At 44.1% G+C, this 144179-nt stretch overlaps 2 protein-coding genes across 7 annotated transcripts; one reads left to right on the plus strand and one right to left on the minus strand.

Annotated features, from left to right (window-relative positions):
• The first annotated feature begins 4131 nt into the window (after window positions 1–4131).
• On the plus strand, window positions 4132–17858 carry ACP6 (acid phosphatase 6, lysophosphatidic). The gene is made up of 10 exons (XM_081199673.1): window positions 4132–4557; window positions 8523–8651; window positions 8733–8863; window positions 9177–9256; window positions 11874–11961; window positions 13665–13800; window positions 16153–16253; window positions 16515–16610; window positions 17062–17221; window positions 17653–17858. Exons 1-10 carry the CDS (start codon window positions 4354–4356, stop codon window positions 17764–17766), a joined length of 1239 nt encoding a protein of 412 aa, XP_081055799.1. The 5' UTR covers window positions 4132–4353; the 3' UTR covers window positions 17767–17858.
• Window positions 17859–19580: 1722 nt separating this feature from the next.
• Window positions 19581–116911, minus strand: BCL9 (BCL9 transcription coactivator). Of its 6 annotated transcripts, XM_081199610.1 has the most exons (11): window positions 55400–55568; window positions 46133–46219; window positions 40079–40161; window positions 38078–38154; window positions 35612–35908; window positions 33314–33630; window positions 30187–30376; window positions 29359–29455; window positions 26942–29174; window positions 23325–23585; window positions 19581–21723 (listed from the first exon to the last, which is right to left on the minus strand). In XM_081199610.1, exons 5-11 carry the CDS (start codon window positions 35662–35664, stop codon window positions 20639–20641), a joined length of 4236 nt encoding a protein of 1411 aa, XP_081055736.1. In that variant the 5' UTR covers window positions 35665–35908; window positions 38078–38154; window positions 40079–40161; window positions 46133–46219; window positions 55400–55568; the 3' UTR covers window positions 19581–20638. The 6 variants fall into 6 exon arrangements, with proteins under 6 accessions (XP_081055736.1, XP_081055733.1, XP_081055734.1 ...); XM_081199607.1 differs by lacking the exons at window positions 40079–40161; window positions 55400–55568 and adding an exon at window positions 116782–116911; XM_081199608.1 differs by lacking the exons at window positions 40079–40161; window positions 55400–55568 and adding an exon at window positions 56002–56175.
• Window positions 116912–144179: the final 27268 nt, after the last annotated feature.

The following is a 144179-nucleotide window of genomic DNA, read 5'->3' on the forward strand; positions in this document are numbered from 1 at the left end:
TTCCTTCACTTACAAATTTCCCAGGTCTGAAGGTACATGAGGCCAACACTCTTGCTGAAGCTAAGCAGGCCTGGCTCTGGTCAGTGCCTGGATGGGTAACCATTGAAGAAGTACCAAGGACCTCTTCTGGGCACCCTTGTTATTGGGCATTCATGATTATTTGTGATCCCACTTTCAATACTGTCTGAATCTGCCAAAGTTTTGGGGTGGTCACATTGCTACATTTCTGATCAGTCCATATTCATTAACTTCCAGCTGAAATTTGTAAGTTTTTATATCACAACTACCCCATTTCATTTTTGTCTCACTTTTGTTGCACTATATCCCCTCCAGGTAGAAATAATGTAGCAGCACTGGGGAAGCATTGCAGAACAACCTAAAGAAGACTAAATCCACCACTAATACAGTATTATTGTGTCAAGAACATGTTGCAGAAACATCCGCGATGAAAGAACGGTCTGGAGGGCTCCCCAGTTACTTTCCTTTTGGCATAATACCTTTGGCAGGCACCTGAAGGCAACTGCCTATAGAACAGCTTCTTAATGGAGCCGAGCAGGTGGAAATGCTCAGCCTTTACTGAAGTCACAATAAAACGGTTCACAATTAAAGTGCCATAGGGCTTATAAATGTTTTTTACCAATTATACTGACCCATTCAAGGCAATATTTGTGAAACTGTGCACCTCTTCCGATTAAATGCTGGATCTTCTCCACATACACACACTATCTGAGAAACTTGCCTAGTTCAGAATGTGTGCACACACTCTCTGCACTGCTTTCCCATCATCAACTAGATCTCTCTCTCTCTCTCTCTCTCTCTCTCTCTCTCTCTCTCTCTCACACACACACACACACACACACACACACACACACACTTTTCATATTTGGTCCCCATATGCACCTCTGACTGCTTATAGGTCTATTGCCACTACAATGTGCCAAATTATTAGCACCCTCCCACTGCCTGGTAGCTATCTCCCATCACTCATTTTCCCTCATTCTCATGTACAGGTTTTGAAGGGAACCCAGGAGTGGAACTGCTTTGCATTGATAAAATATTATTTACAAGGAACTGTCAGCTGTTAAATATTTTTTATGATTGCCTGTTGACAAGAAGGAAGATTACTTTCCTTATCTAGTTCTTTCCCCATGACACCCTCTCCCCCCACCCCTCTCTCTGGGGCATTCGGTTTTGTTACAGTGCAGAGTTTGCCTACTGCTTAAATGAAGAGACCATGAAATACCCAGCTTGGCTGGATGGGAAATCTTGCTTTGTTTTCTACCACTTAAAAGGAGAAGGAACTGCTTTCCACGCTTGGTTTCTACCCAACAGAAGGGTTTTTATTGAGCAGTACAATCCATTTCCAAATCCCACTATTGCTCTCTAGTGGACAAAAAGATTTTGAACACTTTATGCAAACCCACATTATAATTTCATTATTAGATACTACTGCTTCTCTTACCTCCTCCTTTCCTCGACACCAGCAGCAGGGCTTTGGGGGAAAGGCGAGAGAATGGATAAAGGCACAGAACGCATAAAGTGAAAATACATCCCAAAAGCCTCTGGTTTGTGGGGAATGTCCTCTGCACAGTGACAGGACCAGCTAAGTTAAAAGCTTTCTGCAGTGTGGTTTAGTGGTTAGAGTGTTGGATTTGGATCTGGAATATCAGAGTTCAAATCCCTGCTTGGCCATGGAGTTCACTGGGTGACCTTGGGCCAACCACTCTCTCAACCAAACCCACTGCACAAGAATTTTGTGAGGGTAAAATGGGGAAGAGAACTATGAACATGACCTTGAGCTCCTTGGAGGAAAACTGAGATATATAAATGCAATAAATAAATAAAGCCAGGCAGTAGCTTTCTACTTGGGTTAGTGTGCTGGGCCCGGGGGTAACCCGAGCAACGCGGTCCAGGTTCGGTCCCGTATCCAAGGGTTCTGCAAGGAGTCAGTCCGACAGGGCCAAGGCAGGACACAAGGCAGGAAACCAGGCAAGGTCAGGCAAAGGGTCTAAGGCAGGTTCTGGCAAACAGCTATGTTGCTCCTGCAACCTGGGGCAGGGTCCAACAGCCTTTTATCTTTTTCCGGGTAACGGCCGGTCCTGATCCCCCAATGACTCACCTCCCTGTCTCGCCTGAAGGCGAGCCCTCCTCCTGCAAGTACTCAGGTCTCTCCTTCTCTCAGACCTTAGTCTCTGCAGCTCGGGAGATGTTGGTGGGTTACTAGACCCAGAGGCCGCCTCAGCCTCTCTTGACCCAACTGGTAGTGGAGCAGCTGTAAGTGATTGCCCGGCTGAAGGCAATGAGGTAATCCCCGCATCTGGAGCCAGGGCAGGCTCAGGCCCCTGACTCGGCCCAGCTGGTGCTTGTTGCAGGGTAACCTGTGCAGACTGGGGCTCTTCAGAATCAGGCCCCAGACTTGGTTCAGATGCTGCCTGAGGCAAAGGATCCAGTGTGGACTGAGACTCCTCTGGTTCCAAGTCCGAGCCCAAGTCCCAGGCCATCACAGTTAGTTCCTATCCTCTGTCCCTTCCAAAAAGGACTGAGAGGAGAGCAGTAGTCTGGTTTGGTAAGTCCCCACTCAGAGCCTTGCCCGCCCCATGAGGCAGCTGCCTCAGGCAGCATCCCTCAAAGCATGGCACCCCAGTTCCATGACCCAGATTTACCACTGGTCTCCCTGGCCTCTAAGAACAGAGAGGGACTGACAGCAAAGCTCTGCGGAACACTTCCGCTCCTGCCAAGATTACTTTCTTCTTGACAATCCTTACTGAGTTTGCTGACTCCAGCGCAGGGGAGTGGAGCATTTTTGCCCTAGGTGGCAAAATGCCTTGGGCCACCCTGCCCACACCCATGCCATGCCACTCACCCAGTGATTTGTGAAAAGCCCCTGGCAAGTCAGAGTGTCATGGAGCAATATATATGGTGTGTGAGTATGAATGGTTGTACCGACACATTCCTCTGACTTGACAAGAGCTTAGATCATGCTGAATGCATGCAGAAGAACAGAAGAAGAGGCCTTCTGGATCAGGCCAACCAGATGCCTATGGGAAGCCCACAAGCAGGATCTGAGCACAGCAGCACTCTCATCTCCTGTGGTTTCCAGCAACTGGTATTCAGAAGTATACTGTATCTGCCAGGTGTGTGTGCCTATGCCAGTATAATCAAATGAGAAGCCAGCACTATTCCTTTCTGGATGAAATGCTCATATTATGATAGGCAGGCATGTATATTGCAGAAACTCTTGCCTCTGGTGATCCCAGCATCTGGAATAGGTCCTACGACTCACCACCCTCTCAGTGGCATCCCATACAGGTTGACCCATACATCTCAGTTGGAGCCACTGAGAACAAGTCAGTTTCGATCTGCACAATAACCTTAAGAATGGAAAGCAGGGACTTTGGAAGTTGCTCATCAACAGTTAGCACCTGCACAGCTGGTTGATCATAGTCTTCCACACTGCGGTGAAATGTCCTGTTTTCCTATTTAAAGAAATTCTTTATAAATCTAGATTTATGAAAAGCACGTACAAATGTTTTGCGAATCCAGTATGCATTTCCTCCCCCTCCCCATCATTGGGGAAAGGTTTATGCAAGTAAATTCCACTGAACAAATTTGGACTTACACACGTGGGATTCGGCTGAAAGTGTTCAGAACTTCCCAGAGACAAGGAATGGCAGCTAACTGGACAAAGCAGAATAAAGTGCCCTACGCATTCACTAATAATTTGAAAACTGGACACACTGCAAAACCCAGCAAGATGGGAGAGCATAAATAAGACAAGTACAGCAAGATCGCCCATATGGGTTCAGTGAATGGTCTTGGGGAGAGAAGCGAGACATCTCTCACATCCCACTGCCTCTCATGTTTGCTGGAGAGACCAACCAGAGGGCGGATTAAGCCCGCAGGCAAAGCTGTCCTCCCACTTCGCCGGCTGAAACATGCTCACAAGCCCGGCCGTGGGAACTCCCACGCCATACACGTGACCGGCTGGGAAAGAGCGCCGCGACGCCCGCTGGGAGATGTAGTCTTCTGGTGGCTCCTGGTCGGGGCAGGCGCCCGGCTGAAGAAACCGCATTTCCCAGGGTCCTCCTGGGGGTGGCGCCGAATCTCCTGCCGGCGAGCTGCTGCACCCGGGCGGCGTTGCTGAAAAGGGGGAGGAGGGAGGAGGTCTCTGTTCCGCGAGCCTCGGCGTTTCCTCGCGCCAGCGCTGCAAGAGGAAGGCGGGTTTCCCGTGAGGCAACAGCAGCAGCAGCAACTTTTGCTTTCGCAACTCCGCCGGCAGCTGCGCAAGCGGCGAGCTGCTCCGCTCTCGGACTCGCTGCGAGGGTCCCGCGCCACCTGCCTCGCTCCGTCAGCATGAGTTTGTGGGCTCGCGTGGGCATCTTGGGCACCCTGGCGTACTGCGTAGCGAGCAAGAGGAGAGCCCTGGCCGAGCCCAGGAGGAGCAAAGCGCCGCGCGGAAGCGGCGGCGACGACGACCCGCTGGAGCTCAAGCTGGTGCAGGTTCTTTTCCGGCACGGCGCCCGCACTCCGCTGAGACCCATCCCCGATGTGGAGCAGGTGAGGGGTGGAAGGAGAGGGGCTGCGGGGAGAGGGACGGAGCTGGCGGAGCAGGGCTCGCCGTCCCACTCGGCCACCAGCGGGTCACCGGGCCAGGCAGTCCCTCAGTCCAGCCGAACCTGCCTCCCAGTGTCGTCGTCGGGATGAAATGGGGAGAGGGGAAACCATCTATGCCGCCTTGAACCCCAGGCAGAAATGATGCAGTCAATGCATACATGCCTCTTCCCTTTCCCTCTGGCCCTTCCCAAAAACAAGGGCCATGGGGGAAGCATCAGCTGGGGGGGGCGACATTCAGCAATATACCCCTCCCTGGGTTGGTTCGACCCCTCTTGGCTTCTTGCCCCCCACCATAGGTGCCAACTCCTAGGTAAGTAAAATATTATTTGACCCCCCCCAATAAAATATTTGAGGTGGCTGCCCCCCAAGTTGATGGGCATTGTGATTCAAATAGTATGTGTGCCTGCAGTGCCTTGTGATCAATTATATGGGGTTGGGGGTCACCTCCCCCCCCCATATTTTATTCAAGACAGCACCCCAGCACACACACACACCCGCTGTCTGTTCACTTGCATGCGTGCGCGCACACACACACACCCATCCACACAACCACCCAAGTGGGAAGCACAAGGTGAGGGTCCCATTTGCTCTCCTCGCTGTTTGCTGGCTAGGAAGATCTACAGAGTCAGACCGCTCATCCGTTGTCCACACTGGCTATTCTTCAGGCAGGAGCTTTCCCCAGTCCTACCTGGAAACGCCCAGGGTTGAACTTGGGACTTCCTGCATGAACAGCTGATGCTTTGCAACTTTCCTGTTCCTAAGAGGGCAAGTGGGCAATGACAAAAGGAGGTCCAGCAGGGCCAGGAGGCTCAGCAAGTGGGGGCTTTGAGTGGAGCCCCCTGGTACCGCCCCCCCCCTCTGGGCAACACAGGCAAGCCTCAGCCAAGATCAAACCGGGGGGGGGGGGACAGCTAGTTGGGGGTGCCTGGTTGTGATAGTAGTAAAAAGGGGGGGGTTAAAAGAACATGTTAATATTGTGTCCTTAAGTGTTAAAAGTATCTCTGCTACATTGTCTCACTAATCTTTGTAACAACCCTGCCAGGTATTATGCACCTGTGATTTTAAAAAATGTTTTTATAACCCAGTGCTGTAAATTGGCATGAAAAGCAGCAGCTTGCCAAATAATTATCAGGCATGTTCATGCAGAAATACTAGTGGAGCCGATGATGCCCTGGGCCTTGGAAATTCCTGGTGCTAACAGCAATCAATTCCTAAAGAAGGTGCTGCATTTTTTCCCCAGCTGACCTAAAAAGCCATTTGGCACATCAGGAGCAGGTGGAGGAAGCGGAAGTGGTCCGAGGAGCAGCAGAGGTTGCTGAGCTTACTAGCTCAGGGCTGTCAGTGTGGGCATTTTCACGAGGCAGCAGGTGAAGGAAGCATAGGTGGAAAATTTGGCTTTGCTCAGTGCCAGTAGCCACCAAGCGGAACGCAGGCCAAAGTACAGAAGGTACAGCAATAAGACACCTTTATACCGCCAACCCACAATCTGATAAAGTGGATATTTGCCCCAGAGTGCCTTGGCATAGAGAACATGGAAACAAACGTGGGAATTATGTTAAAATGTGGGCTGCCGCAGAGCTAAGGGAGTGAGCTCCATGTGAGGTCAACTCTATTGTGGTCACTTGCTTAATGCCTGCCATTCATACTGGTGGGGTGTGCTAGCTTGGGCTGCTCTGCTGCCTGTCAACAATGAGATGCTTCCTTCATTACCAGCTGGGTGCTGCAGCCCCAAATTGTGAGCGCTGGAAGGTGTAAATGCAACTGTATGCCAGAGATGGGGAGTGTGCAGACATGGCTGGACAACAATTCCCATCATCATCCCTGACCACTGGCCATGTATGTTATGTGCCTACTGATGAGTAAGAATAGTGACTCATTTATAGTGCTAATTCTCTAGCCTTGTTTTGTGCATCTCCTCCTATCTTGAATGTTACCAACCCATAGGCTAACTAACAAAGTACTATAAATAATTTGATTGGGGTGCTTGCCTCTTGCCCTTTTAACTTCAGGAGATGCATGCATAAACATGCATTTGCATTAGTGCAGGATAGCAGTGAACATCAATCAGCCTGTAATAATAGTAAAAGTAATAATAATAATTTATATCCCGCCCGCCCTCCCCAGCCAAAGCCAGGCTCAGAGCGGCTGTATAGTCAAGATTTGGAAATTTTTCACTCTGCTTCAACCAGATCAAAGTTTATGTCACTGTCTTTCATAAACAGGTGATGAGAGAAGGCATTGCAACTTCTACTTACCCAGTTTATGAACTACTTACCCAACACCTGCATTTCCTCTTGATTTTGTAGCTGGAATAGAATTAATGGTTGTGTTTATTTTTCCTTATGCACCATGTTCCTCTCTTGGCTCTACCTAGCAACTTGTGATAACTTCTGGTGATGAACAGATTTGGCAGATTTACCACCTAAATCAGTAGGAAGTGCAGTTGTGAAGAAATGGAGATTGCTCTTTTTAAAGTTCCTAAACTCATACACTTTAAAGTGGAAGTTGTGGGGAAGTGGCCAAGAACTACTGATGGCAGATATGCTTCTTAGGATGAATACAGAGAAACCCTGATATTTTAAACAGTCCAGAGCAAGCCTCATTTGTATTTTCTGTGTTGCAGTGTTTCCAAAGGCAAGTGCTTGGAATAGGTCAAGGATTGGGCGCCTACCAGCTTTTCCTCTGAGGACCAGCTGTTTAATAACTTAAGAGCCCTGCTGGATGAAGCATATCTAGTCTGGCACTATGTTCTCACAGTGGCCATCAGATGCCCGTAGGAGTACCATAAGCAGAACCTGAGTGCAACAGTGCTCTCACCACACATAACTGGTCTTCAGAGGTATTTTGTTTCGGACAGTGGAGGTAGAATATAGCCTCCATAGCTGGTGGCCATTGATAGCCTTGTCCTCCACAAATCAGCTGAGCAGGGTAGGAACACCTGCCATAGGTGATGCTATAATTGCGGCATTGAACAAGGACCATGACTTGGTTCTCTGTATTTGTAACCCTGACTAAAAGAATTGCAAGCAATCCTCTCTTGACTTTTTAACCAGCAAAATAGTTGGATATAGTATTTTAGCCCTGGCAGTTCTGCAGAGATCCATTTTTACAAGACTTCCTGATGTTGGTGTCCATAAGGCATGTGCAGCACATTTTATTAGGGGTGTGCTTACCTAGTAAATTAAATTGAAACACAGTTCTTATGAAGCCGAACAAAGGGAGAGCGAAGTGGGAGGGGGTAAAAAGAAGGGATGGAGACACAGGTGAGCACACAGAGACTCCAGTCCACAAGCCCATCTGTGCCCCTTCCCGTCCCATAGTCACTACTTTGCATTATGGCTTCTGAGTCATCCCCAAAGCAAACCCAAAACTCCTCCCAGGCTGACCCCACTCCTGCTCCTCCACGAAGTCTAAGAATGACACACAGGAACAAGCTATTCGCTGCTGCTGCTGCTGCTTCTCCTCCTCTTGTTACACACACAAAGCAGAGCCAGCCAAGGAGGCCTTGCCATGCTCTGACTGCTTCTCCAAACACGGGAGTAGGAGTGCTGCCACCTGCCATTGTAAAACATTGCTGAGGCTGCAGCCACTTTTTCTTTCTCAAGACATTAGAGTATGCATGGGCACACCCAGAAAGTATGCCTACATTGATGTTTTTGTATATTTCAAAATCCTGGAGTAAGAAGATTGTAAAATGTGTCACTGCCTGCTCCTCTTGCAGCAGCACAGCCTGAGCGTTGAATGAGATGTTTTAGCACCAAGCTTGCAGAGTTTGCCATGCCTCTAAGCCCACTGAAATAAATTTGATTTTCCACAGTAGTGGGTTGTCAACCTCTTCTAGCTACTTGAAGGTCCCAGTTGCCTACTCAAATGCTTTTTCTTTTCCTTCATCCTTGTTTTTGGAACAGGTGGTATGGGACCCTGCTCTGTTGGAGACGCCTGCCGAAACAAAGTTTGACTACACAGTAACGAACCTGGCTGGTGGGCCAAGACCTTATTCTCCTTTCGAAGAAAGCTACAAAAAAACAGTGCTGAAGGTGACCCAACATGTATTCCTTTGGAAATGTTGCATCTCCCTTTATTTTTTCAGCCATTCAACAGAGCTTTTCTCTTCCCAGGGTGGAGTGAATGCAGGCCAGCTGACCAAAGTAGGAATGCAGCAGACGTTTGCACTGGGGAAACGGCTAAGGAGACGTTACATTGAGGAGACCCATTTCCTCTCGCCAGCATTCAAACCTTCTGAGGTCTTGTGAGTCTCTGAACACTCCAGTTTCCTTCCTAACAGCTTTCTTGCTCTTCCTGCTGACTGTTCCGCTCCCTCCCAGCCCACACGGCATCATAAGCCTTAGCAAAGTTTCATCCAAAGTCCTCGCTTGCTTTCTCCCTCACACCACGGTGTTCAGTTTGATGTTAAGAATCTCCAGCTAGAACAGATAGCAGTGCTTGGTACTGCCATATTGGTGGCTCAGAGTGCTGAAACCCCTCAAGTCCCACCCCGTGTCAGTTTGTACAGGGAGCAGCCCACTGTGCTCCCATTTCATTGGCTGCCTTCTGTCTTTCAGTGTCCGTTCCACTAACATTGTTCGGAATCTGGAGTCCACGCGGTGTTTGCTAGCTGGGCTGTTCCAACAGCAGAAAGAAGGTCAGCAATGAAGGGGAGCTCCTTGCTCCTCTGTTCGCAGTCCTGCCTTGGAGTTTCTCTCCTAACAGAGATCATTGCCCTTTACACCACTGTTCTCTTTCTGGCTCTTCTGTTTATCACTGTCTATTATGCCATACCCTAGTGCAGTGTTTCTCAGACTTGGGTCCACAGCTGTTGTTGGACTACAACTCCCATCATCCCTATCTAGCAGGACCAATGGCCAGGAATGATGGGAGTTGTAGTCTAACAACAGCTGGGGACCTGAGCCTGAGAAACACTGCCCTAGTGGATTCTGATACTGACACTTGCACTCTAAATGAGGAATTTCACGTTTAGAAGGAACTGGTGACTACTCAGAAAAGGAGTGCTATGTTGGCTCCCTTGCTGCAACTCCTAGGGTAGAGGATGTAGTTTGCAAGGTTTGTGGTGTTGGTGGGCTTTTATTTATACAGTCATGCAATTGGGTGCAGCTCATGCACTGTATCATTTTGGGAACGTTTTCAGTAGGTGAGCTCACCGTGGCAACTGCATCAGGCCCAGGAGCTAGTAGCATGTTGCAGAGCTGGCCTCAGAAGGGCCCAGACCCCTGCTGCTCCCACAAGTATATTTCTTGCTGCATGCCTGCTTCACAGACCTTTGTTAATGCATGCAGGTATTCTCTACATGCCTCCCTTTACCCAGGCAGGGCAAACATCGATCACAAGTTTCTGATACAGCAGAGAGCTTGACCCCCGTAGTCAGCACAACTTGCATCATGCCCATTGCCCATTGCACCCTACTACCCTTGAAAACTGAAGGAGATGGAAAATTCAGCAGCCAGGTTGATCACTGGAGCAAGACGGTCTGAGCGTATTACACCGAGCGTATTACCAATTAGTTTCTGGCTCCAATACAAAGTCCTGGTTTTGACCTATAAAGCCTTAAAACAGTTCAGGACCACAATACCTCAAGGACCGCCTCTTTCCATATGAACCTACCTAGTCTCTCAGATCATCTTCTGAGACTCTCCTTCATGTGCCTCCTCCCTGAGAGGTCCGGAGGGTGGCAACACGAGAATGGGCCTTCTCTGCAGTGGCTCCCTGTCTGTGGAATGCTCTCCCCAGGGAAGTTCATCTGGCGCCTTCATTATACACCAGGCAAAAACGTTCCTTTTTAACCAGGCCTTTGATTGGCATTCTATGCCCTTTTAAAATGTGTTCTTTTGGGGGGGGGTATTGGGTTGTTGTTCTTTATTTTGATTATGTATTTTGTGGTTTTATATTTTGACTTTATTCTGTAAACCACCCTGAGACCTCTGGGCATGGGGTGGTATATTATTAATATTATTGAAATAAATAAATGCAAAATTTACAGAAGAAAAAAAGAGACAAAGCAGGGAGAAAAAATGAGAAGGAAAAGGGGGGCAGAAAAGGAAATTGGCTAGTTCCATCTTCCTCCCAACTCCCATGATCAGAGTTGTGGTTCAAAACATGGGGAAGGCTGACCCAGCTATTAGTCCCATTTGCTTGGAATCGCAGGTGGTCAGAGCACTGTTGCACTCAGGTCCTGCCTGAGGGTTTCCCATAGGCAACTGGTCAGCCATTGTGGAGTAGGTGGGCCCTTAGCTAATCCAGCAGGCTCTTCTTATGTTCCTAAGGAGAAGGTTCGAAATGATACTACAAACTGGCAGCCAGAACAAAACTTAAATGGGAAGGCAATGGCCATACTGCTTGTGCCATGCACCTTGAGGGTTGGGAATGAGCCTCTATTCAAAACCTTTAGTTGCCCAGCTTTAGAGAAAGATGGGTAACTTGGGTCCTCTTGATGTTGCTGGACTAAAACTCCCACCATCCCCGGCCATTGCCCATGCTGGCTGGAGCGGATGGGAGCTAGAGTTCCCAACCACATCCAGAGAGCCACAGATAACCGACCCGGCTCTCAAACGCTGCTCTGAGCAGGCACCAAACTTATATGTGGAGCTGCACAGAGACCAGGAAGAAGAATGGAACAAACAAGTTAAATCTCAAAAGTTTTGATACTAGGATTAAGTAAATTGCAATGTTCTGCTACCAAAACATTTGTGCATAAACCACTATTTCTTGCAGAAACTCTTATTGTGTTAAACCTGATTATTGGGAAATGATTAGGAAGGGAAGAGCGCTGCGCTTACTTCTGGTTTTGTAAACCCCAATGTTTACAATGGTGGCTGTTACAAACTGCTTTGATTAAGATAATGGCATGCTGTGGTGTAAATTAAGTTACAAGTAAGAGAATCATGTGGTGTAAGTCGTTCTGTGTAAGAGCAGAATATATCACCAACAAGTATCTGAAGGCATGTGTTAATAAGTGTGCTTTGCTGAGCATTTAGCACAGTGGGCTCTTGCCTTATTAGTGCAGGCATGATTTAATGTTTGCTTGAAGCACAAATGTAATTGGGAGCATAGACTTGTATGCTCCCAAGTGCAGGGGAAGTTCCCTAATGAGCTTTGCACAAATGAGGGTCGAGATGGGTAAGAGATTGTCCTAGGATTATAAACTATTTTAAATCAGTACAAGATGTGTTTGAATTAATTCTTAACAGCCCGAAACTTTAAACCATGAATTGCAAGTGCATTCAATGTTTTTTTGTCTTGTACAGGACCCATTACCATAGTTACAGATGGAGCAGACTCTGAAATCCTTTATCCCAACCCAGTGAACTGCCATGGACTGAAAGTCATGAACAGGTATCTTGCCACAAACATTCTGTCTGGTGCCACTGTGCAGACAGAAGGTGCAGTAGTTATTGCAGCAAGGCCTTTCAGAAGACCTTGACCTAAATTATATGCATGACATCAGTTGATTGCCAAAAGCAATGTGCTCCCCTAAACCCTGTGAACGGTTCTGGACCTGTTCAAGCATTTAAAAGAACAGGTGGGAAGTGTTCAAACTGGGCAGAGGAGCATAGCTTAGCCACCCCTGCTCCTCCTTTTGCAAGGAGGATTGAGCTGCATTCAGAATCATCTTTATCAGGAACTTGTGCAGTCAACATGCAAAGGTTTGCTGGGCTGGGGAGCTGCACATTTTCACATGCTTCAGTTTGAGCCTTCATACACGCTTGAACCTGAAAGACACCTTCTGACTTCCTGGGGGCGGTTGGCTTGTTGCATCCCTCACAGAACCGTTCCAGTGTTCCTCTGTGAAGCAAGCCCAGGCTTGCCATTCTTACCTTGCCTCTTTCCCTGCACCTTTTATGCCATTGCAAAAGTTTCCTTAGGGAATGACTGTGTGAGATCTAGCCATAGCCTAAAAGCTGCTGACGTGTAAGACTGCGAGACGAGAACAAAATAGCCAAAGCAAATCATGCTCTTATTGTATGTTAGAGCAGTTGTCCAACTATGTTGTGAATAAACTATTTTCAAACAATTTAAAAAAAAGCAAGCAGTTGGAATGAAAACTTCTGAAGTAGCCTACCATACTTCTGTGTCTCACAGCTTGACTATTTAAACGGCTCAGATGATAGCATTTGTTTCCCCAAACTTATACTGTAGCGACCGGTTGCATTTTGTGGAGCGGCTAATGTGCTTGCTGTGGGCTCCTCTGGGATTGTGATGGGAAAGGGCTCTCTAATATGCTGCTTGACAATTCTAGTGATTCGGTGAACTGCGTAACTGGTGCCCAGTCAGCTCAAATAAAAGCAAGTATGATCACGCTTGTGTCAAAAGCCTATGGGACAGAGAGTGAACGGCAATTCCCTAACTCCTGGCAGAGCCAATACGATGCTATTATAATCACTATATTCTAAGACAACCCCATATGCAATTCTGCTTCTCTTTTAAGAACTGCATCGGTAACAGTTTCCTTTTCAGGGAAGCTGTGGCAAAATTAGGAATTTTCAAAGGTGGCTGTAGGCAAGCATGCCACCTTGTCCCTGCAATTCAAGGGGCCTGGGACCGTGCAACATCAGTGTGGCATGCACACATAATGCAAGCATGCCCCATGGGCGGCACCCCCCACACACACCTTGGTGCCCCTGTCCATAGGCTACTCTTGTACAATGGTGCAGCTAACCTGTGGTCCCTTCCAGATATTGCTGGGCTCTCAAATTCCATCACTCCTGGCCATGCTGGCTGATGGGAGGTGGGATCCAGCAACATCTGGGGCGCCATTGGTCATTAACATCTTCCCTAGTGAGGCAAGACCTATTTAGTTATTTGCCCTGAAAAAGATCCGAGTCAACTAAGGAAAAATTATTTTCACGTGCTTAAGACCTCTTGCTTTTTTGTAACTAATTCTGATGCATTTAGTTGTCTATTGCTCAAGCAATCATTTCAAGCCAAACAGCCCTGCACTCCTTTCTCCCTTCTAACAAGCAGGGGGATCCAAGCACAGTAGCTTGTGCAGATTGCCATTTATGCATTATTCTGAAGCTTTCGTTTTTCCTCGACAGAGAGAGGCTGGCCAATGTGCTTCTTCTGCAGCCAGGAATTGCGGAGGATCTGAAGACCATTAAAGAGAAGATGGGCCTTGACAGCAAGAACGGGGCGGACTTCTTTCTCCTTTTTGACAACATTTTTGCAGAACAGGTACGCTGTGCCTTTGTAGGAACAAGCCTGTTTTCTTTAGCCATCCAAGTTGATTCATGCAGGTCTGTGGGAGAAGCTGTGCTGAAGTAGAGCAGTGTGGCCGCCCAGGTGCTGATGGGCTCCAGCTCCCATTAGCCCAAGCCAGAATACCCCATGCCCAGGGATGATGGGAGTTGTAGTCAAGCAATGTATGGAAGGCCACGTGTTCACCATTTCTGTGCTAGCAACTATTCAGCAGAGTAGCTCTTGTTGCAAATGGCAAGAGAGGAAACTATGTGTCTTCCTTCAACTCTCTCCTCAAATGTCACATTTTTTGTCTTTTGGCTTAATTGTTTAACATTTCCTTTTTATCTTTCTCTCCATCCAAAAAAAATTGTTGCCTTTTACACTGGCAAAATAGATAAGCTCTTTCTTGCTGTTGTTGCTTATGAAAATCTCCAAAGTAGATTGTGTAATTATTTAATCGACTGAATTTCTGTTAATAGATCTTACCTAGGACCTGATGACCCAGAAGTAGGTTACATGAAGCAGTTAGCATGATATCAGGGGTGGGCCCAATTCTGTAATTCCCTCCTTAGGGTATATCTGTGCTCCCTATATTAGATTGATCCCCAGTGCATCATATGAACAGATAACACATCCCGAGTTGGACCTAGCCAGACTCTTAAGTGGTCCAAGGTGGGATATTGGCAAAGGCCTGCTACTCCACTTTATCTCAGGTTTGGCACTAAAGATTAAACTGGATGTGGGAAAAGCTTGCGTGCCGAGACATTTTAAGGGGTTACATCAGTTACAGCAGAGGGAATACTGAATACTGTATGCTGAACATGACTATTACGGATGCTTAGGCTTTTAAGTGGCCAAGGATTGTTTTGTTGTTATATCTTATCCTGAGATCAATAGATATAGAGTAGGCTAGAAATGTTGTAATAGGAAAAATAATGCTCTAGCTGGGTAAACCAGTATAATTACCAATCAGTAAAAGCAAAGCATTTAACAGCAATAAAAATGTGTGGTTTCAACGTTCAGGGCTCCCTTTCTTTATGGATTTGTCTGAAAAAGCTGTGCACCGTTGTTATGGAGCTTCTTTCTCCGAGATGCTTCTAACCACCCCAGGGCTTCCTGCAGCCGAGTTTGAAAGCCATTTTTGTACAACTGAACTGAACTGAACTGAATACTTAAAACTTGTAGGAAATGAAATGTAATGAAACCCAGGTTCCTCATTGTAAACTTTCCCCTATCCTGCTGTTGTCCTTCTGATCCTGTCTCATAGAATTGTATGGTTGGAAAGGGGTCCTGGGATTCATCAAGTCCAGCCCCTGCAATGCAGGAATCCTGCCCACCGCTGTCCCAGGGTGGGCTCAAACCACCAACCTTCTGGTTAACAGCCAGATGCACTGACCCATTATGCAATTGTTTTAAAATTACTGGTTTTATATTTTAATTTTTTAATGTACCGTATATACTTGAGTATAAGCTGACCCGAATATAAGCCAAGGCACCTAATTTTACCACAAAAAAAACTGGGAAAATTTATTAGCTCGAGTATAAGCCAGTTCACCACACCACAAACCTCCTGATGGGCCGGAGTGTGTGTAGATGGCGACTAACAGGCAAACAAGCAGAAAACTGACAGTGGCAAAGGCGGAGGAGTAAGGAGCAGCCAGAAAGGGCTGCTTTCAGGCTGCTCATTCCTCCGCCGCCGCCGTCTCTGACAGTGGCAAAGGGGACCCTCACTCGAGTATAAGCCAAGGAGAGCTTTTTCAGCATAAAAAATGTGCTGGAAAGGTCGGCTTATACACGAGTATATATGGTAACTTGCTGTTTGGTTTTTATATTGCTTTTGTAAACTGCTTGGGTCTGTCTTTTTGAAGTAAGCAGTATATAAATTTGTTAAATAAATTAATATTGTGCCACTTCAGGTAATTATGTTGCCTGACTGTGGCAGCCAGCATTGTAGCAGGTAACATAAGACATGGGAGGAAATGGTAATCAAGACATATGAATGGGACCATTCATATGGCTTGAACTGAAATCTGTCCACTACATGAAGATGTTTTCAGGTTGTCCAAGTTAAAACTAAAGGCTTGTTGTTGTTTTTAAAGGGAATCACTCACTTGCTTATTGTAACAGTAATATAACTATTCATATATCTATCTGTTCACATTGTTCTTCGTCTTTAGACTTAGAGGAATGGCCTAGTTCCTTGTCTAACACAACTTGTTCAAGTGCATGTCCATGTTATGATATCTAACGATAAGCACATGTGTGTCCATGCCTGATCTAAAGTAGTGGTGCTATTTGTCACTGCAGCCTTAGAGTTATTTTAATTCACACTATGCTGTCTTTTAGGCACACAATCTGCCTAGTTGCCCTATTCTGAAGAGTTTCATGGAACTGATCGAGCAGAGGGCTATAGACTCACTCCTTTATATCACAAAATCGAATTTAAGGTGAGCAGTCCCAGGGATGGTATGGGTGGTAAGCCTGGGGATATCTGCAAGACAAAACACAGGATCACTCTTCTGTTTTAAAACATGGACTTCTTGTACAGACAAGTCATGTGTGTCCCTGCTAGCCAGGAACCTTTACTTTTAAACCTGCTCCTGTTCCAATTAAGTTCTGCCAGTTATCTAGAACTGTTAAAAGATGTTGCAACTCTTGTTAGAAACATTTTTTTAAAAATTGATCTGTTTTGTTATATTTCTGACTAGAGAGACTCTCAAGATGTCAGTTGGTCCTCTACTCAATATAATAGAGAAGAACATTAAGGCGGCAATGAACCCTTCCTCTCCTGAAATCAAGGCCAGGTATGTAGATTATTGGTATTTACGGTCTTGGCAGAACATCCCATTGAGCAGCATCTACAAGCTAAAAACATTAAAAGGGGAAATGGGACAAATCAAGGGCAGCCGGAGTTGATGGAACAGTGACAATTGCATCATTTAAGATTTGTGTATATATTTTTAACTGGGTAAAGGTGACTTGTAAATATCCTAACTTTAAACGGGAGTTATGTAGAACTTGGCTCACAAAAGCAGTTTCATATAAACAAATACCAACTAGGTGCTCGCATGTGGAAGACAGAACAAAAAGCAGAGGAAGGAATGCTATTACCCTGATAATTCTCAATTTAGCTTATTACATCTACCAACTGACTTGAGATTCAGTGTAAATGGAAAATGCAGCTGCAATGGCTGCTATACACAATGTATGTCATCAGCAAGACTGAATTATTGGTCACTTCTTCTTTTATTTTAGAAAGCTTGCTCTGTATGCTATTCATGATGTTACCCTCTTCCCACTGCTACTGGCTCTGGGGGTCTTTGATTCCAAGTGGCCTCCATACGCAGCAGACATGACAATAGAACTTTACCAGCGTTCCAAGGACTGGTTTATACGGCTGCTCTACAATGGAGAGGTAGGAGACTCCATGGTGATGATGTTACACATATAAATGGGACCTCAAGTGAGATTTGGGCAGGAGACAAATTCCATACTCTAGCTTGCACAACATCTAAATACAAAGGCTGTTAACAGATAAATCACTGAATCTGGAATGCGGGGATCGTATACCTGTTTCAAGCTAACTTTTGGTAACTTTTAAAGCAACTCTCTTCTCTTTGCAAGGCTGGCAGTAGTGATGCTGTATGTCAGGATATCAGGACTCTGGCCCTCTAGTTGTTACTTGACTACAAATCCCATCATCTCTGATCACTGACTGGTATTATTAGGAGTCTAATAGAATCTGGAGGACCACAAAGTGTACAAGATATTTTTGTTTGCCCAAGGGCCTCTTGTAATGGCAGCTTTTTTGTGACGTAAATGTTGATTTGTCTTGTCTTTCTGCAGGAGCTGGTTCCAAGAGGATGCAGAGCTGGTCTCTGTCCACTGGAGGATTTTCTAAATGCCCTTTCAACTTACAGTGCTAATCCAGAGGAATATAAAATGCTTTGCTCTCAGTGAGAAGAGGCGTAGAACAGATAAATGATTAGTAATACTAAAACATGATTCACAACATTTGTCTTTTCAAACGCCATAAAGAAAAGTGTCATTCACTTGTGGTTTAACTCTGCTAACAGGACAGTTCAAGTAATGTAAAGTATAACAGGGATGAATGCTGCAGCTACATTTTGGAAATTGGGTCCCTGGCTGCGGTGAGAGTTGGTGGTGGCTTAATATCCAAAAAGTTGTTACTGTATCCCAGTTTTTCAAATTAATGGAATCTTGCAGATGGCAGCCAAGTGATGGCCCTCTGCTGACAGAAGGCATACACCAGTTAAAAGGGGAGGCAAGGCAATTTTAAATTATCCCTGCCCCTAACCAAAGCTGCTCCAAAAGATCCCAACCTGGAAACGGGGGGTTCCTGAAAATTGCCTGTCAGTAAGAGAACATTAATTGGACACCAACCACTCTGCACCTACTGCTACATTTGCTTTTGAGCTCCACTAAGACATTCAATGTGCTGAAGCTAGTGCTACTCTTTGTTTTAAGTTCCCTGTGGTCCTTTAGCAGCTAACCTGAACCACTAAACTAGTCTTTCAAAATTCTCAATTAAGGCGTTTTACTGGAGCTTAACTTTCATTCCAGGACACCTATATATAGCCTTGCTGCTGTCAGAAGCTACAGCCATTAGCAGGGCAAAGTCTCTTTCCTTGGAACCTTCAACCAACCACTTTATTATAATTATTGCCATATTCACTTTATAACTGAAGTGTTGCTTGATACGGCTAGGTAGGCCAGAGGTGAACTGTTGTGGAAATGCTACAGTTAGCTAAAATGCAAAAACATGGAAGTGGGCCGATAGAAGCCTGGAAAGATGTAGTTGGATACAAGCACTTTGTCAGACTGAATGCTAAAAGCAGGCAGCAATGTTAATATAACCAACCCAAAGACAAGACAGGTGGATAGTCACTGGGTATTCAAAATGACTGTTACTTGTTGTAACAGAAGCATGTTGAATCAGATTGGTGTTGTGCCCTGTGGGTTATAGGGAATACAAATTGACGACCCGAATCAGTGCGAATGCTACAGCAACCTCTGTACCTGAAACATAGGGTTAGTAATAGTTTGCTCCCTGTAGTAAAAGGGAAATGAAACCTGGAAGAACCTGTTTTGTGTAGCTGGAGAAAACATGACACATCACAAATATGGATCTTCCAAAGGAATACTGGGGTAGGTGAGGTTAGTTGTTGAAACAGACTTGAAAATAAAGAGGTAAGAAGTCTCAAGGTTTTTATATACAAAGGTGCTAGCTCACTGGCCCTTTCCTAATGAATGTAAACAGATACCAAACTCATGGCTGTTCAAATATTCAGTTGATACTATGATTGTATTACAACTGATTCCGAGGAAATGGGAGTTACTACCTACAGCTTGATCAGTACTCAGGCTTTGGAGTTGGAGATCTTCATCTGAAACTTATTTTGGATTACTGAAGGTAAACATTTTACAACTTAATTCATTTTCTGGTTGCCTGACTAGAGTGGATATCTCTGTTCCTGAGCAGCTGCTCACTGCTTAGGGGATCTTCACCTGTGTGCCCATGTTAAGGCTAACTTGCCCCCATGACAAAGGTGAGACCGGTAGCACAGCCATGCCCTTCTACACCAAGATAGAGGGTGAAAGGGGTTTAAGAAGCGGCCTACCTGGTGTGCAACATAAAAACCTTATCAGAAGGATGTGATCTGAAACGCACATATGCGGCAAGCACTTTAAACCCGATACAAACAGGCATATTTAGAAGCAAGCTAGACTGTAGCAAAGGAGGAAAGAATAGCTTTTGTAAGAAACAATATATTTTATTTTTCTGACACCACAGCCCTGGCAAGTGGTTTTGTACCAAATTTAATGGAGGTTACACAGAGAACGTTTTACGCTGGGGAACAAAAAAAAAGATAGCCACAAAAAAGGTCAGGATAACTTTTAGTGTCTGTTCCACTCCCACATTAATAAAGTCACCGGGGGGGGGGGTCCTACGAAAAGGAGAACGAACAGTAAGACTACTGTAGAATGTAACAGTGTCAAAGTCCAGCCTCCTCCTGAAAGTAGCAACACTCTCAGAATGAGAAGGGGCTCTCCTACATATACTCCCCAAAAATAATACAATGTATTGCAGCTGCCAGAGGAGGAGACAGTAAAGGGAGGGGGGGCAAGATGCCTTTTTTTTTTTTAAGAGTGGGAGGGAGAGACAAAGGTGCTCAACAGCACTCCATAATTTGAAAAATATGTCCTTAACTTATTTTTTTTTTAAGATTCCCCCTCACTGAACTTAAGTTCCTTTTGTGCTTTTCATTAATACTCTGCTCTGAGGTCGTAGTTTGGTTTTTCTATACATTGGAGTTGAAGGAAAATAGTCCAAAGTTCTGAAGATGGATTTTCCACCTAAAAGTAAACAGCCTCTCACCCCAAAGACTAAAGTCTCTGCTAAAATCCCTTTTACAATATAGTACAGTACACAAAAATAACCCCCCCCAAAATAACCAAGAGTCCTGGGAGAAGCCAGTCCAAAGGACGTAAACATACAGAGAGAATGGTGCAACTTGTGACAAATGGCAATTCTCAAAATACAGCTACAGATTCTCAAAGCAGGTGCCATCACAGGATATCCAAGTACACAAAAATAATTTTTAAAAAATAAATTTTAAAAAAACAACCTGTTAAAATGAATTCATTTGTTTTCAGGTAATTCCATACATTCGAGATTTTCCAAAGCATCCTCTGGTCTGTTTTTTTACCTATTGCATGGCCAAACTGTGCTCCTGGAGCTCTCAGGCAGCCCTCAGGACCTGGAATCTCATCTCAACAAGGATCGAACCATCCAGTCTTATGTAGCAGCTTAAAACATCATGTTCCCTGGATTTCCAGGGCCTTGGCTAAATCCTCCCATTCCTACATCAGCAGCCATTCCCCGGGGTCTCATCTGTGGAGGAATCATGATGTTCTGTTGGGGTCCTATCATGCCCTGCATTGACATCATCATACCAGGTGAACCCACAGGTCCCGGATGGCTGTAGAGCCCAGTAGGAGCGCGGTCCTTGCCTGGAATCATGCCTACTGGGTTGCTCATTAGAGTGGGCTGGCCAGGCATGGTTGGTTGTGCTGGTGACATCATCCGATGGTGAGGTCCCATCATGCCTTGTTGCAGGAAGGCAGGAGGTCTCATTGGGTTGTGACCTGGCATGGATGACGCTCCTCCAAGAGAAATATCAGGTGGGCCCCCCATGCCAGCTAACGCCAGCCCCATTCTCGGATTCTGTTCTGCCATCATTCCCTGCATGTGAGAAAACCCAGGCCCCACACCCTGTGGCTGCTTGCGGCCCGGTACTTCCCCACGAGGGAAATACTGTAGTGTCTGGCTAGGCTTCTCTGATGGAATAATCCTGGACAGGTCAAATTCTGGTATTCCAGTAGCTCCAGGGCGAATCACTTCCTGCAGCTCCGGATCGGTAAAAACTGAAGGCATGTTGTTTCCTAGGACAGTGAAAGAATCGGGTCCTCCGGGACCTCCAGACTTGCAAAGTGCGGGATCCGTTGAACTTTGGGGCATGCTGGTGGGACGTCCCAGAGGTCCCTCACCGTGGAAGCTCATTCCAGCTGGGAAGTTGCCTTGTCCTCCACTCGGTCCATTATGTGGAAATGGCACCTGCTGGGGAGGGGACTGTACTGGAGGAAACCCTTGTGGGAAGCCCAGGCGTCCTTGAGGTACCATTGGTGGATCCTGGGAACTATGACCCATCATTGGATTGTGTGACATCAGGCCAGGGACCCCATGAGGAGGTATACTGGGTCCCATAGCATTTGGAGAGGGCATCTGGTTACTGTGAGTTAGAGGCTGCGTCATTCCCATTGGGCTAAGAGTTGGCATCGGGCCCACCTGGTTGGGACCTGAACTGCGAGGATTCTGGGGGTTAATGCCCATTCCTAGAGAGAAGGGGAGGGGGGAAAGGTTAAGATTAGACCAAGTAGGTGATAATACAAAAAGCTTTCAGGAATGGCAAGTACTGCATACGTGACTTCTAATGTGGAAATGAGTGGATAGCTAAATATCTCCTTGCTATACTACAGCCTCGCATAAAATAAGGACCACGTCAAAAGCACACCAACACAAAGAGGTTGTCCCAAATGCTGACATATTTTCGATCAGAGACCGTTGCACATACTGGAATCTCTCAATACAAAGACAAATGTCAAAGGGGAGGTTTCATGCTGGTGAAGGTAACAACAATTGCTGAAATGAGGGAACCCTTTCCATTGTTGACTTCTCTGCCAAGGCAACCCGGTCACACTGTAATAAGGCATGATTAAGGGTTCACATAGGACAAGGGAAGCCCCAAGTATGCCCTAGAAAACATCCACCATTTTCACCAGGGTGAATCGGAAGTATTACGCAAGCTTAAAAAGAATGGGGGGGGGGTAACAATTTGGTCTTTTCCTTGAGGTATTCCATAGGTGACTGATACAACAGCAGAACAATGGAATTTAACCCTTCTCTAGAAGGGAAAACAATGCAAGTTTACTCCAAATCCTTCTGCAAGAAGCCACTAAAGGAGAAGGCAGTTATAGGAAAGGTCTCCAGGAATAACATTGCCTACAAAAAGAGGGGGTCCAGAACAGAGGCAGAGTGTGTCATTCTGGAGTTGCTTGGCACAGCTAAGCTCCAAATCTTCCACAACCATCTCACTACATTTTACTGTTGTAGGATTCTAGTCACTTGAACCGATTTATCTCACTATTTCCATCAGGTTGGTTAAAAGAGCCAAGGTGTGCCTTTTCAAAATAGAAGTACTACCACCTAAAGTCTAACCATCCTGGAACCTGAATCAAGATCCTGGACACACTTAATCTAAGCCTCAACACCTTTCTGTGAAGAAGAGAAGTTGTCACTCTTCTAAGTCAGCTTGACATAAACTCAACAGCTTTTAAAACTCTTAATCCAATTGGAGTCAAACAAAATCTGACATTATTTCTCACTTCCTTGGGTAGAACTTGTTTCTGGGTTCTAAGAAAGACCCAACTGAAACAGCCACAAGCAAGTCACAGAACACACTACATCAATATCAGAATGATTCTTAGACTGGTAAGTAGCTCTCATGTAAGCTATGATAAAACGTGATCACTTGAGACACACAGAGACATAATCCCTAGTCTTTTTTCACAAATTACACTTGGTGTAATAGTTTGCGCTATACTTGCAAGTCAAAATGCTCCATTTTCAATGTGGATAACTACTGTTGGAAAGTTAAAACTGAAAAAAGAGAGAAGGATATGATAATTTATGTAACCGCCTACATCAGCAGCCTCCTGCCAAACACTTGGGTTAAGTTACACAGGCTGTTTGCTGCCCCCACCTTAAGCTGTCCATCCTAGGTGAGTAGTTCCTGACAACTCAATTTCAGTGAGGCTATTTCAGTGTGTCACTGTTTTGCCACATGCAAGTTGCAATTTCATTAGCTTCTCCCTATGATATTCTCCAAACCACATGCTACCAGCCACAGCACACCTATACAGCATTTGTTTCTTACCCGAAAGATTGTTCATAGGTGGCAGGTTTGGGGAACGTGCTGGAGGAGAGTCATCATCTGAGGAAGCTACAGTCTTGATAGCATCATGGTAGAGTGGAGTAGAACTGGGCATTGCAAACTTGGACATCCGGGACATCATGATGGAGAGAGGATTTTGAGACAGAGTAGGCTCTGGGGGCATTGTGTATGGACTGCTAGACGGAAGATTTCCAGGAAGAGTCACAGGAGCAGCCTGGCTAACCGTTGAAGGGGGTGCACCACCTAAATAAATAAATACAAGTTAGCCTTTAACAACTAGTTACCTTGCCTAGAATACTTTGGAAGTTTCACTCAACAGCTTTCTGTTGGGTCTGGGTTAAATGCCAATTTGACCATATGAAACTTATTTATATCCAATAATATCACTGGTTAATCTGGCCCTGTATTACTGACTACTCTGATTGGCAGCAGCTGTCCTCAGGCAGAGCGCTTTCCCCCAGCCCTGAAAAAGGGAACTGTGCCCCTGCTTCGCTCCCTCACCCCTCTCTCATGCATACCACAGTACATCAATACCACAAGGCAACATAATCAGGCTGTCTGCAGTTTATTTCGTGTTTCATTCTCTATGACACAAACGTTACCCTACACTATATGCAACAGGAAGTTCATTTTCAGCCACACACAAGGACAACACTTGTGTACCACAAAGTCCAGGTATCTGAGGACAACCAAGCCTTCAAGATGCTGTGACACTCTTACATTGGACCAAGAGGGTTCTGACTTAAGAGGCATCAATCATAATCCCACAAGTTCACCCCAACTGGCTTCTCTGCCAATATACCAAATGCTCAGAGAAAAGCACACATCCCTATAAGGAGTGGACTTTGGTTCCCTCTTGAATCCACTAAAACTACTGTATTGCAATGAAGTTGTTGTGAGCTGTCCCGTGTGGTAGGCACTAAAAGCGTAGGATATAAAATTTTAAATAAATAAATCTTTGGGACAATAGCAAGCCATAACAGCAATAGCAACTACACAGCCCTGTCCATCAATGGTCTTTCTGCATAAATGAAGCTTGAGTGTGTGTACATCAGGGACTAGATCTACTTTCTCCTGCTAACACTAGTCCCATAAGTACTTACAAGGATGGTACTATAATCTGCAGTTATGCACGAAATACACTGTATTACCATAAACTGAATTTCAGACCTTGTTACAAAATAATTATATGAATCAAGGTATTCAGACAAATCAACCAAGAGGAAGAACTAATGAAATAACTGCAGGAAAGGGAAGAGGAGAGGCTATTTTCATACTGGATCCTTCAAGCCATTTGCTTTTTGAGAGCCCAGGTGTCAGAATCTCAACAAAATGCTACTTTCCCTGCTAAATCCCAGTTTCTCAGCAATCTGGACAGTTCATTATCATCACAACTGCTAGAAAAAACTATTTTACACCCAGCAAATGCAACTACTATGCCTGGTTTTGTGTGTGCAGAACACCAGAATCTCTCAAGACTAGAATGACAGGCACTAACTGGATAATGCCCCTTGACATCCCTACCAGCCATAGTAGCTCCAAACATCCATGCATGCTTCATGCCATTCAGCAATGCCTGCTGCTGAGACAAAGGAGGGAGGACCTGGCTCACAGAGAGACCAGGAAGAGAGCAAGTGCCTTTAAAAAAAGGCTCAATTTCATAAATACAACTAATAGTGGAGAGAAAAACTTGCCTGTGCAAAAATGTACACCCTCCAGTTACCTAATGGTTGGAATCCCAACAAACAGAACAGTTACCCTGTGATGCATATATGAAGCAAAGCTGAACAGCTTGGGAGAGTTCAGAAGTTTAAACGCTATTATTAAATGTGCTGTTTCACATAAGAGCACTAACCAGCTTACTAAAAGTTCCATTTCTTATTCAACAATGCACCATGAGCTATCACTGCGTATTTTTAACACATGTCAGACAAGGTCAACGTTTTCCACTGTCAACCCAAGTCTCTCAAGCAAGATTTCATTCCAATTGTGATGGAATGAAATCAGGAGTGTCTGGATTTGTCTGCAGACAGAAGAAATGGCAGTGACTATGCATTGGCTGCAAATCCAGCTACCATCAACCAAAGCATCAAGTTGACAAGAGTGGAGGCGGAGAGAAACTTGTTCCAAATCTAATGTTTTTCAATTCGGTCTCAAATGCTATTCTATAGTTTCAGAGTTATTTCTAACTCTTACTGAGTTTTATCAAAATGTAACTTAGATAATGTGTACTATTTGTCTAGAATAAAGTGTATGTAGGTCCCAATAAACCTAAGAATGTTTTATCACAGTAAAACCCATTGGAGAGCTGGGCCTCAGAGCTACAGAACTCCCAAAAGAGGGGTGGGGAAAAGCATGCCATTGCAGTGATTACTCTGAAACAGTAGAGGGCAATGCAGTCAAAGTGTTGTCTTGGTTGCCTTCCTAATTCCTGGAATAATGTGATTTCACAGACTGAAGAGCTCCCAAGGCTGGCTCCATCAAACAACTGCATGCAAACATTGCACACCTGGGGACTTCCTTTATTAGAACCTTGCAGGATGAGAACAGCCAGTTGACTTTAAGCTATAAATCTGAAAGATTCAATGAGACTTGCAATTCTGTAGGGCAAACAGGACCATGTGAAGCAAGAGAGGGGCTTATATTTTGTGTAAAGGCAAAAACCATTGCAGAAATCAGCTGGGCATCTGCCTAAAAACCATTCACAGCCAAATCTGTGATCTAATGTTTAACCAACTTCCTCCCAGGAGGGATCTGTGAAGCCAAGCAAGACACAAAGTTTACCAAATGCTGTTTACCATCTGAATTGTTCGGCGAGGACAACCCTTCACAAAATGTCATTGTTTCAGGAATTTATATGCAATAATCCTTACAATACAAAAATACTACAGGAACCAGCTTGTGATATGCAAGGGAGCTGGTTCTAAGTTTCCATGGGAGGAACTCTCAAATCTGCAACAAATTTGCTTCAGAACAAGGCAAAGGAGTTTACTTTTCCCCCTTCTCACATCTATCCCACTTTGGCATACAAGGTTGGATCCAGACATGCATGCCCTTCTGAGAAACATCTCAGATCCAGCAGAGGTTCCTGCTGGAGGAAAGGAGAGCAATTTTTGAAGTTACCCCCCCTGAGGCCTCCAACAACACTTCCCATGGTGTTTCAGAAGGTCCCTCAACTCCCTAGTAGCTACAGAAGGAACTGCCTCTATAGCAGAGTGTTCTGCAAATAGAACTCAATTTACCCAACACACAATACACTAGTAATCACTCCAAGTCTACCCTGTTTCAACCTAGCCTGTATACAAAAGACTATGTTTCTAAGCTAGTGAGAGTAATCAGTTTGTGCATCCATCTCTTCACAGTTCAATTAAATTATGTCCATACATCAACTAGTACTATGACAATATCTTTACAGACCCTGATCTTGTGCCCAACATAAAGCAGTTTAGGAGCAGAAAGGTAACAAGCTAGCCTGCCAAGTCTGGTGCATCAGGTTGTAATTAAAAGGAATCAGAGCAGAATTTGTTTAAAAGAAAGGTAGCACCTTAGTGATTATATAGTGAAGAAAAAGGATGGTAGGGAAAGTGAGCACAACTGACCTGATTCAACATTTCCCATCATGGCTGGTGAAGACATGGCAAGAGACGCTTTGTGGTTGGGGGGTATTCCAGGACTCTGCAGTGGGGGCTTTGGAGATGAAGTCCATCCAGGAGAAGGTGCAGGGAGGGACGGAGACTTGAGATGGACAGGAGAAGCGGCAGCAGAGCCCATAACAGGAGGAGATTTGATTGAAGCAGCAGCTGCTGCAGTCGGCCCTGCGAGTATCCCTGCCAGCTGGGATGGAGTCTGGGGGGACTTGAGGTTCCCGGAGGGCGAACCCAGCATGGGAGACTGGACCTGGCGCATGGTGGGGGACTTCAGTGGATTTATGCCTGGAGAATGAACCTGGCTGGCACCGACGGAAACATCCAAGGGCTTGCGTCCGAGGTTGCGCTGAACAGGAGGAGCTGTGTTGAGGCTGTTTGGGTTGCTGGAGGGATTCAGAGGTAGTGGTGGCATGTGGCTAAGCCGGTTGTTAGTCCTTTGGTCGGGCCCCATTTGTTCTCTGTGATTCCGGAGACCAACACCTGGGCCCTGAGACATAGGATGGAAAGGTCTCGGGCCCATTCCATAGTCCTGCTGGGGATGCTCACCAAATGGCATGGGCACCATTTTCTGCTGCGAGGGGAGTATCTCCGAGACACCTGGGCGCATTTTCATCATTTCCTCCGGGCCCACTCCAGCTTCCCTCATCTTCTGAGGTATCATTGGTGGATTGGAACTCATGTTGACATTCAGATTCACATCCCCCTTCATGCTACCAGGGCCCATCCCAAATTCCAAGTCCCTACCAGCTGCCATCTGAGGTGGCATCCCTTTGGGGAAGTCTCCCCTGGAGGGGCTCATGGACCCTTCAATCGGCATACGTGGGAAGATGGGGTTATTGCCGGGCTCCATGTGTCTTTGAGAGGGAATCATCCGGTTCATTTCCATGCCAGGCCTGATGCCTTCAAGGCTCATGCCAGGGGGAAGTCCGAGCTGCTTTTCTGCCAGCTGCTGTTGAAAGATCTCCTCAGGCAGGCCCTGAGGATTGGGGAACCTCTCCCCTCGCCCAGGCCCACTGAACACACCTTGCCCAGGAGGGAAGTTTCGGCCATCTGGCATTTTTGGCACATCTTCCGGCCAAGGGACACCTGAAAGCCCAGGTCTAGAAGTGGCGTTTGGGACATTGGGACCCTCTATGTCAGGGTTTATCATTCCAGCAAACCCAGGCAGCCGCATCTGACCACCAGGCACATTGGGATGGGGGGCCATGCCCCTTGGGGGCAGTGAATGGGACATAGTCATACTTTCAGGAAAGGGCTCTGGGCCCCCAGGACCCCAGCCCTCACCTGGGGTCATCTGGTATGGAGGTGGGGGGCCTCTGACCAATCCTCGAGGCCCATGCTGGTGAACCATCATGTCTTGTAAAGAACACTGCTGTACAACCTGCTCCTGCTTCCTCCTCTTTTCTTCGTAGAACTCCTGTTGCAACTTCAGCCAGGCCACCTGCTCGGGGGTCATGTGATCCAGGTGCTCTGGTCCTATAGGACCAGACTGAGAGTTTAAGGATGGTGGCCCAACTTCATCTGGTGAGAAGGGCATGTCTCGGTGCCCTGGAGGGCCAAAGGGAGCCCCTCCTTCTGTCCGGGGTCCTGGCCCTTTACCTAAACTTTGGGATTGAGCCATCAAGGCCTGTATTGGCCCTTCAGGCTTCTTTTGGGGACCATCCAGCACTCCAGAATTGGGTGGGGGAGGCCCAGCTTGGCCTCCAGTGAACTCCTTCTCATCTGGGAAAAGCATACGCTGAATATCTCGCAGAGTCTGCAGGGAACGTTCTCTATGCTCCAGCTGCTCCTGGGACAGTCCATCTGGATTTTCACCCATATTTGGTGGGTCCCCACCAGATACCTGCTGGTTGGGACCTTTAGGGTCCGCAGTGGAACTGTTACTTCCTTGGGAAACTGGACTAACGGCTCTATTACTGGGGGTTGAAGTTTGCCCAAATCCTTCAGTTTGTAGAGGGGTGGAGTTTGCAGGACTTCCTGCTGACATCACTTTACTTTCTAATCCAGGATTGTCCTGCTCAATAGGACACGGAGGGCCAGTAGGTTTGGGTGCTGGTGCCGGCACTGGAATGGGTGGAGTCTGCTGCATTTTGGCATTCTGGGGAGGAGTCTGCTCTTGAGAAGCAGGCAGCTGTGATGGAGCTTGGGGCTTTGTATCATTTCGAAGTGGTGGAATCTGAGTGTTCTGAAGAAAAAGGAAGACAAGTAAGTAATTTCACATGGCTCAAATGAAGCCTAGTTCTAGGGCAATGAGGACGTCCAAGCTATGAGTTCACCTTTCGCCAATCATGCTTTAACCATTCAGTCAAGCCACTTGCAGCCTCACCCCTCCTGCCCACAGTGTCTCCTCCATCTGTTAAGTTACTTACCAAAGGTGCAGTGTTTCGTTCCACCTTGTTAGAGATGTTCTGAATGTGAAAAGATACAATGGTTTCCACTTGTCCTTTCAGCACAGCTTCTGCAGCCCTGAAGACAAACACAAGCAGCTGAAACATCACAGGGCATGTCAGTCCCTGTCAACAAAAGTCTGCACCCCTTTCTGTAATTGATAACATGCTAGCTGTCTTTTTTCTTAATCGCTCTTCATAGAAAGATTCCAGGACAGTGTACAAAACTAAGTGAAATTCGCACAATCAAACAAGATACAAAACAATATAAAATCTTAAGAACTAACATCAGGATAAAGTACAATTGAAAATAATCTAAAATCTATAAAACCTTGGCAAATGGGAAGGTCTTCCCCTGGTGCAAAAAGCTTGCTGGTGCCAGTCACACCCCATCCCATTAAAAATGGCATTCCTAAGTCCATCGGTTACCATTCAGTATGCCCTCTTTCTGTAAACGTAATATACCTCTACTAAAGAGGGCAACATCTAACAAAGATGTTATTTTATGATTTAATTGGTTTCTATACCACCCTCTATCAGGGTGCTTTACAAATGCACAATTAAGTGCCAAATTGTCCACAAGGCAAAACACAGTTTTTCATTTTCCTAGAAGGATTCTCTTTCAACGTAGAACATACATTCATGCCCTTCCTTGTATGATGTGATGGAGATACAGGTACCTATTTAAGCAGATATGGTTGCAAGTGGAAGCCATGAATGGATATAACTTGTCATCATGTATAAGCAACAAACAGAACTAAACTGGAGGCTTTGGCTACTACATTCAATGTAAACTAAAGTGTCACTTACTTATTAGCCATCTCTGTTGAAAAGACATAGACCACTTTGGATGGAGTCTTCTGCATACTACCTGGCTCTGAAGGGGCCGCCTGACCATGAGAAGGCGTGGAAGATCTTGGGGCTGAGGCATTTGAAGGAGCCAAGGAGTGTGCAGTATGCTGGGACTCTTGCGATTTTGCATGGTCAGCAGAGCCAAGATCTGAAACGGAAGTAGTGGAGAGGTCTCAGTCTCAAGAAAGATAGCAAAATTCCATTCCCATCTTTCAGTAGCTCACTTAGTAGCACTTTCATTTTAGATACAGTACAATCACCCACCATAAGATTCATTTGTTCTGGCATTTATATAAGACAATTATTTCTTATGAATGCCCATCCTAATATTGATAGCTGGCATTTACAACTTCAGGCTTTCTCTCCCATTTCCACCACAGTACTATTTGCACCAAAATACTATTACACTTTGTGTGATTTAAAATCCAGTCATTCATAGTATACTCTTGTACATTTGTCAATTTCCACACATCCACAAGGAAAACTCTTAAAGAGTATTTTGGCCTGAGGGCCACATTCATCTTTGGCCAATCCTCCAGGGTCTGCATGCCAGCAGCGGGTATAGCAAACCTATACACTTTTAATGAAAACTTCCGTATGTGTGCGCACACAAAGGATGTGGTTTCACCCCTCCTCAGCTGATCCATGAAGATTCCCCCCCCCCCGAAACAGGAAAGGAGTGATTCTCCATCCTCATCAGGGTACCCTGCTTCACCCACCAAAATATTGTGCATGGTTCCTCCCCCCCCCCCATCACCATTGATGCCAAAAGTCATTGGGATCTCGGGGGCAAAGCAAGGATCAGTCACAGCTGTTGTAAAAAAATCTGACTGGTTTCAAATGAGGTGTGTGAAATCCTCCACCGGCAAAGCTACTGAACCTTCCACATTGTTCAGCTAGATAACACTTTCCCACAGTTTGCCTCAAATTGAGATGGCCTGCCCATAGTTGTTTAGATATTTTAGTTTAAGACATACTGTAAATTCTACCAAGGTAAGACTAACCTAGGACAATTGCTCCCACCTTGACACACCAACAATGACAACAGCACGCAGGAGATTGTTCTTAGAAGCTTTACACCACTTCATTGCCTTTCCCAAGAAATACACTAGAGTCAAATCCTAGAGTCTATTCAAAATCAGTACAAAGCTGATGTGTAAGCAATGTGCAAGCTGATGTATGCATAGGCCAGAGCATTTTGGCTGTATAGATTTTCTCAGCATATTTAGTGTAATATTTTCACATTTAAATTGCTCTTACCCAACACATGAGACATGGGGGTTGGTTCGGAGGCTAAGTGAGATTCAAATGGTTTCCGAAACTTTAAGAAGTCCACACCACACAGTAATCAAGTAATAAAGTTTCAAGATCCACATATGGCAATACAAAACACTTTTATTTTATTTTCTTTGCAAAACATCATAAGCCAAGTAAAATGAGAAACAAGTCATGTGTTGAAAAATGTGCCGATGGGACAAAAAATGCCCTAATCCTCAGCTATGAACCCATAATGATCAAAACCCATAATGATCAAACTCGAAGGTGCTGCGCAAAAATTAAATACACAACATAATCTCACCTGTAGGCTTGCAATCAAATAACAGAAGGGAAAGCAAAAAGTAAAATAAAAGAGAAGAAGAGCAATTTGGGGGGGGGTGGCCAGATATAATTGCATGCTTCAGCTCACTTGAATTCAGCTAGTGGCCCCTGTGAATATCTTGAGCCCAGCAGCCTCAGGACTGAGTAGAATTCAAGCAAAGCGTGACACATTTGGGCTTATGTGGAGAACACTGGCCACTATCACACGAATTATGTTAGCCACTGAAGACAGTCCCAAGCATATGTGATTTACATAAACAGCACTTCCACAAGTGCAACAACACTTGTAAGACTAACATGAACAGTCCCTATGATATTCCAGGCAGAACAGGACTTCTGAGATTGACAGATTAGAGCTGCATTCCTGTAGTCTAAGACACCATACAGCAACAACAGAAAGACTTTCCCTACCCCAATCAAATCTATATTTCAAGTGGGTGGAAATGATGGTCATCAATTATAAGCTGTGAAAATATCTGACTGCTCAGAGACCAGCCTTACTGAGCTGGGATATACAGGAACAAGCACTACTCTAGAGCAAAAGTTCCTCTCTGGGGGCTAAGATCCTCTTACTACTTCCATCGTATCCTGAAGTGGGCAAGGATGCACAGCATTTATCTAGTTCTTCCCAACCTGTGAAACACAGACTATTTATCATCTGTCCTACTCCAAATTTTGTTTCACAAGCTATTGCTTTCCTTATAGGCCTTCTCCAAGGGGACTAATGTTCCTCTATTGAGGTTTTTAACCCTCTCTATCCCAAGAGGGTCTCAGTGGATTAACATATCTATGAAATGAACATGTCAACACAATGAAAAAACAAAAATACCCACTTAAATATCCTGCACACAAACAGCAGATTGTGTCATTTTTGAGAAGCAAAGCAAAACCCATTCTTTTAACACTTACAGAAATACAGGCTCAGATTTTGATGGCTGCTCCTTATGCGACATTACATAATTCACTAGAGATACCCAAGCACAGAATACACTCAGATCATGTCAATTACGAATGGCACTCGGGCCTTTTTATAGTGTGGTGTTTGCATTTAAACCTATGGAAAAGACACCCTCTTCCTGAGAAAATGAGACCTTTGCCTGCAGCGGAAGAAAGGTCCACCGCTAGGCACATATCAAAACTGACCACAGCTTGCTGTGGGGTTTGTGGGACCTGCCTTCTTATCAAGCAAATCAAACGAAACACTCTTGAAAAGACAAATTGTTTGCCTCTTTTTACACTTGAGGAACTATTAGTTTAAAAGGGGGTCACTGTGACAAGTTTCAGAACATGTGCTTTGGCAGGAAGCTGCTTTTTCCAAGTCTTCCAATCCAATTGTCAAAAAACTTCCTTCATGCCGATATACAGAACTGACTCATTTTGGCTGGTACAATATCTAGGGTTCCGAGCAAGTTAAAAAAAAATCACAGAGGCTCTCAGTAAAAGCTGACACCCACTCATTTTTCTGCCCCTTCACATGTAGACATACCTTTGATTTCAGATTCATCACTGGGAGTCCCAGCATCTCTTTGTTCAAATGAGTCCGCTGAAATGCTCCTCTCTCTCTTCCCTTTCCCTTTTGAACCATTGCCAGCCCCGTTCTTCAACCCCATGCTTCCTCCTTGTCCTGGGAGCACTTTTGGTGTGTGGCCCCCACTCTTGGGGTCGCAGGGAGAGGGCTGGGATTGGCCAGTTGAGCCCCCCTGTTTACCCTGGTTGGAGAATTTAGAGTCCAGCTGGGGGTTGCCAGATGGGGACATCACTGTAGGGGGACGGACCATCACCTCCTGCTTTGATTTGGGACTACTGGAAAATAAAGGTGGGGAAGAAGAGTAATTTGTAATAAAAGATATAAGAATGCCAATTTACACAGCAGTAGCCACCAGCTCAGCTTATTTTACAGAGTGTGGCCAGCACCAGTAAGTTAAATTCATCCACATGCATATTGTCCAGCAGCTATCTAAAAAAATGCCTTATTATCCAGCTTGAGGTATTACTACTTAAGCAAACAGAGAAAGGCAGCAACTACCCAGATCCTAGGAACCAGTCAGTCACATGGGGATGTACCTCTGTCACTTCTGTCAATAAAGACAATGGTTTCTATGTACAAAGACATGCCTCACACTAAGACCAGCACAAAGCAAATAAGCAGGGCACCATAAAGTTCACAATGCCACCCATCTGGATTCAAACAACACAGCTCAACTGTCGGGGGGGGGGGAATGTTTTTCCATGAAAGTTCAACTGAATTTATACACAACTCTGAATTTCTATCCATTACCTGCCAGCGGAATGTAAGTTTTAAAAATGCTCGTTTCAGTTACTTTCAACTGTTAGAGGCAAAAATTGCATCTTTCTGAAAACAAGTGCAAAAGTGTATTGTAAAATAGCACTGAACTAGATTTCATCAGCACAGTAGATGTGGGGGAAATATATCAAATAAAAAGAGCTGAACCTCAGAACTGATCCATAATTATAGTCAGCAGCCACAATGTATATGTAGCCAACTTGCATGAAGAGGAACACACCAGATCAGGGGTAGACCTCCCTGATAATGGAAGCTGGTCTGTAAGATCACTCAATTTCTTTGAGTCGTAGATTACTTGAAAGAGCTGTAAGATGCACATGAGTGGCAGAAGATATGAATCAGCTCTCAGATACAATGTAATAAAAAAAAAACAGCAATAAAGATGAGAAGGAACCCACCTGCCCCTTCCCCAATCCAATAATATACACAGGGTACAAATGTGCTTCTGGGCACAATTATTTTGAAACGGTCTCGCAAGGCCCAGGATACTTCAAGGATCCCCTCCACTCATACCATTCCTAAGATCATAAGGAGAGACCCTTCTCTGTGTCCCATCAAAGGTAGAAGTATGGCTGGATGAGATATGAGAGAGGACTTGCTCCATGTCAACAACCAGACTACCATATTCATTTGGCCCATGGTTGGTCACTTCCTACACAGCTTTTCCCCCCAGTTACTGAATAACTGTTTTTTCCCCAGAAGGCTTTTATAATATGAGGCAGATAATGCTTTTTATGATTTTTTAAACTGCTAACTCTGCCTCTTTTGCAATTGTTTTCAACCATTTTCATGAAACTGGTTTTTCTATATTGTAAGTTATCCTAAGTGGCATGAAGTTTGGGGTATTAATGCTCTGATAAACTAATAATAATAATAATAAAGAGATCTGGTTACCTCAGGCAAAATAGCTACAATTTCCATTCAATTTTGTGTTCTAAGGATGTTTCTTTGCACTTCTACTTATTTGGGGGGGGGGTGTTTTTGTTCCGTCTATACGAAGAATATGCTTCCCCCCTGAACACCAAGACAGAAGTGACATGGGAACACTTCCTCTATGTGCCAATATTTACCTTCCCCGTAAAATGGAAGTGGAAGCACTGTGTGCTGTCAAGTGGAATGGTCAAAACTGTCACCCTCTCAAAGGCTGTTTTGTCCAATTAGAGGATTATGCCAGAGATACTCAATGGGGGCAAAAAACAACAAGAAAACACAAGCGACTACAAAATCAAGAACCTCAAAAGAGATTGCAAAAACTTGTAATTTCTTAAGAAATATCATATAAAGGCAGAGAGAACCAGCACATGAAGAGAATTCTCCATATCAGAATAAACTTGAATAGCACTCAGCAGATGAAACTCACATGACAGGGGGTTCCAATTAAAGTACAGAAGGCAAATAGCGATTCATGTCATAATGCCACCAGAGAGACACAGAGAGAGGGGAAGAATATTTATATATATATAAATGTATGCTATTTACCTCTGGGCATTTCCTGATGGGGAATTTCTCACTTTGGGGTTACTGGAATGCATTGACAGAAATCCTAAGCACACAGCCACAAGCACTGAGGGGGGCTTCTTGTCAAGTTCCTCTGTTGCTGCTGGCAGTTCTGAAGCACTTTCTGTCCCTTGCTTTCCTCAGTGCTGTCGGTCTGCTTGTCTTTTTCCTTTTTGCTTCTCTCTGTTGTTGCACTGGGCCTTTCCCTCTCGCAGCTCCAGCATTCTCCAAATGTGTGACTCCTGCTGTTGTGAGGAAGTCTCGCATCTCCAGGGCAAACTGAACCAAACCCAGTCAAAGAACAAAAAAAGACTATTAAAAAGGGGAGGAATCTAGAACTAAATGAGATCAGTATATGGCCTTTTTTCTCCACCTTTTTAACTGGAAGGGCAAGATGAGAAAGCTCAACCAGATGGAAGCTGAATGTACATTCCGATTATAAAATAAATGCTTTTCCGGTATTAGCTACGTAAGCAACAACCAGGTGTGCTAGATCTAACAGATGAGAGGGAGGAAGTTTCTCTGTACTCCAATCCAAGATCATGTACAAACACATTTATGTGTAGAGAAGCAAGTTGCTCGTATCAATCAGTTCAAGCTTTCTAAAAGTACTATGCAGGCCACATCACTGCAAAAAGATATAGCAACATTTTTAGAAGATCACACAATTATTAGCACATCTTAAAAACAGGTAACAATTACCCAAGTGAAACACAAGATGGTGATGGGAGGAGGGATCATTTCATGACTTCTGAATAATCAATATCCACCATCAAAATTACTGCATCGAAGTGCTAGGTATCCTATGTCAAAGTTGCTAGGCCCAATTTTCTAGACTATTGTCAATAAATACTATGTCTCAATCTACATTTAAATGAAAAGTTAGAAACATTGAACATTATGGTGTTTGAGCAGATTTTAACACAGGGCTTATTCATCACTACTATTACTAAAGGAATAAAAAATGTTTTTCTTTTTCATGCTGAATAGTTTTGGAACAATTTTATATCAGATTCAATTTATTATCACAGTTTTTATATCAGAACAATTTTTGTATCTGAATGAAAACTAGATTACCAACCTCTAACACTGGATGACAATATTCAAATTAAGTATTTTTTCATAATTCATAAGTTTATAAGCTATGAAGAAAGTAAAAATATAAGAAAGTAGTATTTACTGGTCAGATTTCTTTGAAACACAGCAGTATATTTTGAAAGCAAAAAAAAAAACCCTTTTGTGCTGCTGAAACATACTGCAAGCTTTTTCATATGACAATGTCGTAATACTGAATTTTGTCACTCTATGACACAGCATCAACATATCTTAATATCAGAAGATAGCAACAGGACATTTAAGTTCTTTTCCTCCTTCTACCATTCCTTCCTCAAATGCTTCCAAGTCTGAAGGAAGGAAGTCCTACAAATTTGGCAAAGGATCCCCATACTCAAGTACGTAAGGCAACAGAGATTTTAAAAAGATGTATTATTTTTGCTCATTGCAAGGAGAGGAATGTGCCAATTAAATTTTAGATAAGGTCACAGGACAGCTATTACTAATGTTGATGCTTAAGAACCTTCAAGAAATACAATCCAATCTGCATTACCGGACTGTATTTTACATAAGCCATATACAGAGTTATTGTGAGATCTTGTTCTCACAAGCACAGGACTCATTCTGCCTGAGAGCATATGCTAATGCCCACAAATTAGACTTGGTGGTTTTGAGAAACTGAGACTTCTAGAAGCATTTTTAGAAGAAGTGGACAGGCATGCTTATTTAAACATTTTGGATGTGCCACATCTGAATCTGCTATAAGCCAGGCTGTATTTCTACCCCTTCACCCGTAAAACACTCAAACACAAGATGGTAGGCATGCTTTCACTGAGGACAAAAGACCATAGCAGACTACACAGAATATGAAGCAGGAGATGAATTCAAACACTCCTGTCTACTACAAATCATCCCAATATAATGGGCACTAATTTCACTTATCAATCCCAAAAGGCAAATTTTATTATTATTTTTTAGGTTAATGAAGCTAAAATGCAAGTCATCTTTTGGGACATGTTGGACAGGGCGTATGTCTTACAGAAAAGCAAGCTTTGCCAGCCTCGTTTCTGTTAATGCCACTGTCTCAGAAGAAACAATCCACAAAAGTTACTTTCAACCCAAAGTGCAGAGTTCACTGCAATCAGGACATCAATGGTCCATTCGTTCTTTTTGTAATATCCTTATTATACGCAGCCATTTGACTTCATCCCTGGAGGCACACTCCATTGTCTCTCGAGACAGACGGATGCCAACAATATTATGCTGTCAAATGTTACAGCCAAGCAGACCATTATTAAAACCAATTTCAGTAGCTCATTCTTCAATATAATGTAGGGAACCCTGTATTTCTGCAAGCCTTTTGGCCTGTTCCCTTTGCTTCTAAAGGCAGCTTACCAGAACTCCAGTGTCACGACATTGTACTGATCATCCTGAAAATGGGTTCAGAAGCCCTTTGTAGACAAAAAGATCACCTGAAATAAGACAAAGCTTCATCAAGCAAAATCCACAGCAAAATGAGTTTTGCCCAATGCAAAAGAAGATACACCCACCCAGTTTTGGAAATACAGGGCCAAATTAAACTAACCAGTTCCACTACTGGAAGCCTGAACAAAGTCTCCTGTAGCACAACGGGGGGGGGGCATACCCCTCAATGGCTTGAGGTGTGTGTGTGTGTGTGTTGGGAGACCCCCTCCCACAACAGAGCACAAGGGGAAGAAAGGGAAGATTGTTCCATCATGCAAGCAGAAAGCTTGTGCTGACAAAACATTGTTAACAGCATGACATTGTGTTCCTCCCACCGCATCTGGAAGCATACAGTACTTGACAGCTTATCTGCCCTGATGTTTAAGGATTGGTAGACAAGGTGTATTACAAAAGACCTGCTAAGGAGGCAATTGCTCAACAAGTTGCACTGAAACAGAAGAACTGTCTCATCCAAATGATGGAGAGATGGATGGAAAGAGGGACGCAATCCTCATCCCCAAATTAAAGATGTAGTGGTAAGTAAAGAATGCTTGAGGGGCACAGAAGTCTACTGCCTTGAACAGAATACTTGTTCCAGCAGTTACAATCCTCTTTTAGCCATTTAATATCTATTCTGCCCAACAGTTAATGGGAACAACATTCAACTCTGAATTGTTATGTTCTTTTCATAGATCCGTTGAAATACAAACTAGATACTCTGAGCCGCGTCTGAGGTACAAAACACACAGAAAAAAACAGGATAGATCCTTCATGCTGCTCCTATTGAAAGGGTGATCACAAATGTGTCATCCCTGGATCTGTAGCTGATTAAGCAAAAATATTACAGCCTACTGCACCAGCCAAGTTTCAGTGACTGATATGTAATTTCTGAAGATATCTAAAACTTGATTATGACCTAGACCTCCTGCTGTGGCATTTTCCAACTGGGGTACAATTCTAGAGAAAGCTTGGGTCAATATTATTTTTAAATATTGGATGTATTTTCAGCATTTTTGTATTATGTTCCAATTCCATCACTGTCTTCTTCACCTACTATAAGATACAGAGAGTTGCTGTTATCTATAAGATATGCTATGGAAATGATTCTACAGTGCTAGAAGGCAACTCATAGCCAAGCTACTGAACAATAGCTGGAATACCCTTTGAAACCAAGAGGCGAAGAAAAATAGAGCTCAACTAATGCAAAAACCCAAATTCTTTCACAAAGTATTGCTAGCTTCCTTGAGTCATGAAAACTGATGGCTCTGCTGCCTATCTTCCTTTTTGTCCTTCCTCTCTCATCCCCCCCTTTGTCTTGTTCTCTTTTGTGCTGTGACTGTGTGCATTGGAGTGAGTGAGTGTGTCTGTATACAAAAGAAAACTTTATCAAAACAGATCCTAGACAGAGGAGGAGTCTAGAGATGGCACACTGATGAATCTAAGATGGAAATGCACAGAGTTCACACCTTAGAAGAGGCACTTCCACATTCCAAATGGGAATGCAGTGCATCTGCACAAATATGACAACCCACTTCTATTTCAGCAGCAATACCCCAACAGATGGTAGAGCAGCTCATGCTGAAGCTGGAAACCTTACTGGAATCAAAACAGAATGCAACCCAACAGTATATTCAATCCCAGCAATAAACCATCACACACAGTTCAAGTGAGCAAGATCTACATAGCAAAGTGCAATATCTACTGAGGGCTCCTAGAAAAGACCATTAGTAGCAGTAGTGGTAGTAGTTAGAGGATTCTGATTTAGAAAATACAAATTGGAGACCTGTGAGCAGTTGTGGATAGAGTAGTAAGCTGAAAAGCACAAAATGGTTAAACTGCCTGTTCAACTAGACCTGAACCTCAGCAAACTAGTAATTGCTAAATTGGGATTAGGCTCATCTAGCCCTGAACCTAAACAAGATGTGTACTTACCTCTCCCACCCTGCTCTGTACAGGAGTGTTTGGGTGGAGAATTGGAGTCAGGGTAAATGTGCGGACACACATGTAAAAGCATCCTGCCAAGTATACAAGGAATAAAAGAAGTGACTAAACTGTAGTCCAGATCCAGCATAGCAAACTGCAGAAGTTGCCCACCAACTCCTTTGACCTTAGCACTGGAGTAATGAGTGGCTAGGGAAACACAGCCAGATGGGCAGGGTATGAATAAATTATTATATTATTATGAGAGCAGAAGTAGTCAGATAAAGGACTCTGCCTGCTATTTAAGAGACTGATCTCTGAAGCACTTTATCTCCCCCTCTCAGTGCTGTAGAGCTCTGCCTTGGAAATAGGGGAAAGGGCTGTGTGCAGGCTAGCATGTCTGAGAGTGTGCTCAGTGCCTGTATGTTGGATAAGCATGCACACATGCATATTAAGTATGCACAGGGCATTACCACGGCTGGCATGTGGCCCTCAAGATGGGTGGCTAACCAACAATGCAGCCCTCAGGTGAAAAATATATTGGCCACTGAATGTGCTATTTTCATTCAAAATCTTGGAAAAGATGCAGCTATATTAAGCCACTCTCTCTTATGAATCAAAATCCCTGGTTCGCGACAGGTTAAAATTACATCATGCAAACTTTGGAAGTTGCAGGTTTCCTTTATGGCAGACAAAGAATAAAGGTTCCACAGCACACAAAGAGAAGAAATATTCTCTCCCACTCAGTGTACCTCTTTTCTCAGATGATTAATAGAGTTTGAGTTGGGCAGAAGCAACTGTTAAGAATACTGGATGATGAATGGCCAAGGGTTGATACCTCTGACATACAATGTCCTATGATAAAGATCTATAAGCAGAGACTTCTGTCAATAGTTCAATAAGAAATACATTATGACAGACACACACACACACACACACACACACACACCCTGGTCTGCAAATGCTCAAAGTCCATGTTACACAGTTCCCATACAGTTCTTTAACATCCACAAAATATACCAATGAGGTACATAGACTTGGAAGTGTAGTCTATATGATCTGTTTTCCAAGTATATGGCAGTTTAATTGCTTCTGCAACACAGTCTCCTTCAGAGGACATTAATACACATCTCCAATGGAGACCTTCCATGCCATGTCTATCTAATACTGACTTTTCAAGAATAAAGGGCTTTTAAAGGTAAAGGTAACCCTGCCCGTTCGGTCCAGTCTTGCCAGACTCTAGGGTTGTGCGCTCATCTCACTCTATAGGCCGGGAGCCAGCGCTGTCCGCAGACACTTCCGGGTCACGTGGCCAGCGTGACAAGCTGCATCTGGCGAGCCAGCACAGCACACAGAACGCCGTTTACCTTCCCACTGGTAAGCGGTCCCTATTTATCTACTTGCACCCGGAGGTGCTTTTGAACTGCTAGGTTGGCAGGCGCTGGGACTGAACGACGGGAGCGCACCCTGCCGCGGGGATTCGAACCGCCGACCTGACGATCGGCAAGTCCTAGGCGCTGAGGTTTTACCCACAGCGCCACCCGCGTCCTAGAAGACCTATAAAAGAAAAATGATAGCAGAGGAATGTAAAGGTGGCAGCACACAGGGAAGAATGCAACAGGTTTCTCTCCATCCTGGCAGCTCACTAAGTTTCAATGCAGAAGGTGTACACAACAGGCACTTTAAAACTGTAATTTTGCCTGCTCCCACAAGATAGATAATACTACATGCCAGGAAAAGGTATTCCATTTTTTAAAAAAGAATATGCAAGTTTTCAAGTTACAGAATTTGTCACTCCATGTAATCATAGCTTGTATGCAGTAGAGATGTTAGCTTGGTGAAAAATGCAAGTAATGTAGGGATCTGTGTGTTTCTTAACTGTGTGTTCCAGTTGTGCCTGGTTGGCAGGAGGGTGCGGAGAAGAGAAAGCTGGAACCTTAAGATCCTAATGGCACAATGAAACCAAGTCTACACAAAAGTAAGTCTGACTGAATCCAGTGGGGCTTATTCCCAGTTAAGTAGGACTAGGATTGCAGCCTAAATCCCCTATGTTGAGAGATATTGAAGAAATGTGCAAATCAGGAATGCTTTGATTTCATTTCCTTGCAGATCCCCCACCAAAAACCAGTCTCTTCCAAGGTTCAGGAATTGTGGGTGGGGGTCCTGAGGAGGAAGGAAAATCCCTGAAAATCAAGAGGGGGCACCATCTCCAAAGTAGAAAGATACCTTCACTCTTATTATGGGGCATGCCTTCCTCCTCAGCCTCCTCATCCCACAGCTTATTGCATTCAGCAGGGTAGGAAAGCCTGTTTCCTCTAAACCTGTTCTACAGGCTTTTCTCTGGATCCATCCCACCACCCCTTTACAATTTATGTGCATTAACCTCAATGCTCCCCTTTAACTGGGAAACTGGAACAAACATCAGATGTGATGTAAGCAATGGCCATTACAGGGACAAGAATCAGGACTACTGGCTTGCACTGCTGTAGCTAGCATGTGATCCAATGCCCGAGAGTTAGAGCAGAGATAAATGAAGACTATGGCCAAGATTAAAATCATGAAGAAGATTCATTCATTTATTTTAGAAATATCTATCTTGTGCCAATTACCATAACTTAAGGCTTTTGTTAACACTTGGCAACGATCTCAACATTGCTCCGATACTTTGCACATAATAATAATAATAATAATAATAATAATAATAATAATAATTTATTATTTATACCCCACCCATCTGGCTGGGTTTCCCCAGCCACTCTGGGCGGCTTCCAAAAGAATATTAAAATACAATGATACATCAAAAATTAAAAGCTTCCCTAAACAGGGCTGCCTTCTTTATTTTATGATTTTAAATTTATAGAATTGATTTGTGAAGCACAATTGTCTGTATGTTGATGCAATGTAACTTTAAAAATTGAACAGTAAACAATATGCACAGACAATTCCATCATTCACATTTAAAAACCACTAAAAATAATTAAAGAGTACCTTGAGCTTAAAAAAATAATTCAAGCGAAGAGGTTTTTGCCTGTTGAAGGATAAATGCAAACAGGATTTCAAAGCTAGTGGTTAGAACACCAATATAAGTAAGATCAGTTGTCTTAACAGGTGGAACTTTAACAGTTTCAGCCATGGTCTGCTTCAAACTGCCTGCCCTAGAGATAGATAAAATTTTGATTCTTTGACATACTTGAGGCACTAGCCAACACTTACTGTCCAATAGGCTGAGAATAGATGGGTGTATTAAACACCACCTATAAAAGGAAGTCCTTGGACATTCAACTAATCCCTGTGACTACAGCATTTAAAACAACTGCAATATCAAAAGAGGTAAATTATCTAATTAACAGATGTAGTCTCTTGCCCTAGCTTTAAACATCAGCAGTTTCTTCGAAGTTTCAAGTTGATGGTGAACAGTCTCCCACCCCACTGTTTTCACAGTTGTTTCTGCTGCTTGGATAGCCAGTCACTTATCTTACTGTAATGTACAGATGCTATGGTTGTCTTCAACAGGTTCCCGCAACTGCTACTGATTTAGTGCTAAAGATAAACAAAGGATACATATTTTCAAGCTGGCTTCTGCAAGCATCCTGGGGGACCCTGTGGTTTGGACTTTACTACCTCTGCCAACCCCACTAATTTCCCAGTCTGCCATTTGAACTGACAGGGACCTGCAGTTCCTTTTGTGATTTGTGGGATCTGGGTGCAATGAACCAACATACCCAACACCCAAAAACCCTCCAACTGGAAGGGAGCCAACTTTTAGCCTGAGGGGTGTGTGATACTACCTTGTGCCTTGTATCATTGTTCTGCTTGTACACAGTTTAGAGCACCCATGAAAGATGGGGAAAACGAAAGAGCCAAACAAATCTTATCGTGCATATTGTAGGACTGTCAGTCTGAATTCTCATCTACTTCCATATTCAGATGTTACATTCAATGACCAGACTAAGATAATTCCTTTAATCCAGATGGATAATTTGCTACAAGGCACTTTAACATGGATATTTAAGCAAATAAAATTGTGTGATAAAGGTTCAGAGGCCCCAAACCTCAAAATAACCAAGGAGTTCCTTATGAAAGGATATTTGACTTTCCTAAGAAGATATGGATAACAGACCCATACCAAAGATTAAGCCATATGGTAAGGACATGTACCCTCAAGGTAAATATTAACTAGCCTAACATCTGCTAAAGGAAATACTGTCTTGAGAGCTACTGCTGAAGTTCTTCATCAAATCTTAAAACTCAATTATAAAACATTTTCAAATAACTAGCAGAATAAGCTATGTTAAGACAAGATTTGCACTGTTCCTTTTGTCAAAGGGTTCCAGTTTCTTCAGTAAGGAAACCTAACAGCAGAATGTTATCTTTGCAACCAGTAAGTGAACCACAGCTTCTTTAAATGCCATCCTACCCTCAAATACATTTACAATATATTTGGGGAAAAGAGGACTCAATATCCATCCCTTGTTTATTAGTGCTTTAAATGTTGAGAATAGCAGGATCAATTTCATATGGGGGTGGGGGAGAAAAGAGAAGGCTTCCCCCCCCCCAAGCTTAGAGTGGCTCATTAAAAGATCCTACAAGGTATTTTGAATAAACACCCTGAATTATACATTAATAAAGAGGTACAAAATTTAGCTGAAGTTCAGTGAAATCACATTCTCCAGAGACTGAAAATTTGTCCATCAACAGTCAACCTCCTAAAATTCTGTATCAAAAGTGTGCTGTGATAACTATTACTCATTATGTTGAAATCTTCTCACTGCTATAGCTGGAAGATGTTACACTCAAATTCTTGGCCAAGAATAAGCAATTGCAATCCATACAAAACAGATGTGACAATAGCTCCAACTTGGTAACAAGACATATAAATACATTGTGGTCTAGTGTGCCTGTTTAAATTACAGGTGAACAGCAGTAAGAGAGCAGTGTAAGAATGTCTGAAAATCCGTAAGTAGAATTTGAAATCAGAAAGTTCACAATATGCTTCCTTCATACCTATAGCTGATATGTTAATTATAAGCAGTACCATAATAAATATCCTCTTTTGGATTATGTGAGAACTGACTTCTTAAACTGGCCTAATAGTGGGCTTTCCTGTAACCATAAGAACAAGCTATATTCTAAAACTGGGATGGGGAACCTATTGCTCTTCAGATGCTGCTGGCACGGCCAATGGTCATGGCTGGTCCAACAAAAGTTTTGGAGGGCCACAGGTTGCCCATCCCTGATTAAAATTAAAAGAGCAAGTATGTAACACTGGACTGGTTTGCATGACACTGTAATCTGAAATATGGCTTAGCAGGGACCGTGCAATCATGCAGACTCCCAGAGGGGATCTTGCAGGCACTTTACTGCTCCCCGGTCTCATGGCATGTTGAGCTAAGCCAAAGTTTGGCTTAGTGTGTCACCTGAACCCAGGCTCATGGTTATATTTTCTCCTCATTATCAAAGGGCTGGAGCCAACAGCAGATTTCTGCTTAATTTCTGCTTAATTTCTGTGTGGCACAGGAGCAAAAAAGGACCAGGGAACAGCAAATTGGCTGTGAGCTCCTATACATTCACACAGTCCCAGTACACCATAGTTTGGCTTACCGGATTGTTGTGCAAACCAGGCCACTGTCTCACATAAGAACATACAAAGCTGCTTTATATCAGTTCAAACTACTGGTTCACTAGGCAGTGCCGTCTATTACAACTGAAAGACACACTAGATCCTCAAGGAGAAGGTCTTTCCCTGGTTATTTTAAATCTGGAGATGCTACAGGCAGAATCTGGGGTCTTCTACATGTACTACCGGGTACAATGCAAGCTTTGATAACAGAAAAACCAGCCAAATGTGCACCCCCCATTTGTAGTACTAACTCCACAGGCACTGGTGAGCGACACATTAGAGCACACCATGTTTCTCAGCAAATATCAATGTTATCCTAAACATAGCAACTGAAGACAAAACACAGTGCATTTCTAACAGATTAGCATGCAAATGAAGGTTCTTTGGAAACAGAGAACTACAAGTCAAGATATAAAATTCTATAAGGAAGAAAAGTGTGATCTTACCATGATCGGAATATTAAAGAAAGTACAGCATCAGTTCTGGGTATCTTTGAGCAGTTCGTCTCACGAGCACGTCCAGCATTTAGTTGTCTAGGAGAAAAGGATACAGGAATGTAGTAGGTATCTCTATTGAACGTAAAAGCTATGGATCACTACAGATGTTTAGAGCTGTATAAACAGTAGAGTAAAAGTTTCTTTTCACAGCAGCTGAATCCTGAAGTATCACTATTTTGCTTATGGTTCTGTGATCAAGAAAACCGTTTTCCTAACTGGGACTTAGGTTAACTTTGTCATACTCATGTAATAAAGATCAAGAATATAGACTTTTACTTTTATTTTTTGGTAAGGAATTTAAGGGAAGTGGTGATTTCATATTCCTAGACAACAGCACTAAGTTTCAGCTGCCAAGCCCTGTGCTACACTGTTTAAAAGGCACCACCTTCAGCTACTAGATGTTCTGCCATTATCATCTCCCATTTCTAAGCTTTTTGTACATAAGTTTTATTCACAATCACAGGAAAACTTGCTTTGGCTAAAATAAAATGCAAGCACTCTCACCGTAAAGGGAAGCAATGTAATCTAAGCAACATTTCATGCTGTAATCTTGGCCACACAGGTATCTAAGCCTCACATATGGCCTGGTTCTGATAGTATGGCTAAACCATGGTTTGGCTCTTAGGGCTCTGCCCTGGGTTCACAGACTCTCCTCTCTCTGGAGCTCCAATTATCTCCTCCACTTCCCAGTTTATGGAAACCACAAAAGAAGAATATTGCTTAAGGTGGGGAGAGGAGAAAACATCCATGTGCAACCCGAAGTCTAGAAATCTTAGCTGGTCTTGCTAGCCAACTTGGTCACCAAGACTTTTCTCCTCTTCTCTATGCAAGGTCAAGAAAAATCCCCTGCTCTTCAGACCTGCAAATATAAATGAAGCTCAGGTGCGGGGCTGTTCCTGCACTTTGGCCTTCAGCCCCAGCCCAGATTTGCAGAAATCAGAGATGATTCCTACAGATGAAGAAGCCCAAGGTGCACACACCACCATCAGTAGTCCGGCCTAACTTCTAGAATGATCCCGCTTCCCCCTGATAGCCACTGTGGAGAAGTTGTTTGATTCAGAGTAGGATTGCGACTCTGTTCAACAACCCACCTCAATCAGCCAATAACTGTTTCTCCACTTAACTATATCTGTGAAACCATGTAGGGTTAGGGAAATAAAGTGGAATATAAATACAGAATAGGTATCTAGAGCTTGTTCGTGCACTAAGAGCACTTTGGAAGCCAAGGAACAAAGAGACAAACCCAAATAATCCTTTCTAGATATAGAGAAGGGTGCAATAATGTTCCCTTTTCCTTACTCTGCTCCATGTAATTCTAAAGTCCAGCATAACTGTGGAGACATATCCATGTTCCACCAGTAGGGCCAAGAGATTTCTCATCCTCCACAGAGGATGATGGACCATTCAACATGAGGAGTGATGTTATGGCTCCCTATAGGCAGTTTCTTTGAAGAGATCTCAAGATACGGTAGTTTCAATCAGGACCCCCCCCCCAAAAAAATAAACCCATAAAAGACTAGTAACTTCTGCTAGGAAAAAATAATTCAGCTCCTGGAAAGAAGCTTTCTCAAAACATTTTCACAAAAGGAACATGCCTTCAAAGGGAGTGATCCTGGAGCTATCATAGAAAAGGTCCTCCCCAGCAGTCTCTTAAAGGAGGGCCTGTTCAACAGGTCAACTATCATCCAGAAAACCTTAAACTACCACAAAATAATTATGAAGGAGGCTTCAACTGTACTTCCCTCACCCAAGCAAGCCAACACTCCTCTACATCTTTCAATCCTCTTCACTGAAAGGAATATTTATTTTATTTAACTTAACTTATAGACCACTTAATAAAAAAAATACAGTGGTGCCTCGCAAGACGAAATTAATCCGTTCCGCGAGTCTCTTCGTCTAGCGGTTTTTTCGTCTTGCGAAGCAACCCTATTAGCGGCTTAGCGGCTATTAAAGGCTTAGCGGATTAGCGGCTAAAAGGCTATTAGCGGCTTAGAAAAAGGGGGGGAGCGGGAAAAAATCGGAACACTCGCAAGGCGTTTTCGTCTTGCAAAGCAAGCCCATAGGGAAAATCATCTTGCGAAGCAGCTCAAAAACGGAAAACCCTTTCGTCTAGCGGGTTTTCCGTCTTGTGAGGCATTCGTCTTGCGGGGCACCACTGTACCTAAGAGGTCCACACAGCAAAAATTCAACTCCTCTCATGAGGGACACACAAGTAAATGAAAGGGAAACTGGCCTCTCTCACTGACCATCCCTTTAAAATAGATAAATATAAAATTATACCCTCTACTTTTCAAAATCCTGACAACTTCAAACAAGCCCATATCAAAAAATCATGGGTAGACCCACTCTGAGCACCATCACCTCCAGCAGGCAAACATCAGCTCTCACCAAAAGGTCTCTTACACAGACCAGAAAACAAACCCCTTTTCTTCAAACACATAGGTAAGATTGGCACATTACTTAACTAACTAGTCAACAGTCAATTGACTATGTATTATTTGACCATGGTCAAATATTTTCAATATTCCACAAAACGATGATGCTTGAAAATTTGGCCAGCTGCTTATTTAGCACAGCTGTCTTTTTTTTAAAAAAAAGTTTTTTGTTTAAAAGTTGCTCCTATATAGTTTTATTTCTGTCTTCATTTATTTGAAGTACTGCAACTGCAGGTTGGCTGCTCCAGGATAAAAGCCCAAGAGAACTTTTCCGTGAATTGCACGCAATTGTAAAAGCGTTGCCTAATACCACTGAGTTATACTTTACATGAACAGGTCGTTACTAAAGCTGGTATAAAACGTGGCAGCCAAGATCCATTTCACACAGCACACCAGAATGACACCTATTCCCACACCAACCTGCCAGTGCCTTGAGAATTCTGCTGAAGTCCTTCTCCAGGTGCCCCCAGTGGTGAAGGCATGTTAGGGGTCAGTGGGAAAGGGATTGAAAAGAAAGCTGCCAATACTGTGGTGCCTTTCCAGAAATCTATGGTGTGACCACATTTGGCAAACTCTGTACAACTCTTGTCGCTGCATCTCAAGGAAGATATTGTAGAGTTGGGCAAGGTGAAGAAAAGAGCCACAAAAATTACCAGAGCGGTACAGCAAGACACCTATAAGGAACAGCTACAACATTTGAATCCAATTGGTAGTGGAGTGGTGGAAGAGTAAGGCAGGCATGATAAAAGTGTAATAAAATTAAGCACCAAGTAGAGGAAGTGAATAGAGAGACGTTTTTCCTTCTTCTCTCATAATACTAAAAGCAAGGGTCATCCAATGAAGCTAAGAGCTGGGAGATTCAGGACAGGCCAAAAAAAAAGAAGACTTCTTCACAAAGCAGAGTTAAACTCTGGAATTCACTGCAACAAGATGTATTAATAACTACCAATTTAGAGTTTTAATTAGTTTTATCTGCCATGAATTTGTCTCCCAAGGGTTACTAATCATGACGGCTACTTATGAGCTCCAGGATCAGAGGCAGCAAGCCACTGAATACCAGTATCAGAAGAGCAGAGAGTGCTTTTCTGTTCATATCCTACTTTTGGGACTCTGGGAGGCATTTAGTTGGCCACTGTGAGAAATCAGATGCTGGATTAGACAGGCCTTTGAACTGATGCTAAAGGGCTCTTCTTCTTTTCTTACACAATCACAAAGGAGTTTGCTTTTTCAGCATTGGCACCCCATTTATGGAATGTCGTCCCTAAAGTGGTTTGGCATGGCACCTATGCTGCACTCTTTTCAGCACCAGGCAAAAGTTTTACTCACCCAGGTATTTAAATTGGCTTTCTTTGTAGTTCTGCTTTTAGGGGTTCTATTTGATATCATCTTCTAGTTGTTTCTCATACTACAATATAATTTGATTATACACTGCCTTAATATACAACCAGGATAAAGGATGGTATTTAAATGTGTGCGTGCGTGCGTGCGTACGTATGTATACTTCTCTTAAATAATTAGATTAATATTCAGTTATGTATTATCCACATGCTTGTCCTATAGTTCAGACAGCAATACTATGGTCTCTTGGAGGGCATCTGAGGGGCTTTAGGAAAGATCTGATCTACCACTCCAACATGAGAGTGAGAGATCCAATGTTGGGGCCTTCTTATTTAACTGCAATGAGTCTTCCAGCACCCTGGCCCAACCAACATCCAACACTGGATGGTCCAAGAAGGAATACGGAAGGAAGGAGCTGGGATCCTGAGTCCTCCCAGTCTCCTGTCACACACCCAAACCAGGTTTGTTTATTTATTTAAGTAACACTTCTGAACATGTTTAAATCTCTTCTTCCACTCCCTCTAGTAAAAATGGAAAGGGAAATGTCAAAACAGAAAAACACAGCAGGAAGTGGACGGAAGAACCCAAAGGCCTTCCACCACTCTCACTTTCATCCTGCTAGCTCAACTCGCAGGATTTTCAATTAAGGCAGTTGAATCTCCTTTGGATTTTGCTCCTCCCCTAACATTAGGATTGCAGTCTTAATCACTAAAGCAAATCAATGTATCTTCCAGATACAGCAAGTTAAAGGATTCTTCTCTATGTAAATGAAGAAATGATTTGCTCATTTATCAGATATGAATACTTGCACAAAACACAAGCTTATGTTCACCTGGTGAAAATAAGTTTCCCTTGTCTGTCCAGTTACTATCAAATATTGTATTTTTTTGTTTTTAGGAGGGTGGAGCTAGCCCAAGGCAGAATGAAACAGAAAGGAGCAATACTGGAAAAAAGAAGAAAAGAAAAAAATGCCCAGTGTGCAGATTCCCACACTTAGGCTGCAATCCTAGACTCAGCTGCTGGGGAGTAAATGCCTTTGAATGCAATGGGATTTACTTCTGAGTAGATATTACAAGACTGCACTGTCTTGTGCAAGACTCAAACTGTTATAGGAGTTGGTTGTAAGACACAACCTATATTGAATGGTCTCTCTATAGATGAAAAACAAACTAAAGCATGCAAAATTTACACAATGTGACAAAGTCAATGAAAGGAGGCTTGGTTGTAATAATGAACCACTGTAGATAATATTCTTGTTGTAAATCAACAAGGTATACTCATCAGATTTAGGAAATATATGAAGTTGTATAGGCCTTGTTCCTTACTAATTTAACTCAATTCACTCTGTTACTATGTCAGGAAATTAACTGGAAGCTATTGTGGCTCACATGGCTTCCAATTAGTAACCTGGCACACTTTAAGGTTGTTAGTAACCTGGCACAATTACCTATGAAGCTCAAAATAGTTTGCAGCCAGGTTATTTAATGGAACACATCCACCCACACAAGTCTTCCCAACATTTAGGATAATCATCAGATCCCCAGCTCCATGTCCTTTCCATTCAGAGCCATGGATGGTAGGATGATTGGTGGGGATAGAACAGGGCCTTTTCAGAAGTGGTGTCAAGGCTACCTTCCCCAGGAAAACTAGTTGGGTCACACTCTCATAATCTTTAGATAGATGATCAATATCTTATTTTAACCTGGTTTTTGGAATCTTTTAACTTTGCATCCTACTGCTACAAATGATTTATTGCTGGGTTTTAATACTATTTTATTACAATACATTATGTTTTTAATATATTGTAAGCTCTTCGGGGGGCTCTTTTAACCCAAAACATGAGATATAAATATTCAAAAATAAACAACTTGCACACAAAAATCAAATGCCAAGAACACAAATCCAATTCTCAAGCTTGGAGCTTATGAAGAAGTGGGAGATTTGTTTCAGCAGCTGCAGAGTGCTTTGGAGATGTTCTCAGGCCCCTTCCACGAATCCTTAAGGCCTCTCCTTAGCTCTAAGCAAGGGACCCCATCACTTGAAGCAAGGGCATGGTGATAATGTTTGGAAGCCAAAACTTTTTGGGTGGCCACACAAAATTCGTATGCCCCTGACAAACTGAACTCCTTTGTTTTTGAAATTAGAAGCCTCAAACTTGTTGATTACTGAAGTATCTTTTTTGTTCTAAAAAGATTAATGCTTACACATACTTGTAAACTATTTAACCAATCGCTTTTTAAAGGTCAAGGGCACAACTATAATAATTAGATGGCCTATAGAATGCTGTCAGATGAAAGCACAGTAGGCTGTGGCAAAGGTAAAGAGACCCCTGACCATTAGGTCCAGTCGTGGACGACTCTGGGGTTGCAGCGCTCATCTCACTTTACTGGCCAAGGGAGCCAGCGTACAGCTTCCGGGTCATGTGGCCAGCATGACTAAGCCGCTTCTGGCGAACCAGAGCAGCGCACGGAAACGCCATTTACCTTCCCGTCGGAGCAGTACCTATTTATCTACTGGCCATTTGTGCTTTCGAACTGCTAGGCTGTGGAGCACCCATTAAGGGTAACACCATGCCTCAATTCAGCTGCTCACTGTTACCTGGAGGGATTGGGAAGTGCAGAAACAAAAAAGTTTTTACTTCCTCTAGTCAAAATGAGATGCTACTGCTCAGCTAAGAAAGCAACATGACTAGTATTAGTTTGGCAACTCCCTCTTATCAGCAACCATTTCACTTCACACACACACACACACACACACACACACACACACACACACCCCCAGATGAGGTCCCAGGTCACTCTTATCTGGCTTAAAACCATAAGTGAGAACAACAAAAATCCTGAGCATCATTATTTAAAAGTGCAACATCTTCCAAGTTCAATAAAGATAGTCCATGTTCACCATATTTTAATGCACATGACTCATAAATGCAACATCTAACTTGACACCAAAAGAATATGTCAAGTGACACGCTTTAGATAAATGTAAATCAGTGTAAACTAGCTGCAGCTCTTCTGCTGGATCCCCCCCCCCCAGCACACATTGACCAGGTTGCTGAGCCCTACCTCAAGCTAAGCAAAATCAAGTTTATTTCAAGTAGGAAATAAATGTACAGTATGTTGAATTAGCTTTACATTCCAAATTTGGTTTATGGACCAAAAATTTACCAGGTAGTTTTGAGCAAAACTAGTTCACATTCATCACACTATTCCAACCAACTGGCTAAATTTCATTTCATCTGTAAGCTGAATGGAAGAGCCATAATAATGAGAACATACATGCCATTTAAAAGCATTTCTTAACACACCACACTCAGACAACAGTATTCAACGTGATATATAAATGAAGTTCTTAGCTTCATTTGTGGAAGTGCCCTCAGTTCCCCTCAGATAGAAAGTACTGAGGAACTACCCCTCCAGGAATCGCTGCAATGACTACAGACTGTGTACACTTGAATATATGAATTAAAAATAAAGCTGAATGGAAGCAAGTGATATTTGTGGATGATATGATGTGCCCACGCTGCTATACTCCAATGTGCTTTTCTTTTAACTACTTTTACACAAATGTTTTCTACCTCGCCACCATTTTACAACACATTAAAATAACTCAAGTTTCAGTGCGAACCAAAATAGACATTTTTTCCTCTCCTCTTAACACAGGTTGATGGACTGCATTTTAGTCAGCCTACTCTGTTGTTTATTTAAATGGAGCATTAGTTTAGTAAGAAAAAAGTAGCAAACAGGGAGGTAGAATAAACTGAACGCAAAGATTGACAATCTGAAGTTAAGATAGCACACCAGAGTATTTAGCATTTCAGAAAAAAACCAAGTTCTCTTTGTATACTACCCCTTCAATGTTACATCAACATTCAAGTGACCTAAAGACCAGACTCAAGAAAGGCTAGGAGAAAAAGGCCCTACTGAATTGTGTGGCCTCTCCTACCCAATTCAGCTTTGAAACTCTGTACTAATTCTACATATCACAGGTCAAAACTTAGGAGCATGTCTGTCTCCCCATTTACAAAAATGGTTTTGGAATGTAAGAGCAATTAGTCTATTACTTTAAGACCAATGCATAGTATGATCTAATCTGTATGTGGTTCTAACTACAGAACTAAAAAATGACTGAATGTGTAAATTTCCAGGGTGGAGATAACCTCAACAGATTTGCACCATCTACCTACGCATGCAATTAAGCAAACAGGGACTGACCAATATTCACAGCACTTCAGGAGAAATTATCAAGCCCCTGATTTTTACCCCCCCCCCCATCTACAGCTCCCTTTAACTAGCAATGTGGAATAGTACTCCTTGCAGACTGGGCATCTAGTTCACAATCCCTCTGACCAGCATTGTTGGGAGGGGGAGCACTATGCTCTCTGGTCATGTACAGAAAGACCTCTTAAACAGCTCTGCACACCTGACTTTCTTAACAGCCTTGCGGAGGGTCGCCTTCGGCCACCCCATTTCCATGCACTGGATCCACAAACCGTATTCTTACCCCCTTGCACTTTTATTCTTCTGCCCCCTAAGGCCCATGGCGACTGCCTAGGTAGCCCAGAAGACACAAACACACACCCCGTCCCTCTCCTCCCCCCCCCACCTCAAAGCCTAAAGCAGCTCCTCACCTCCAGAAGCATCTGCAAAATCCTCCCCCTTTCAGCGGCGACCCACAATAGCAAATCCCCTTATTTAACTGGAACGGGGAGAAGGAAAACGGGGGTGGGGGAGTGTGAAGCGTTCCTTACCCCCAAATTCCCAGGCTCACTCCGTTCCTTCCACCCTGTTTTCCTAACCCAGGCTGCCTTCCTCCGTTACCCACAGAGACGCACGAACCCCCCCGCCCCAGAGGGCTGGCATCTCCTGCCCAGACACCCGCCTTGCCACAACACGCACACCATCCACACACACACCCAAGCGCATGCACATACTACTCCGTGTACACAGATAGCCCACCCGCCCCCCTTTTCCCAGACTCAAGGTTTCTCTCCCCCCCCCAGGCCGTTTGTTCTTCCCCTCATGCGATGGACACGCCTCCTCCCTCCGGCCTCCTCCACGGCTCTCCTTCCAACCCGCCCCCCCCCGCCCGCCCGCCCGCCTCGGGCGACTAATCGGAGCCGCCCCCACCCCCGCCTTGCTTTGCCAAGCGCCGACCCCTCCCGCCTCTTTCCCTCCCGCCCGCGCCCCCACCTCACTCTCCCCGCGCCCGCCCGCGCCAGGTTTTTCGACCAGCCCCCAAACTCCGAAACTTTCCCCCGAACAGGAAGGCGGGATGGCGGTTACCCGGCGGCCCCTCGTCCTCTCGCCGCGCCGCCCCCCCCCCCCAGCACCACCTCAACACACGCGCGCGCACAGCCCGCCTCCCCACGGCCCGCAGTTTCCACGGGTGCCGCTGGCACCATGCGGAGGATCCTCCTGCCCGCCTCCCTCCGCACGCTCACCGCTCTTGCCCACCAAGGGCGGAGGGGCCTGGCCCGGCCGGGGGGCACCTCTCAGCCCCGGGCAGGAGGCGGCGGCGGCGCAGCGTCTCCCCCCGGCGACGGCGAACTCGCTCCTTTCCCGCAAACACACACAGGCTCCATTGTCCGCCAGCCAGCCAGCCTCCCCCCTCCTCCTTCTCCTTCTCCTCCCCCTCTCCCACATGGTACCGCCCATCGCCCCTCGGCCTCCCTCCTTCTCTTGCGCGCCCCCCCCGTCCGCTCCCCGCGAATGAAGCAGCCTATCGCGCGCGCGCTTCCCCCAACCCCCCCGGCCCACCCAATCAATGGAACGTCCCCTCCTCACTCACGGGCAGACTTTGACTTCTCCAAGCCATCGGGGCCGCCTCGCCTCCCCAGCAACGGGAATGGTAGTGTCCCGATGGAGAGGAGAGGGGGGGGCTAGATCCCCCCCTTCCCTCTCTCACGGAATGGTATCAACTGATTCCTTAAAGAGACAGGCCTTGAATGCATGGGTCCTTCCTCCCCTGTAAAGCAGCACCGCCCTCACCTCCCTCCATTCATCCTGGCACCGCCCCCGCAATTAGCATAGGCCAGCCCCATACCTCAAGGTAGTTTTCTTTCCGCCGCCTCTTCCCTCTTAAAGACGCAGCCACCCAATGGCACTTCTTAAAGCGACATGCTGCCCTTTAAAAAAATATATATTCTTTCCCCCCACCACACACACACACCCCGCAAAGTCATCTCCACCAGGAACTCCTCGGAGCCAGCCTGGAATCTCGGCACGTTTATTTCAAGGCATCAGAAGGCATAGAAGTGTCTGTGGCAATGCGAGGGGGAGCACACGTCCCAAGCCTAAGCCACACCCAGGCAGGCGCGCACACACAAAACACACACACGGACGCTCTGCACACTTCCCACACCTCAGGGCCCCTCGTCTCCCAGGTACGGCAGCCGCGCCGCACGCTGCAAAAGCACACACGACACCTCGCCGCGCTGAGATGCGTAAGCCTGAAGCAGGCTCTTACCAAAATCGAGAGACCGGGCGAGTGAGGCAGGGAGTCGGGCTGCGGCGCAGCACAGGGCGAACACACGTTCTCCTCCCGCCTCCACTTGCCCCCCCCCCACCCACCCACCCACAAAATAGCAGACACTGATTTAAAGAGCACCATCCATCTCAATTGCAGGCGCACAAATTGGATTTTGCAGAATTAAAAGCCGAGCTCTCTGGCCGGGAGGTCGGGGTCGTCGTATTAATTCAGGAGATGCATTCCATCTCGGCGATCGGGCGGTCCCCGAATCTGATCGGCTCCCAGAATTATTCTCTCCTTCCAACCTCACACGCCCGCTCTCCCGTCTTGTGTGCCCTATTACATAAACCCGGCGGGCTATCAACAAAACCAAACGCATCTCACGCTTTAATTTTGCTAGGTATACTCCAGATCCATTAAAATCTATGGAATTGTGCTCATTGGTTTCGATAGGTATGTGGATTGCACCCGTATGACACTTCGTTGGCAAAACAGACATAAAAAAGCCAAAGGGCGGCGGGGGAACCATGTTCATATTGATTTAATACAGCTCCTCTTGGCCTGTGGATTGTGGCTAGCTACAGATATCCACAAACCACAGTGGTTATAATGAATTTGCAGGGATTAGCTTCCAGCATTTTTAATTTCCACACGTCTTTACAATTAAACGGCAATGAGATGAAATGAAAATTTGTGCCTCCTTTTCTTGTCTCTAGGAGGCAGGAGACTTAACCCTCTCCACCATATACTCTATTACTAAAGTTCAATTCTCAAGTCTAACCCCTAACATATTTCCTCCTGTTTCCTTTCCTCATCCTCACCTTCAAGTGGGAATTTTGCACCTTACATTTGCCCATCCCCTCTCAAACCCACCCCCACAACAAAGAGATGGAAAACAGAATTGGCACTAACTTTTGTGAATATAGCTGTCTTTCAGAAGGCTGTCTTTCAGAAAGCACAGGTTAAAAATCTGTTGCAATAATGATAATATTTAGTACTTGTGTTGCACTTTATAGTGTTCCAAGCACTCCATGTACATTGTGATTCTTGTTACACTCCTCGAAAGTAGGTCAGCATTATTACACCCATATTGCAGATACAATTTCCATATCAGTTGCCTGTATCCACCCACTAAGTTTGCAGCTGGGGCAACCTCTTTGCACAGTTGACACTATTGGATAGCAGATCTCCTAAAATATTTTTTTTATTATTATTAATTTTTATTTTTATTTAGTTTGCTAGTTGCCTTACAAAGACAGCCTGGAGGCAACATACTAGAAATCTGAAACAAAAAGTTTTTTAAAAAACACACAGACACACATAAAGAATAAAGATTATAATGTTTAAAAGCATATCAACTTCATTTATTTAAAATGGGATTAGATATTTTCATGGGAGGCAGGTCCTTGAACAGGCACTAGCCACAATTACTAAACCAAGCTTCCCAATTCAGAGACGACATTCCTTTGAATATCAGTTCTTGGAGGGTAGGCAAACAACAATAGAACTTTTGCCTGAATGCCCAGAACTGTCTGGTTGACTACAGTTGGAAAAAGAATGCTGTACTAGAAAGACCCTTGCGTCTTTCCAGCAGGGCTCCTGCATTCATAAAACCAGCGCAACAAGCAAGGTTTATATGCTAGTTTTTAAAGAAGCACTTTTTAAAAATGGTGTTCTCTATCCTCAGTCTAAAGAGGTGGAGTGCTTTCTGTCACCTCACCATTCCCCCACCTAGTTCCCAATTCATTTTGATGCATGTGTAGGGCTTTTTCAGTGCTGGCACCCCATCTCTGGAGTTCACATGATCTCACAGAGGTTTGCCAGATTCAAGCACTGCACTTTTTAGTGCCAGATGAAGGCCTTTTTATCTGCCCAGGCTTTTTAGAAGTTTATAATTGCTGTTTGATCTAACAGTTTTAAATCCTTTTTGCCTCTGGCTAATTTTGGTTTTATTGTTCTGCCCTTTACAGTTATTCGGTGGCTTTATGCTATTATTATATTTCCATCTGGTGGCAATGCAATCACTAATTTACCATTAGATATTCGGCCAAACGTATACAGTTATTACACCAGGAGGACACGCATGACCATAATGCCACAAACCAGTTCCTTGTTAGTTCACAACTGTCTTTTCGTTTTCAAAAGCGATTTCAGTGTGGTCCTGTTCAATTAGCTGATTTGTCTTTATAAACAATAACAGCGAGAGGTTTTTGTTATTGCAGTTTTGGCACATGTTCAGGTTTCTGATGATGCAAAAGCTAACTTCACAAGAGAGTTCACTCTATGCAGAGTAGTTTGCTGACATTGGCAACAAAGTTGTTTTTGAAGTCTAAGTATTCACTGAAGCTACTATTTATCTCTGGGTTCATGGCAGCATCTTTAAATGCCCCAAGGACGTATCCTTCCAGTTCAACCCCAAATTGAAGCTGGATTGGACCTCTGATTCAGAAACTGTCAGGACTTTAGTGGCATTCTGCAGAGGCCACATATTGTTCCACAGTGCAGAAATGGACAAAATAACCCACCAAATACAGTAACTTGCTCTCATAGAAAGGTCTTTCTACCTGTCATTGTAACCTGAGCTCTTCTTAATCGTGTCTAACAGAGTCCTCAAATTATGCCAGGGCCAGAAATACACCTCTGCTGCATGGCCAGGAGAAAAAGGGAACATACATACAAAAAATATTAAAGGTGCATTAGAATGATAGACACTCCCACAGTGTCCCAGGAAACACCACCACAGCCTAACAACAACAACAATTTATTATTTATACCCCACCCATCTGGCTGGGTTTCCCCAGCCACTCTGGGCCACAATTGGGGACTGTACTGCCACCAGTGCCCACATGACACCCCCCCCCCCAATACAAGGAGCTAATGGCAATGCCCACATGACACCCCCCCCCCCAATACAAGGAGCTAATGGCAATGTAGAAATCCCAGTCCTCCCTGGCACACACTCTTACATCACCACGAGAACAAGACACAAAAAAAGCCCACAGCTTGTAACCCTGTTACAGGCAGTCCCAAGGCAACCTCACGGTCAGGGGTTCAAATCCCCTTATACCATTCACGCACACTGTTTTAGCTACAAAGCACAAAGAAAGAGAAGGAGAAAACACACCCACATAACGCCCTGGGCAGAATGACTGCAGAGAAAACACACACGCACAGAAAGAGAGAGAGAGAGAGAGAGAGAGAGAGAGAGAGAGAGAGAGAGAGAGCTCCTGAATCAAAGATTTTGAGACCTACCCAGAGAAAGGAAAAACTTTTTTTGCCAAATAGCTAAGGGGAGGGACCAGGACAGGCAACCAAGGCAGCCAAAGACACACACAGAGAGCAGCAGCCTCCAATGGCTCACTGCACAGCACTGAACATAGGTTCGAATCCCCATGACGGGGTGAGCTCCCGTTGTTCAGTCCCAGCTTCTGCCCACCTAGCAGTTCGAAAGCACAAGTAGATAAATAGGTACCGCTCTGGCGGGAAGGTAAACAGCGTTTCCGTGCACTGCTCTGGTTTGCCAGAAGCGGCTTAGTCATGCTGGCCACATGACCCGGAAGCTGTACGCCGGCTCCCTCGGCTAATAAAGCGAGATGAGCACCGCAACCCCAGAGTCTGTCACGACTGGACCTAATGGTCAGGGGTCCCTTTACCTTTTTAAGGAGGGCAGACAGTCATCTCAGGAGTAAAAGAGAGGGAGCTGAAAACTCTGCAAGGCAGCTCCCTAGCCAGTTGGTTACAGCAGAGCTCAGTCACTGCATGAGGTCTTTGTCCCGTCCCCTGCCTCCCCCCCCCACCCCCCACAAGCACAGGGGATGCAGTAGGAACTATCTGCACAGAATGGCTCATGTTTTGCATAGTGAAGGACCATGATTCAAATTAAGACACACCCACCCCACCCTCATGCTAGAAAACAGGAGGGATGTTGGATCTCCATACAAACAGGAGCAGCATTGCATCAACCAATAGCCTTGTCCCCGAATAGAGCAATTGCCTTTTGGCCCACTCTTTCATCTGATGTGGCCATCTCCCACCCAATGCTGCCTCATATGCCAACCCTGTCATGTAGCATCCTAGAAGGCTTCAATGCCCTTACTGATCTCTTCTGCATTATACCCATCCTTCGCTTTCCTAACCCAGTAACTGCAAAATACACCCCCAGCACCAATCCCACTTGTGCAATCTGACAGACCCCAGGGAAATGGGGTGATCGGGGTGGGGGAGACCCATATCTACCACCTTCAGCAAAGAAGCAACACATGTCGCAAAACTGAAATCCTTTGTGGAACAGTATCCAGGAGGCAGGAGATTCTGAAAGGGAAGTCAAATGTGTGGAATGCCAGCCAGGCACTCTAGTAAGGCTCTTGTGCCTTGGACAGTGGCAGGCCAGGACGTTATGGCACCAGCTCCACGGTAGAAACAACTCCACCTGTTGCATAACTGTCTGTTGTGCAGTTTTCCAGGATACAGGAGCCTGCCTAGCACACATATGTTAACATGAAAGAACAGTCAACAATATCTGGGTTATTGCTGCTGATCACCAGGATGGGCTTGTTGAGGTGTGGGGTGGACCTCTCTACCTTTGGGACAGTGGCCTGCAGAGAGCCCGGGAAGACAGAAAGAGGACAATGAGCAATGGTCAGCAGCTCGAGCATGTAGTCCTTGAATCTAGTTGCACAGCAGGTGATTATGATGCCGAGAGAATGAGTGGTGCTATCTAAGCGCGGACCTGAGAAAAACAATACAGGCATATAGCTCCCCCCTCCGTGCATCTGGGCTGTGATCCTGCAAGGCAAAAGACCTCTTGAGCCTCTGCCCAGTGATGATAATGGTGTTTGCCAACAGAGAGCTTACCTGCATGTGGGAGTGAATCTTTCTCCTTTGTGGAGATTACTGCTCCCCATGGTTAAGGGAGAAGAGTGCTAGAGCAAAGACAGTTTGTGCAAGACACAGTATTCACTCATGGCAAAGTGGCTGGGCGAGACAAGGGAAACAGCTGTAGCAGTTATACATGATAACAGGTGTTCCCCTTTCCCTTGCTTACTTGTGTGATGCTCTGTTTTGGCACCCCCAGTTTTGGGAATGGAGTCTGTTTGTGTCTGGAGTCCTATGCTGAGGTCCTATGCTGTAAAGGTTCTATGCAGAGAAGTGCTATCAATGAGCTCAAGTTCATTCACGTAAATCTGCCTTGTGGAGACAAAGCACCCTTTTCCCCATAGTTAGTCATCACCAGAGATCTTTCTTGTAAGCCATTAGCAGGCAGGCAGCTGTAGCTATTTGCCCTCTCATCTGAGGGCTTGGATACACTTCCGTCTAGAAAGCAGAGGTCCAAGCAGTTTTGCCTTTGCCTCACAACTTCCCCCTAGAAAACTCACTCTTTAGTGATAAACTGGAACAAACTGCAATCTGTGGAAAACCCAATTGCCATTTGCTCCTTCAGCGCTAAACAACGGGTTTCCCCAGAGGAAAACGGTGGGCTAAATCGAAGTCTGGATAAGCCCTCAGTTGTGGTCTCCCTCTGTGACAGTGGTTGCTAACCAGTGGGCTATAGTTGTGCCCACCCCCATATGTTTTCTGTGGCTTCCTAATAATGTATCTTTAAATATATATATATTAGTTTTAAAAACAAAACAAAAACAAACTATAAGTCCCTCACTATGATGCCAAAAGGTTTTGTTGTCACTGCACAAGGAGTCTCCAATTTTTGTCCATTTTAATTTTTTTAAAGACATTTTAATTATTACTTTTAAAAGAAATCTCCCAGCTTTCATAGGTGCCCTGATGTGATTCCCCAATTTGTCATAATTTTATTTTTTTAAAAAAAGATTACACTGCACTCCCTCCTCTGCTGTGATTCCCTGATGCCAAAAGGTATTTTTCACCCCTATTTCTACTTAGAAAAGAAATAGTCACACCCCTTTTAAAAACTTTGGCCATGTCCGCTTTCATACTTTCATCACTCCCACTCTGGCGTGTGAACCCCTCCAGAGGGTTGGCCATCAGTCAACTTAAACATATTTGTCTTGGGGCATGTGCAAAAGTACTTATCAAATACACAATTACCCCATCCAATCACTGAAGGAACACAAGAAGAACCTGCTTGACCAGGCCAGTGACCCATCAAGTCCAGCATCCTGTTCTCACTGTTGCCAACCACATGCCTATGGGAAGCCCATGCACAGAACCCGAGAGCACTCTCGTCCCCTGCAGTTCAGAACTCAGCTGGTATTCAGAAGCATACTGCCTCCAAAAGCGGATGTAATAGCCCCCTGGGGTTAATAGCCAGTGGTAGCCTTATCCTCCATGGGCTACTCTTTTAAAGCCGTCCAAGTTGGTGGCCATCATTGCCTCTTGTGGGAGCAAATTCCATACTTAAATTATACACTGTGTGGAAAAACTACTTTTTTGTCTGTCCTGAATATTGCAACATTTAGCTTCATTGGATGCCCACAAGTTCCGGTGTTATGAGGGAGAGAGAGAAATTTCTCTAACCACTTTTTCCATGCCATGCATAATTTTATAAATTTCTATCATATCACCTCTTATTCGCCTTTTCTCTAAACAAAAATGTCCCCAAAAGCTGAAGCTTTTCCTCATCCCCTTTGATCATTTTGACTGCACTTTTCTGAACCTTTTCCATCTCTACAATATCCTTTTTCAGATGACGTGACCAGAAGTGCACATGGTATTCCAAATGTGGTCCCACCACAGATCTGTATACTGCCATTATGATATCAGCAGGTTTGTTTTCAATACCTTTCCTAATGATCCCTAGCATGTAATTTGCCTTTTTCACAGCTGCTACACACAAGGTTGACATCTTCATTGAATTATCCGCTACAGCCCCAAGGTCTTCTTCCTGGTCAGTTGCTACCAGTTCAGACCCTCATGAGTGTACCTCAAAGTACGTCATTCTACACTTGTTTACACTGAATTGCCTTTGCCATTTTACCGCTCATTTACTCACTTTGGCTTTGTAAAGCCTTTCTGTTTATTGACCACCTTTTTAAAGCAGGGGTGGCCAACCTGTGGCCCTCAAGATGTTCTTGGTCTTCCATTCCCATCAGCCCCAGCCAAAATGGACAATGGTTGTCAAGGACTGGTTGGATGCAGAGTGGGAGGAACCAGCTGGGGAACCAGCAAGGGAAGAAGGCTCAGAGCCCAGTGGTGGCGGGACAACCATGAGTGGTCAGAGGGAGAAGACTGGGAAGAGGAGGTGTTGGAAGCTGAAGGGGCAACAGGGCATAGTGAGCTGGGAGTCTGTTCTAGGGAGAAGTCAACATTCAGAAGCTGAAGCTGGCAAGTGAGAGGAGGAAGGTCAAGAGGCAGAGATGAGGCAGGCTGATCAAGAGTCACAGGGTTCTCCCTTTCCTGCTGTGCTCCACTACCCCCTCCCCATGTCTTTCATAACCAGGAGAGGCATGAAAAGGGCAGAGGAGAGATTGGCTGCATGCAGGCATAGTCTCTGATTGCTTGGTAAAAGACCTGGAGAGGAAGAGACAGACAGCTGTGGAGATGTAGGGACCTTTAGTCTTGGCAACTAATTTCATGGAGGAAGAGCCACTGGGAATGAGCTGCTGTGTTCATTAGGCCTGACACTCAGCCAAGTCTGTGGAGATCTTGTTTTTGCTAATACAAAGTTAACTCCAACTTTAGATTACTGACCAGCACGTTCTGTGACAGTGGTTAAGGACTGTGGAAATTGCAGCCCAGCACCAGCTGTAGAACCACAGTTTCCCTATCTCTGGATTTAGAGAATCATCAAGACTGGCTCCTGAATAAAAGAAGAAACCAGTTCTTTGCACCCACACACACATACCCCAATTGATGAATCTAGTAGTGAATGAGAAAACGAGATTGTCAAGGAATGTAGGAGTGCATAATCCAGCTTTCAGATGCTGGATGCCCTCTGGCCCACAGTTAGCAACCTGCTGAAAAACGTTTTGAGAAAGGGTATGTTCCAAGTGGTGGCTCAGACATCACCCCAGACTTCCCACATCATTAATAAGGGCAAATGAACTTTCAAAGACAAGTCAGAAACCTATTCTGGACAATAGAAACTATAGGAAATCCATCCCTGGATGATGTCCCAGACTTCGTAATACTTGACAGATGGAACTCTGCTGATGATCCAATTGTTGATTCATTTCACAAACGAGAAGATAAAGGCAAAAAGCAGCACCAGGATTTTCAGAAGGATGACGCTGAAAATTGTGCACGTAATATCTATGATACTAACGGAAAGAACTTCCTTGCTCTTTTCAACAGCCCACAACCCAAGGCAAAGACAAAAATACAAGTGCATGATGGTGCCATCATTATTCATTATTTGCTGGCACATGCACATTTTGATAACTATGCACATTTCACGTTATCCTCACATTAACTGGTGCCTCTTTCCTTTGGCGTGTGTGTATGTGTGTGCGCGCACACGCACACACACACACACAAATTCAGGTTTGGCACTTAGGCCACTGAACCAAGCATGAAAGAAACTGTTGCCTGACGAGACTTTGTTTACTCTTCATCATTTCTCCTTCCTCAATATGTTTTCCTTTTCTATTTTGGATGCTCCTCGGGGGGGAAAAAAGTCAGCATGCTTTCCTCATTTTTAAAGTTACGTTAGTACTCAGCCTTGTCAACTGTGGGAATCAGCTGCAGCAACTGCCTTGGGGAATGAATTCCCAAAGCAGGGATTCTCATAAGAGAAATCCCTACTGAGGCATTTCACCATGGGAGCAAACAGCAGTGCATCTCGGCTGAAGTAAATTGCTGCTTGACAGGTTGTATGCTGAGAACCAGGCTCAGGTGGAGAGGTCCCAGGCTATTTGGGATTTAACAGTCATTGCCAACAACGTGAATTGGACTGTGAATGGAGGACTTTCCTTTACAAATAACACAACACTCCCATCTCTTTAGCCTATTATAGCAAATCTATTACTATCTAGAATCGCCATTGCCGCTGACACAGCTCCCTGTACCACAGCTGAGACTATACTTCAAACTCTGAAGGGTCAGCATCAGTTTTTTCAGACCTTTCAGGTGCTAGTCTCAAGCCTGGCTAACTAAAGTAAATGCATCCAAGCATTTAACATAACATCACAACTGTTTTGGCCATCAGTGTGCGTAGGAGTGAAGCTTTAAATTGCTACACCAAAAACAAATTCCTACGGACCAGCATTTAACTTAACAATAACAATACTTGCTATTTATATACATTTTTGAGTGTTCAAAACACTTCACATCCATTATCTCAATGCTACAGATACTTCTAGGTACTCAGGCAGCCTAGCACATGGGATTTCCCCAACTGTATTATGTATCGGTTCTGCAAATACCCACTTGGATTCTGAGCTATTTATTTCAATGTGTCTCTGGGGCAGAAAGCCGAGCTACTTAGATTTCACACTGCCAGAAGAAGACAAACTGTATGTTCATGAACTCTATGAATATATATATACGAATTCCAATATTTGTACCAGCTTGTGTATTGTTTGCCCGATTCAGTGCAAGTCAGAGTTCCCACGACTTTAAAAGTTGCATAGTATTAGCAATTGCAGATTCTCCTTCCATAATGGAGTGCTAGAAGAAGCCGTATCTTGCAAAATTCTCTACTCCTATGAACTACGTTAGATACAACTCTACAACGTTTTCTTTTTAAGGAAAAGGAGTTGCAAGTGCCTGTAATACAGCAAAAGTACTAGTGGAGGAAAATATACCTGCTCCTGGCTGCCACCCAATCCTTGGGCTATTTTCTTACTCAGCTTCCCCAACTACTTCCTTCCCTTATGGGAAAAGGTATGTGGACCTAGATCTTTTCACAAGGAAAGGTAAAATAAAGAGCAGGCTAGGTCACATACACAGCATATATTTAAAACACAGGGTTTCCCCCAAAGGGTGCTGGGAAGTGGATCTGTGAGGGTGTAAATGACAGTTCCCAAGATTCTTTGGGGGAAGCCATGTTCTTTAAATGTATGTTGCGGATGTGACCTTAGAGGGGCACTTTGAGCAGGAAAACTGAAGAGAGGGAAAGGGTTAACTACCTTCTTCCCACCACCTGCTTCTCCAGTCCCACTTACCCACACTGGAAGCGGCTTTTGCTATTTCACATGTCGGCTGGGATCTCTAGGGCAGTGTTTCCCAACCGGTGTTCCCCGGCACACGAGTGTGCCGTGAGACACCGGCTGGTGTGCCGCGAGATGCCTGGAGGGAGGCGGGCGAGTCGGGCGGCGAGAGGCGGGGCGGGGGCGGCGAGGAGAGGCCGTGCCTCCTGCTGCTGCCTGGCGCTCCTCCTCGCAGCCGGCAGCGCTGCCTGGGCGCCTCCGCGCGACTCTGCCTCGCTGGGTTTGGTCTCCCAGCAGAGACGGGTCACACGCGCCCCTCCCTCCCTCCCTCAGCCTGCGCGGAGGGAGAGCCAGAGAGAGGCATCGCTCCTGCGCTCCGAGGCGGATTGAGCGCAGCTGAGAGGAGCTGCCGAGGGAAAAAACGTTCACTTTTGTGCGTCCCTCCCGGCGTGACGCTGCGCGCTGACGTCACGGGGCGGGGCTTTAATGGTGGTGTGCCGCGAGATTTTTTTTTAGTACACAGGTGTGCCGTTGCCCAAAAACGTTTGGGAAACACTGCTCTAGGGCAGCAACATGTTTAATGCTGAAAAATGTTTTCTGTGCAGTTGAAACAATACAGCAGTTGCTGTAAAAGACATTATCTTTGCATGGAAAGTGCTTTGAGAATGAGTCTGGTGGCATGGAGAGTTTCCATAGAAAGGTGCTGATCCACATGTAGCCATGTGAAGACCTTCCATGTAGAAATATTTTTGGGAGGAATCATGCTGCAGCCATAACACTGATATGAAGCAGCTCTGGAGGAGGAATCGGTACATGTGCTGGTTGGAGCAAGAATAGTTGGTTCAATATCAATGTATTAGGTAAAGGTAAAGGGACCCCTGACCTTTAGGTCCAGTCGCGGACGACTCTGGGGTTGCAGCGCTCATCTCACTTTACTGGCCGAGGGAAGTGGCGTACAGCTTCCAGGTCATGTGGCCAGCATGACTAAGCTGCTTCTGGCGAACCAGAGCAGTGCACAGAAACACCGTTTACCTTCCTGCTGCAGCAGTACTTATTTAACTACTTGCACTTTGACGTGCTTTCGAACTGCTAAGTTGGCAGGAGCAGGGACCAAGCAACGGGAGCTCACCCTGTTGCAGGGATTTGAACCATCAACCTTCTGATCGGCAAGCCCTAGGCTCTGTGGTTTAACCCACAGCACCACCCACGTCCCATCAACGTACAGTGGTAACTCAGGTTAAATACGCTTCAGGTTACAGACTCTGCTAACCCAGAAATATTACCTTGGGTTAAGAACTTTGCTTCAGGATAAGAACAGAAATCGTGTTCCAGCGGTGCAGCGGCAGCTGGAGGCCCCATTAGCTAAAGTGGTGCTTCAGGTTAAGAACAGTTTCAGGTTAAGAACGGACCTCCAGAACGAATTAAGTACTTAACCCGAGGTACCACTGTATTACAAAATTATAAATAAAACTACAGTACACTGGTGTGCTTAACTTGACCCTTGTGACCTATTCTGAATAAAGGGATTTAGCTTTGCGAACTGATCTACATAGAAGAAACCCAATGTTGAAATGAAGAACTCCTTCTGCAATGTATCTTGAGCCGAGTACAAAATGCACGCACCTCATTTCAGCTTTCAACGATACATGTGTTATATGCGGCCTTTCACTTTCAAAATGGTTAAAAGCTGTGCCCAGCAACAGGCCAGTGGCTGCAAATGTTTTGAAGAGTAAAGCTGCCAACGTGTTCATGTGCTATTGACTAAATGTCAGAGGACACATGCACTTTGCATGTGCTGGGTTAGAATTCGAGTGCATGGTATTATCTAAAGGGCTACTTAAAGTCGCGTTCGTCCAAGAGCTGCATAGAAGCAAAACAATCAAATGCTGCCTCTGAATTAACAGCCAATGTCCCAGCACAACAGAAACCAGAAGACTAAAAAAGATGATGCACTGAGAGAGTTAAATTCCCTTCCAGGAATACGTAGGCGTTGTTGTCTGTTTTGCAGGGCAGAAATCAATATTCCCGCCTCTTCTCCTTCTGTTATTTCACCTTGAGATACTTGCACTCAGACAGATGAGTTTTGAATCTTATTCTCTGTTACTACAACTTATTTCCTTCTAACAATTCGCAGGGTCACAGATGTTCATGCAGCATTAACTTGCCTGTAATTTGCTTCCCAGCTCTCTAAACGGAATGCCATTAGTGCTTCAGCTACACTTACTCTTTCTGCAGATCACAAAGCTACTTCTACTTGGCTGTGTCTGTGCTGTCCCAATCACGGCCATCTACTTAGTGACCCAATATCCAACTTTTTCCTGTCCTAGCATCTTGTCCTCCTTTTAACATCATATGTTGTCCAGCCTTTGCCTTTCAGGAGCAATTGCACAGAATGCACACTTAATTAGACCACGTGCTCTTTTTTCGTACTGGATTTACTAGTTCCTCTCGTTATGCTCCAAATTCATTTTGTCCAAGAGCATACATGAATGAAAGCTCGTTAGGTATTGCTGCGTCTAATTAACTTTATCCCACTCACGACCCTTGATCTCCCAGGTCCCATTCCAACACTCTAACCACTACACCACACTGGCTTCCTAGAGTTATTCTGCTACTTACCTATTTAAGTAGGTAAATAAATATGAGGAAAGCAAAATGTCACTTAAAGAAGGATCCGAAATATTTTCCTTGAAACTTGAATTTGTTTTATTCTGGGTTGTTTTATTAATTTGATGTTTTAATGTGTTGTAAACAGCTTTGAGATTTTTTCCTTTAAAATATAAAGCGGTATAGAAATGAAATTAACAACAACTTTATGACGGGCAGAAATTTAGCAGGTATATTTTACCCAGCACTGTTTCGTCGTGCTGAGAAACATGGTACCTATACCATCAATCGCTGCTGTGTACAGTGGTACCTCTAGTTAAAAACTTAATTCATTCCGGAGGTCCGTTCTTAACCTGAAACTGTTCTTAACTAGAAGCGTGCTTTCGCTAATGGGGCCTCTTGCTGCCGCTGCACTGCCAGCCCACGATTTCCGTTCTCATCGTGAAGCAAAGTTCTTAACCCGAGGTAACTCTTCCAGGTTAGCAGAGTTTGTAACCTGAGGCGTTTGTAACTCGAGGTACCATTGTACCTTGCAAAGAAGACTGCAAGCCTACTCCCATTGTTTGCTGTTCTACCATTGAAAACTTACCAGCTCCCCTTGGATCCTCTCTATATTACTATTATTATTTAAATTTAATACCACTCTGCATTCGAAGATTACAGGATGATTTACAGTATAAAAACACCAAAAATACATAGCAAAACAACAACCAGTACTATTATTCAAGTTATTGTGCTATAATTCAAATTATTTGAAAATATGCACTATTCACTGCAATCATAGGGACACAATGCACCATTTTACCACATGGTAGGATGTCCACCATGTGGCTGCATAGCCGTTTATGTTACTAGCATGGTGTATTCTTCCCCCGCCGCATGCTCTAAAGGTTGGTGTGACTTGAGGCTTCTTCACATTTTTCTTGTGAATGAATAGTCATCTGTATTAATAATTCATGGCTGATTATGTTGAATGGGGAAAGTAACCTCAAAAGCTATAGTTTAATACCAAGATTATTGTCTTGACTTCCCTGTCCCCGCCTGCTCCCTAATTTTCGGATTACTTTCCTGTTGTTTTTGTGCATGAGCTTAAATCATTTATATTTTGATGTGTTTAATCGTTAATGTTTTCCTCCCCTTACTGTGAAAAAGTCTATACTGTAGTTTCTCTGAAGTCATGTTTGCTTGTGTTTTGTATGGCATATATGCAGTTAGTCTTGATTTTTACATCCAAAGTGAAATTTTGCAGGACTCCCCCTCTCCATGCATGCACACCTCATTTTTTTATATTAATGGCACAGGTTATGCATACATTACTGAAAGTCCATGAAAAATTACCAGGATATTTCTTTTTTGAAAAAAAAAGAAAATATATATTTGGAAACCAAAGCAAGGAACACTATTATCATTCTGAGTAAACTTTTAAGGCTATGGGAAGAGATTAAAACGTCTTACTTCCACAAAGGAATAAATAGAAAGCAGTGATAAAACACTGCAGAAATGCCTGAAGAGATAGGTAGAACTAATGATTTCACTCCATAGCAACAGAACAAGTCAGTAACTAGGGGTGGTTCAACAGCAACCAAAATACTTCAAAACCAAACAAAACACTAGCTATGGTCATTTGTATTTATGTACTTAGCACACATTTAAGAAACGGCCAATTATGCCCACATTTCCTGCATGGCAGGTTGGTGGATTACATTACTTGCAAGTGGACGTGTACAGGAGCGATATACCAGTCTGTGCATCTTCTGTACAATTTTGTGCAGTCATGTGGGCAGCTGGCATTTGCCAAACTCAACTAGTAGCAGCAAAAGACAAGTGAGGTGTCACAGCGCTGCCAGGCAAGGCACGTCCAGAGTCAGGAACCATAGAATCGTAGTGTGCAGAAGGGACCACAAGGATTAACTCTTTATTGTCAAAAGTACACTTACAAGTTAGGAAGTTTGTCTGTCCTACATCCCTCAGGTACTCCTAGATGTGCACCTAATGAGGTAGTTGCCCATGGCTTCGGCTTATGCACCTCCCTTATCCGAGCTGAACAAGCAAGCGAAGACTGCATCTGCATGTAACCTGATTCTGCTCTTCCCTCTTCAGTTCTCTCCTGGTCCTGGGAGACAGTGGAGCAGGAGAAGTGGGGGAAGGAGGCAGTGTCAAAGCCCTCGACTCTACACCAGCCTTCTGCACCAGTTCTTCGCTCTCCAATCCTGCAGCTTCCTCCACATCACTGATCCCTTCTCCCAAGTAAGTCTCCAACGCCCCTTCTCCCGGTGCCCACTCCTCACGATCCAGCCAGCCCCTGACATGTTGTTAGCTGGGAATCAGTACACAGCAAGATGTGGATATTTGCTTCTTTAGTTGAAGGTAGCTGGTCACCATTTGAGGTATGGATTCACAAGTTTAGGGCTGCATCTGTCTCTCACAGTCTACCAGAACAACTAGCAACAAGTGGTGTGACCACAAGCCTGAGGCAAGCTCTCTTGATTGAATTTACATTCATCAATGTCTCTGTGAACTCAAGAGTACTATAATGTAAAGGTAAAAGGACCCCTGACAATTAAGTCCTGTCGCAGACGACTCTGGGGTTGCGGCGCTCATCTCACTTTACTGGCCGTGGGAACCAGTGTTTGTCCGCAGTTTTTCCAGGTCATGTGGCCAGCATGACTAAGCCGCTTCTGGCGCAATGGAACACCAAAACCAAAGCAGCGGATGGAAACGCCATTTACCTTCCCACCAGAGTGGTACCTATTTATCTACTTGCACTGGCATGCTTTGAAACTGCTAGGTTGGCAGGAGCTGGGACAGAGCAACGGGAGCTCACCCCATCGTGGGGATTCGAACTGCTGACCTTCTGATCGGCAAGCCCAAGAGGCTCAATGGTTTAGACCACAGCACTACCCACGTCCCTATAATGTACTCCACCTTAAATGAGTTGCTCTCAGATAGTTTCCTTAAAAAGCCCAGGAACAGGATTTTGCATTTGACTAGGACATTCCCACCTAAGGCCAGTAAATACCCCTCCTGAACCCCCTTTTGAAACACATTCTCTGGTTAGCAATCAGGAAACCTACCTGGGTAGGGTTTGTATTGCACACTTGTGGGTCCTCCTAATGCACCACTTAGAAACCAATGGCTCAAAATGACCCATAAAGGGGGTCAACAAATAGGTTCAACAACCCATTGTTAAACCTGCATGTCATCATGATGAACATGTGATGTGACTCATGCTCCATGTTCTGGACCCGCTGCATTACAGTCTTCGAGGCAATATGAAAAATGTTGCTTTTCAGTAACAATTTCTTAACCAATCTGGAACTAGTTTTTTTTACAGACTCTCCTTACACTGCATTGCTCAGAGGGAAATGAATGCACATTCCCTTTGATGAACCAATACTTCATTGCTCTGGAATTCAGGAAATTTCTACAGCAGGTTAATTACTCAAATTATCATACGGGTGCTAAAACACCGTATTTCCTCTCCCCACCACCCTACTCAAATGATATTTTAGTAGCTGAGAATATGGTCCTTATAGACTGAAATAAGATAGCATGAAAGTTGAGGACAAGAAGGAGTTGTGCAAGGTAAGGACACTTGGGAAGGTGCTTGAGATATGAAAGATCTTCAATTGCTTTCTTGGAATTACAATGGGGGAAGGAATTGACTCAGAATCAATCTTAAATTGCATTAGAAAATTCTTAAACGTGTGTCCCTGAAATCTATTTGGGATACCATTCAGTGATGATGTATTTATCTGCCAATCTTCCAGCAGAACTTCCATCTCCTTCCTTTCTTTGTGTTAGCCCTCCAGACTTTCTTATCAGACTCCCCTTCATCTCATTCACTTGCTATTATTGCCTTTCCTCCTCTCATATCTTAAAGTACCTTTTACCACCCCGGTACTTATTTGAATTTCTCTCCCCTTTGTCTTTTGTGGTAATGCAAGCTAAATGGAAGCAGAAGCAAGGAAATAATTCCAGAGACTCTGTTGCTGATAAATAGCACAAAGTACATAACAAAAGCTATTTGAGAAGTCATGCCTTATTTCTGCACATAACCAATACCAATGGTTCATTCTGCAAGCAATGCCCTTCTCCATTCTACATAGGGCACAATGCAAAAGAATCAATGGGCATACGTAAATCTGGTATAAAAGGAGGCAATACTCATAAACCAGTGGGAGAACATTGCCATCTACCAGGCCACTCTGTCACGGAGGTTAAGGTGGCTATACCTGAACAAAGGAATTTCAGAGGGAGGCTCCAGGGTGAAACTGTTGAATTAAATGTAATCAAGAAGTCCAGCTCTATTCATCTGGGTCTGAATAAAGACAATGGGTTTGTTTCCCAATATAGAAGTTAATTAACTCAGCATTGCCAAGTTGATTGTTTTATCACGTACTATTGTAAAGAGTCACCATGATTATTTTGCATATAGTCTAGCTCTAATCTAGATTAGATTAAAGCCTGTGTGCTTCATACCTGCCTTACGTACAGAATAATTCAATTTTCCTCATGAGGAGGATGGCAAGCAAAATCATGGAATTTCATCCCAGAGCTTCTTTTCTGTTTCCTAGGGAGGAAAACAATCCACCTTGAGTTCCATGATGGAAGAAAGGCAGGATATACTGTAAATGTATTCAATAAATACATATTGGTCAAGCAGACATTCAACAGGTGCAGCTTTCAATTTGCAAAGCTCTGCAAGTTGAACTTGTCTGTTGTTGGCATAGCACCTTCGTAAGTTTGGGGAGGGGGTACTGCAAGCCTGCTTAAAGTCACACGTAAAGAGAGATGTTTGGGTACCTTGTCCCTCCGTTAAAAATAATTGATTCATTAGGAGGCCCTGGAAAACATATTATATGTTGCCCCTATTCAATCTGGCTTTTGGTAAGGAAATCTGTAGTTGCAATAGCCAAATGGAAACTGTGCAGCAACCATAGCTCATTCGGTAGAACATGAGACTCTTAATCTCAGGTTTGTGGGTTCAAGCCCCATGCTGGGCCAAAAAAAAATCCTGCATTGCAGGTTGGATTAGATGAGCTTTGTGGACCCTTCCAACTCTACAATTCTATGACTCTGTGAGTCTATAATTCTACTAGAACAAAGACTTGCCTTCAATGTCTCAGAAGAGTCAGAGAATTCCCACAATGGCAGGCAAAGACAGGACAGGGAACTGTCAAACCTCAAGAAATGTAGCTGAGGCAAAATGTCCTGTACGTTAACATGTGGACATGTTATGTCACAAAGGATGTATATGAGACACCTGTTTAAAAGAAGAATGGATATATGAATTCAAATGATGCTTCCTGTAGAGATGTTGGCAATAGGACTGTGTACTTGAGGAAACTAGAAATTCAGTGCATGGAGATCCACTGGCCTTACCCTGTATAAATTGGACTTAACCACTGATGAATTCTGCCTTAGATTATTTTGTTTTTAAAAAAATTGTTACAGATTTTCATGTTTAAGAAAAGTACATATAGCATCTCCATTTTCAATTCATAAAGTCTTTTTCACAGTTCAATTACATTCGGTGCGAGACACCGCTGTCGTAGACATTGTGTTCCACCTTTGATTCTGAGGCTACATGTTTATTGGAACAGAATTCAAAATTTCAGAATCTGTGGTTCTAACAAAGGTGTATTTTCAGAATTTTGCAAGACATAAACAATAATAATAATAAATCATTTGTTAACATTGTTTTTCAGAACCATAAAGGTGGAGATTTAAAAATAAAACCACACACATGAAGAGGAATATGGGTTATGTTTGTTTAATTGGGGGGGGGGACTAGTGGGTTTTTTGTTTTAAAAAAGCATAAATGGTGGGTGATTTACGCCATTTTAAATTATTATTGTGAGGGCACACACACATAATCCATTACTGACATTCCAAAATCTGCAATTCCTGACGGAATCCAAATAGAGCGGAACCCAAGGGATATCGGAATGTTGGAACAGTAATGGAGTGGAACTGACAGAATCCACTTATCCCTAGTAAAAATGCAGATTGCAGGCGCTGCAGAGTGCCAATGGGCACACAGCTTGCATGTGCATAGGTCTCTACAGAAGACATGCTCAGTGCAGAAAGGTGGGGGACAGGATGTGTGGGCATAATCCTGATCCCTCCATGTTTAATTTTTGATGTTTTCTATATTGCCTGTGCAGGGCTAACAGAGAAAACCATAATTCAGGGTGGTGATTTTTTAAAATTGTGGTTTGTGGTGTGCTTTCAAGTGATTTGTTTTCCACAACGAAAATGAAAACAAGGCCTTTTAAAAGAACTCTGCATTAAAACTCAACACTGTTTTCATACTCTGATGCAGCTGCACTGAGTGCAGAGAGTAAAAGGAAAGGTGGAAAACTGCAACTGCTTTAACTCCCCCTGTTTACCAAGGACAGTTTCTTTTTTTTCTGGCACCTGCTCCTGGTAAATTGGTTACAAGTCTCAGTATATCATGCCTCTGTGGGAGAGAGATGTTGGGAGTGTCTCTTTTTTAAAAAAGCTAGTTTATACTATAGCTCTTAGTGTTTCAGTTGCTTCCCACAGAGAAGTGAGATTTCTGAGCGGGGGGGCAGATGCACACACGTGGGACACAAATGCCAGCACACTTCTTCCCTTCCACACACATCCTGAACTGCCTGTTCAGCAAATGAATGTACCTTGAGTTGCAACTATTTATAATTAGGACAACCAGATTCACTGTAATATCACATTCCTATTTTTTAAAACAAACAAAGAAACAATTATAGTGACATTACTAACACGCCCTGTTTTGCATGTCATTGAAGGAGACAGCTGTAGAGTAAGTGAATAGAGTGGACGCTCGGGTTGCAAACGTAATCCGTGCAGGATGCACGTTCGCAACCCGCAGAGTTCGCAACCCACATCTGCGCACGCGCGGGTTGCGATTCAGCGCTTCTGCACATGCACAAAGCACGATTTAGTGCTTTTGCGCATGCGTGACCGCCGAAATCCAGAAGTAACCCATTCCGATACTTCCGGGTTTCGGCAGTCTGTAACCCGAAAAAAAAAACGCAACCTGAAGCGGCTGTAACCCGAGGTATGACTGTACAGCATATACAAGGGCCAGGCGACCGGAGGCCTGCAGGTGACCCTCCGCTTAATTTAATGCACAGGGAAGGTGAGCCCAGAGGGAAGGGAAGGCGACTGGAGAAGGGAGAATTTGGGAGGGGGCAGACAAACTCATGGAGCAATGGAAAGAGGAGGGGAAGTTCAGGCCTCTTAGCATCTTAATTAGCTAAGATGTACAAATCAGAGTCTAAAATGTGCTGGAAATGTAAAGAAAAAGAGGGTACTTTTTCTCATATGTGGTGGTCATGTAAGATAATAAAAGACTTCTGGAAAATGATATATAATGAACTGAAAAAAATGTTGAAAATAACTTTTCCTAAGAAACCAGAAGCTTTTCTTTTGGGTATTATAGGACCAGAGATCTCGAAGGACCAGACAAAACCACGGCCGCATGGCCTCTCTTAGCCCAGAAATGGAAAGATGGCACAACTCTGACCAAAGAAGAGTGGCAGACAAAATTGATGAACTATGCCGAGATGGAAAAACTTATAGGAAGAATTAGAAGCCAGGAAGAGGAGGTCTTTAATAAAGAATGGGGAAAGTTTATAATTTATTTGAAAAGCTATTGTAAACAATTACATTCATTGGTAGGATTGAGAGAAAACTTGTAGTAAAAATTTGAATTATGGATTGACAAAAGGATTTATAAAAATAGAGTTATGATAGAGATGCAGAGGGGGAAATCATTACATTAAGATCCACAATGAGGCGGGTGGAGGAGTCAGAAGGGATTACCTATATATTTATGTATTTAACTCATTTGTTTATGTAAAATAGAAAATGCAAAAATAAAATGTATTTTTTTAAAAAAAGGTATGTTTTGGTCTCTGGTCAGAGAAATCTCTCTTTCCCCTCCTGCCTGCTGGGGGTGGGGGGAAGAAGAGAGAAAGGATGGGGTGTCTGAAAGAGACACACCGCCAATATTTGCCTACAGGAGATACATGGTGCAATGTCACTGCACTCAGTGTTTTCTCATGTGCAGGCACACACAAGCAGTAGGTCACTATGATGTGGACCAATGGAAGGGAAACACTGACTCTGATGATGTCACATCTTGCATCGTTAACCAAACATCATCAGGGAAACGCAGCAACACGTTCATCATAAGTTGTGGTTGCACTCAGCATGTTGCAACTGCAGAAATGTCTCCACTTTTCATCGCAGAAATGCAGGGGGTTGTCGGCAAAGTAGATGGCAGAAGACTCACGCTGTGGAGCTTCCATTCCAGGTCTTAAGCTGGAGGTTAAGGCTATACCGTTCAAAGCTCTGGAGCCATGAGAAAGGGCTCTGTTTCTCCCACTCATCTCTTCACGCACCATCATCTCCCATGCCGCCCACTGTGAGGCAGAACGAGAGTCCTGTTTGCTACAGCAGGCAAGAGAGTTATGGAAGAAGGGAACTGGTACGGCAGTGGGTCCCAGTGCCTTGGAATATTAAAAAGAACAGGCACCATCTCCAAGTTAGAAACTGGAAACCCAGAATGGGACCAGGGATAACAAAACACATCCATGGCATGTTGTTGTTGTTTAGTTGTGTCCGACTCTTCGTGACCCCATGGACCAGAGTACGCCAGGCACTCATGTCTTCCACTGCCTCCCGCGGTTTGGTCAAACTCATGCTAGTAGCTTCGAGAACACTGTCCAAACATCTCGTCCTCTGTTGTCCCCTTCTCCTTGTGCCCTCCATCTTTCCCAACATCAGGGTCTTTTCCAGGGAGTCTTCTCTTCTCATGAGGTGGCCAAAGTATTGGAGCCTCAGCTTCACGACCTGTCCTTCCAGTGAGCACTCAGGGCTGATTTCCTTCAGAATGGAGAGGTTTGATCCCTTTCATGGATCACTGCCTTGCTGTGGCAAAGGGGCTTGAATAACTCAGAGAAGCTATGAGCTATGCCGTGCAGGGCCACCCAAGATGGACAGGTCATAGTGGAGAGTTTTGACCAAACGTGATCCACCTGGAGCAGGAACCGGCAAGCCACTCCAGTATCCCTGCCAAGAAAACTCCATGGACAAAGGCAACAGGCATCCATGGCACAGACTTCCCCTTATTCAGCCAGTGTCACACTGAAACAGAGCAGTACAGAACCAGCAACACTTTCCCTTCACATTCATTTATTTGGTTGCAATAGAAGTATAGCTTCTAGAATAAAGTGGCAGCCACAATGTGGGGTAAAGGGGTGAAGAAAACCAAGGCAGTGGTCCTTTCATACAATGAAGTTAAGAATAATTTAAGCAGTATTCTGCCAAATGCTACAGTCGCTTTCCCAAACTTAAGTATTTACATGTCACCTTTTCTTCATTTTTACACATCATTCTCTAGACAAGTCAGGAATTGGGCAAAATGTGATTCATCTGGAGGAAATGATGGGGTATCAGCCCCAACATCCCTAAGCCCTGTTTTGCATGGCACACAGCCAATTAAAGCACTAGTCACTAACCTGATGAGTCAATCTCTTCCTGTTCAATGTCTGATTTTGTGTGGGCCATGGGACATGCTCAGGTAAAGAAGCAAGATGTGGACACAAAAGGCTAGCAGGCACATGCAGTTATCCTATACGCACAAAGAATAAAAAGTTAGACTTGAGTGCTAAACTAGGCATGACATATCTGTTTGTCTCCCTCAGTGCAAACAATCAGGGAGGGGGTTTAAACCATTACGGTATCTGTATGTGTCCACAAGAGATGAAAATGATAATTGAAGAGGGTCAGTGTTTTTGGGAAGTGGGTGAATCAATTCCTTCTCCCCTCATACAGTGAACTTCATCCAAACCAAGAAAAAAGAGGCCTTGCAGTTGCATTTACCTTTTCACACAACTGCACAGGATCCAGTCATAGATCTTCTGGTGCCATGCCTATTTTTGGACCTAAGTTGGTAAATTCTATATACAGTGGTACCTCGGTTTAAGAACAGCCCTGTTTACTATTCGGTTTACGAACTCCTCATCACCGGAAGTAGTGTCCCGGTTTGCGAACTTTACCTCAGTTTACGAACAGAAGCCGACCAGTGGAAGGGTACCGGCAGTGGGAGGACACATTAGGGAAAGCATGCCTCAGTTTAAGAACCGTTTTGGTTTAAGAATGGACTTCCGGAAGGGAATAAGTTCGTAAACCGAGGTACCAATGTACTGCCATTTTAAACTGCACTTTTTTTTGGTTTTTTTAATGCTACTCCAATACACACAAAAATCTTGCATATAATAAGCCTGCATATCAGAGAGAAAAGTTAGTGTAGCTCTCTCCCTGATGTGCCAATTTGCTACTGCAGCCAGAACATAATAATTTAGATTTTTACTCCAAGGCTACGCCCAGACTGTTGTTTTTAATTTGTTGCTTTTAATTGTAGTTAAATGTGAAACTAATCGCTGTATCTGTTGAATCCTGGCACCCAATATTCCTCTCGGTATCAGCAATGCTGCTCTCTCAAGCAGATGTTTGATGCACTTCTGTGCAACGATACTTTCAGATCTTCTGCCTTGTGAAGACTTTAATCTCTTCCAAATGGCTTGTGCAGTCATAGATAACGTTTCTGATACAAAACATATATCGATAGAAAAGCAAACACCCTCTCAAATTTATCTTTATTTTGTCCTCAGCTCTTTCAAATTGGCACTATTTAAACAGCTCTCTTTCAACTGTTAACTGCATATACGGTCAGAGATTCTGGAGCAGTCCTGGAGGGAACTGAAAATGGAGTGCATAATGACAATTATACACACACACACAAACTAGATATAGATATAGATATAGATATAGATATAGATGATATAGATATAGATATAGATATAGATAGATATATAGTGTGTGTGTGTATATAATGTATATGTATATAATAATAATAATTTATTATTTATACCCCGCCCTTCTGGCTGGGTCTCCCCAGACACTCTGGGCAGCCCCAACTGAATATTAAAAACACAATGCAGCATTAAACATTAACAACTTCCCTAAAAAGGGCTGCCTTCAGATGTCTTTCAAAAGTCAGATAGTTGCTTATTTCCTTGACATCTGCTGGGAGGGTGTTCCTCAGGGCAGGCGCCACTACCGAGCAGGCCTTCTGCCTGGTTCCCTGTAACCTCACTTCTTGCAGTGAGGGAACCGCGAGAAGGCCCTCAGTGCTGGATATCAGTGTCCGGGCTGAACGGTGGGGGTCCACAAATATTTTATATATATATATAGTGTCCACAAATGATTATCAATCCTCTGGAACAAAATGGGATCTGGCATGGTCAGCTGCAGGAGGTAGAGGAACGCAGAAGCAGGGGGCTGATTGCATCATGCCTCAGCTAAGGCAAAGCCACCACTGGATGCAAACTATACAAAGTATGCTTCTTTCTTCACATGCAACCTTATGCATATTTAATTAAGTAACTATTACACAGTGCAATCATAAGCATGTTTACTCTGAAGTACGTTTGTTGAGTTCCCTAACACTTACTCCCTGAGTAAGTGTGCTTACGTTAGCTTCCTAAAACTCACATGATTAACTGATGAAGACAGAGACAAGTGTCAAGAGCCAACATCTCTGGATCAGCTGCCAAGGTCCACAAGCCTACAGGAGGCCCCACAACCGACCCTGGAGCTTTCTGGATCTGATCCTCCTCCTTGCTGTCACTGCCTGGTGAACTGCCCTCTGCAAGCTTGCAAGCAGTAACAAGAGGGAAGGGATGGAGTTACAGTCCCCGCTTACCTGGTGATCTCTTTCTCTGGGCAATCGTACAGATCAGGTCCAGAGGAAAGGGGGAAACAAAGAAGAAGTGGGTCCGGTCAGAAGAGGAGACCCACTGAGGACATTGTGTCCAAGGACCCCCTAAACCTGGAGCCAGCACTGGACCAAGATATCTTTAGCAGGGTGGCAAGCCCTAGATCTCTTATAGTCAGTTACACTACCTGCATTATTGAACATGCACTGTATAGTGCCATTCAGTTTCTGTAAGGTTTCTCCTCTAGACAAATGAATATCTGCTGTAGCTGTATAATAACCTCAGGTCTATTTCCATATTATTTCAAGCCCTGAGGATATAACATCACAGCCATATTCATTTATTCCGTTATTTTGGAGACAAGTATTCAATATATTATATTATAAAAATATTACTCTGAAAGCAATACAATTTAACAATTGATTAGCTCAAATGTTAATATTCTTCAATCCCCCCCCCCTGATTTTATTAGGGAAAGCTATCCTCCCCGCCTCCAGTGAAATTAAACATCACAGGTCTGGTAAAATCTGTGACACCTAGGTGGCTGCAGCGTAGAGACAATGTGCTGCAGCCTAGATATTGTAATTGTTTTCCTAGCCATGAACAGAATCTTACTTGCTTTTCCAAATTTGAATTATTTTCTCATCCCTGATCACAGCTACTTGCAGCTCAAGTTTAAGAATATTTTTATATTGCAAACCACCTTGTGATCCTCAGATGAAAGGCAGTATAGTAATAATAGTAATAGTAACAGTAACAGTAACAGTAGTACCTTCTGTGGCAACATGTAGTTGATTTGAATGGGTTCCAGTGTCAAAAAAGCAGGACATTGTGATAGCGATGATGTGTTGGAATCACAGACAGATGTATCAGTGGAAATGTTTTTGACAGTGTAGCTATCAGAGACGTAATGTGCAGCGTATTTTCCTGTCCTAAATAGACACCATTAATAATATTGCAGTGGAGCAGCCATGTCAGTGTCTTGCAGAAGCTTTTATGGACTAATGTCAACATCACCAGATGCATGAAGTTTTACCCTCAGTTGAAAGGTATCCCTATGGGTGAGGTCAAAAATCAATGAGATTGAGACAATTCAATTAAGTGACCTTTTACAGCAGCAATCATTGGTGATAGCACCACCATTCTAGCATTGTTAACTTGATTAACTCTTGTAGTTGGAAAGGAACCCATTGTCTGCTCTTGATTAGTATTGCAAGGTTATGGATCAGGGCCAGCTCCAGAGGGTAGAAGTGAGGCTGAGCTTTTGCCAAGGGCCCAAGACTAACACAGGGCCCAGACCCAGCTTCCCAACACCACTTCCAACCTCACTATTCAAAGCAGTATTCTTGATTTGCATGCCCTGCCTCTTCCAGGTGAAGGAGGAGAGGGTATCTTGCCTGAATGCCATGAAATCCTGAAGTTGAACTCTATATCATAGCAAAGAGAAAATGTCCTGCTGGAAACGTATATAAAGGAAGTCTTTCAAAAGGAACAGGTTGCCCAAACAAATGCACTCACCGTACATAAATCCTTAATGATATACTTCCAGGAAAGCCTCACCCTCTACCCCTCACACTTCCTTTAAGGGGGGGGGGGAATAAGCAACCTAATGCAATACACCTGATAGAGCAATAATCCTCACCTAGCAAAATCTGATTTTCACGCCTAAGAAGTGAAATAACTGCTGTGACCCATGGTCAAGGTCAGAGGCTGAGGTGAGTTGTTAATGGAAGGGTTCAGGACTTCACATCACATAATGGCTCTTCAGGGAACACCTTTTTTATTTAGTGTTCTTTTCATGTGCAGTCCTCGCGTGGGAAGCCTGACCTGAAAACACAGTTTGCACATACTGAAGTCACTGTCACACTACCAGGGCTTGTGATCATGCAGAAATCTTCTGATCGTTTGGGTTGAACTGGTTTGCATTCCAGCGGACTGAAAGCGGGGAATGCTCATTGTTTGTTCTCTCACAGGAGCTACCCCGCATTCCTCTGCTAGGCTCCTAGCATGACTCTGGCAACGCACTGGTGTCAATCTTCCGCATGGTTTTTTCTCACAGGCAAAGAAACTGACCATAAGGGACAAGGGAGGCAAAGGTACAGAAAATCCAAGGGATCTCCCAATTATGAAGCAAGCAATTCAGGCGCATGCAGAGAAAGCCTCCTCCAGTTCATTTTAAATAGTGTAAATGAGGAGAAAGCATCAACAAATCAGTGCGCTGGTAGCCATTGCATCAAATTCTGCTCTTAAATCAACAAACAAGGCGCAGGCTCTGCCAGATGCAAAATGTGTCAATCACCGACAAACAACTGGAGATCTGAAATCCATGCAGAATCTGCAATGAGGATGAAGACCTCAATGTAGGACTGAAACCCGGAATCAAAATACAAACAGAACCCCAACAGAACTTGGCTCGCAAGCAAATCATCACTAAACCTAAAGCAAGACATGACTTTGTAAAAGCTGGGGGGAAGTGGGGATGCACTGAATAACCGAATAGGGAGTAGGGGGAGGGAAGCTGGGATAGGATTAAATATCAGGAAACAGTACACTTCCTAGTTGTTTCCACATTTGTTCCAAATTATTCATCAGTAACTGATCTCAAAGAAAAACATTCTCTAAGACTTTAAAATACAGACTATTTTGCTCATCATGGAATCACAGAACCACAGAGCTGGAAGGTTAAAAAAAATAAAGCATCCTCTCAAGTACATAGCAGGGCAGAATCATTCACACACCAGGTCCCACTAATAAAGCCACAGCATCTAGTCCAGTGTTTCCCAACCAGTGTTCCGCGGCACACTAGTGTGCCACGGGTCGTTGCCTGGTGTGCCGTGGGAGGGAGGCGGGCGAGGCGGGCGGCGAGAAGCGGGGCGGCGAGGATCCGCGTTGAGCCGGGGGCGGCTCCGCGGTGGTGGTGCCGAGGTTTCTCTCTCCATTCTCCCCTCACACACACACACACACAGGAAATAACACAGGATCAGCTGACAGGACCCGGCCAATGGGGCGGCGGCGGGGCAGCGCGCGCAAAAGGGAGGAGCGCGAGACGGCGGCGGCGCAGGGCAGGAGGGCGGCGCATTGCGCGTGCTCAAACCCGCCCTCCGAGGCGCAGAGGGGAGCTGGGCAAGCGCCTTCTTCAACCACGCGCTCGTTTAAAAGTTTCTCTTTCAAAAAGGAAACGTGGGTTTCTTCCACCCCATTGGCTGCGACTCCGCCCACTCCGTCCTCCTCCCCCTCGCCCGCCCGCGGCGCCTCGCTCCTCAGCCTCCGCCATGTACCGCTCGCTCCGCTCCCTCCAGCGCCTGAGTTGCGCCAGGGGCGCCGCCGTCCACGCGCGCCAGAGGGGCCCGCCGACCTGCAGCCGCCACGCGCAGCCACGGAGGATGGTAAGCGGCGCCCCCCCGCTGCGCGCGCAATGGAGGGAGGGAGGGAGGCGCAAGGGCGTCAGAGGTGACCTTTGCCGGCCTCTTGCGGGACAGGCGCCTCCTGCGCGGCTGAGGGGCCCCTTCCCGCCTTTGTGGGCCTGACGCGGCCTCAGGGTTCCCTCCCTCTCTCCACATATATAAATTGGCTTTTATTATTAGCGCTTTCGCATTCCTTTTTCTCCCTCCCAGGAGCTCCGGTGGGGGGGGGGCGGGCGGGGCTCCCCGCCATTTACCCCCCACAACAACCCTGTGAGGGAGGCCGGGCTGAGAGGATTCCAACCCGCGTCCGCCCCCGCTGCTTCCTTCAAGTGGCGTCCTGGGCGAGGACAACATTTGACGGCCCCTCCCTCAAATATCCCTCATTTTCGCAATAATTCATTTTGGTACAGCTGCTTTTTCCAACGGATCTGTTCAGTGTTGTTATTTGCGCCCCTCTGCCGCCAGCAGCGTCCCAAATCCAGCGCTGCTCCCCTCCTTAGGATGCCAAGCACTCTGAATTGGGAAGTGGCCCCCTTGAGAAGAGGGAGGCTTGCCTCCAAGTAAAGATGAATATGAAAGTACCTTGTTTTTAAGGGCCTGCGGTGGTGGTGGCTGTTTAACATCCAAGGCTCACAACACAAAAACACAAAACTACATTACATGGGACAGTGGTACCTCGGGTAACTGAGGCTTCAGGTTACAGACTCCACTAACCCAGAAATATTACCTTGGGTTAAGAACTTTGCTTCAGGATGAGAACAGAAATTGTGCTCCAGCATTCAATTTTTTTTATAATAATCTAAAAAAGTTAACTACAGCTTTGAAACTTCCCAGGAGAGGCCGCCCAGCGCGGGGCTCTCGCCGTCTGCCTGCCTGGCTGCCTGCGAGCTTGGCGGGCAGCGCCTCCATCCGCAGCGCCCGCCTCGCGGCTCTCATTCCCTGCCCCTGCCAAAGCTCACCCAGCCAAGCCACGCTCTCCTTCCTGCCTCGCTTTGCTGCCTCCTACCCCCCCACCCCCAAAGCTTGGAAGTTCCCCGGCGCCGGCCCGCAGGTTTGACCCCCTTCTCACACCTGTTCGCGCTCCTTGCACGGAATGGGGCGGATGGGGAGGAACGGGGCTCGCCGCTGCCTCCGCTCGCCCTCCCCCCCTCCGCCGGCGGTCCCGCGATTCTTGGCTTTTTGGCGGTTGGCACAGAAGGAAGGCAAGGGGGGGAAATTGAAACTTACACTTTCGTGCGTCCCTCCCGGCGTGACGCTGCGCGCTGACGTCACGGGGCTGTGGTGTGCCTCGAGATTTTTTTCATGAAACAAGTGTGCCTTTGCCCAAAAAAGGTTGGGAAACACTGATCTAGTCCACAGTGTGCCACACAAAAACAGAGGACGTGTACTGCAAGAGAGTTGCCAACTCAGTTAACTAACAAACAACAACAACAACAGCAAATCTTTCAAAGGAAATGCTTTGCAGCTAAGAACTGGTGCCTAAGTTTGCTTTTTTTCCTTCTCCCTCGCAATCCCCTTTCCTTTTGTGTCATGTATTGAGGGCAGGGACTGTATTACTACTGACGATTACTAGTGGTATGAGGGATTGATATATGGCTGTCTGGGAAGGGTGTGTTTAGTTGTTTTATTTAACATGATTTTTTTTATAGCTGATTTCTATGTGTAGTGTTTCTTTTGTGGGAGGCTGTAATCATGCATGACTGTTGGTTAGTGTGTGAAGTCGTTTAATATAGATAGATATACTCAATCACATCATGCCCCCTGCTCCTCCAGAACAGAAGTAAAGCTTCTTTCCTCTCTTTCTGTCTACATTATGTAACAGCAAAGAATAATGTGTGTGACCTTGCTCTCAAGCTTACAACATATGTTTGGAACTATATTCTGTACTTTCCACCCAATATTTTGCCTGTGTTTCTCTTTGCAGCTGCACGGAACAGTACATGAATCAGACCTATCAATATGTAAGTAAAGCATGTTTAACTTACTTAGCAGTGTGTGTTCTGTTCCTTGCAAAAGGGGTAGAAAGAGGGGAGTATTGTAACCAGGGTAAGAAAAGTCTAGCAACCTATATTCCTAATGCTTCGCTGTGCTGCTTATTTTTTGTCTGTTTAATACTCTGCTACTGGGGCTCTCTGTGTGCAAGCCCCACGTTTTGAATCCAGGCACCCAGCTATTTCTTTTGTTGTTCATCTACGCCTGCAGGTCCACAGTGTATATTTAATTTCCCACTTATTTTGAAACTAAGGAGAATGCTCTATTTAGTTCTTAATTCTGTTTCATTGAACACAGAAATTCTGAAATTCTCTAGTTGCTTTATTATTTAAGTTGTTTTAACCTTTGTTGTAAACTTCTCAGAATTTTCTTCACATTGATTATTAAGTCACAGCTACACAACTTGTGACTCAGCAAGCCAAAAGTAGCATGCCTCCCATTCTGCAGTTTCATTTAGGAAGCAAAAACAGAAGATTTCTCAAAATCCTGGTGGGCCGCCAATAAATGGCTGGTGGGCTGCTCTCGGCTTTACAGGTAGGGGAGTTATGCTGATCTGTATCAGGGGGACATGTCCGTCACACCCAACAATTTCTGACTATAGGAGTATCCAGTGCCTCAGGCAGATGAGATTCCTAATCCTAGAGGAGACAGGATTCTTAATTCTTAATTTGCTCCACAATAATGAAATAGTAATTCTCCATAAAATCCCTTTAAAAAAAATCTCACAATGAGTAATTTTTTTGCAACCAACTGTCTTAGGATACACACACCCCATTATGCCCCACCCCATCCCCTTTACAACCCTGTTATGCCATCTTTCGGAGAACCATACATCAGCGATCCTGCGTCAATTGGACACACCTAAAATGGTCACCCCGTTTATTGGTTCTTGATATATTGGAATACTGAATATGTCATTTTAGTACTGGTGTTTCTATATTGTATTTATGTTTTTTTACCGTAAGTCACTTTAAGTATTGTTTAACTGTAACTGTAAGATGGACCATAAATGTTAAATAAACTAAACTATATTATACTTCTGGCTTTTTATCAGGGATTAAAACAAAATCTTTCACATACACACACAAACATTTTAACATCTGGTTCCTCATATGCCAGCCTATCCACCAAGATCTATTTTTCTATTTGTTTTCTGTTCTGATTTTGTATACATGCATACAGACGCCTACACACCTCAATTTATTTTATTTAGCTCCCTTTGTAGTTCTCTTCTAGTGGTTTTGCACACCCACGCAAATTCAGCAGGTGATAGGTGTTATATCTAGTTGCATCCAAATTTGGTATCATTTTTAAAAGGAAAAAATAAAAGTACAGAAAAGTAACTGCAAGGCAAGGTACAATGCTGTGAAGACCACAACAGGGCTTCTTCACTGCAGTTCACAACGCTAGTGCTGACAATGGATTTCTGCCATGGCAACTGTTATATTTTGTTTTTGTCCTTATCATACTTTTATGATGCCCCTAGTACTCATGTTAGACCCTCATTCCATGTTGATCCCACCATGTGGTGTCTACAACTTAGCAGGAAAACTGCCACGAAGATCTGAATGTATACTGTTAAAGGCTGAAAGGCGATCTTTCACAAAATATACTGGAGAGAGACTGTGCAGATGATACCACAGCTGGCTAATCCCTAATGTCTGTAAGTAACGTAAAGTCTGCAGCAGGGACATACAGGGAAGACTGCAGTGACGATTTTGTGAATATAAACACTGCAATATGCATTTTTTCTACTCACAGAAATAGCCGCTGCAGTCTTTCATGTGTCCCAAAGCATTTTACATGGAGGAGCATTCAGAATTCAGCCCACCCACATTTGCTGTCTGAAGTAGTACAGCTCAGACGTCAAGTACCTTCCACAGCAATCCCATAGCCGGCTACTCAAATGTTACATCCTGCTGACGCCCCAGTTAAGTGTCTACCGGGTTATAGCCTCATTATGTCTGACATGGCTGTAAAATTACGGCTCTTCAATGCATAATTACTTTTTCCCAACAACAACGTTTTGAATTATTAGTGCTATAACCAGGCCTGTACAACTTGGCTTCCGTGTCTATTTGTGGGGAAATACCTAATACGACCTCTGTCTCATTTTTTGGAATATCTAAAGCCCACCTACAGTAAGCCCATCAGAAGTGAGTCTAGGGATGGGGAGATGTTGTTTGCATTGCTCCACCTGCATTGCTCATTCACTCCCTGGATTCAGAGGCCCATAGATTTGAGTTTGTACCACTTCTGAAGCATGTTGCCCCCAGCCAATCATACTACACTGGTCATCTGTGCCTTGGGACCATATTAGCACCAATGATGTCCACCTCCTACAGAAGCCCGCCATCTGGTTTGAGACAGCAGCAAGGGCAAAGAGTTATAAATCCCCTCCCCCTCCTCAAGGTTGCATAGCCCTCCCCCCAATGCAGTTGCTATTATTATTATTTTTTAATGCCAACTATGCAAGGGCCAATCATGTGCTCACCATCACATTGTCTACTTTGCCCTTAGATTCCTGAACTGATATACAGTGGTACCTCGGGTTACATACACTTCAGGTTACGTACGCTTCAGGTTACAGACTCCGCTAACCCAGAAATAGTACCTCGGGTTAAGAACTTTGCTTCAGGAAGAGAACAGAAGTCGTGCTCTGGCAGCACGGCAGCAGCAGGAGGCCCCATTAGCTAAAGTGGTGCTTCAGGTTAAGAACAGTTTCAGGTTAAGAACGGACCTCTGGAACGAATTAAGTGCTTAACCTGAGGTACCACTGTAAATTGTTGGGACACTGAGATCCCTTGTGTGCTGCTGCTATTCAACTCACAAGTAGCAGAGCTATGGCAAGGGTGGGGAATGGGGAATAGATCATACAGAATGAAACCAGGGAGGGAGACTTAGGGGTGAGTGGGCAGAGAGACTTGTGAGGCAAGGAAATAAATAAAAGGGTACATAAGGAAAGAGAGTGCAACGATACCTGTGGAGTGAGGGAAAATGTGAGCTTAAAGGCTGTAGTGAGAGGTGGGTGCAGGAGAGATCTGTAACTGGAGAAACAGAAAAAGAAAGCAACCAGGATGGAGGAGCAGAGAATCCCATGGTGGTGTAGACAGAAGAGAGTAAGATAGGGTACAGGGAGAGAAAGATATGGTGGGTGAGAAATGAAGCTTCAGGGGCGCCCTGTGGGTGGGGAAGCAGAAAAAGAGAACAGATGAAAGATGGAGCTACAGAGCGTTCAGGGTAGTAGGCAAACAGATATTCAGAGCAGCACAAATTGTGTGTGTGTGTGTGTGTGTGTGTGTGTGTGTAAAAACAACACCTGTGCTCTTGCAAAGTGAGTGCTTTCACTTGCACAGTGAAAAGGAGGGGGTGACTTAGAGACAGACTGCCTGCCTGAAATCTTTCAGAAGGGTGAGGAGAGGAGAGATATGGATTAAGAAACAGGAGCTCACAAAGAAACAGGAGCTGCAATCTTAGCCCCATTTACCTGGGAGTAACTCCCATTGAATTCAACAGGACTTACTTTTGAGTAGACATAGTCAAGACTGAGCTATTAGGAAAAAAGCACACTGAGGAAACAAAAATACTTAGCACTGAATGTAGTGGGGTGGCTGTCTTGAGTCTGCAAGAATATATAAAATGTGGCCCCATCAGTATGTTGGGGACCCCTGCTATAAACAGAGCCACACATCTCAATCTAGGAGCATGAGGTTGTAGAGGCAAGAAACCCTGTCTGCTACTTTCAGATGAGTGTATGATATTCCTTGAAGAGGAGGAAGCTGCAGAGCAGCTTTCAGATGAGCAAATGTCAAATCTTCTGGCCACAAAAAGGAAAGTGGTAACCTCTTCATTTCCTTTGTGGCTTTTCACCTAAACCACAGTTTCTGCCTTTGGCTTACAAGAGTTTTCTATGCATTCAGATAACTGTGAGTACATTTCAGCATGTATGCTGTTATCTCACTGCCCTTTGGAAACTTCCTCTCTTTCCACCCAACAAGTTCTCCTCTTCTCATAAAGAGCAGTGGCTTTCAGCAGATGACCCTCACATGTCCATTTCTCCACAAATGTGACTGTTAACAGGTACATTTTTGGAAAGCAGGCCACATCTTCACCATTCCAGGACCAGAAATCACATTTCTGAAGCTATTTGAACTTCCAAGGAATGCCTCCTCTGAAATGCGAATAGCAGCTTCAGAGATACTATTTTTGTCTGGGAGAGGAAGAGTTAAACTAATTCACCACCCTTAACTGGTCCTGGGGTTGCCCTTGGGTTTCCCCAGGACTTCTACTTACGTAACAAAAACCATGAACAGTAGTTTCATTTAGTAGTTAGCTAGGTCTAGGTAAAGGTAAAGGTACCCCTGCCCGTATGGGCCAGTCGTGTCTGACTCTAGGGTTGTGCGCCCATCTCACTTAAGAGGCCGGGGGCCAGCGCTGTCCGGAGACACTTCCGGGTCACGTGGCCAGCGTGACGAAGCTGCTCTGGCGAGCCAGCACCAGCGCAGCACACGGAAACGCCGTTTACCTTCCCTCTATAAAGCAGTACCTATTTATCTACTTGCACTTGGGGGTGCTTTCGAACTGCTAGGTGGGCAGGAGCTGGGACCGAAAGACGGGAGCTCACCCTGCCACAAGGATTCGAACTGCCGACCATGCGATCGGCAAGCCCTAGGCGCTGAGGTTTTACCCACAGTGCCACCCGCGTCCAACTAGGTCTAGTTTGACAAAATTATAGCCATACTGAAACGGTTATAATATAGGCAGAAATACTTAAGTTAGGCTAGAATCCCCTTGGGTTGGAGGGATTAGTAATTTACTACTGACCAGCATGCTCTATGACAATTATTTCACAAGTCTATCACCTAATGAAGCAAGACAAAGTAAGGAGAAAGGCTTTTCTATGGTGGCACCTCATTTGTGGAATACCCTTCCCAGAAAGGTTCCTCTGCTGCCTACACCAGCCTTTGCCAACCTGGTGCCCTCCATGCTGGCTGGGACTCATGAGGGATTTGGTCCAAAATATCTGGATACAAGCTTGGTGAAAATTAGCCTAAAGAATGGCCCTTTATACACCAGGTAAATACCTTTATATTTTCCCAGCACTTTTTGACATACAACTGTCACATATTTTGGGTGGTTTTTAAAAAGTTGTTCCACTAGTTTATTTTCTCCTTCCTAGATTTTATGCTGGTTTTAGTTCACTGCATGCTGCTTGTGTTTATTGTGACATTTTTTGAGTGAGGGTAGGTGGGGAGTATTCTGCTGATCTGTATTGTATGTAGTTTGTTGATGCTGCTTTTACATTTTTCAATTGCATTTTGCATTTTGTAAATTGCCCAGAGGACTTAATGAATGGTATAGAGACGTAATAAATAAATAAATAAATAAATAAATAAATAAATAAATAAATAAGCCTCTTTGCTTATTTTTTATTATTTTTTAAAATGTGTAAATAAATTATTAATTTTAAAAGTGGGATAAAATATTAAATAAATAAACTGTATTCTTATATACGCTCAGCTAATATTCCCACACCCATCAGATACAAAGTGATTGTTACCTGATTGATAGGTCACTCAACTGCAGGAGCTGGGCCCACCAACTATGGATTTCCTATCTGTATATATGTTTGGCCTTCATCATATCACATTGATAGGGTTCACCTGCCCAATTTGGGAGCCTACATTCAGAATAGGATATGTACTGTGCTGAGTATACCCGACTGGAGGGAGAACAAGCTAGTTGTTGCTGGTATTCTCTAGACAAGAATAATTGAGCAATTCTTAGAATCAATGCTATTTTTCTAGAAAAAGAGGTCTTGGAACTCATCCTGAACACCTCCTTTGTTCTCTTATGGTGCCCACCTGAGAGGTGCCGGAACTGAGTTCTGACAAGTTCCAGCTGAAAAAAGTCCTGCTTAGAATTAAGGGTTTTTTTGGTAGGAAGCCTTTGAAACAAAGTTCACAGCCCACTTTTAGGCAATGGCTGATGCCATCATTCCTGATTTACTCCTCTGACATCAGAGTCTGGAATCTTAAGCCCTTTAGTAAAAGGATTTGAACTGCTAGGTTCAGCAAGTCATCAGGAGATGGGGGTATCTTTTCAGACCTTCAGTTTCAGGTTAGGAGATGGGAAATAAGATTCTACATTTTCTAGCTTCCTGTCCAAATAATGCTATCTCTGTTTTTTCTCCTTGTACTCAGTTTTGCTGGTTGAGTGAGGATCTAGGAACTGTTCCAAACTTGGCAGAGACCTGCAATGTCAGTTTGATCAAGTATCTAACTGGTACAAGTCTTGCTTCCTTCATCCTAATTCTAAAACACTTCCAGTAGTGCAGTAAATTTTGCTCTCGATTTATCAATATATTCATTTGCAGTTCTTGACTGAAGGCTGGTGTAGCAATCTAGCTGTGGAGGGGTTTTTTTTTGTATTCTCCCCCCCCCCCCTTCAAGTGTGAAGCAGCACAGCTGCCACAAAACCATTAAGTCTGACGGCTAAGTTGCAGGCTGCAATATGACAAGGCAATGGAATGCAGTGGGGCTGTATCATCTGAGAACCAGGGCAAGCTGTACTCCACATAGGGCTATTAGAACAAAACAATGTGATGCTTTCTATAACTCACCCTGAAAGGCAGGGCAAGTTGCAATCTGAATATTACATAAACCGAGTCGCTGCCCTCGTCTTGGTTTAACACAAAGGTTACATCTGAAATTGTGCATTCAAAGATTTCTCAAATTGACTTTAAACATTTTTATCTTGTTTTGCCAAGAGGGTGCTGTACAAATGCTTTTTTAAACCAAAAAATAAAATCATTTTTTAAATGGAAACAACATCAGCCAGGATATTCCGAATATTCGAAAATTTAATTCATTTCAAAAACTGCATGGAAATATCTCATTCAAAAAGTTGCCTTTGAAAATGAGATGTCAGAATTAACAAATGAACAAAGAAAACAATTCTGAATAGACAATGGCTTTTGGTATGTTTATTAATTGCTTTCAAATGAAGTCATACTATGAATTATTTAGATTCTCTCCCCTCAGTCTCTTGCCCCAGCTCCAAGAATCTCTGCACGTTAACTGATTCACGACAGTCTATAATTCAACAGGTGATGTTTTCTTTGGAGTTCTAGAACATGGAAAGCATTTCAAGATGAGCAGCTGTTTTGGTCTCTTGTGGCAAAAACAATAATATTATAACCTAGGCTTTTGTGGACTCAAATCCATTTCACCAAATACAGGAAGTGAAATTTTAATTTGCAGGTACATAAAGGCGGAAATCGTAAGGTGCAAATTGAATGGCAATAAAATGCAAATATTACAGCCAGTGATAATTAGATCTTAACCAATAGGTTAGATAAACACACCTTTAATCCTTTTACAGGAGCAGACTGGAGATGAGCATTGTATTAACAGTTGCAGTGGGGCAGGAAAGAATGAGAAAGAAACAGTCACAGATTGCACAGATATACTGGTATTGGTAAGCAAAATAACACAGAATGATAAAAAGCCTTTGTCCCACTTTAGCCTGCAAGTGACGGCATTAAACTGTTTTCATACTACATTCTTTCCTTTTTTTAAGTCTTTTGAATAGCCAACTCAAGGTCAATTACAGAGTTTCCTGGGAGGTTTCAATGTTTTCCCACCGATTATGAATACTGCCTAAAACCTGAGCTTATGAACATTGCATATGAGGTCCCTCCTCTCACCTTTTGTGTCCAGTGAAGAAAACAGACCCTGGAAGAGTCATAGCTCAGTATTAGAACATCTGCTTTGCGTTTTGAAGGTTCAAACAGCAGCTTCTCCACACAGGGCTGAGACAAGACTCTGTCTGAAACTCTGGAAAGCCACTTACAGTAAGGTTAGCAGACGTCCCCATTTCCTGGGGACAGTCCCCGGATTTACAAATCAGCCCACATACAAAATCCATCTATTTAGTAGGAAGTCGAAAAGTGTCCCCGGATTCATTGTTTTTGGTAACCTTAACTTATAGACAATACTGAGCTAGGTGGACATGTAGCTTCCTGTGTTCACACTGGGCAAAGAAATGCTCAACAAATAAATCTTTTGTTTGCCCACAACGCCTATGGAACTTGGGGAAAGGGCATTCATTCATGTTGTGTTGTGTTTTGGTACACTCAGAAGACAAATTCTTTCTGCTCTGATTGTCTCTCAGCTTCGTGCAAAGTTGGAGGCAGAATCCTTTCCTTTCCCACAAGTTTTTAATGGATGTCCATGGACGGGGAAAGGCGGCTTGGAGAGATTACAGATAATGGCTGGAAACCAAAACAAGTCAAATTTACTGTATGTACCCCACCACCACCACCCAGTAACCTGTTTAGGGAAGCTTTTAATGTTTGATAGACTATTGTATTTTAATATTTTGTTGGAAGCCGCCCAGAGTGGCTAGGGAAACCCAGCCAGGTGGGCGGGGTATAAATTATTATTATTATTATTATTATTATTATTATTATTATTATTATTATGCCTAGGATTAACTATACTCAGGAGTTCATCCAAATGAAAACAAAACTGTGTCACAAGTTCACAACAGGTAACTACACTTCCAAATCTATTTGTCAGGAGAACTTGAATAGCGGGGTGCATGGATACCTTTGCAGAGGGGGGGGGGATCATAAATGGGAAGAAACAAACGCCAGATCATATGGCAGTCAACTACACTTGGTCCTGTGTCTGCTGATCACAGATGCAGATGTTAACCTGCAGTCAGCTGAGTATGCAATTGCCAAAGTACATGTTCAAATGCGTGCACACTTTTAATGTGCATTATATAGAGGTCATACACTCTAGGCGGAATTGGCCCCTACTGCAACTTCATTAATTCTAGAGGAGTTGCAGAACATATTAATTTGGCTTGGACCACTTCTACAGATAGATTTCATCATACACACACATACAACAAGGGATAGCAATCTTCTGAATCAGTTGCTCAATGGTCTCCTTGAGGCTGCTGGACTCCCTGTTTAATCAGACATAAAACAAATCGCTTGCGGAGGCAGAGGCGTATAAGCTGGCTTTAATTACAATATTGTAACACCAATTAGAGATCTATCTAATCGAGGACTCAGTACTTCCTACTTGGGTATTACTCCCATGTTGGGATAATTGCTGCTAATTAAGCTTGGAACTAATTAGGCCAAATGATCTCATTTATACCCACAAATATGACTTCCAGGAGTCCACAAGAAAAACAAGGGTGATTCTTGGACTTTTCAACCTTTTGCTTTTTATATGGGACATTGCTTCCGAAAAGCAGTTATTTCCCTCCATAATTCCCTTCACTTAGTCCCAAAAGAACCTGATTTATTCTTCAGAAGAAATTGTGCTTCCACGTGCTAGAAACTCAACCACCAATTTTAGGTGGGCAGAAATTTCAAGGCTTGCACATATTAAAAAGCGCAATGATTTAATTTTAAACTGCTCTGCAACCCATCATAAAACCAAAATGGCTTTAATTTGCAGAGCACTTAAAAGCCAAGGTTTGGCTTAGTGTGTCATCTAAACTCAGACTTTGCGGTCAAGCTCCTGCCTTGGTAGCCACAAGCTGTAGTCAAGACTTGCTTTTAATCCCTATTTCAGTTGCGGAGAGCCTTCGGCCACCAGATGCTGCTAAACTACAACTCAAGCAAGCACGGATGATGGGAGTTGTAGTTCAGCAACATCAGGAGGGCCAAAGGCTCCAGACACTTGCTCCAGTGATTCCACACTACATTAGCTTTTGAGGCCTCCCCAATACTCTAGCTAACTCTTGCATAGGGCATTATTCCTTGCTCAGATGGCTCCATCAGTACAGCATGAGACTCAATCTGTTGTGAGTTTGAGCCCCACATTGGGCAAAAGATACCTGAATTGCAGGGGGTTGGATTAGATAATCCCTCATGGTCCCTTCCAACTCTACAAGTCTATTATTCTATTATTTGCTTTGTTTACCAGCCGGTTTTTAAGCACTGTGATGAGACAAGTAAAAGCCTGGGAGAACCTAGAAGACACCATCCAGGAACTGTACCAGAGGAAAACAAGGCACCAGGGTATTTGGTTCTGAAATCCGCTTACAGTAGTAGCTTTTCTCGCATGACATACTTTTTAAAAGGTATCTCCCAACTCTTAACATTGGCTCATTCTGAACGAGTTAATAGGGACCCAACTGCAGAAAGGAAGTCATTCATCTTTTACATAAATCTCTCTTAGAGTCTGTGGAATGTTCTGCATCATAGATGATTTTGTATAATCTTGTCCTGACCAATGTTGCCCAAAATGGAGTTCTCAGTAGCATTCCAGTGATGTCAACACATAAAAAAACATGGTGATTGGCAATTCCCCTCATTCACATCTCAAGGCCACAGACAATAGATTTCACCAAGGTCTGTGGATAAGGACTTCCTTTCGTCAGCAAATCATTTTACATTTCTCCTAAATTTTAAAATGCTGTATTCAACAGCTATAGCTTCTTGCCCATAAATAAACTTTTCCGGAAGCCTGCATAAAACTCATTCTGCTACCGGGAGGCTTTTGGCCATGTGTATGATCAGTAGAAATCAAACCAGAAACGAAATGTTTTTAGTTTTACTAGACTCAGCCAACTACGGACCTCCTTATCTTAAAACCACAAACTTGTATCCCTGCCTGTGTTTATACAGCAAGATTGTGTGCTTGTCCTCCTGTTTTGGTGCTACTGGGCTGCCACTCTTTTAAGGTGGGATTCAATCACATACCAGCAAATTCAAGTTGTGCTAGGAAAAGTTGATTTAGAACACTTCTGGAACAAACCCACTTTGCCCACAAAATCAGATTTTTGGCAATAAGGTAAGGGGCAGGAAAATACACTGGAAAAACCCAACATTTGTTTGATGAAGCATCATCTAAACTCCCTGAAAACAAATCAGAATTCTCAATGAATAACTAGCATTGTCTAATCGTCCCACCAATAAATCAGGATGAATGTCTGATCAACAGATCGTCTGGAAGCAATCTTGTTCTAGGCTGAGGCCAAACTTTGCTTTATATTAATGGCCATTTCTTGGAAATATATGATGCTCAACAACAATTCTTACTGTTTAGGAGAAAGGCTTACAACTTCTCAAGTCCCCAACCCTTGAAGAACACTTCATGTCCAAATACTGTGATACCTGCCAGGGTGGATTTGATTTAAATCAAATTGATTTAAATCACAATTTAAATCACTAGTCAGTAACACCTGATTTAAATCTTTTTCCCCCCCAGAAAGACTCATTCTGGCAGGCATAATCTTAATATTTACAACCAGAGGAAGGTTTCATTTTTGGAATAATAAATTTTTCAGAGTAGTTTTTACAGTTATATCAAAAATTACTGATTTGGTTATACTATTAGAAATACATAGACAGTTAATTATGAAATTATTGTAAGGTTTAATAAGTTAACTGTTTATATTTGGACAACTTTTCTGCTGTACTTTATTGGAAGGAGAAAAATAATCATTTCCTTAGTAACAATTTAAACAATTTATTTAACTAAAGCAATAACATTATAGCATATGTATCCATGTTTGTTAACTGATGTGGTTAAACGTGTTGTTGGTTTTTTAAAAACAACAACTTAGACTGAGTTTTAGCACACATGCAAAACTTACAACAAATCCTTATTTCCTGATGAATAGCCTTTGGACTATAATGTAACTTAAATAGAAAACTATCTTTAGGGGGGGAAATTCCTCCAAAAGCATTTTATTTTAAAAATCTGATTTAAATAAAAGAAATCTGATTTAAATAAAAAAATCCGATTTTTAAAATTATTTTTAAAAAATAATTGATTTTTATCCACTCTGATACCTGCACATCAAATACATTTCTAGCTGGCAGCACAAAAGCTTCCTTCATTCTCCTTTGGTCCTACGTGTTCAAGAAAGATCCAACCAAAGCAAGCACTTTTAACAATAGTTTAGATTCACTTCCTTTCCGAGTTCATCACTACTTACTTAGTGCTACTTATTTTTCTTAAAATGATTCCTTTGTCCATCAGCATGGCACAAGGGGTCATTAGGAAAACCAGCATGGGCTCCTTTGATTTCACAAGGAAGGGTAAGATGGTAGCCTGGGATTGTCCCTCTTAGATACTCTGTCAGATTTCTCTCAAGCAAGAATAAGGAGAAGGACCTCTGAAGACATATCCCAATTCTTTCTGGAGAAATGACTCATTATGGTTCTGTCGAAAAGTCAAGCTCTGGTGATCTTTCAAGAGCTGACCTAGAGCTGTGAATCAAGCTTGCAATGGCAAGAATCACGAAGACTGCAGTCACTTCTCTGAGTTCAACCTTGATTGAGGCAACCGCTGCTGTCGTGTATATATTTCAAACTGCCCTTCCATGAACACAAGTCAGGGCTCATACCAACTTCCTCTTTCTTCCTCTCTGAGTCTGATTCATGTCTGATAGCAATGGTATAAAGCAGCTTTGTACACAGAGCATCTTCTGAAACTCCAGCAATTATCTGCTTTTTCTTCAGTTATCTTACAGAGAGCAAGCATGATGAAGAGGGAGCGTAGCAATCATGATCAGCCTGAGCTACAAGCATGCTTTGTACAACGGCGAAAGCATTGCACTGGGCACAATTCACAAGGATGTTCTTGTAGTGCTACTATTTCATCCAATGTGGGAGAAATTCTGGTGGTCTGAGACTACTGATTCTCCAAGGTACACAGTCACTCTTGGCCTTGGACCAGCTTAAGCAGGTTGCTTGCAGAGCTGAATTACAGTGGTACTTTGGGTTAAGAACTTAATTCGTTCTGGAGGTCTGTTCTTAACCTTAAAGTGTTCTTAACCTGAGGCACCACTTTAGCTAGTGGGGCCTCCTGCTGCGCCGCCACTGCGCAATTTCTGTTCTCATCCTGAAGCAAAGTTCTTAACCCAAGGTACTATTTCTGGGTTAGCGGAGTCTGTAACCTGAAGCGTCTGTAACCCGAGGTACCACTGTATTTGACATCTTCTATTTGGTACAAGAAGAGAAGGGTTGGAAGGAGTGGGGCATAATAAGCAAAAGAAAGAAAGAAGAAAAGGAAAAGTAGCAGAAGGGAAAAGATGGAAATTATGGCAAGCTTGCAGTGTGGGGAGAGGGAGTGAAAAGGGATGCCAGAGGGAGGACAGATGAGAAAACTGTCACACACAGAAGAATGGAGACATGCAAAGAGAGAAAATGGAAAATGACACAAACAGAAGGGAGGGAGGTACACGAGGAAGGGAAACACACAAAAGGCAGAAACAAAGATAAGGATCTCAACAGCAAGGAAAAGAGGCGGAGGAAAAACAAAGTTCTCTTCCAGGAAGAGAGCCACAATGTACACAACCGTTCCATTACACCAGGAATTGCAACCTGTCATCCTTATGAAAAGATGTATTATTAAGTCCCCTAGGCTGGCCTGATTTCACAAACAGTACTTCAGGGAAGCAATATTTTTAAGGGTGCTGATGGGGAGTGATGTGCAATTTGAGGAGTACATTTCAGGAATTCATGCAGTGTCACAGAAGATGCTGGGATGCAACTCTGGGATCATATGATCATTCTGCAATTTGATCACCAGCATCCTCTGCGACACTTCAAGGAACCCTGAAATGCATGTCTTGGATTGCTGATCCCATAGCCTCTTGGGGAATCAGGTAAATCTATTGGGACAAATCCCAGGCTAACCCCCTGCCCCATCCAACAGAGGGAGGAAAAAGAGAGCTTGCACAACTTGCTCAGTGTGACAGTTTGAGAGAAATCAAATCTTCTCATTTCTATTATTAATGACTTGTAATTGCTCTTACAGCTGTAATATAAGTGCATTCTCTGTGTGTCATTTCCCTTCACAACAACCCCCAACACCCCAAAATAAATGGAAATTCTTATTCCCACTTTCAAGATAAGGAATTGAGTCAAAGATCGTGATTTGCCCAGGGTCTTTCAGAGAGTCCACAGCTGAAGTAGAACTTGAGTTGAAGTCTTCTAGGGCAAAATCTTAATGGAAAAGCTGTTTTTCATCTGAACTCCCCAGGTTGCTCTAAGTTTCAAGGCAATAATTTATTCATTTTTAAAATAAGGATAATGAAATTATTGCAAGGGCCACTTCACCCGTGGTGGTTGTTTTTAATTTTATCTATTTAACAAAAATTATATACTGCCTTTTTGTAAAGAGAACCTCTAAAAAACAATGATAAAACAGGTTGTTGGTTTTTTTTAAAAAAAATCAAAACGTAATTAAAATCAAACCAAAAAGCTAAAAACAGACTAAAATGCATGTTAGCTTCTACATGCCCAAATAGTCTTACCAGAACAGAAACATTTTTAGCAGGCACTTAAAAGAATACATTCGTACCTTGGATCCCGAACGCCCTGGAACTTGGACATTTCGGCTTCCGAACATCACAAACCCAGAAGTGATTGTTCCAGTTTGTGAATGTTCTTTTGGAACCCAAACATCTGACAGGGCTTCTGCGGCTTCCTGCAGCCAATCAGAGGCCACGATTTGGTTTTCGAAGGTTTTGGAAATCGAACAGACTTCCAAAACGGATTCTGTTCCACTTCCAAAGGCACTTCCTTGTTATCAACATGCAAGAAGTTCTAAAGTGTTGGTGCTCCTGAGCTAAAATATCAATCGGAAGAGATATAATATTTGTTTGCTTATTTAACTAAATTTATAAAACATTTTACATGTACACATAACATATAATGGATTAATAGGACCATGTATATTATACATGAACACCTAGCAGGAAATGGTGGGAAGCCACAGATCATCAACAACTGAATCACCACTTAATGTGTAAAGTGATCCCAAGAGCTCCAGAAACAATTCTGCATCTTTAGAAATACCTCTTAAGGCTGTAATCATTTGCACACTTAACTGGGAGCAAGCCCCACTGAACACGATAGAGCTTACTTCTGATCACCAGGCATAGACATTTACCAGAGAAATATGCTCTTGTTTCTCTCTGCAAGTTTATAACCTGTTCTCCAAGAAGTTTGCTATGTAAGTGTCTTAAGTCACAAACCTGAGGCCTGCTGTGGCTATGTAGAATCTTGGGAGACTTAATTTTAAAATGGTGTTTTGGGGTTGGGGAGGGTACTGGATTGTTTTTGAATTGATTTTTATTATGTATTTTGTGCTTTTATATTGTGATTTTAATTTTGTAACTGCCCTGAGACCTGCAGGTATAGGGCAGTATACAAATTTAAACAACAACAACACATGGGAAATGGAGGAGGGGCTAGATAATATCCTAATTCAGGCATAGGCAAGCTCCGACCCTCCAGATGTTTGGGACTACGGTTCCCATCATCCCAAGCTAACAGGACCAGTGGTTAGGGATGATGGGGAATTGTAGTCCCAAACACCTAGAGGGCTGGAGTTTGCCTATGCCTGTCCTAATTCCTTTGCAATCAGTGGTGGGAGGAGGGTTGGGGAAGAATAGCTCATTTAAGTCAAAGCCAGGGAAGACGTTTGCCCATTAAAACCAATGGGCTTTCATAGCCAATGTACGCATATCTGGTGCCATTTACAGAACATATTTATATCATTTAAAAGTGGTGGATCTTTCTTTGTCTCCTGTTAAAATGTGCACATTATAGAAGATCATAATAACAATTATAAGCCACTAAGCCATATATATATAGGTAAAGGTAAAGGGACCCCTGACCATTAGGTCCAGTTGCGGATGACTAGGGTTGTGGCGCTCATCTCGCTTTATTGGCCGAGGGAGCCAGCGTACAGCTTCCGGGTCATGTGGCCAGCATGACAGACCCCCCCCCCACCCCAAAAAGAGGTTTGACTTTTCTCCCTCCTTTAACTGTCCCCACTGAGAACAAACTGAGAGCCATTGCTGTGGTCTAATCAGCTTCAGGACTGATACTCCAGGGTTTGTGCTCAATGCTACGTTCATCTATAAGTACATTTGCATTCCATTCAGGATTTTCAAAAGCATCATAATCTCTGGAAGTCAGGGGCTTTCAGAATCTTCCTTCTGCTCATTGCATTTAATGTCATTTAATTGCATTTAATGTCAGAGTAGCACTGAGTCCCCGTATCTTTCATTTCTGAAATAATCGCCAATCCACACTCCCCCTCCCCTCCCCAATCAAAATGCACCAGGACAAAGAGCACAAATCCTTAAGAAATATTTAGCGGATTTCTTCCTTCAAAATCTGACTGACCGTAGGCAACACATCTGAATAAATTTTCCTTTGAAAGAGACAGATTGGCAACATGCGCACAGCTCCCCCAGTAATCGCTCAGTGCATCAAACCACAGGAATTAGGTGAAATCTTACGGCGGCTTCACCTACACCAACGGTGTTTCACCTCACGAGCAAAGGATAGCCTAGATGTTCCCTGCACATGAGTGACGAAGGTCTGGCTGCCATAAACTGCTGTCAATAGCAAGGTGTGTGTTTTGTTTGTTTATTCCCAAGGAGGCATGTTTATCATGGCTGTCAGGGATTATAAAAATATTTCCATGCCTTGAGACAGCTTGATATTGTAGCATGCAACTAAACGTGTGGGTAAATGTGCAGGTGGAACACTGAAATAAACAAGAAATCTTCCATAAGAAGCTTAAGTTATGATCCCCATGGATGGCAGCAGAATAAAGCTAAGGGTAGGGAGGGGAACACAAAGCGTTGGGAGGGGAAGCAGCATCAGGCAAAACACAAGGGAAGCTTGTTGTACATAGTCTCCCATCCAATGTGCTCAGGAATGCACGCAATGCCATGTGATCATGCAATAGGAGTGAGAAACAGACCCTTTGGTGCAGTCAGAAGACTGAACCAAAATCCTGAATAGATATAGATGATATAGATACAGATGTATATAAAGATACCTTTCTAGCCCTCAAGATTGCAGCTGAAATCATAATACCAAAAATAGTGAAGGACCCAGAGATATATATAGCTGCTTTAAAAGGCACCCACATAAACTTGCTTTTTCTTCCAGCTGCTTGGGTTTTCCCCCAGTAGTCACGATTTCTACATTTACATAGCAAGATTTTACAGGTTCTGACTCAGATTATTCTCTCTTTTTTAAAAAAAACCAAAAAAAACCCATACATTTCAAATGGAGGATATTGTATCTTACTAGGCCTTATGTTAATTGGAAGAAACAATGGCTGCTGTTACGAGAGACAATGTGGGCGGACAGATATAATTAGACTGTGAACTGGATCAAGCCATCCTACCTTTGCAACAAACTCATTGTGTGTTCTTAGGTCTTTCAGCATCCTCCCATGTGTAAACTGGAGACAATAGTGAATGAGAAGTTGTGAGCACAGTGGGAATTATAAGGCACTTTGCAAATTAGAGGGTCTGTTCTTATGGCAATTTTACCTGGGAGTTATGTGATGAGGTCATCATGGGTTGATTTACCGCCACCACCCCAGGGGTTTCTGTAGAACTTCCCAGCCTTAGGAATGTCAAAAATGCATTCCCAAGAGTGTTGTTCACAACACCTTGGAAAACTTTAATGAAGCGGATTGATACACATAAGGCCAGCCTGAGAACAGTGGTCACTTAAGGAAGAAATATTTTGAGGGGTGTCCACAATGCAGAATGCAAGCTGGGAGATGAGCCCAAAGATTCTCTGCAGCACTTGTGGCGATTCTGGGGTGCCCTTGGTGGACACTGTGATGGACCCACTCAAGGCAGCAAAATGTCTTGAGAAGGAACTCACCTAGGTGTCAAAAGACCTGTGGCTTCAGTTCCCAATGATACAGCAGAGAAAAAGATGTCAGCTTAAGGCAATGGTGGTCAATTTATGTTACTGAATGAAAAAAGGATCAATAAGAAACAGTGAGGGTGAAGTCAAGACACTTTGCTGTCCTCTTAGGGAACTTAATTTGTGGCAGGGTTGCCAGAGTTTAGCCCTATAACCTGTTTTCAGCAGAGTCTGGAAGAATATGAGTTACTACTGCAGAAGAAGTAGCTCTGAATGTGTACAGAGTGTATTTCCATCAAGACTAAGTGAACCCACATACAGGATTTAAAAACAGCACTTTCCAAGGCTTCTCTTTTTAGATATGATAGTGGCTCCAATGAGGTTGCATTCACACAGGGTTTTGTTCTGTTTCCCCAGCATTTCCCTAATTTCCGTATTATATTTGAGCTTTCACACAACATAAACGCCACGTCTGGAAACCTAGTGGAATACAGTGGAAGTTTAGTGCTCATTTCCATGTTAATTGGTTCCAGAAATAATCTGCTTGCAACACCATTAAACCAGAAAATCGTGGGAGTAAAGTGATGAAATTTGGGGTGGGATACTGGCATACAGTTGTTTCCTGCTGTTTTTATGGTTGACTCACCAGGGAACGACATTCATTGTGCCACACTGTGTGAATGAACTTTAATGCAACATGCCAGTATACCAGTGAAAAAAGCCACCGTTCCATAATGCAACAGGTACTGCAGTGTGAAAGGAATGCTAGAAAACAGGACAGAAGCACTAGCATTATAATCAGGAAAAGTAACAGAATATATCCCATGTCGGAATGCACCCAAAATGAGGTTAAATAATAATAATTGTCTCTCTTAGACAGATTTTTTTTTTTAGTAAGTGACAAATAATACTACTGAAAATAAATAATCATTAGGGATAATTTATGGTGTTACATTTATATCCCACCTTTCTGCCATCGTGGACCCCAAGGCGGCCTACAAGTGCCTCCCAAGTGGTGTCTCATCCAGACACTATCCCAGCTCATAGCCGCTTAGGCTTCAATTCAGCAAGGCAGTGGCTTCATGTGTCTTCAGGCCATACACTGGGAACACAGGTGGTTTCAACAGCTAGATGAGGCTTCCCACTGTCAGGTCACCAAGTGCAAATCCACACCATACATTCAGTGCACATTTTAAGGCACATGGCTTCCTTCCAAGAACCCTGAAAAATGTAGTTTGTGCTGGGAATTGTAGCTCAATGGAAGGGAAACTACATTTCACAGGATACTTTGGGGGAAGCCAGCTGCATTGGATGTTCTTTATATGCATGGTATGGATCTGCCCCATCAAAAGCTGGAATGGAGGCTTTTAAAGTCTCTGAAGCTGTGGGTCTTCCCTGCTAGCACTGGCTAAAACTGCTACTTCTTTGTTTTCCCCCCATAGGGGCTGAAAGGTATGTATGTATGTATGTATGTGTGTACGTACAGTATGTATGTATCTGTGTGTGTGTGTTTAATTGCTTTTTGACTGAAGCTTACCGTGGCTGTTTAGCCTGACTGTTGGATTTTGTTGGGCTTGTTTTTATTTGTATTTCTTCTTATTTGTTTGTAAACTACTTTGAACAATTGGGAAAGTAGTATACAAGTATTTTAATAAAATGAGGCAATAAATACAAGTTTGAAAAGGAGGAGGAACTGAACAAGGAGGCAAGATGTGTCGCCCTTGAGATGCTTTTCTGGAAAAAAAAAATAGTAACCACAGAACAGGTGGGGTTTTGGGTTTTTTTTTTGCTAAATATCGTTCTTTACTTCTCAGCATTTAGCACTAGTGAAGCCAATTTTTAACAAGATGGTTACACAGGGGAATAATGTGTCTTAAAGGGTGTGATGTTAACATGTTTCACGAAACACATTATCTAACATGCATTTGAATGTTTGGAGACAGTCTACTGCACGTTAGCAAATACACTGCAAAAACAATAACACTCTTTGCTATGTGTCAACCCCTTGTGTAGATGTGCCCTTAGAGACTAAATGTTGCTACCACCTGAGTGTTGCTAAGAGGCATATACAAAATGAGATCAGCAGCCTTCAGCCAGACAGCAGAAATCTATGGTGCAACTGGCCCTAGTAGCAATGCTGTGTTAGCAGCAGCAGCAAAAAAGAAAAGAAAGGGGTGGCATATCCAGGAATGAACAACGAAAGAGGCACACACTCTGAGAGAGAGCTACAGCAAACATGTATCTGTGAACAAGTGTTCTCCGATATAGCCTATAAATCTGCCCGTAGATTGGTTCCATTAGAAAAAGCTTAAGGTCCACTGCAGCCTCCGTTCTGCCTTTCACAGTTTAGTGACAATCTATGATTAATACAAGGTTCATATTCGCCCCCCCCCAAAAAAAACCCATCACCATATTTATTTAAATTTTCACGAGATATAATCTGTGAAAATCAGGAGCCTGAACTTTCCACCGTTCTCTTTAATTTGTGGCAGAATGATAACTCATCAGGGATAGGTCTTCTTATCTGTTAATTTCAAGACTTCTAAAATAATCTTCAGCTGTTTATACTCCAAATGTGGAACCTGATTCTATGCATGTTTACCCGGAAGTGAAATTCTCTTGTTCAGCAGGGTCTGCTTCCAAGTATGAATAGGATTTCAGCCTTAATATCACAAAGAATAAGGCACACAAATTACCCACTCGGCAGTAATATACCTAATCCTCTTCCATCTTTTCACGTGGATTGTTGTGTCACTAACTCAGTGGAACTTGTGTGTAAAGCCAAAGCAAGTAATTTGGCTGTAACCAGAACCCAGTTGTGTGATTTAAAGGCTAACCTGCTGCGCCACAGTTTACATCATTTCTATCTTATAGCTCCCACTACAGCATATTTGCATTTTGACCATCTGCTTCTTCCTGCACTCCACTATTAAACATGCTTTCTGTGCCTGTGCAGGTTGAGTCCTTTGGGAGCTAATGGATTGTCCTTAGGGATGCACAGGTGCGATTTAGTTGTTACTTATCCTCTGAGGTCCTGGCTTCCCTCCTTAAAAAAACAATTAAAAACTGCCAAACTTTGCTTCTGTGCACTGCAATTGTGGCTGCTTTTTTACTAAGCCTCTTTCACATCTCCCTCGTTTGTTTAAGTCGCTTTTGTAAAACACCTACTGTATTCATCTTTCAGATGCTAACAATTAAGACTTCACTTGGAAAACTGTGCAGAAAATTAACATTTAACAAGCCAACATGTATCAACAAACAAGGGTGTGGGATCAATCACTATTGAACTGCTCCCCTTCCAAATATCCCACGCTAGACTATTAAAGAAAGGGTAGTCAATATTAGGAATCAATCTGCCCCCCCCCCTTTTTAGCTGAATTCAAAGTCAGTGTGCTACAATGTCCGGAATGTTGGACTTAGACTAGGGAAATGCAAGTTCAGGCACTAACTGACCTTTGGGACAGTCACTCTATCTTACTCTGCCTACCTGCCCTGCAGGGTTGTTGTGAGGGTAAAATGAGAAAACCCCATGCATAAGTTCATTGAAGAACAGTCAGTGTAAAAATGCAATAGGTAAGTACCAGAGAGACACAACTGCCACGCTGCCTGAAGCAAAACTGGTCTCCACTGAGTTCTGTACCCATGTAAAATTGTGCATAAGACCTTTATGAATATACTTTTTAAACAGTCACGTAACTGAGGGCTTTTAGCTAGTTAAAACTCTTACTGAGGCTTCAATTCATTCATTTAATGCGTGCATACTTCTGAGCCCATAACACCAGAACTGGTTGCCTAAGCAATTATTATTATTATTATTATTATTATTATTATTATTATTATTATTATTATTATTATTATTATTATTTTAGTGAACAGGGCCATTGGTTCCCTACCAAACCCTATGACTCTGGTGCTCCTTAAAAGTTGCATGGCTAACAGACTCTGAAGGAGCATTTCTGCGTACATGTGCTCAAGGGGCCACTTTCATATGTTGCCATGAGCCCCAAACTTTGCATCACATAATTATTCTTCAAATGATTAATCAAGGTCTGAACTAATACCAAAAATTGAGTAGGCAACCTCAGCATGAACATATTGGAACTCCAGAATTTGCCCATGAAAGTGAGCATGGAACTCTCATTAACTTAATTATTCATTAATTTATTATTTGTTAAATTTGTATACCACCCTTCATCCATAGATCTCAGGGCGCCACTCTCTTCTGACACCATGCCGGGGAACTGGTTCTGTAGTGATACAGGGAAGAGGAATGGCAAACCCACCCGAAACCATTTCCTACAGTCCTCTGGCTTTACACTGGGCTGACCAGATCCTGATCAAACATTAGTTCAGTTGGTTTTGTTTGCATCAGAGATGCTTAATAACTGCTACAGATGTTTTAGCATACATTGAGAGTATGTATAATGGGTGGGTTTATTTACTTGTGAGGGGTTTTTGGTTTATTCATTTCACAAATTTGTTTCGCAAAAAAGGGGAAGCCCTCGTCCGCTTACATGCATGATATTTTGTGCTAGTCAATGCCTTTCATAGTGCTACAACTATTGTGAAATTTAGGCACATTTAATTAACAGGTCAATCAACTAATCAACTTCTATCAATTTAAACTATTCCTTAAAATTGGGTTGAAGCCCTAATAAAAATGCATACCAGTTCTATCAGCTATCTGGGTTTCTTCTCTTGTCCATTGGCCTGCAGACAAATCCCTTGCCACAGAAGCTATTCATCCACAACTCTCTTTTCCTTCTAAGGCTGACAACTAAGAGAGCTACATGGCAGCACCAGTGAGATTGGGGGCAGGGGTAGGTTTTGTCCAGTGTTAACTGCTTACACATAGTACACAGGCTTAGTAAAGTGCTGTTGTTGTTAATTTTAAACAAAGCAGACCAGACTGCTTGAGAACTATGCAATTTCCATACTTAATTTTTTGAGTTTGTCATTTTCCCTGGTCTGTTAATGATTTCTCATTTCCCCAGTAAATACCAGGAAGAAAGAACAATAAGAGCCCTGGTGGATCAGGCTAAACAGACATCTAGTCCTGGTCTCACAGTGCCCAACCTGTGGGAAGCCACAAGAAACTGGTAAAAGCTTATAGTTATGAGTCACCTGTTCAAAACCAGTTCCCACTCACCGCAGGAAATTGCCAATTCTGGTGGTGAATGAATGAGCTCATGAACATGTAGTGTTCTAAAAAAGGGGGGAAGGCAAGTGGCCCACCTGAAGCACGGGGGAGAAGCAAAAATATCAACTGAACCAGCATTCAATTTGCCAGTTTGCACACTTGGCATTTCAGTTGTGAAGTCAGGAAGAAACCAAGCTCATCCCACACCTGAAGGATGCATTGCAAGTTCTATTTTTATAATACATTGTCTTCAACCTTACATCTATGTTAATGCACTGAGAAAACATATTTGCAGTGTCTACGTACAACATGTGTGGTGGTCTGTGCAAATGTTTGCTGTCCAGCATCCTTGCCCCCATAACTCTGGAGGGACTGCCTTGTAGAGGAAGATGCCTCTGCCTTGCATGATGTGCAAATACTGTGGATGTACATGAAGCAATAGCTGCTGACCACAAATTTAAGAGCCCTGCAACATTAGACAACTGAGTAATGCTTCATAAACAAACAACACACATGACAAATATATTTATCACTCGGATAACAGGATTTGTCTACGTCTTGAAGTAACAGAAGTCGAACAAAAAGAAGGAAAGAGTTAATCCTGGTTTGATGACAGATTTGCCTCAGGCTACATCTCAAATAGTGGCTTCCAGGACCTCTCTGCTCAGTCCACTACTACAGTGTTTCCCAACCTTTTTTGGGCAAAGGCACACTTGTTTGATGAAAAAAATCTCGAGGCACACCACCATTACAGCCCCGTGACGTCAGCGCGCAGCGTCACGCCGGGAGGGACGCACGAAAGTGTAAGTTTCAATTTTTTTCCCTCCCCCTTGCCGGGGAACCTCCAAGCTTTGGGGGTGGGGGGGGAGGAGGCAGCAAAGCGAGGCAGCAAGGAGAGTGCGGCTTGGCTGGGTGAGCTTTGGCAGGGAATGAGAGCCGCGAGGCGGGCGCTGCGGACGGAGGCGCTGCCCGCCGAGCTCGCAGGCAGCCAGGCAAGCAGACGGCGAGAGCCCCGCGCTGGGCGGCCTCTCCTCGCCGCCGCCGCCCCGCCTCTCGCCGCCCGACTCACCCGCCTCCCTCCAGGCAACATCTCGCGGCACACCAGGCAACATCTTGCGGCACACTAGTGTGCCGCGGAACAGTGGTTGGGAAACACTGCACTACTAGAACATACTGTCTCTCTAGCATGCCTGGTGAAGCAGAAAACAAGAACACTTGTGTTAGCTGAGATGCATATGTACATCTGGCCACACTGTGTGCAGCAAAAGAATTATAATAAAAAAATGAACACCTTCCCTGGTCAGGGTGTATGTTTATGCGTATGAGTGCTCATAAGCAAGGAATGTCTAGAGTCAATGGGAAACAAGCAAGAGAACTTGTGGCCTATCCATTTTTGATAAGTTTTGCGGCTTATGAATATTCTAAGCAGGGTAACCATGTTTGTGGCTTGAGTGTCTGCTAGACAGGAACTATGTTGGTGGAGAAAGCTAGTAAAGCAAATACCAACAACCTTGCTGTCTATTAACTCTAGCCTGCCCAATATCCTGCCTAGGAAAATGAGGCCTGCCGGAGGAGTTCTTGAGAACCACTTGGCAAGTGACCACCGGTATGATTCATGCAAGCTTAACGAAAATTAAATACCCAGTTTAGCCTCTCTCGCTCTCTCTTTCCTTCCAGTGACAATAGAGCAGAAGCCGTCAAATGGCAGGCGCATCTAGATGCCCTTCCGCTTTCTTTCTAGGGTGGTGGTTGCACCTTAATGCATAAGTGGTACAAAAGGAGTACTTGTTTGTGGCCTTGAGTCAGGCTTGCAAATGAGTGGATTTTTTTGGCATTTAAAAAACAAATATCTAATTAGATCAACACAGCTCTCAAAGAGGAAAATGGTACAAAAACCTGCACGGGTATTTCCCTTTGTCCCAAGTCTGCCACTTGTAAGAAGAGACAGCAATAGCAACCTGTTGTCCTTTCTAAAAATGAACTCTCGCCTTTCATATAGTGCCAGTTTTTGACCTTGCTAGCCCCGATTTGCTGCTCAGTGTTTCTTGCAGAGCTGGAGGGCCCGTCACCCCATTTTTCTTTTCCTCTTAACGCTCCTTGGCAGCATTTATTCTCCGTCTGCTACCAAGGGGCCAATTAGTGCTTCACTGTTGTTGAGCTTTGTGATTTACCTAATAGGAACTAGATTGGAATTAAATAGGGCACCAAACAGCCATGAGCAGGTATCAGCATTATGGGCTGCATTCAAACAGGTGGGGATCCTTGATGCGAAGCAGTAAGCGCAAAGAACAACAGCAGTATGATAGGTCTTTCACGCCAAAAAGCTTTTCAATGAAACAAAACACATACTGGACATGCTTAACTATGCTACAAAACTGTAAAAAATAAAGCAATGCTGGAAGCAGAGGCTCTCACAACAATGAAATCACTCCCTGAGCAACATAATACACGTTACTCTGGACCCAATGTGATGACATGCGTATTTAGTAAGAACATGGGAAGATGAAGACGGTGTCTCCAAGTGGGACAGAAATAGGAAAGACCAGCACCTGTGTGGAGTATGTCATAAAAGGGATGCAGGTGGCGCTGTGATCTAAACCACCAAGCCTCTTGGGCTTGCCTATCAAAAGGTTGGCAGTTCGAATCCACACAACGGCATGAACTCCCGTTGCTTTGTCCCAGTTTCTGCCAACCTAGCAGTTCGAAAGCATACCAGTGCAAGTAAATAAATAGGTACCGCTGTAGCGGGAAGATAAACGACGTTTACGTTTGCTCTGGCTTCCATCACAGTGTCCTGTTGCACCACAAGCAGTTTAGTCATGTTGGCAGCATGACCGCGAAAGCTGTCTGTGGACAAACGCCAGCTCCCTTGGCCTGAAGCAAGATGAGCGCCGCACCCGATAATTGCCTTTGACTGGACTTAACCATCCAGGGGTCCTTTACGTTTACCATGTAATGAAGTTATACAACTGGGGTGCATCTAGGCTGTCTAGCAACTCTTAGCACTCCTCAAATCATTGCCTTTCTGCTGTAATCCGCATGCCGAACTGCAATTGACTTTCTGCACTTCAGGGGTTGCAACGCTCCATACATCCCACTGTTCCGTTTACACTACTTGCAAGTTTCAGCCACGTTAATGGTGGGGAAGAGACAATAACTGCCAGCACAGCATTTTAGAAATCAATTATTTAATTTATGATAAAATGCTTAAAAATAAAAAAGATGCTTTTGCAAAACCTTGGTGGCATTTTAAAAGGAAGGCTAAAAAGTGTTAAATGAATTAGGATGGGGAGCCCCAACCCCAAAGTGTTAAAACAGTACCGATTGGAAAAGCAGCATGGGTTTTCAAATCAATTTCTAAACTTACCCTAAAACCCTTTTTAAAAACTATATAAACACTATTGTGCAAATATTTCAATTATCTTTTAAAATATATATTAAAATTATGCATTTTAGCATAACTCAGAAGTTTAATTAAAGCAAACTTAACTCACTGACCCCCAAAAAATGTAAACAATGAAGTTATGCTGTAGTAGATGCAAGGTGAGAGATTCACTCATCCATCACTGCACACATAAAAGCCACACCTCTTTTAAAATGTGAGTGAGTAGTGTTAAAAATAACCCATACTTGTGGTCCTTATGGGGATGGTCTATAGAGAGAGTAGGGTTATAAGGGTAACTAGCCTCTGTCCTATCTTCTTGCTTTGTGGCCTTCTTCTATCTGATGGGGGAAGGCAGACACTTGTAGATCACCATGGCACCTTTTCTATAGTGACAGAGAAATGAAGAGGTAGAGCCCTACCCTCCAATCCCTGACCGGAGCCCACTGCCCTCCCCAGCCTCTGAGATGCTGCTCCTTGCAACCCCCTGCATATTCAGGTTCTCCTCCTTGCCGCCCCCCATGAACTCCTTGCTATGGGCATTACTTCAGAAGGTCAACAGCAGTGGTGTAGCAAGGTCAGGTGGTACCCGGTACAGAAAATCTCTTGTCACACACACACCCCATTGAAATTATTTTTTAAAAAAGGAAAAATAAGATAATTACAGTTGTAAGTGTTATTTTCTGGTTTATTTACTTAACATTGTGAGCATAAGCACTTAAAAACCTTTCTTTTGCGATGGGAATTTCTTAATTTAAAAACACATATTTTTGCCATTTTGTCACCCCCCCCTCAGTGATGACACCCGGGTCGGCCCGCACCCACCACACCTCCCTTCCTATGCCACTGGTCACCAGCACACTTCTAGTAAATCAAATGATGAAATTCTGCACCTTATACCACATTCAAGTTTTACACAACAATTCCAGGGAACACACAAAACTCAGATGGTAACACACAAGAAGAGCAGAAACATTCTAATCTCATGTTCTGTTATGAGGTACAGAAGATACATTTCTGCACCTCGTAAAGGAATACATCTGACATTTTTGTAAAGTATTCGGCATTTGTATTTATTGTATTAACCATTAGAATAGGGTAGAATTTTATGCCTCCTTTGTGCTGCTGTAAATGCCTATTAGACATGGAAAGGAAATAAGCTCGTCTGGCATTAATACAGGTATTATATATTTATGGCATACATATGTTTTTCCTCATGAAAGAAGCGTGCTTTATGTAGACAGAAACTCTTTGCCACATGCATTTTCCGTATTGTGCAACTGCTCATTCTGATATGCATCTGTGAACATTTATAACCATGTATGAAATAAACCAACACATTTAGTCTTAATATCAATATAAGAAAGTGCACAGATTGACCAGTGGTAGATGCCCAATTCTGCACAATACACACAAATGTAATGAGCAATACCACATTGTTAAGATAAGAGTTAGAGCTTCAGGATCTCTGCTTCTTCACTAGATCACCAACAGAGATCCTTCCTTCTCCACCAAAACCTCACTAAAACTTCAATCCTCACTCACTTATAATCCTTCCTACAAGGCCTATCTACAGAATTCTCATAATTTTATAAATATATCTACCTCCCTTTTCACAAACAAACAGCAATGCTCAGTTGTATCCCTCTCATTTTCAACAACAACCAAGAGCTCCTCTTTCATGTCAAAATGTACCTTGCAGAAAGAGCTTTCATGGATTATTCTGAACCTCAGTTCTGGAGTCGCCCTGTCACCTTATCTGCATATTTGCATTGTTTCTCTCCCCCTTCATACTACCTCGATCCAACTATACACATTTTCGCACTCATAATTTCACCCATACACCTGCACATACGCAATAACACTTTCCCAGTATGTGAATATGCAGCACGCACATACACACACAAAACACATGTAGAATTTTCACCTATAGTGGTGCGCATAGATGTAACCACTCTTTCTCCCGATATCTGTTTGGGTAAAGTGTCATGTGCAAAGCAGCCCTGCATTAAGAAAAAACCATGCCCTTCCTCTCTTTTTCTCTCTTCAGCCTGTCCCGCACCCAATGGTCTCAAAACTTGGGTTCCTTCTCTTATCCTGACTTACTACACTTTGATCTTCCTTCCTCCTATTTACTCCTATAACTGCATTGTACATTGTGAGCTGCACCTAACATTAAAGATACTATCTCACCCAAATAAAGTTTGGGTGTGGAAGAAGTGCTGGAGTGTGTGTGTGTGTGTGTGTGTGTGTGTGTGTAGAGGGATGGGACTAGTCACTAGACAGAATTCATGCTTTGCACTTTGCAGAGGCAGAAGAGAGCCTCCATTTTCCTTGCTAGACTGAGGAGGGTCTCAGGCCAATTTTGTCTCCCTCCCCCTTTCTCCCATCCTGCTCAGTCTTTTAACGCACATGGTAATCTCCTACAGGCCTGGGCTGGGAAAGCATTAAACCTCTTTCTCCCTCTTTTCCTCACCCTCCTCAACCCGCTGTATGGTTCCAGTTGCATTGGGGGACATTGGGGAGGGGGGAGTATTTGTGCCAGTCAAGACTTCTACAGATTTCTAGATTCTTGCTATTTGTCCAAAAGTAATGCACTCCAGACTTATGGTGTGTGATAAAAGCTATGAGACCTCAGAGAATCCAGTTTCAGTTAAAATCCCATCAATATTTTAAATATAATGGGAATCCACAGGAACGAAGAGCAACGTTATTATTTTTAAGGAGCAGCAATAGCGAAACCGCTCTTCTCTCCCTTTTTGAGCACTGCCTCAACAGCAGTTAAGGTTATCCCCTCCAAAAGCAGCAGCAGCATTGAGCACACAGCCCCCTTACATTGTTGCCCCTCACACTCGGCCAGCTATTTGCTGAATGATAAATAGCACCGTTCTCTACATAAAATGTTGTTTACTCTCTCAAATCCATAAGAGATGTTGCCCTAAAAAAACACAACCCGCAAGCTTCATTGCAAACCGTCTAGATTTGGACGTGTCCGCTAGACTCAGAACAACCCAAGATTCTGGATATAACAATGACAAAAGATTCATGGTCTCATTCTTCCTGGCATCCAGCTTTTTTAAGGGGGGGGGCAAAAGAACACAACATATGTACAATTAGAGAGGCGGGTGAAAAAACCCGATTCCTCCTCCCACCTCATTCTCTGTATCAATCGCCCAGTAAATCTTGCAAAAAAGACACAACAGAACACGACAAGGAGCCAACAGGTGGGGGTGGGGGGGGCGAGTTAAAACATTTTCCTAAAAGAAAAGCTTTGTGTTCATTTGCAAACGGCCGAGCTCCTTTCCTTCGCCTCTTTGTAAATCGGAGGGGCTCAAGCTTTCTGAAACGCGATTAAAAAGACAAATATATAAAAACCGCGCCAAGTTTGACCTTCTCATTAACCCTTGTGGCCATCGAGAACAATTTTAACGCCACAGTGAAACAATTCCCTTGGGTGCGTTAGATGGGTGTGCATCTTTTCTTTTCTTACTACGGGGGGGGGGACGGAGGCGCATGGCAAGGAGGCGGAGATCGCCGCCGCCACCCCTAGTGGGAAAAGTTTCGTGATGCCCCTTCCTTCCCTGCCCCACTCCAGTCTCAGCCCTGCAACCTCGGTGCATCTTTCGCTCAGCAGTAGTGGCGGCGGCAGCCCCAAAGCTGGGCTGGGTCTTGTGCAAAGGCGCGCCCCCCCCCGCCCCCAGCCAAGAGGGCTGTTGCTCGCCAAGCAAGCGGCTGCGGAGGCTGCTTTTAGCCGGGCCAGCGGCAGCAGCGGCAGCAGCCCTTGCGCTCTCCGAAGCTGTGAATGAAGGAGCAAAGGTGGGGAAGCTTGGAGCTGCGAGGCCGCCAGCCAGGAGCCTGCTGCTCCGCGCGCGCCCCCCTCCGCTTGCCCAGCAGCGGCAGCCGCCCCCCTTCTCTTGGGCTTCGCGGAGCGAGGAAGGAGACGGAAAGCGGCGGCAGCGGCGGGGGGGGGGAGGGAGAGAAGAGAAGCGCAACTGCAACCAAATAACAGCGCCTACCAGGAGCCACCTCCAATACATGCATGCATAGGGAGAGCGGGAGAGAGAGGAGCACGCATTCCCGGGCTCGCTCTCCCCGGCGCGCCTGCGAGGCGACCAGCCGCCTGCCACTCACTGGCCCCCAACCCGGCGAGGCAGCTCCAGAAATGCGTGGTCCCCCTCCGCCTTGCCAAGCATGGAGCGCTCCAGGCTGGGGAGCAAACAAGCTCCTCTCGGGCTCGTGTTGCTGCTGTTTTGTGGTGCCACACAGAAGGGGAAGGGAATGTAGCCTCTCTCTTACCTGTTTTTCTTTCTCTCTCTCTGTCTCTGTCTCTTTTTTTTCCCCTCTCCCTCTCTCCCTCTCTTTTCTCTTTTTTAAATTGTGTGTTATGAGGAGAATTTCTGGAGAATCATTTTCCGCCAAGGCGAAAAAAGAAAAAAAGGGGGGGTGGAAAGTGAAAGGAAACAAAAAAACAAAAACAACACCCGAGCCCCTTTCCTTGCAAGCCCCCCGGCCTCCTGGTACCAAGACACGAGGACAACATCAAAGCAACTTGGGGGGAACACTTGAGGGGCCTATTGTCTGCTCCGGGCGGCTCTGTTTTTCCTTCGGCCTCCCCCCTCTCGCTGTCGGGAGACTTGGTACGGCCCAGGCATTCATGCCAAGTAGCTTTCACACATGGAAGCTTGTCTCAAGCAATTGCTGACAAGCCACAAACAAGACATTCTCCCTCCCTTCTCCCTCCCCCTCCTCCTTTCTTCAGAATGCAAACTAAAACTCCAGTGACAGGCAGGCGGGTTTGGCTTAGCCCCCCCACTCCTCCCTCTACACACACATACACACACACGCAGAGCTCAGCTCACTGCTGTACTGGTGGAGTTAAGAGACAGGGAAAAAAGCCCAGGCTGAGTTGGGGGCAGGGAAAGAGCTGTCTGCTGTGTCCCAGTAAAATGGCAGAGAGAGAGAGAGAAGCTGTGCACACAACATTGCAAAGCATTTGCCTTCTTCGGGTGCAAGGCGGGGGGGGGGGTCAAAGAAGGAACAACTGGGGCGGGGAGAAGGCAGGCGAATCAAACTCTTTTGCATCGTATTTTGGGCATGGGGGTGGGTGAAATTCGCCTTGCAACCTCAGTCAGATGAGATCGATCTCCCTCTCCTTCTCCCTCCACACACACACAATAGATAAATAACAGGGTGTTTTACATAATCCATTCCGGGTTTCATTATTTCACTTTCTCCCCAGCGTCCCTCGCATCCACCCATTTCTCCAGCGCACTGCCAGGGCACAACGTGTTCTACATCCCACAGGGCTGACCTTCTTTCCGTGTCCTCACAACAACCCTGTGAGATGTGGGTGAACGGTTGTTGTGCAACCTTGTGGAGTGACTTCCACAAAGCCGCCCAATGAACTTCAGGGAGGAGGTCAAACCTGAGCCAGAGGCTCCTGATGCTGCCCATTGTGCAATAGTAACACTTAAAAAAACACACCACACACTCCCGAGGGTAACACAGCATTGTTCCAAGGAAAGGGAGTCAGCCGTCCAAGGAGGTTGCTCAAGGTCATGAAGTGCACTTGTTGCAAACTGGAGCTAAAGCTCATATCCGTTAACCGTCCGTTTAGGGTATGTTAGGTAGATGAGCTGGTGTGGTGCAATGGTTAGAATGCCAGGCTAGGACCTGGGAGACCAGGGTTCAAATCTCTACTCAGCCATGAAGTTCACTGGGTGACCTTGGGCGAAGTCATGATGCTCACTGGGTGACTGTTTCTCAGCCTAACCACAGGGCTGTGGTAAGGATAAAATGGCAGCAGGAATCATATGCCCTATTTCTGAGTTCCTTGAGGGTGGGATGAAAGAGTAATGGAATTAATGAAGGGCTTGGGAGATAGTAGATTCCACTTAAAATACTGCGCTTCTGATATTGAGTCCAGTGGAACTTAAAAAAGAATAGCGAGAAAGGCAAGCATGCTCGTGTGATAAAGAAGTGTGATAAATTGTTAGACTCACATAGGTAACAGTCAACTACCCCAACCCTACCCCCCCCAAAAAGCAACTACATGCATCAACATATACCTCATGCAATAAACGTGTTTATTCAGATTTGTTATGGTCCCCAGGCTGGGAAGCGTTGCGGTGCAACAATCTTGCTAGAAAGCTGAGCAGGTGCAGATCTCTTTCAGGGCTTGAATGGGAGACAAGAGTACCCTACATGTGCCATAGATGGGAGACATGATAATTAGTTAATAAAAAGGCAGTCCCACTAAGTTCAATGAGATGCTTTAGGACTGAACTATACATGATCATGGGGACGTGTCAATATATTCCCTCCCCAGTGGCGTAGCGTGGGGGGTGCCAGGGGTGCCGGCCGCACCGGGCGCAACATCTGGGGGGGCGCGCTCGCTGCCTCCGGAGTCGCCGAAGAGCCTCGGGCGCAGGCTGTAGCGGAGCCGCATGTCTCGCGGAACCGACGAGCTGTGCGCGCGTCCAGGCTGAAGGCGCCCGGCAGGCAGCGGCTCTCAGCGCTCGCCGCGGAGGACGCGCCAGGCAGCCCCTCCTCACAGCCGGTGCTGCTGCAGCTGCTGGGCCGTTGCATTTTCCTCGCCTCTCTGCCCCCCTCCTCCTCCGTGCAAGCGGTGTCGTTTGGGCGGCAGCGCCAGCGGCAACTCGCAGGTTAGGGGTTAGGGGGGGCGCAAATTACTTGCCTTGCCCCGGGTTAGGGGGCGCAAATTACTTGCGTTGCCCCGGGTGCTGACAACTCACGCTACGCCGCTGTCCCTCCCTCTTAAGTTTTGCAAATTGTGGCTACCTGGGTAGCAGGGGATGGCTGATCCAGATTTGGACTACAGCACAGAGGGGGCTTTAACCCCTTCTTATTTGTTTTTTGTTTTAATTTCACAGAATGTATATATACTGCTTGATTGTAGACAAACCTTCAATGGAAATCAACAGCCACCTCCCTGAAGCTACTTATTGGACCCATTAGAATAAATTTTTATGTGGCAAAATAATGACAATGGCATCTTGGGGTAGGGGGTTTTCATTGGGAAGATGGGGCAAGGGGTGGAGTTAAGACACATTCTGGCTCCATTATGGTCCCAATGGCTGTAATCTGAAATCCATCCATTTCTGTTAGCTACCTGGTGTGTTTAGGCCTGCAACCTTTGAAAGGAACAGCCCACAGTTCAAGAGTTGCTTCTATCAGTTTGGATCTGAACAGAGTCAACTTTCTTGCCCCACTACGTGTGTTCATTTATTCCACAATGCTTGCTTCTGTAGCAAATGATCATATATTGTGCACATATTTATATTTAAGCTCTTAAGTGAATTGCCACATTTTACATTCCATTCCTACCAGCAGAACAGCAGTCCTGTCAAAATATGACAGGTGCCCAGTATCGGCACCTTCCAGAAACAATTGAAAATATTTTGTTCCATTGGCTGTCTCAGCTGGATGGCTGAGTCTCTGCCATGAATGTCTATTTTGTATTGCTTTTGGTTTTTAAATATATCTGCTGTTCTTTTTTCGTCTGCTCTTTTTCTTGTACAACACCTTGAGACACTTGTACAGAAGGCAGCTAACAAATTAAGAAGAATAAGAATAACAAACACCACCGTTTATAATTCTCCTTTCCCCTCTGCACCATGAGAGGATTGCAATTCATGGAACTGATTATATGGATTTTTGTTCCAGGAAACTTCCGTCATCATAAATTTGTTAGTCTTTACTATGCTACAAGATTCTTTATTAATTCAAGAGTTGAGAAGCTGAAAACAAGGATTTGTGTACCTACTTCTGTATAAGATTGGGGCTGGAGTATGTGAAATGCTTGTGCCTGATCTATTTATTGGTTGTCTGGTTTTTGGATTTGGATTTTTTTATTTCTCATATTTTCTTTTCCCCCAGAATCCTTATTTGGAAGTGCAAAGACTAAGCAAAAATCTAGGTGGTACAATGCATTATGTTCTGCATACTATGTATGAATTTGTGTTGAACTGCATGAACGACTGTCGGAAGTTTCATGAGACAAAACTGCAAAGCTCCACCTTGAAAAACATGCACTGTGCCCAGAGACAACAAAAGGGCTGGTTTCTCAGCTTGTCAGAAAAAGGATTGCAAGGCCCTAGGAAATGCCACAAAAACTTCAGCAGGCTTCATGTGTATAACCGTGCCTTTCATCCAAGGATATCAAAGTGATTTTGTAAATAAGAGCAAACGTTATTATCTCAGTTTCGTAGGTGGAGAAACAGACAATGATTAAGCACTTTGCACAAGGCCACCTAAAGGAGAAGGAGAGAACCCAATTCTTTTGACTCCGTGCTGACTTAAGTGTAGAAGGCACAAAACATTATGCCTACCTTGATACTCATTCACAAAGGTAGTTGGGGGTTTTTCCAGGTCTCATTTTAACTGGCACCTACTGTGTGGTTTGGGGATTAGATGGAGAAGAAAGAGGAATTGATCAGAGAGAGGGGAAAGACAATGGGGGAGGGTATTTTTGCTTTTCAGAAGCATGTGACATATGAAAAATGGAACATAAACAGAATGTTGCAAAAATCCAGATGGCATGAAAATGGAAGGCTCAGATGATAAGGAAAAATGTATCCAAAGCAGCATGAAATGTGCATGGAAAAGATGTCCAGGTTATATAAAGGAAGCTATTAAAATTTGCTATTAGCCAAGTTACATGCATTTATAAAAATATATATTTCACCATTAGCAAAGTATTTAAAATCTAAAGAATACAACCACTAAACTTAAACATTGTATAAATATAGACTTTATACTAAAGATGTTAAGTATATAAAAGTTATACTTCAAACTATAAAAAATATATTTTTATACTTACTTTCTCCCCTGTTTATACATGCTGATCTGTATTTATTTTTACATTTCCTGGAACATACATTTGTACACATTAAACAGATGCTTCTCATTAAAGCTATTTAAAAGAGCTATTTATGCAACACAATTATTTTATCAACTTTTGATGGCATTATAATATCAGTCCACTATGTAATCCTAGGCCAACATAATGGTCAGATCCTTAACTGTGGCTATAACTAGCTAATCGGAAGGGGGAGGGCTGAAAGAGACTGCAGAAATATTTAGAGAAACAGCAGGATTAGTCAGCCTCTGGGTTCCAAAATCTGGGGATGTGTTTGTACAAGACCTGGAATGTCAGGAAACCTATCTTGCAAAACAACTTAGAAAAATATTCAAAATGAGCAAATAACATTGCTACGTTTAGTAGCATTACTACGTCCAGAATTTCCAAGGCACCTAGGAAAATAGATCCTAAACCTAAGGAATTAACCATGAATTTTTGTTGAGGGTGATTCTTTGCTTTTGACACAGCCAGAACCAGAGAACCGCTTTGGTCACACAACTTGCAGCTCTGATCCAGCAAAACAATTATTTGCATTGATAAGCCAAAGGCGTGGCCATCCCTTTGAGTGTCATTCCTTCAGGCTTAGCATGAGGCTTAGGGTGCCACTCCATTTGGCCCACTGATTGTGGCTCTCTCCTAGTGACAGAAGAAGGAGACCACTGAGGATAATGCCCTCTCTGAGAGCTAGGGGGCTGGGTTGTCTCTGTGAAGAACAGGGCTATTGGGTATTGTATGTTGAGTGTTTGGAAACTCTCGACATACCCTATTTGGAAGAAGATCTGTGGGCATCTTTCACTGCTCCCATGTTGACAGGGGTTAATGGGATTTTTATGTTTGCATTCCTGCACTGTAATTTATGCATTTTATATTACTAGTGTAGTTTAATTTACTTTTTACCGCTGCGGACGCTTTCTGCAGTTACTTTGCGTTTCTGGCTTACAGTTTAGAGTATGGCATGCTCTGGAAGTAAATTATTATTGAAATGGATTAATTGCTAATTGTTTGTAATGCTTACATTATTATTTTACTCTGTGTTGCTGTTTGTTACTGTCCTCTTTTCATGTGCTGTAAGGTGCTTTGGGCACAATTTTTTGGTAGAAAAGTGGCATACAAATCGACGGATTACAAGTTCTGATCTATGGAATCCTTTCACCACTTGGTAGCTATTTAATTAAGTGGAATGATTTTCATTTTAAATGCTGAGTCTCACCGTATTACAGGGGAAGCCGTCTCCTGAAACAATTCAGTCTGTCATGCTGTCAGGTCGCCCAGGGGCTTGAACCGTGAACTTTATATCCTAGGGCTCCACTGTATCAAGAGGTCAGAGCTATGCAACAGCTCCTAAAATCAGCAGGCAGGATGATGCCATTGCCATAGCTAGGCCTTCTGTAAATGCTTCTAGAAGATGGCCTTCTGACCTGGATGGCAATTCTGATACCAGTAGCAGTCCCCCCGCCTCCCCCCACAATTTATGAAATGCTCTCCCTAGCGAGACCTGCCTAACTCCAACCTTGACATTGTTTTAGTGCCAGACAACTATGTTTTTGCTTTCCTGGGTATTTGGGCATCACCAATGATATGTCATTCAACTATTAATTATGTTTGCAATAATGTTGACATGATATTTATGTGGGTTATTTTACTTTGGTTGGAAATCCTTTTTGGTCTTTTGGTCACCTCATGAGAAGAGAAGACTCCCTGGAAAAGACCCTGATGTTGGGAAAGATTGAGGGCACAAGGAGAAGTGGACGACAGAGGACGGGATGGTTGGACAGTGTTCTCGAAGCTACCAGCATGAGTTTGACTAAACTGCGGGAGGCAGTGGAAGACAGGAGTGCCTGGCGTGCTCTGGTCCATGGGGTCACGAAGAGTCGGACACGACTAAACGACTAAACAACAACAAAAAGCAATGGATACAATTAATATACCAAATAATAAACTTCCACACACACCAGACTACCGAAAAGGCTGTCTCCATTTCATTTCACTTTATGGGGGCACTGAGAGCAGGGACTCACTCTGAAGAGGCTCTTGCAGTTCAAATAAGCATCTGAGGGAGAAGGCAGTGTTTCAGGTGCCAAGCTTTTGCAGACTTTCGTAGATTAAAACCAACATTTAAATTGGTCCCAGAAGCATAATGGGAGCCGCCGCAGCTGGCACACCACGGGCACGATATGGTAAAAATTCCTAGCCTCTGTTAAATGTCTTTTGACCCTGTTTTGAACCAATTGCAGTTTCTGGACCATTTATGAAAACAGGCCAGCATTGCAATAGTTGAAGCAAGAAGTTATCACAGCATGGGTAAACTGTGCCTAAGCTATCTCCATTCAGGTATGCTGCATCAGCCAAAGATGATAAAAGACACTTTAGCAGCTGCTTGAACTTCTAATGGCAATGTTGGAGCTGATCGAGTGCAATCTCTTCCAGAACAGGGTGAATGCCATTCACCAACCATAAGTCCCTCCATCGTATCACAATTGAGTCTCAGCTTATTCACCCTGATCGAATCCATTATCACACCAAAGCTTCTCTTTAGGAGGCCCACAGCCTTACAGAATCTCTCTGCTGTGAGGGGTGAGCTAGAGCTGGATGTCAGTTGTATACTGGTGACATCTCAGTCCAAACCTCCCAGCGCTTTCATGTAGATGTTAAACAGCATAGGAGAAAAGCAGATCCTTGTGGGACCCTAAAACACACCTTCCAAGAGGTCAAGCAATAATCCTCACACTGCACCTCCATGAATTCGCTCCCCTTTTAAAAAAATAGCAGAACCAGTGCCAAGAACTGCCTCCAATATGCCACTCAGGAAGCCAATGCAGAGAAGAAGATGATGGTCGATGTAGTAAAAGAATAAACACAGTCAATCTTGCCTTGTTTCTCTCTCAGCAAAGGTCAAGTGACCAAGCCAGTCTCCATCCCACACCTAGGCCTGAAGCCAGATTGAAATGGACAACACTGATATATCAGCACCAAATTGACTGAACTCCACCTGAATGGTACTGAAAGCTTCTAATTAAATTAGATAGATAGAACAGATACAGGTGAACATTCAAAAGTGCTTTCACTTCAAGAAGTCACAACGCTGAAAGAAAAAGATGATAATCAAGAAACAACACGACTGCAGAAATTAATAATCAATCAGGGATGAACTTTAACAGAGTGTTCCTCAGTCTCAGAACAATCATATAACACAAAACACTAAAGAGCAAATAAAGGATGGAAGTTCCGTTAATTCTGATTACAATAATTATGATGAATCCATAATGGTGCCAATGCTATTTAATATTTTTATTTACTGTACTTATTTATTTCTAAATCTTGACACCCCTTGTCTTTCAGAAAAGCATTCAGGGCTGCTTACCTTTAAATCAATAAGAAAACATGATCATATAGGCTAGTAAAATCAGTGCAAAACATCACAACACATGTTGCATAATCCAAGGGTTACCACTCAGGGAAATCTGTTGAATACTTGAGCATCATACATGCTTTAGTGATGGATGATTTATCATGTTGCATATATTTGGGAATAAACATCCAAATCATTATTCTAGCCCACTTGTGCTTATCAAGTTAATTTTGATGGATAGGAGCTGGTTTGGTTATTTTCCCCACCCCTTTCCCTAAGTGTTTGCTCTGCTCTTACCCTATTCATTTTTAAGGGCAGTGACTAGAACTATCCACAGTATTCCAAGTGTGGTTGAACCATAGATGTGTAGAATGGCACTGTGATATTAGTAGTTTCCCCCCCAATCTGTTTTCAAATGAAACCTAACATCAAATTCATTTTTTCCACAGCTGTCACGTGCTGGTTGATAACTTCACGGAGCTATCCACTATGAGCTTCCCAGGTCTTGCTCCTTCCCAGTCACCACCACTTCAGACACTGTTAGTGTATATATGAAATTAATATTCCCCCACAATGTAAATCATTTTACACTTCTTCTTTTACCATCCATTCACCCATGTTGGAAAGATCCTTAAGGAACTCCTCATAATATCTTCTTTTTTAACCACCTTCAACAATTTCCTGCTATCAGCACACCTGGCTATCCCACTTCTCACCTCTGTCTCAATTTTTATAAACAAGTTAAAAAACACAAGTCCCAATGCCAATGTTTAAGCAGCTCCACTGGGAGAACTGTCCATTTATTCCTACTGTCTGCTTCCTGTTCCTTAACCTGTTAGGGATCTAAGTATCCTATGTCTCTTTTCCTATGACTGCTAAGCTTACTCAGAAGCCACATCATCAAAGCTTTTTGAAAGTATATAATATACACCAGACCACCTCTATCCATTTGCTTATTGACACTCTCAAAGAAATCTTCTCCAGTCAGGACTTACCTTTTCATAAGCAATGCCGTAGCTCACATTGACTTCAATGGCACTTGTTCCCAGGTATTAAGTGTTCCTAGGATTGTCTCCTAAAATGGAAAATGCTGAGTCAAGATAATGAAGTCAAATGGGAAAAGGCAACTGGATAATGTATGAATGTTTGTTTGTGTAGGTAGTTGAGGGACACTAAACGCTCCACCTCTAGCCAGCAGTGCCAACAGACTTGAGCAAATCAATGTCTCTCAGCCTTCATTTCTCATTTTATTAGAGAGGAATTATCATAATATATACACGCTGCATTACATGGGCTGTTGCAAGGATAAACTAAATAAACATTGTGAAGTGCTTTGTACATTAAAAGTGCAATATACGTAAATCAAATTAGGGAGAAAGCTGTTTATTCCTCCTTGTTTCATAAGCCAGTCACATTGCTGTTGATTACTTTCTAGGTTCTAACATGCTCTTACATTGCTTAACCTTTCAGATAAGCATACCCTGCACTCTGAAAACTAATGGTATATTTACCGGTATATTTACGTACTTACAAGTCTGCAACTTTGAGCTGAACCTGAGCTGAATTTCAGCAGAACCGAAGGAACCGCAAGTGATGCAGGGGAAAATTTGGTAATCTTTCATAATATGGTGCCCTGTGTGAAGCCAAAATTTGTTTTCCCCCAAATGGATCTTCTCAACTATGGATCTTCTCAATTATGTTCCCCTCGGCTCAGTGTCCTGTGCAGAGGAACTGCCTGCAGAGCCCTAAATAGAAGGTGTGAGGTCAGTGATTGGAGGCATCTTGCTTCCCTTTGTGGGAAGGTTCACAATCTAGGAGTTATCCCAGACCTCCAGTGCTGTCCTGCCCACTACTGCTGCACCAGGAGACATGAAAAAGTGACAGTTCCACTCAGCAGCTACTAGCCAGTCCTCATACATCACCTATATTGCTTTATTGCCTAGGAAAGCAGAAATACTTGTGCTGATGGGACAATATCCTTAGTACAATGCTGAATACAGCGGTACCTCGGGTTACATACGCTTCAGGTTACATATGCTTCAGGTTACAGGCTCCGCTAACCCAGAAATAGTGCCTCAGGTTAAGAACTGCTTCAGGATGAGAACAGAAATTGTGCTCTGGCGGCAGGGCGGCAGCAGGAGGCCCCATTAGCTAAAGTGGTGCTTCAGGTTAAGAACAGTTTCAGGTTAAGAACGGACCTCTGGAATTAATTAAGTACTTAACCCAAGGTACCACTGTACAACTCTTAGTTATCCTCTTCGTCTTCTGGGATAGGTTTTGGGAAGGAATTGAGACATGACTGGTAAATACACTGAGAATGAGGTTCTGTTGCATCCAAGTCCTGCCTTTGTACTTGGTTCCAGAATACCAAGTTTGGTCTACCTAAAGTCTGCACAACAAACCGTATGTCCCTCTACCAATTATGCTGCCTCACAGTCTAGGAGGTGGCCAATGGAACAGGATGTAGCACACAAACAGGGAGATTCACCCTAGAATTTCCTGCTATGCCACAGAGGCTTGTGACAAGTTACACATGTGTACAAGTTCAAGAGCATTTCCAATAATTCTGTGCCACACTGCAAAGGCTAATCTTAGCGGATCATCTGCATGGTCATCTTGCAGTCTAGATTTGGGGGATGTTTGGTCCTCCAGGTGTTGCTGAGCTGCAACTCCCATCATGCCAGGACATTGATCATGCTTGCTAGGGCTGATGGGAGTTGTAGTTCAGGAACATCTGAAGGGCCAAAGGTTCCCCACACCTGTTGTAGTCCAATAATATTAGTGCCAGTGTAAGGTGGTTGAGGGCAGCAGTTGGCATTCTAAATCAAGGTGACCTTCCTCATGTTAAAATCACATTCCAAACCTTGTAATATTCTTGTTTCCCCTTGCTTTATCAGCAAACAGGTAAAATCTAGAGGGAGAGGGGCTGGATATGTCAGCTCAATTGCAACAGATTTTGGACAAAATATTTATGCAGATGTATTTTTGTTGGTGCTCTGATTTCTAGCTCAGACAAGACACAGTAGAAAGAGCTTCCACTCCCATAGCAACTGTCCACACCTCACTTAGAAAGGCCCCCTCCAAGTTGAAGACCAACTGCAGAATTTTCTAGCTGTATTAATTTGCAGGCTTTTAGCACAAAATTCTCATTTTCTTCCCACTTACCCTTATTAAAATGCACATTTATTTATCAGAGGGGAAGCCAGCTATAGATTAATACATTTGCATTCTTTTATGGGAGCATTATTTTCTGAGCAACGTGCTAAAATCATGCAATTTCTAGTTGGGTCCAGTAGGTGGACTTGGGCTGAAGGAACAACAGAGCTCTATGCTTAATCACTATGTCAGAGCTCAGTTGCTTTTCTTTCATTCATCTCTTTCCTTTCTTTCTTTTTTTCTCTCCACCTCTCCTAGCAACACAGATCTGCAAGCGGAATAGAGCAATGTCAAACCGGGGGATGAATGGTCGTAGAAGATGCTCTCTTTCCTTTCCAATTATTCCAATCCAGTTTTCTGTAGAAACTGAAGGAGCCAGGCATAATTTGCCTCTGTGATTCATACAACAAGCCACTTGATAGAAACATTGCCTGCCTGTGAAGTGTTCAGCCGAGTCCATTTTATGGAGTTCCGGCCCCAGAATTCCAAGAAAGAATAGGTGACAAGCAGGATGTTTGCAAAGTATGGCATGCCACATATGCAGCTGTCAGTCTCTTGTTCTTGTTGTTGGGAACCCAGTAAGGTCAAGGAAGCTGGTGTTTCCAGGCGTCCACAGCCTTTCCTCCATCCCAGTTTCATATATTATACATAGCGAACATGTGGTCCATGGATCTGCTATGTACCACTCCCTCAGAATTTTCCAGCTTTTGTCAAGTATGTCATTTGAAGTGTTTGCTGCTGCTGCAATTGTCACACAAATGCCTGTATTCCCGCGAAAGTCTTTAACCCTTCCTCATGATACCCCCCCGCCCCGCCATAGCAATACTTGAAAATGTTACTGCTACATGTGACCAAAAACACAGTCATTTTCACAGACTGGCTCTTTTGCATTGGACATAGTATGGCTGCCTCTATGGTCATTTTCAATATTCGTGACCTGCTCTTCGAACTTCATCCTAGTAGCTGGTTGTGCTCACCCCACCTGGTATTGGGAAAGTGTGCAAAACGACAATAGGCTTTTCCTGTGTGGACCTTTCTCCCTCTAGATAAGCCTCCCGCAACCTGGCACCATCCAGAGGCTTTGGGTTTCAACTCCCATCAACTGCAGCCGGCACAGCATAGCTCCAAACCTCCAGAGAGAGCCAGGTATACAGTACTGTCTTGTGAAAAAAGCTCCTTTAGACTGTGCATGTATTTGTTACGACAACAATTTCCAAGGGCTTTTAGCGAATTCACTGGACCAAGAATAATACCAATAGCCAATGTTAATTGGAATTGAATCCAGAGTCCTTGTGTAATCGGCATAAGACATCCAGAGTGAGCATGAGCCAATTTCAACTAACCTGGTGTGCTAGCAGAAGTCAGTGCAAGAGCGACTGCTAGTGCAATGGGGCTTTCCCCCTCTCCTCCTCCCATACATCCCTTTGTTGTTGTTGTTGTTGTTTAGTCGTTAATTGTGTCTGACTCTTCGTGACCCCATGGACCAGAGCACGCCAGGCCCTCCTGTCTTCCACTGCCTCCCACAGTTTGGTCAAACTCATGCTGGTAGCTTGAAGAACACTGTCCAACCATCTCGTCCTCTGTTGTCCCCTTCTCCTTGTGCCCTCAGTCTTTCCCTACACCTCCCCAAATCCACAGACATCCCACAGACATCTGGTTGGCCACTGTGAGAACAAGATGTTGGACTTGATGGGCCTCTTCTTATGTGCAGGACTAGCCTAGAAGAAAAGGTTTCATAAGACCTAGTGCCTCTCCATTGGTCAGTGGACCACCTCAGTCTGTGAGGTTCAGCTGAAGGCATTGAGGCCTAGAGATCTCCCTTCAGTGATGAATTCTACTCTGACTAGATAAAGGCCCAGAACACCAGTAGCACCAGTGCTGAAGGCTGGCCAACTTCAGGCCCCAGCTCAACACTTTCTCAGTGCTTTGCATCATTTTATTATGGTGGCATTTGTTAGCAAGGGCAGGAGCAAGGACTTTTTGCCACCAACCCTTCAGCAGTCACCAGCAAACCCAACAGTGCAGCAAAGCTTCTCCTACTGGCTACCTGCTCTAACTGCAGGCATCTCCAAACCAAAAAAGAACAAGCGAGTCGTCGTTGACAAAGGCACTTGTTGTGCCAAAATGTTTGGCCAAAGCCCAAATAGTTCTTTTGGATTCAGACAGACAATAAAGACACCCAAGTTGATGTTTAACAGATTTTATTCAGAGGATAAATCAAGAACGAAGCAAACAGAGCAGAGATATTCTTACGACCCTTCTCAGTCTGCCAAGAACCCCCTCCTTTCTGGGAGGCTGTGGTTTTAAGCATCTTACAAGCAAATGGTGTTGGGCTTTCGTTGACAGCAAGATCTGTGGCGTTTTGGTTTTGGTTTATCACCTGTTATTCTGGCATTTTCTTGAAATGGCTTATGTCTACCCTGCCAGAGCAATTCTTTAAAGGGAGATGGCAAGGTGGCTAGCAGGAGACTCCCATGCCACCCTGAAACACACTTATGGGTTTGGCAAGCATATTGTACCCACAGCTCACCTGTGGACCCTATTCTGGTTTGTCTCTATAAGACAGAGAACCCCCACTTCAGCTGCATTTCTACCAATTGCATACATTTCACTAATTCCCACAAAATAAATGCTGAACTTGCAACTTCAAATAACTGCTGCCTATACAGATTCATATTAGCTGATACATGCATAGGCTATAGTTATTAAAGCAGTGCTAGGTCCAGGCCTGTTAGGCTCAGTTCCAAGGCATGAAGGGGAAACTTGATGATAGCGCACTACCGCCTTGTGATGCAGTTCTCTTCCACATACAGTATTCCAACACGGCCATGACTCCATTATGCTTACTGTAAGAACCCACTCCATAGGATCTGACTGTCTGCTCTGTAAATGTCCTAAGAAGGATGGGGCATAGGCCTAGAAAAACTGTAGCTTTTGAAGGAACCGAAGGTAACGGCTGATGTAAACGCACACAATATATTGCTGTCAGTGAGATATTTAATTATTGGAAGCTGGTGAGAGCCTAAGGTCACTTTCAGACTGTCAGCACTATTCTGCAGATCTCTCACTCATTGAATAGATGTTAGTATATATGTCCTTAGAGCAATAATGTGCGCTTGTGTAGCCAACCCAAGAAAGCATCTACATTGTGATAAACAGCAACACAGCTATAGCACTCTTGCTCAACATTAGAACATAAGATGAGCCTCTTGCACTGGACCAATGGCCTGTCTAGTTCAACATCCTGTTCTCACAGTGGCCAAGCAGATGCCTGTGGGAAGCCTGCAAGCTAGACATGAGTGCAGCAGCGCTCTGAACATCTGCAATTCCCAACATCTGGCATTCAGACACATTATCCTTCTGATAGCCAACATACCTAGTTGTCAGGCAACAGAGGAACCAACCCCCATGGCAGATTGCCAGGAATGGACAAGACGAGGGGAAGTCCTTACCATCTGCTTTTATTCAATATTCACAGAGAGAGGCTTAGAAATGCATCCACTTGGAGTAATGGCGTTGCTCCGAGTGAGTATCATCCCCTCCCTTTCTCCCATTATGCATCATCACAACAGGTCTGAGATGTGCCCTCTGTCTCTGAGCTCTCTGCTCTCCTACTTTCAATGCCTGCCAGGTTCTGGGAGAGGGGGGTCTGGAATGCTTTCTAAAGACACTGTGTCTGTCAGCTGTCCCCACTCTGGTGCTTCTTCTCCCTCATCTCCCATTATTTCCCAGTTTTCCCCCTTATCTTCCTCTGAGCTGTGATCTCCCTCAAACCCCTGCTGTAATTTTGAACTTTCTCCTTCTCTGGAAAGGTCAGGCTGGGGGGCCAATCTCCACAATTCCTCCTCTGCCCAGTCCCTGACATTAGTAGCCACTGATAGCCTTGTCCTCTGTGAATTGGTCTAATCCTCTTTTAAAGCCATCCAAATTCACTTTTAAAAATTACAGACTTTTTGCTGTAATAAAAGTGATGGAGAAAAGGATTGGAAAGCGTGAGATAGCTACCGCTTGATGGTGACATCTTTTAACCTCCACAAACAAATCAGGACTAAAGCTCATAAGCAGGTTGTCTGGAGGTGGCCAGAATTTTTGTTGTCGTTCTAATACAGCTAATGCTTTAAAGGTGTTTGTCCATTATTTGACAATAAATGACCAATACTGGAGTCAACCGGCCATTTCTTTCTTGCCCATTGGCTAGGGGTTGCTGTCAAGCATCTGGTGGTGTGCCCCAAAGAGCAGCAAGTCTGGCACTTGCTTGACTGAGATGATGGATGAGACTCACTCAGTGTTAATGGCCTGGTTCCTGTTCCACATGTCAATCTTTCAGAAACAAAATATGTCTCTTAACCAGATGTCAATATGTATCAGTTTAGCATTACTCAAAAGAAGTTGTGAGTTGGGTTTAAGCCAGACAGGCAGATCAGATGCTGGAGACTAGCCGCCTTCCTTTGTAGCAAAGCTCTCTAGGCCATGGTGAGAAGGCAAGGTCTGAGCAGAGAATAGCAGCTCCACAGAGGCGCCACTGTCCTGTTGTTAATGAAAGCACTGCATGGTCTGACCTGTGCCCTGCCTGCCTGCAGCCACAGCACTGAAAAAGAGCATGCTTAGCCAATCCTCTCCACCCCTACACACACACACATACACACACACACACACACACACACACACACACACACACACACACACACACACTGGTGTTAGTTTATGTCACCTTACAAACCTACCTCTCAGCCTTTCACCTGTCAGAGTGTTATCCCCGAAAATGAAATGTGTGACAACAAGCTCAAAAATGGGACCTACACACGCATACATAGTTGGGCTTATTTTACAGTTGAGAGATCATGTTTGTTATTTTGCTTTCATGTTTAAAGTTCTCCACTCTCTCACTCTCTCTGTGCAAATGTAATAATGCAATTTTACGACAAACAATCCTGGGGAAATCCATTCATGTGGAGGGTGAATTCAAGTCCCAGAGCTACCTCAGGCTTCTAAAATAGCTGTTACTCTCTTTGTCAACCAGCTACAACAGGGGAACTTGACACTCAATTTGTCAATGTGTTACAAACTGTTTACTAGACAGCAATAGAACTCTGGAGAATAAGGGCACAATCCACCGGGAACATCCTCTCATGCAAGCCCAATTGATTGCAAGATAACTTCCTGCTAGATTTTCACCCTTAATCTCCAGCATCTATTACTGTCTAGTAAACAGTTTAATTTCACCAGGGCTTACACAAAGGAAATTCCTGGTGAGCACATTTGCACAAGAGATACTGACGGCAGTTTTTAATCTCTAGGACGGCACTTTGGAATGTTGGCAACTTTTTATAAATCCAGCGGATTAAGAAGTGTGGTTCTCTTGTATGATTTATAAACCAAACAATCAGTTATCCCACTGGGCTTGTCCAGAATAGAGTTGCCAACCTTCCGAGACAGAAATGCAATACCAAACAGCCACAGCTAATCTGTATTAGTAAACTGTGAGGTGCTTCAGTGGGGTATGGTAGCAATTTTAAAATATAGCTGATTTGAGGCTGATCAGAAGCCCCCAGGATCCTACACAAGTATCCACCAAAGTTATCAATCCTTCTGTTAGCAAGACTCTTGCACTGGGTTTGTTTCATAAAGTAAGTAGAAAACCACAGGTTCAACTGTTCGGATGGTTGCTGGGAGAGGCGTTGAAATCACGAAAAGCGGCAACATTGTCCCTTTATGTGAGAACTGGAGGCTCAATGATGGATGCTATCAGATTCCGTCACACCGCAGGAGCTCAGTGGATTAGCAGCTGTGTGTTACTTCCAAGCTGTCATTGCCACTGAATGGTGGACACAAATTGGTGTTATCTAATTTCCAGTGTGCAGTTCTTCAGGCTTAACTGTGATCTTCAGCTCTTCTATGCAGCCTAAAGGCCTGCACTCTTTGATTTAGCACAAGCCGATGACCTAACCTCCTTTGGCTTTCCTTGCCAAAATGAAAACATCCATAGGCCTTCCTCAACTGTTTTTTTTTTATAATCTGTACTTAATTTTGCTGTGTTTACTTCAAGAAAAGCAACCTGCTACCAGCAGGGGAGGTACCTATTGCTTTGAACTTCTGAAATAATATATTTGCAGTTGGCAATTTCTGCTCTTCCTCTGCCAGCTGGCATGAGATAGCGGGGTTATGTCTTCTCAGTACTGAGCAGTGTCATCTATCAGGAGCTGGATTTCAACATCTGGGACCAGTTTATGGAAACCTGCTACCTAGGCCTGCCAATAGATAAACAATGTTGGCTGGTGAATGGGGCAGATTGGAGTGGCCATCCCCAACTTTGTGTGTCTGTGCCTTCCTTCTGTGAGACACCCTGCAGAATAGGGATTTGAACCTAGATCTTCCTGGTTCACCTCTTATGTTCTAAACTTGGTATTTTTAAGCCTTGGGCCTCCAGATTTTGTTGGACTACAACTTCCATCACCCTCAACCAGCTTAGCCAATGGTCAGGGATGATGGGTGTTGAAGAAGACTGTTGCTTCTGTTTTTAGTAAATTTATTACCCATTCTTCACCTACAGGTCCCAGGGTGGGTCACAACAATTTCACACCCCACCACCTCTATATAATCCTGCCCAGTGACCGGAAAATATTTGTGGCACATTTTTATACCTGATCAGAAACATGAAGAAGCAAAGGATGGTAGACTCTCCCAATCATTCTGTTGTTGTTGTTCTTGTTAATTCAACGATAACAGCTGACCATCTACCAAGTAGTTACATTTATATAACACACTCTTGAAGGTTACCAGGTAATAAATGGTTGCCTGAATTCACCCAGTGGATGGGAGATATGAATGAGCGGAGAACTCCTTTGAAGAAGAAAATGGGTGAGATAAAAAAGATAAGGAAAAGAAAGGAATTTTTGAGTAAAACAGAGTAGGGGAAGATTTTTCTGAAAGGAAAGAAATGATGAAATCTAAATAGCAGACCATGTGAAAAAGAATCTCTGTGTGTGCTCACACATCTGTGTTTGGGGTGGATCTACCCATGTTCTAGAATAAAATATGAAGAAGGCAAAATAAAGCGAACAAGAGAAACAAAGGTTTTTCACTGAATTGAAGTTTAGCAGGAGAATGTCACAACAGAGTGAATAGAAATCATGTACACATTATGTAACTGTCATCCACTGAACAGCTCACAAATATCCAGCCCCAGCAACTCAACATACAGGAAAAGCTGCTCATCACCATAGACTCAACAGTCCTAGGAAATGTAAGAGGGTGAGAGAACAAATGTCTTGCTGCTGTAAATTTGGAGAATAGCTGTTCCATCTACTTCTGGACCCCAGAAGTAGAGAGACCATGGGATGACCACTTACAGGGTAAAGACTATTATTATTATTATTATTATTATTAGCCTAATTCTGTTGAAAAGTGGTCTCCAATAAATAAGAGCATAAAACCAGAAGCTGAGTCCCGTTAGATCAGACCAGAAGGTAAAAAGGTAAAGGACCTCTGGACAGTTAAGTCCAGTCAAAGGCGACTATGGGGTTGCGGCACTCATCTCACTTCAGCCCAAGGAAGCCGGCATTTGTCAGCTTTCCGGGTCATGTGGCCAGCAGGACTAAACCACTTCTGGCACAACAGGACACCGTGATAGAAGCCAGAGTGCACGGAAACACTGTTTACCTTCCCGCCATAGCAGTACCTATTTATCTACTTGCACTGGGATGCTTTCAAACTGCTAGGTTAGCAGGAGCTGGGACAGAGCAACGGGAGCTCACCCCATAGCAGGGATTCGAACCACCGACCTTCTGATTGGCAACCCCAAGAGGCTCAGTGGTTTAGACCACAGTGCCACCCGCACCCCAGAAGATCCATCTAGCTCAGCACCAGCACCCAAAGCACTCTGTCCATCTTGGGGGAGGGATGTTAGCAAGGCTTTCACTGCTTGCATCAGTGAGGGCTTAACACTTCACATTTTCCATTCTTATGGAAAGAAGAGTTAGGAGAGCATTGGTGCTCTTTCCTATTATTATTATTATTATTATTATTATTATTATTATTATTATTAAAATTTCTACACTATTCTTCATCTGAAGATCACAGGGTGGTTTACAATATAAAAACACAAAAATGCATACCATAACAACACCCTCCCTCCACAGTTTAAAGGCCATAGATTGCTTAATTCGCCAAAGACCTTGGAGAAGAGGAATGTTTTTGCCTGGCACCTAAATATATAGGCAACAAAGGCACCAGGTGAGCCTTTTTGGGGAGAGCATTCCACAAAGGGGGAGTCACCACAGAAAAGGCCTAAACTCACGTTGCCACTCTCCAGACCTTTCATGGAGGAGGCACATGAATAAGAGTCTCAGATGATGCTCGCAGGGTCAGGTCTGGTTCATGTGGAGAGAGGCTGTTCTTGGTATTGTGGTCCTGAGCTGTTTAAGGCTTTTTAGTTCAAAACCGGCACATTTAATTGGTTCCGGAAACATACATTTTCTGATCAGATTGTACCCAAGTCAAATGGTTAAGCAGGTTGAGATATTTTAGCCACTTCAAATCACTCACTTCATCCTGTATATAAGTGGATGAAGAATTTATATAGTGGTATTGGGATATTTTCAGTGCTTAATTTCTTAATAGTTTGTAACATTTGACTTCTATAACCAACACCAGTTATTCATTGAACATGGGTATGGTTAATTTTGATGTGGTGTGATCCCTTCACCATAGGATCAGGGCCTGGAAGAAGGGGCTTAAATAGCATTTTTAATCTCGTTTCCATAGGCAAAGGAATCAAGAAGCCACTTTCTCTCTTCAAGTGGCTCGGTAGTCTTACCTATAGCGAACCTTGTAAGCAGGTAATGGCCTGGCTCACATATAACACTAAGCCATGGTTAATGTTAACCATAGCTAACAAACCATAGTTAAAGCTGAGGTGTTTGGCAGAAAAAGGACTCTTCACTTGTGTTTCTGTAGCTTTAGGTCTAACCTATAGTCCCAGCACAAGGGATTTAAAATTCTGGCCAGTTCCTAATTAATTTAGGGTCCCATTGATTTCAGTGAGTCTACTCTAAGCATGGCTAAGTCTAAATCCAACCCAATTCTTTAAGACCCTTTAAAACTTAGCACAGGTCCCAGTTACTAAACAAATGTCTGGCATGAATATAAATTTTTGGCTAGGCGGAAAGATAATTAGGAGTCCTGGATAACTGTGGTGGTTCGACTGCATTTGGCTTGATGACCCAAGTATGAATCAGCAGAAAACGCCGCAATCCAGCCATTGCCATGATATTTTTGGAGCACATGGCGGTGCTCCAAACAACGCAAGCAAGGTAGTGTCTCAGCGTATGTGCAATTATTCTGTTCCCTTTCAAAAGGGTGATTCAGAGAGAGGGGGAGCTGCGTGGCTGAGAAAGAGACGGAAAAATATGTGCGGGTACATGCTTGCATGTGCCAAAAAGCAAGGGGGGGAAACTAACAGGCGAGAAGGAAGAAAACGGAATGCGAAAGAATGAAGACAAAAAGCTAAATTGAAAAGGAACCCACCTCACAGGGATGGGTGTGTGTGTGTGTGTGTGTGTGTGTGTGTGTGTGTGTGTGTGTTAGAGAGAGAGAGAGAGAGAGGGAGAGGGAGAGAGAGAGAGAAGATGTTTAGAGAACATGAAGGGATCAAAAAACAAACATGATCATCTCAGCCTCCTGTGCTCATAATGCTTACAACAACAACAAGATGTAGATTTTGATTTAGCTGTGTAACTCACAATTCTTTCACACACACATACACATACAAAAACACACCTGTTTTCTCACTATCAGGCTCTGCTGCCCTCTTGTGGGAAGCAGAAGAATATCAAAACAAATGATGTTATTTATTTCATTGTGGTGGTCTTCATCCATTTTAAAGAGAAAAAAAACCTTTTATTAGGAAGGGAAACCACCAGTGCAACTGTATATTTCCATAGGTTAGCATACAAGAAGAAAACTGAAATCTCAAGGGTTTAATATTCAGAATTGCTGGGTTATCATCTCACCTCTGGTATCAACCTTGGCCAATATACTCTCTTTGCCTGATTTCTAGTTGTATGAAATAGAGATTAGGTCCATTAATTCACAAGGTTATTATGAGGGTTGGAGCAAGGGGTGAGGAAGAAGGATCTGTGATTCAGGAGCAGAACTATCGCACAGGCTCTGATGATGATAAGCATGTTGTTGTTGTTTAGTCGTTTAGTCGTGTCCGACTCTTTGTGACCCCATGGACCAGAGCACGCCAGGCACTCCTGTCTTCCACTGCCTCCCGCAGTTTGGTCAGACTCATGCTGGTAGCTTCGAGAACACTGTCCAACCATCTCGTCCTCTGTCGTCCCCTTCTCCTTGTGCCCTCAATCTTTCCCAACATCAGGGTCTTTTCCAGGGAGTCTTCTCTTCTTATGAGGTGACCAAAGTATTGGAGCCTCAGCTTCAGGATCTGTCCTTCCAGTGAGCACTCAGGGCTGATTTCCTTAAGAATGGAAAGGTTTGGTCTTCTTGCAGTCCATGGGACTCTCAAGAGTCTCCTCCAGCACCATAATTCAAAAGCATCAATTCTTCGGCGATCAGCCTTCTTTATAGTCCAGCTCTCAGTTCCTTACATCACTACTGGGAAAACATTAGCTTTAACTATATGGACCTTTGTTGGCAAGGTGATGTCTCTGCTTTTTTAGTTTAGGGGTAAGTTTAGGGGTAGAGTGTGTACCAAAAGGCTGTCATCTCTCAGTCCAGCCTATGTCTCATAGGTATTGGAATAGGTAAAAACAAAGCATCCTGGCCAAGGTCTTCTGTAGGTCATGAGAAGAGAAGAACCCTCCTTTGCACAGTCTCACTCTCTGCTCTCCTTTCTTGAACTGCTAAAGCTGATCCTATCCTCACTTGGGAGTAAGCCCAATTTAATTAATTGGGGCTTATTTCCAAGTAGGAGATACTGTTGTTGCTATTGCTGCTGCTAATAAATTTATACTCTGCTTTCCCCCTTCACTTTGAGTTGCTCAAAGTGTCTTATAAATAAAAAGCAAAGGTGAAAGCAAAAAGAGCAGGCAAGCAACAGCTGCACAGGATTGCAGTGTAAAGACCAGTAACCCCTTCAGTAGTTGTTACACTCTCTCTCTCTCTCTCTCTCTCTCTCTCTCTCTCTCTCTCTCTCTCTATATATATATATATATATATATATAAAGTAGTGGGTTGACATAACAGCCGGCACAGCGATTTCTTCAAGTAGCTCTTTATTAAGACAAGCTGGAATAGAACTGACTGTGAACAGCTCAGCCGGCCTGTATTTATAGGCAGCCGGCTGTCAACATTGTAACCACAACAGCTCAGAGTTCCCGCCTAAACTAACTGCCGCGGACCTGAGTGAAAACTATCTACAGACCTGAGTGAAACTATATACAGTATCCCCCTGTTGGCCCAGGGTGAAACTACACTACATAACACCCCTCCCCACCGAGATAAGGCGTTAGTTACAATCGTAATGGTTTCCTTATATACAGCACTACGCGTAATGGTTCAATTAGGCACAAAAGCATATCGGTTACATTTCCCATACTTAGACCAACAGTGATACCTGTCCAACCACGTAGTCCTTTAAATGAGTTGGGCGCTTGGAAACTCTGCCAGACCGCCGGGGACTGGTAGCCAAGTCCGGAGGGCCACACAGTTCTCGCTGAGGCTGTGGTGCGACCCTAGGTGGCGTTGGAACCAACTCCCCTGGATCCGCTGCTGTGGGTGGAGCCTCCGCAAGTGGAGTGGTCTGAGTCTGTTCTGAGACGGCTTGGTTCGGCTCCACGCTGGCAGTTTGCGAGGGAGGTGTAGGTGGGGCCTCGCCATCTGTACGTGTCTCTTCTGGAGCCGCAAACGCAGTTGGGGGCACCTCGGTAGTGTCTAAGTCGCCAACCCTGCGCCTAAGCTGGTCTATGTGCCGTCGCCACAAACGTCCGTCCTCGAGTGCCACCTGGTACGAGCGAGGTCCAGTGACTCCCACTACTGTGGCTGGCACCCAAGGGATGTCCCCCACATAGTTCCGGGCAAAGACCTGGTTTCCTGGGACAAATGACCGTGGTGCGTTGGCACAGCCTGGGGGTTCAGCCACGGCAAAGTCTGGGTGTAGCCGGTCGAGCGGTGACCTGAGGCGGCGGCCCATAAGCAGTTCAGCAGGACTCCTCCCTGTGGCCGCATGAGGAGTGATGTGTTGCACGAACAAGTATTCGGCGACCCGCTCATGCCAGTCTCCCCGGTCCAGGCGCGCCAATGCCTCTTTTGTCGAGCGCACCATTCTTTCCGCTTGCCCGTTGCTGGATGGATGAAAAGGTGCCGTTAGGGCATGGCGGATGCCCAGTCCCAAAAGATACCGCTCAAACGTGCCTGACGTGAACTGCGGTCCGTTGTCAGAGACAAGGACATCAGGACACCCATGCGTTGCAAACAGGCCTCGCAGCACCCGGATGACAGCTTCGGTAGTGGTGGAGGGCATCAGGGAGACCTCCAGCCATTTGGAATAGGCGTCCACCACTACCATAAAGGTCCGGCCGTGAAAGGGGCCAGCCAGATCAATGTGCACCCTCGACCAGGGTGTCTTTGGCGTCTCCCAGGTGTGTCCCTTAGCTGCCGGTGGTGCAGGCCTCGACTCTTGGCACGCTTGACAGGCGGATACCCAGGCAGTGATGGCATCGTCCATATTAGGCCACCAGACGTAACACCGAGCCAACGCCTTCATTTTGACAATTCCCGGGTGGCCAACGTGCAGAGCCTCCAGGACGCGCTGACGGAGTCCCTGGGGAATCACGACGCGGTCTCCCCACAGCAGACAGCCGCGATGAGCTGAGAGTTCATGTTGTCTGGTTGCGAAGGGCTGGAACTCCGATGCAAAAGGCCCTTGTGGCCACCCCCTCCACACCCAGTTGAGCACCCGGCTGATGGTGCGATCCTGGGCAGACGCGGAGGCCACAGTGGCAGCCGATACAGGCGCTGCCGGAAGATCCTCAATCAGAAGGAGCGATGAAGCTGGAGCCGGGTCTTCCACAAATGCTGGAAGAGGGCAACGGCTGAGGGCGTCGGCATGGCCCATCGATTTCCCCGGGCGATGGATGAGCCGGTAGTGGTAGGCAGCCAGGAAAACAGTCCATCGCAGCATGCGTGGTGAGAGGACCGGTGGAGTTGGACGATCACCGGCGAGGAGGCCCAGGAGTGGCTTGTGGTCAGTGATGAGGTCAAAAGTCCTGCCATAGAGGTATTCATGGAACCTCTTCACTCCAGCCACAAGTGCCAGCTCCTTGTCGAGCTGGCTGTAATTCCGTTCCATCGGAGATAGTGTCCTGGAAAAGTAGGCGAGCGGTGCTTCTCTTCCATCTGGAAAATGGTGACTAAGGACAGCACCGATGCCAAAAGGTGAGGCGTCGCAGGCAAGGACCAGCGGCCTGGATTCACTGTACTGTACCAGCACACTGTCTGAAGAAAGGAGAGCCTTGACCGCGTTGAAGGCCGCCGTCTCTCGATGACCCCAGGCCCAAGGCGTCTTAGTGCTAAGGAGTCGGTGAAGAGGCTCAGCCACTGTGGCTTTGTGGGGCAGGAACACGTTATAAAAGTTCAGCAGCCCCAGGAATGCCTGCAACTCCGTTTTGTCCTTTGGGGTGGGGGCCTGCTGGATAGCGCGGATCTTGGATGTGGTTGGATGAAGGCCGAAGGCATCGATAAGATAGCCCAGGAACTCTACCTGTGGAACGGCAATCAGGCACTTCTCCCTCTTTACCTTGAGCCCGGCCTCCTGGAACCTGGTCAGCACGGCACGGAGGCGCTCGAACAGCTGCTGGTGTGAGTCTGCAGACACCAAGACGTCATCAAAATATGGTACCACGCCCGGAAGCCCTTGCAGGAGACGCTCCATAAGGCTTTGGAAGATGCCAGGAGCCACACTCACCCCGAACTGCAACCGGCGGCAACGGAATGCCCCCCGGTGGGTGACGATCGTCTGGGCTTCAGCAGTGGCATCATCGACTGGCAGTTGTTGATAGGCTTGGGCAAGGTCCAGCTTAGCGAAGACCTTACCCTCACCCAGGGAATGCAGCAGGTGTTGGACAACAGGAACCGGATAAGCGTGCTGCTGAAGTGCCTTGTTGATTGCCGTTCCACAGGTTCGTCGCCAGTATTAAGTAGTGGGTTGACATAACAGCCGGCACAGCGATTTCTTCAAGTAGCTCTTTATTAAGACAAGCTGGAATAGAACTGACTGTGAACAGCTCAGCCGGCCTGTATTTATAGGCAGCCGGCTGTCAACATTGTAACCACAACAGCTCAGAGTTCCCGCCTAAACTAACTGCCGCGGACCTGAGTGAAAACTATCTACAGACCTGAGTGAAACTATATACAGTATCCCCCTGTTGGCCCAGGGTGAAACTACACTACATAACAATATATATATATGTGTGTGTGTGTGTGTGTAGGAGAGCAGGGAAGAGCTCCTGAAATTGGTAGGCACTTGCAAAAATACAACAGGCCCTGCAGGTTTGCAATCTAAGGGATTGTGCATGTGATTCTTTGTGTTTGGAGGAGAGGGAGTATTTTGTAGGAGAATTCAGGAAGCGGAAGGAGTTGGGGAAGGACTGGGGTGTAAAAAGTCACATCCTCCAGTGCTGCTGTTTCCCACCACCACCTTTTGCACTGCTTTACAGATGTTGCCATTCAAAATTCTCCATTTTATAAAGCAACTGGGGAGCAGTAAGAACTATTTAGCAGAACATTTTAGAAGGTTTAATTTTTCACATTTTAAATAGTTTCTGGAGTCAGTTTTGTTTTTACCAATCCAAGGATAAAGGTGGATTACAAGATGAAAGAATGGTGACCTTAGTAAGTGAAAAGAGCTATAATGAAATGGAAAATTGTAAACTCCCCCTTAAATAAAAATGCCAGCTCCCACAACAAAAAAGGAAGGAAGGAAGGAGTTTGTTTTTCATCAAGATCATCAAATTTTTGAGTTTCATTGTAGCAGTGTTCAGGTGATTGCTTTCGATGCAGACGCTACCAAGACAGTAAGAAGCTATTTCCCCCAAATTATGAACAATACATTGTGTCTGTGTGTCTCTAAACTCTACACCATTAGCTACTTCTGCTGCAATTATTCCTGTTTAGCATTTAGGGCTTTTGTTCCCTCTTAAGGATGATGTTCTACTACTGCAGTAATACGTTTTCCAGCTCTCAAGCAGCTGCAGCTCGAGAGATAGAAAACTTCTTACTTTTACGCTAACGTCAAGGCCTTTGAATGTTACTCTGGCAGAATAAAACCATAATATACAAGACAATCTGGCCCTTAACTCAGGTAAAGCCTCCAAGGATATTGCAAGGGAAGTCTGTAATTGACCCTCCTAGGTGGCACTCAAGCACTGCACTTATAATTGAACCACTGGTATTTAGGAATCAACTCACAGTGGCATTCCGCTCCCTCTCTATACTTGACACAGGTGGAGCCCAGCGGAGTACACTCAACCACTTCCATTCATCCAGTTGCAGAGGTTCAGCCTCTCCTAAGATAGATGGGAATTTGGTGTTCTAAATGCCCAGGAGGCAAAATGTGCAGGAAGGAGGCTGAGATGGAGAGAAATACATTGCTGCTTTGAACAACGAGGTGCCCTAAAAGATCTGAACTGAGCGTTTTGAGGAAATGCCCTTATTTTCTGGCCACAGAGGGGATTAAGCACGGCCTGAGATACATGGACACGAAGGGGAAATGTGCCATTGGTAAGCATAACATAAGAAGAGTTGGCTGCCTACTGGTCCATCTAGCTAATAATTGTCTGCACTGACTGGGAGTGGCTCTCCAGGATTTCTGGCAGGATCTTACCCCAGTCCTGCTTGGAGATACTAGGGACTGAACCTGGGACCTTCTGCATTCAAGACAGGTCCTCTGCTAAGGCCTTCCCATAACCAGTAAATCTCAAGTACTGGCTTGTCTGCACATGACAATGAGACATGCTCAAAGCACTTCACTTATGTCAGCTTGCAATCCTTACAACAACCTTGCAAGGTCAGCCTGCATTATCTCCCCCAGAATACAGATGGGGAGGTAAGCTTAAGGACAGAGAAGAGAGCCTAGCAGAGCTGAGACCTGAACCAAGGAGTTCCTGATTTTTAGCTCAGTTGCTTAGCCACTATACTAAATACATCAGATTGAGGAGGAAGAGCCTTGAGACAATATTGTGAGTTACAGGCAGAAAATGGTGAGGGTTTCCCCCCACCACAGTTTTGAAGATGCTTCCACATTAAAAAAAAGAACATTTCCCCGCAACCAGAAAAAGAGTGCAATAG

The sequence above is a fragment of the Podarcis bocagei genome, assembly GCF_964188305.1.
Source record: "Podarcis bocagei genome assembly, chromosome: 6".
Lineage (NCBI taxonomy): Eukaryota > Metazoa > Chordata > Lepidosauria > Squamata > Lacertidae > Podarcis > Podarcis bocagei.

What these genes read in the sequence shown, in the direction of transcription:
- ACP6 (XM_081199673.1), top strand. Translation starts at nt 4,354, where the DNA reads ATGAGTTTGTGGGCTCGCGTGGGCATCTTGGGCACCCTGGCGTACTGC. An exon ending in TTCAAACCTTCTGAGGTCTT is followed by an intron (nt 8,864 to 9,176) that starts GTGAGTCTCTGA and finishes TCTGTCTTTCAG; the next exon opens with TGTCCGTTCCACTAACATTG. An exon ending in GGCTGCTCTACAATGGAGAG is followed by an intron (nt 17,222 to 17,652) that starts GTAGGAGACTCC and finishes GTCTTTCTGCAG; the next exon opens with GAGCTGGTTCCAAGAGGATG.
- BCL9 (XM_081199607.1), bottom strand. Translation starts at nt 35,664, where the DNA reads ATGCATTCCAGTAACCCCAAAGTGAGAAATTCCCCATCAGGAAATGCC. An exon ending in TGATGAATCTGAAATCAAAG is followed by an intron (nt 30,377 to 33,313) that starts GTATGTCTACAT and finishes CTTCCGTTTCAG; the next exon opens with ATCTTGGCTCTGCTGACCAT. An exon ending in GATGGGAAATGTTGAATCAG is followed by an intron (nt 23,586 to 26,941) that starts GTCAGTTGTGCT and finishes TTATTTATTTAG; the next exon opens with GTGGTGCACCCCCTTCAACG.